The sequence below is a fragment of the Vicugna pacos genome, chromosome 4 (assembly GCF_048564905.1).
Source record: "Vicugna pacos chromosome 4, VicPac4, whole genome shotgun sequence".
Classification (NCBI taxonomy): Eukaryota; Metazoa; Chordata; class Mammalia; order Artiodactyla; family Camelidae; genus Vicugna; species Vicugna pacos.
In genome coordinates, this window is record NC_132990.1 from 7,584,351 (window position 1) to 7,728,529 (window position 144,179).

Below are 144,179 nucleotides of genomic sequence, written 5' to 3' on the forward strand. Positions count from 1 at the left end.
ATCACAACGTATATTTCCTAATTGAGCAAGATGAGCCATGGCTTCTACCAAGGAACCATTGTTTAAAGTGATAGTCCCATGAATCAAGTTAATTCTTGTGCTGACAAGAAAGTCGGAATTTTTCATTAGTCTTAAAAGCTCTTAACCATAAGTTTCAGATAGATAGCATTTTAAGTTAAAACGTCTTGTAAATGACCGTCTCTTTTGCATTTCAGCATCATGGTTGTATGCGCAATGTGCTCACATTAGGTCTCAATTTTTCCTTTTAGCCGGCATAGTTGGGGAATGAAACAGACAGGTCGTTGTGTGTTTTTGCCTGCACCGGGGACCCATTCTCAAATATGCTTGCATTCTTTTCAAACATATTGTTTAAACCCTTTTCAAAAGTCCCATCTACAGCCTAGAGGCAGGAGAAAAAAAAATTGGATTGTTGCATTTTAAAAGGTCCACGTAATGATACCTGCAAAAATGTCAGGCATTTGAGTCACGTTCCTGCAATGACAACCATAAGTAGCAAAATGAAGTCTCTTCCTTCCATCTGGAGGGTTAGGATTTTCCATAACCTTGAACTCAGTTGTCCTGAGCATAAATGAATGAGTATATTTGTGTTCCAATGAAATCTTATTTATGAACACTGAAATTTGAATTTCATATAGTTTGCCTATGTCATGAAATATTCATCCTTTTGATTATTTTTGCCCAACTATTTAAAAACCACTCCTAGCTCTTGGGCTGTATAAAAACAGGTAGCAGGCTGGGTTTAGCTCTTGAGCTAAGTTGTAGTTTGCTGCAGTAAGTATTAGACCAGATTTGAAACCAGGCAGGATGGGTCCAGTGAGCTCCTAACATATATATATATATATATATATGTATGTATGTATATGAATTATATGTATATATATTCAATATGATAATAATAGTAGTAAATTACATTCTTTACAGAAAATGAAGGATGAAAGACAAAATAGCAACTACCCATAAAACCACAACCCAGAAATAACCACTAGTAAATATTTGATACTTTCTTCCACTCTTTTGCAGCATTCAATTTATTAATTTTGGTTTCTCACTTATCATAAAAGTTTTCATGTTTCCACCCAGGACACATAATTATAATAATTAATAGATATGTGATAGTTAATTTTATTTTACTTTTTTAGGTTTTTCTTTTTGTTTGTTTTGGGGATTTTTTGGGGGGGTGGTAATTAGGTTTACTTATTTATTTATTTTTTTCTGGACCTATGGGGGATTGAACCCAGGACCTCATGCCTGGTAGGCATGCTCTCTACCACTGAGCTATACCCTCCCCGCTCATGATCGTTCATTCCATTTATTTATTTATTTAATTTTGGATATGTATATATTTTTATTGCAGTATAATCAGTCTATATTCTGTCAATTTCTGGTGTACAGCATAATGCTTCAGTCATATATGAACATATATATATTTATTTTCATATTCTTTTTCACCACAAGTTACTATAAGATGCTGAATATAGTTCGCTGTGCTCTACAGTATGAACTTGCTGTTTATCTAGTCTATCTATAGTAGTTAGTATCCGCAAATCTCAAACTCCCAATTTATCCCTTCCCACCCCCTCCCTGCTCTGGTAACCATAAGTTTCTTTACTATGTGAGTCTATTTCTGTTTTGAAAATAAGTTCATTTGGCTTTTTTTTTTTTTAGATTCCACATATAAGTGATACGATAGTTCATTTTAAATGTACTAGGGGATATTGCTATTTTGAAAAAATCCTACAGCTAATAATTTCATAAAGCAGACTCTTTTGATTAAATTGGTCACTTTTCATTTATCTGCCACATGTTTGCATTCCTAGGAGTTGAATTTTCAAACATGATCTTGTCTGCAGACAGGGATGTAGGAGAAAGGCCTTAGAGTCCACCAGACCAGCATTTGACATCTCAATGTTCCCTCATCAGCCAAATGGCCCTGAACAAACCAATACCTCTTGTTAATTTATCTGAGGTGTTAAGTGAGGTGTTGTTAGTGGACACCTCAGTTTTCCCTTGTTCTAATGATCAACCAACACCACCATATATAATGTCCTGAGCACAGATCCAGCACAGGATCATGGTCACTTGGTAGCAGACAGCCCTGGCGTCCCCTGCCACCCCACCACTCCCAGTGACCACCACCACCGCAGGAAATATGTTATTTCACTCAAGACTACAGAGAAAACATCCTTTTCTGTTCTCAGCAGAACCAGTTTTATTTCTGGAGTGAAAATGGGCAGGCAGGAACAAACGTAAAGAAAAGGATTAATGAGGTAGGTGGACCTGACCTGGAAGCGTCCACCCCGCCTCCCGCCACTCCTACCCCACCCCAACCGGGAGATTTTAATCAAAGTTTCCAAACTGAAGCAGTGCACAGGTTCCTACAACAGCAAGGTGGCCTTTTGACATCAGCAGAGGCTGTGTTCTTCTGCACAGGTACAGGGGACCTCCAGCCCAGACATCTGGAAAGAATTCAGAGCCCAGCCAATTCCATGAGCAGCAAAAACTCTGTGGAGCTGCTGAGGATGACAGCCCTCAGAACCCAGGGCCACAGCAACACCGGTTTCCAGGTGAGCAGATATTTTATCCTATGTTTAAGACCAAGGAAATACTGCTCTTTCCCTGCCTTTTTGGCATGTTTCTTAACTAAAGCAGTGGGGTTATTGGAACGCAGTAAGATTTTTAATGTCACGCGTTAAGCCTATTATTTTTTCTTTTTTGTTTATTCTTGGCTTGAGAAACCTGTAAAGTCTCTTTGAATCGAAACTGTTTTGATCCCTGACTTGCCCTGTCACTTAAAAACAAGACTGTCCTCTCCTGCTTTTTTTGCCCTTAGGCTCGTGTGGCAGGAATATAACATGTACCTGTAGACATTTTCCCAAAGGGTTGGTGAGAAAGGAAGAATGGGGAACAAGCCAGATCCTGGATGTAATCAGCACCTCAGGGTCCCTTTCTCTTTAACCGGGTCTCAGAGCCCCTGTTAGATGGTGGCCTGGGTACCCGTCCCAAGCAGCCGGATTATGCAAACCATCTCACATCATCAACCAAAACTCACTGAGTGATTAATGCTGCTTGGCCCAGGGCTAGGTGCCGCAGAAGGAGTCTTGTCACTGGAAAACACCGGCTTTCCGACTAGGTCTGGGATGGGGATTTTGCAGGGCTGTTCCCGGAATGCGTCCTCTCCTGAGCTGACACCCGACTCGGGGAGGCCACGTGAGCAGGTGTCAGCAATCTCTTAGGGTTGAGCATCAATAAACAGGCAAAACAAGTGTTTAGGCACGAGCAAAGAAAGGAACAAGGAAGGTAAAGGGGCTTTGACTTGAGCCTTGAGTCTTCCACCCACAAGTTATTGTAACTTCCCTGATCCTCAGTTTAGTTGTCTGTATAGTGGTCACAGTCATGCTCATTTCATAGGTTATAAATGTAGGGGAGGAAAAATCTTTCCCTCCACCCTCTTAGATTCAGCTCCTGAGGTCTATAAATTAAACTGACAAATGGCAGCTCAACAAGCAAAGGCATACACAATTTTATAATTTTTTGTACACATAAAATTCACCGAAAAAGACAGCTTCACAGAAAAGAAATGAAAAGCCCAAAGAAGCAGTAAGACTTAGAGGCTTATATACCATTTTAAAAAGGAAGATAAATTGTGGAGAACTGATTAGACAAAGGGGGAAAGTGAGGTTGTGCTTTCAGGGCCAATAAATTGTGAGACAGTGACTAGGAAATATGTGGAGGTAACTACTGGAAGATAAGGTTTGCTAATCAGGTATCTCCTGGCATCTCGGTCTCCAGTGATAAGGGATGTTTTCTTTCTTTTATGGGGTGAGGGTGGAACATTTGCATAAGGGAAAATTATGCCCTGCTTTTAGGCAGATGAAGGAAGGGCAGAGAGCTCTTTCTGGGCCTACTTTTTCTCATTTGCCTTCAGCTCAAAATAATTCTTACACCAAAGTGGCATATTTTGGGTGGCATATCCTGATCCCCATCCTAAGGGTTCAATAAGAAGAAAAGCCCACAGCAGGGAGCCTTTTATGAGTCAAAAGAATGGAGGGGATAGAATGCAATAAAGAGTTAAAGTGAACATGGCAGCAGGAGAAAGGTAACTGTAGTGGAGAAAGGTCATGTCACTGGCAGCTGGCTGCCCAGGGGCAGTGGCGAGGAGACACAGCCACCCACCGCGGCCCTGCGTTCCATCCCTCACGCTCTTCGGCCCCAGCAGAGCATCTCCAGGCCTCGGGGTACAGAGCAGGGCATCTCAGGCCCAGCAGAGTACCGCACATCAGCACCAACAAGCACTGACCAGGTTATTTGTCCAGGGCTTGCTCTTCACCAGGAGTCTCCAGAGACATGTATTTACTCAGCAAAATTGTTACCTGCCCCCTAGCTATGGCCACTGCCAGAACAATTCAAGAAGGAACAATATGCTACTCGTGCAACAAGGAAGGAAAGAGAATACCAGTGAGGGCTTAAAGGTGGGCAGGGATTTCCCAGTTGAAGAGGGAGGGGCATCAGCTAAGCACTGCAAACTAAGAGAACTGTCCGTGCCCAGGCCCGAGGGCCCCAACGTGGGCTGCAGATACAAAATGATGAGCAGCCGCTCTTAGTGCTGGGGCAGGTTAAAGAGAGCAACGAGTCCACATTAGAAACGCCAACTTGGAAGTGATTCCCTTTACATGGACAGGAAGAGGGTCAGAGCGAGGAAGAGAATGACTTCATTCTGAGGCCTCCTGGTTGAAATTAAGATGATACCAAACATCTGGATAAAGATGGTGATGGACCAGGAAGCTTTGGGCACATCTGCACCTGGAGCCTGGAAAGGGGCACCATACCTTTGGGGGCTGTTCGCACAGAGGTGGCCAAGGGAGTGGGTGGGACCACGTGGAGGGGAAGCTGGGAAGAACCTGTGTTTCAGGAGTGGGAAAGTTAAAGTCAGAGGATGAAGCAGAGAGGCCACAGGGAAAGAGACGACAGAACCAGGAGAGGAAGGGTCTGGGGGAGCCAGGGGAAAAAGAACCACAAGTTCAACATCAAAGACTCCTCCGTGGAACGAAGGAGACAAGTTCATTTGATTTGCTAACTAGCAGTTATTGGTGACCAGGGTGGGCACAGGGGACAGTTTGTATTATGAGTGGGAGTTAAGAGACTAGAGAAAATGAGGACAGAAAGGACGTTCCTCTGGCAGAGAGGAGAGGGGGAAGAGAGACAGGCTTCCGAGAGACAAGATCAGGGTTGTCGGCAGGGTTTTTCTTATAATTGTGAAATATAACATACAGAAAAACATGTGAAACCAAATAGACATCCTACTATAACGTGCCACCCAGGTCAATAAAAAAGACATTGCTATCCCTCAGCTGGAACACCTGCACCTTGCACCTCGGGTACAACTGCCTCCCTCCCCCGGGGGTAACACAGTTCCCAACTTTGTAGTGAGTACTTCCCCGCTGTGCTATATACCTTCACTTCTGATGATGAATCCTCAAGCACTGCCTTTGCCTGTTTTTGAATTTTATATAAACAGGAAATCATCAGAAAAATGATTTGCTTATTTCAGAACATTTACACGGAATTAAGTAAGATGAGTCATTTTGCATCGGACTTCTTTTGCTCAGCTTTCTGTTCCTAAGATTCAGCCATAGTACTGGGAGTAACTGGAGTTCATCCAATTTTACTGATACACAGTATTCTCCATCAACGTTGCACAATTTATGTTTTACTGTCAGTGGACTTGGTGTTAAGTTTGGAGCTTTGGGGAGCTCTGAATTCTCTTGCACATGTCTCTTGGTGAATAGGTAACACATTTATTCTGGGATTATTCTTAGGAGTGGCATGCTAGGTCCTTAGAAATGCATATACACTTTCAACTTTAATAATAATGACAAACTGGCTTCCTAAGTGGTTTTACCAACTTACATTTGCATCCAAGAGTGTGAGTTCCTATTAGTCCTTAGCCTCACCGACATTTACCTGGCTTGTTCATTTCAGTGATTCTGACAGGTGTACAGTAGAGTATGACTGAGGTTTGATTTTAATTTTCCTATGTAATCAGCCGTTAGATGTCTACTTATGAAATACTTGTTCAAGTCGCTTGTCCATTTTCTGTACTGGATTTTTGTCTTTTTCCTATTGATTTGAAAGCGTTCTTTAAAGGTTCCAATACAAGCCCTTTATCAGTTCTATGGTTCACAGATGTCTTGTACCACTCTGAATCTTTCAGTCTTTAACATTTTGGTGAACAAGTTAATTGCATTGAGGTCCCATTTATCAGGTGTTTCTGGTTTATATACCCTGTTTAAGAAATCTCTTCCTACCCTGCAAGATCATGAAAATGCCCTCCCATATTTTCAAAAAGTTTGTTCTTGCTCTCTACTCTGAAATTGATTTTTATGAATACTGTAAGGTGAGAGTCAAGTTTTCTGATTTTCTAAATGGACACTCAATTATTTCATCATCAATTTAAGAAAAAAAATCTTTACTTGACAAATACATTTGTCAATTGTCTGTATTTGGGGTAAGTTTTGGTTTTTGTTTTTTTTTTTTTTAAGAATAGAGCAACTGAAAGATTTTTTCAAACTCAAAGAATGGGAAGGGATCCAGAGACAAGGAAGAGATGAAAATTGACAACAAGAGAGGCTGGATAAAATTCAGAACTTCTAAGGGTGAAAATCTAGGCACACACACCAGGGAAGCCTGGCTTGCTCCACAAATCGCCTGGTGAGCCAGTCAGGTTTAGAAAGGCTGTTAAATGTGCTCTTCATAAAAACTTAACATTAGAGTTGGCATGTACTGTAAATATAAAACACACGCTGGATTTTGGAGACTTAGTGTGAAACAAGGTGTGAAATATCTCATTAATGACTTTACACTGATTACGTGTGGAAAGGATATTTCCAATACATCAGGTTAAGTAAAAATATATTGTTAAAATTAGTTACACCTGTTTGATTTTACATTTTTAACAAACTCGTAGAAAAACTTGAAATTACACATGTAGCTTGCACTTTATTTCTATTAGATAACTCTGCCTTAGCCTTCAGCAAATATCTGTTTTTATCTATAGAATGAATGATTTATTGTTTCCTTTCCAATGTCATAACTACAATGAGTAAGTGGCTTTTTTTTTTAAGGGAATTATTTTCAGGAATGCTTGAATGAGGGAAAAAGGAAAAGCCTTAAACCCTTCCTCTCTGAGACATCACGGAAGTGACACTGGTTAGTCACCTAGGCTGTTCTCCCCTGGAAATAAGTAAGTCTAGGTGTGATCATACAGATGTGAGGGAAGAGTAGAGAATGCATTTTTAAAAGAAGTTCTTTCACAAAAGCAAATCATTGTCATGTATTTTCTGTGTTTTAATGCACTTGTGAGGGAAAAAAAGCATCAAGATAGCTCTAGCCAAGGCTGTCGTGAGCTCTGTGAAAACACACTCGGGAACCTGAAGGTGTGATTCATGCTGACATCCCTGACTGGTGTGTTGGAGAAACAATTCTCTTCCTCCTTACGTTGCATAATTACTTCCAACCTCAGAAATTTTATATTCAAAGTATACAGGTTAGAAGTCTATGCTGGTGTTCCAGCACTTACATGACCTCCCAAATTCTGACCTCCACTGAATGGCCTCTGCTAGCACTCTGAATATGTAAGTCCTTCTGGCCTCCGCGGTTTCTGATGAGAAGTCAGTTGTTAATCTTATTAAGGATTCCTCGAATGCAAGTTTCCTGTCTTGCTGCTTTCAGCGTGTAGATCAGTGCTTTTCATTAATTGGGAATTTTTCAAACGTTATTTCTTCAGATAGTCTTTGGCCCCTCTCTCTCTCTCTCTGTCCCGGGACTGTCACTGTGCATATGTTGGCACACTTGATGGTGCCCCTCTGGTCTCTGAGGCTCTGAATCTCTTCACTGACATCCTCCATATGGTGATGCCTTATTCTCACACTTTTCTTTGGTTCTTTGTGCATGGTTTCCTTTACTTTTTGAGCATATTTAGAATAGTCGATTCAAAGGTATTGTCTAGTAAGTCACCCAGCTAGGCTTCCTCATGGACAGTTTCTATTGACTGCTTTTCTCCCCTGTGTATGGACCTTTCTTTCTCATCTGTTTGTATGTCTCATAATTCTCGCTTGAAAGCTGGACATTTTAAATAAAGTGGCAGCTCTAGAAAACCGATCCCTCTCTCCTTCTCCAGGGTTTGTTCTTGCTGTCTGTTGCTGCTGTCACTGTTTATTTAGTGAATTAACTGAACTAATTCTGTATAATCTGTACTTACTGTCATGTGTGGCCACTAAAGTCTCTGCTCATTTAGTTTAAGGATTTTTTTAACAATTTTTTATTGCGTTATAGTCATTTTACAATGTTGTGTCAAATTCCAGTGTAGAGCATAATTTTTCAGTTATGCATGAACATACATACATTCATTGTCACATTCTCTTTCGCTGCGAGCTACCACAAGATTCTGTATATATTTCCCTGTGCTACACAGTACAGTCTTGTTGATCTGTTTAGTTTAAGGATTTGACATAAATTTCCAAGTGTCTGGAACCAATAAATCTCCACGTGCCTACCAGGAAGATCACCTTTAGTGCTCAGGCAGGCTGCCTGCAATTCTAAATTCTCCGTTTACTTTCACTTCCGGCTTCTGTTGAGATTCAGCATCAGCCAGAGATGAGAGTTTTGATTTTTCTCAGGTATTCCTCAGGCATGAACACAGCGCTGGGCATGTGACTGGGTTTCTAATTCCCCAGGAATGGCAGAGATATTCAGAGCCCCTCTGGATATCTCATTCTCAGTTTTCTCATTATCTCATTTCTCAGATATCTCATTCTCAGTTTTTCCTTTAAATTTTTGTTTATCTGTGGTTTTCTCCAACTATTATTACCACCTCGGGCAGCTGCCTATGTTAAACAGTTGCCCCCAGGGAAATAGTATAAACTCTGAGTCCGATCATGTGAGTGGGATTTTCTAAGGAACCGCCAGAAGGTCAAATAATGGCAGTTACCTTGGAATCAGACTTAAGGAGAGTGACAGCCCTGGCTGGCCAATTCCTTAGGATGCTAGGCTGCTGGTTTTCACTGTGATTTCAGAGTTGTTTTTCAAGGCTATCATGAGCCTAGGGAGAGTGTTATAGGACTAGGGAATAAGACACCACAAAGCCCTTAGTACTGAGATCCCGTCATTTTACTCGAAAAAAAATACTCTCTACGTTGTCTTAAGCCTTTAGTTAATTTTCCAGAGTTCTGAAACAGTGATTTTGACAATTTCGCCAGTGTTCTTGTTGCTTTTATGAAGGTGAAGAATTTGGGGCTGGGGGTGGTTCTTACTCCACCATTCCTGCTGATGTTACCACTAACTTTAGATTTAAATAGCAAAGTTAGACACATCACAAGGGAGTGTGTGTATGATTAAACGGTGGATGGTCCTGGCCGCATCTCTGGTGTCAGGTGACTGAAAGTAGCTTCAGTAGGAATGCATTGGACGGGGGACGGTATAGCTCAGTGGTAGAGTATGCTTGGCATGCACAAGGTCCTGAGTCCAATCCCCAATACCTCCATCAAAAAATAAATAAATAAACAAACCTAATTTCTCCCACAAAAAAATAACATGAAAAAATAAATTAATTAAATGGAATGCATTGGATAATTAGTCATAAGTACAGGAAAGACTAAGGTTCTGGGGCTTACAACCTTTTACCAAAAGTGGGGGAAGGATTCAGGCATCCAACGGTCAAAGGTAAAGGAAAGGAGAAGAGGGAAATTGAATGCCATTATTTTCCTATCATGAATATCCTAAAAGAAATGCCCTCTTGATTCCAAGACGCTTCTTTTGAGACTCTACATGTTGACTGCATGATGGAAAGCCTGGTTTGTTATCCATCACTGGTCCTGATTGGCCTATAGCTGTCATGCCAGTAATAATTAAAAGCCCCTAACCAGTCATGGGAATACCAATTTCAATTTGCTCACAAGGCAATGTGTCCTGCAAGCACACCCCCAACCTCGGGAGGGTGGGCTGCAGAGGTTTGCAGAAAAACCTTCTTACCTCAGTTAAGACAGATCTAAGACTGGTTACCAAGCTCGCTCTCTCTCTCTCTCTCTCTCTCTCTCTTTCTGTCTCTCTTCCACTAATAATTATAAAACCTCTACTCCATGATTCTTAATTGAAAATGAAGGTGGCGGTGCCTGCGGATCCATCTCATTCAGACACTGTTGATGTTGATGAGAAGCTGGGCCCTGGGTGCTAGCTGAACAGTTATTTGTCCAGTTGAAAAAAATCAAAGGTGGGAGGATTTGCACTTTTCATAGAATAGATTATGGGAGCATGAACCCCAAGTCTCTATCACACCGCAGAAATTTGGAATTCTGTCTTCAGATTGCAGATTTAGGCAAACATAGTATAGCGTGATTTTCACTCAAAGTCAGGATCTGGATTTAGAGGCATCTAATTCCACCCACACATGGGCTAAGGCATTTGGCCCAGAAGCCACTTAAAGCCTTGGCATGACTAATTCTTCCATCTTTTTCCTTTGAAAGACAGTTACAAAGAAAGAGAGCCAAGGGTGGAGGGGAGAAAGAAGGAAGGGAGAGAAAGAGATGGTACAAATATCCTGTATCCTTCGGAAGTAAATGAAGACAGAGGTTTCCAATGAAAACTCTGGGAATCACACAGTTAAGGAAACTCTCATGGGTGTTCAGGAACAAAGCAGATGATTACCAGGAATAGTTTAAGTAAGCAAATGTACCTGAAGACTGCTCAATGTTCCTTTCAATCGCCTGGTTTTATAAAGACAAGGCCTTTGTTTGTTTCTTTCCTTCCAAGAGCCAAAACTCTTTTGACATAAAGTATGACATTTATTGATTCAACAAAAACTTATTGAGCTCTGACTTTGTGCCAGGCATTATGCTAGGAGCTGGAAACAGAGCGCTTCTGTGAGGTTAAAATTAAGTAACTATGGCAAACTAGCACAACATAGTGTGTGAAAAGTGCTAGTCATAATGTAAGTAGGCAATTTCCCCCAGACTGGGAGTTGGAGAATATTTCCAAGTGAACACTTATAGGCTTCCATCCCTCCGCTCCTTCATTCTACAATATCTATTTAGCATCCACTCTGTGCTAGGTGGAAGGAAACTACTCATTAGGGCCCAAAGGACATAATTCCCCAAGCCACCATGTCAAGAACTACTTTTCCCACATTACGTTATGTGGAGACATCAGAGCCCTGAAGGAGAAGTTGTTAGAGGCAGGAGCGGGGAGACGGGGAGGGTGACAAAGAGAGGCTCACAGGAAGAGAAGCCAGTTCTTATTAACCTCATGGATCTTGGCTAATTTCAAAATCTTGGTTCCAAGAATCTAAAACCAATGATAAGTTGACATTTAAAATGGAATTTCTGTACTCTGTGGACTCTGGAACATTCTAGAAGACATTAGCCAGTCAGATTATAACAGGTTGTCACGAAAGTCATGATAGAATTTCCTCCATGAAATGTGGTCAGAAAGCAACCCATTAACATGAGACAAGGCTCTGTGCACCATGAGAAAGTGTCAGTTACAGTCCAAGAGGGATCAAGACAGGCACAAGGGCTCGCCTTCTAGACCACCCAGTTGCCTTACTCTGCTGACCTGCTCAGCTTCGGGAATGTACCAGTCGTTTCACTCTTTCAATCATATCACTTTATAACTTGACTAGCTTCAGACAAACTTTCATTTTTCTAATTCTAGTTACTGCATTCTGAGTTTCTCATCCACCCAAGTCCATTGGCTCGGGAACCTTTACAAGGAGGAAGTTGGATAGAGAGCACTAGTCTGACTTGTGCAGCCAGGGAGGTTTGAAACAGTATAATTGCTTAACTGAAGAGCCAGACCCAGCAGATGAAGCAGGTGGGGAGCAAAGGTCTAGTCACAGGGTATGTGGAATCCAGCAAGGAGGGGCACAAAATCAACAGAAGGCATTTCTAGTGGCCAGCAAATATTAGGCTTTCTGTTAACCCACATGGCTGCTTCCTTGTTCCCCTGCAGAGCACGAGGGCTTCAGGTCAGGGAAAAGGGAAGAAGGAAATAGGGAAGGGAAAATTTAGAAAGCACAGGTGGGAGTAAGAGGCAGTCTGCAATGCTCCAAATGCTGACCATAGTGTACGTGGCTTTGACCTTGGCTGGAGATGGCAAGGGCCCTCTTGTTAGGAAGGAAGGAAAAGAGAGGAAAGGCGTAAGCTCCCGAAAAGAGCCAGACTGTTGGTGGAGGAGGTGGGAAGGGAAGGGTGACATCAGGGCACAGCTGAGGCTGAAAGCTACATGCTAAATCATTATGAGGAGGGCAAAATATAGGTTCCTTGGGTGAAGAGCTGAGGTTTCAGAGCCAGAATGCCAGGCCTACCAAGGATTTTTATCCTTGTTTATTGATTTTTTTTTCTCAACTGTAGAAAGATGTTTTGCTTGTAAGAGCATTTCCAGTTCCCCTGTGACTAAATGGGCTGTGTCTTTGGAATTTCAAACACAGCCAAGTTCGTTCCAGTTAACCTGTAGAAGGAGTACCTTGAACTTTTTAACAGTCCTTATATTGACTATAATTAAATAATCAACTAAATAATTTATGGTTGACAGCTTTTCCTCTAAACTCCCCAAGGGACCATATATGCAGTGCCTGGTAATGCAGTGTCTACCCCATAGCAGGTGCACAGTAAGTATTTGTTAGAAGAATGAATGAGAAGGCCTGGGACAGAGCCTCAAGGAACATTAAGAGTTTATAACATTAAGGGTTGAATGAAAAGGCTTATACGGCACAGAAAAGGGAGAAGGAGAAGTCTGGATGATAGGAGGAAACTAGCAAAGTGTAATCACAGAAGTCAGGGACAAGAATATTTGAAGGAGGATGTGGTCCACTGCATACAATGAAAACTGGGCTTAGCAAAATGGAGACCATGGATGACTGTAGCAAGGGTGATTTCCATAGCAAGGGAGGAATGAAAGCAATATTGGCATGGGTTGAAAAGTGAATGTGAGGCAAAGCATAAACCAGTGTCTTGTCCAATCAGGCTGCTATAACAAAATAGCTTAGAAACAACAGAATTCATTTCTCATAGTTCTGCAGGCTGCAAGTCCAGGATCAAGGTGCCAGGATGGTCAGCGTTCTAGGGTGGGGCCTCTTCCTGCTTTATAGCCAGCACCTTTGAATCACTGTGTCCTCACACGGTGGAAGAGGCCAAGGATCTCTGTGGCCTCTCTTTCGTAGGGGCACTAATTACGCCCATTCATGAGGACTCCACCCTCACGATTTATGCAACTGTCAAAGGCCCCACTTCCTAACACCATCATCTTTGGGGGTTAGAATTTTAACAATGAATTTGGAGGGACACAGATATTCAGACCATAGCAACCAGTAAGTCCAGGTAGTAAACTGGTTTTTAATGGGAGAAGAAATGATTACCTATGAATTCTTGGCTTCATGCAATTAAAAAATTGATAAAGATGCCTTCACGGCGCCTGTATCTGGCAGCATTAGCGGAGTGGCACCACCAAGTGGACACTGCATGCAGCACCCACTCTCCAGCCTACAGGGGCTTGTCTAATAATCTGGCACCAGAACTACACTGGAAGCTAATCTGCGTTTCATCTTCTAAAAATACCCGGGACTCTGATGACTTCTGATAGAAAAGTCATACGACATCAGCCTCAGACAATTCAGCAGGATGTTTAACCATCACTCATTCTCTCCTTATTTCAAGAATCTATATGAATGCAATGCTTCATCCTTTATTCCTGGGTATTACTTGATTTCTCCCACTGGTAGGTTTACCGGATGATAATATGATAATATGGACAGAACCAGAACTAAAGCCAGGACCTCCAACTACAAATAAGATTGAAAAGAAAAGGGGGGCGGTCCATATTCTCTCTGATGTATCCATTAATGGCAGCTTCATAACTGAGAGATACGTCAGGTGGGGAGTGGGCAGGAAGACCTGGCCATGGGCCTGAGGAGAAAGGGGCACATTTCTTTCCACAGACTAAGAGGGGGTCGAATTCTTTGTTTGAAATGTATGCGAAAAGATTCAAAAGGCTCCCCACTACATTAAGTTAGTGACTACAAGTAGAAAAAAGAATTCGGATCTGTTGCATAATTTACATCCATGGCACTGACATTAAGGCGGTGATTAGAACTTGCCACTGGACCTTGCTGGGTTTTTTTTTTTTCTTGTTTTTTAATGTGTTAATAAAGATGCCTATGTGATATTTGATCACAAATCAATTTTAATATTTGAATAACTGTATTTCAACATAATTGGTTTCCTTTTCATCTATATACTTAATTGTACGTATTTTAAAATATTCTGAAATGGGTCCATCGGCTCCCAACTCTCCTGCTTCAGGCCAGCTCCCAGAAGTGGCACGTAGCTTCAATCACAGTGACAGAACTTCGTTATAACCACTATAACAGTCTCTAATCCAAAGAATAGGTGAGGAAATATGCCCTTTTCTGGGAAATCGTAGGCCCTGCTAAAAGTCAGAGTCGTATTTCTAGAGGAAATAAGGACCGATAGATCCTGGGCACAACTAGCAGCCTCGGCCACGATTCATGTTCTATTCGGGTTATGGAGTTCAGGAGATGTTCATTAGATTCCTATTATTCATTGTTATTTTGGTTTCCCTTTATCCTTACTTGATTTGTCACAGACTTTAGACTTGAAAGAGTTCTCTCAACCTCTTTGTAAATGCTTCTCTGGATATTTCTCCCTGTTTCCTTTGTTAATCTATGTGTTAATCTATTCCTCTTGTACACAGATGGCCATGCTTCACACAGTGTGGGACTGTACACAATCACTGGCTTCTTTTTGGACGTGTTAATTGAATTTTTTGTCCTCTATTCAGCCTGGATGGATGAAATTAAAAGTTGAGGAAATTGGCTTATTTATCCTACCATCTACCTTTTTGTTTTCTTCTCCTTCAGGTGGTGCTCTGACAATCCTTTCCACATTATCAGGGGTTATAATGTTTATAATCTGTTCTGGGGTCTTCATCCCTGGAGTTGTTTTAGATTTTGATTCATTAAAAAGATTCAAAATACACTATCACTCCTTTGGCTAAAATTTCTCCATTTATCACTTGTTTGGCTCATTCTTCCTCAAGCAGTTTCTTCATGAAGGCTCAAAGAAATCATATGCCATGAGTACTTGCATGCTTAAATTGCTTTTTTTAATCCAACGAATAGAAACCTTCCTCTAATTTTTCTCCTTCAGGTACAGAATTCTGCCTCTTTCCACTTTTCCTTATAACCACGTACTTAGATTCCCTTTGCCTCTGGCTCACAGAGATCACGAGGGGAGAACGTCATCGGTTTTCTGTAGCCCTGACCCCTGGCACCGACACAAAGCTCCCTTCAGAGCATTCACAGGTGACAGGGAGTTGAGCCAGGGCAGTGTGACAGCGAGCCCCAGGCTGGTCAGGTGGTTCCCTCCCACGACACTGCTGTTCCTTTTCCTGTCTGTGAACCCACAAAGGCTGTTAAGAAAAACAGGAACATCTCACGGAGGAGCAGTCTAGCCGGTACCCATTACCTCACATCAAGGATTACATACACCCAGGACTTGAGTCAGAGGTCACCTGAGCCAAGAACCCCCAGAATCAACAGGTGAAGATCAGAGGCTTCTGGAACACTGCCTCTGAAAATGCAATCATTCCACAGCAATGCTCATGCAATTTGGAGGAGAACACTAGAGAGAAACAGCCTTAAAATATTTGACACCTGGAGATTTTTTAAAGCAAAAGAATAAATAAATAAAGGGGGGGATGGTCATAATTTGAAGAGAGTAGATTCACGGAACAGATGTTGCCTTTTACAAGCCAATTTTCAACAAAAGAGAACAAAGCGACTAAATGCCCCCAGAGCAAGCAAGCAAGTAGCAAAAACTAAACTATAAAATTAACATAAAAGTCAATGAGTACTTACTGTATGTGGCACCAGACTGGTCACACAGTGAAGCTAGGTAGGTGCAGAATGCTATGGTCCCATGTAATAAGGTATGAGGCCCCAAGAAATTAAGGCTGGATTTGAACCCAGGTGTGACCATGGAACCCAAACTTTTTATCATAAGCAGAGCCAATTCACAGAGATAATTTATCAATACTCCAAGCAGCAATCATCTAAGATTTACGCTGTCACTGCCTACATCTACTTATGTTGCGTTTTGGAATTTTAAGGTACTATTTGAGGCATTGATCCAGTCTAGTCCCAATCTATGTTCAGAGAAATGGATACAGAAAGGCTAGATCACTTGAAGAAGCTCAGAAAAGCAACAGAAATGGGAGACGTATTACCACCATCTTCACATAAGACAAGTGGCTTAGAATATTAGAACACAAGGTAATCTTAAAGAGGGAGAGAAAGCAGTCCCATACTAGTCCTACCCCATTTGTAGAAACATTATTTTCTCTGTTGTTGTAAATTTGACAGCCCCTCTCCCATTCATTCATAAACAGCCATTGAGCACCTCTATGCCTGGCACTGCCCTATGAACGTGGAATTCAGCAGAGAACAGAGGACAGAGTATCCAGCTGCTCAGCTTACAGTCCAGTGTGGAAAGTACAGATGTACACAGTTCCAAGTCCAAAAGACATGCATTCCCATCTTTGTTGCAGGCACTGGGACGCTGACATCCATGGCAACATTTAAGGCATCCTTCCTTCTCAGAATGCACCACCTTGGTTGCTTCTGTTACCCAATTAGATGTGAGGCCTCCCTCTTGAGGCCACAGCTCACCTGAAGGCCCCTGGCTGGCTCAGTCAGGGGAGTTCTTTCAGGCTGACAGTAATGCAGCTGAGCTTGGCACAAGCAAGACAGGCTTTTAGTCAATGGCCAGAGCATGGAGAAGGGGAGTTGATGCTCTAACGGCACTTTCTCCCCAGAGGGAGGGGAGTAAGGGAATTTCCAGGGTTAAGAGGCAGAGGCAGACAGGTATCAGGCTCTAGGAAAGGAGTGGAGGTTTCCAGGGGCAGCTGGGGCATGCGCAGTCTTCCACACTCCTTTGCACATGGCAAGAATTGTGCCTACCTGAGTGCAAACCCCCCTCCTTGGGCAGAGATCTTAGCATGGTAATGAAGCAAAGGTAACCCTGGGACACCTCCAGGTTTCATCCACGCAGGCGCCTTCCCGTGGTCAAGTCAGAGCCAGCCTGGGGCCACTAACCACTGTTATTTAAAGGGCAGAGCTGACTTATAACCAGTCTATGGGAAGGCCACTGTGCTGGTGAGAGAAGTGACCACCAGAACCTAAATATAGTTTAAAAGTGGCCACAAGCATTTCCGGTATTTTTAGTACCTCTGTCATTTCTACTCTAGTCTTTTAATAATCTAGAGTTCAAATCGAGTTTTCTTAATGAAAAAGGAATTCCATCTGTAAGTACACCACTTTGCCTTTAGACATGCCCAAGGCCAAAGGGTCTTGGCCCAAGGGCCAAAATCTGTGAGCACAGTATGGCCTGGGGTTGGAAAGTCTGAGTTCAGATTCCATCTCATCTGCTTCTGGTTGTGCACTCCGAGTCCGGTAACTTATTTATCTTTGCCTTAGTTTCCTCATTTGTGAAAAAGGGGATCACAGGCTTCTTAGGATCAAGTACAAAACATTGTCAAGGGGTTCATGCAGTGTCTTGTACCTACTAAGTATTATGTAAGTCCAGGTGCGTATAAAAGCAAAAGCCAGAAGTAATAAGGGAGACGTTTGTTTCCTACAGATAGGTCAGGAGGCGGGTAGTAAAGTACAGAGCCAGAGTGGGAGCACAGCTCAAGGTTTTCGGGGCACCCCCCCCCCCGCAGTTCACCACTCTGTCATCAACAGGACGGGACCTTGTGTTCACAGCCCAGCTGGAACCATCCACACACCAGGCAGCAGGGCAGAGGAGGGGATCAGAGGGACAGAGAGTACCTGCCAGCCATCTCTTAAGAAGTGTCCCCAAGCCGCCCCACTCAGGGCTCCACTTCTCTCTGCATTTCATTGGCTAGTTAAAAAGGGAAGCTTGGAATCGCAGCATTTATTCTGGGTGGCCATGTATTCAGCTAAAATTCTATAGAAGGGGACACCCACCACAAGTAGAGGGGGGAGGTAATTTCAGTTTTTAGAACTCTTATGTTCTAGAAGTTTTATGGGTTAGAAACTGAATGAAAGGGAGAAATTAGTAGCAAAGACCTCTGTCCACCTGTACCCCCGGTAACATCCACTGCGGCTCTGTCGTTGCTGGAACAGCATGGAAATGCATGATCAAAAATAAACGTAGGGAAAAAAAAACTCAGCCACCATGTGCTCCTGGTTCAAAGATCTGCCCCTCAGGACGGGCTCAATCCAGGATCATCACCCTTAGTACACCCAGCAACCAATGCTAAGTAGAGAAATTCAAAGTGGTACTGTCAACTGCTGAGAAATACTCATACACGACACCCACACATTGTTATCCATTCAGTGGACAGGTGTGCGCTCAGAATACAGTCATGCTTGTAGGAGTCCAGTGTACTAAGGTATCCATTAATCTGAATTGCTAAATAGATGGAAAGAAACAATGGGCTAAGAAGTCATTGTGGGCCAACTGTTACAGTCCCCACGACTCCAATTTAAAAAGAAGCAGGGAAACAGGTGTTTTAAGGGTCATTTTTTAGGCACCAGTTAACACCCACAACAACCCCATTGTTGCTGTTGGAAATCATCAACTGGAAGATATTGTTCTTCCCAAAAATGCTACAAAGCCAAGGCGTGCATTCCGCTGGGGGTAAAACAACCCCATTGCACATTACAAAATACATCCAGAGGTGCTCTTGTGGCCATTTATGCCGGCCTCCCACCCTCACTCCTCCCTCTTTCATTAACCGTAAAAAGGCAGGCTCCACCCTCATGTTCCAAAAGTAAGTCTACGATCCTGCCACCAGGTGGCAGGAATAATCAGCATCAAGAAGCTGAACCTCTTCCTGGAAGCAGAAAACGTCAGGGTTCTGGAAGGGACCGGAAGAACACCAAGTCAAAACTGTGCTGTCTAGATGGGTGGACGGGGGTGTGGGAAGCTGTGGGCTGGCCAGTGTCACACGTGTAACTCGGGACCTGAAGGGCCAAGCCCCCGCAGTTACCTGCGTCTTGTTTTTTCCACCAACTCTTGCTGGGTTGTATTTTTAACTTAAGGAAAATTTCAGCATCTATGAAAGTAGGACCAGCAAAATAAGTCCCTAAGTACCCATCAGCCAGCGTCAGCAATTAGCCACACTTTGTCATCTTTCCATACTATATACATTGTCCCCCACACACCACTGTATTTTGACACCAAGTATCTAGAGGTACTACTAGATAGTACAAAGTTAAAACCACCATGGTTCACTAATTCAACAAATACTTTTTAGTGTCTGTTATGCACAAGGAACTGGGCTAAAGTAAGATATAAGCACCTATAACACAAAAAAGCAGCTTGGCCACAAAACTATGCATAAATCTTATGTGTGTGCTGGAAGTTAGACTTTATTCACATTTATACACTCAAGTGTTTCAATAAACGGAACGTGATACAAGTTGGAATTGCATTTTTTCCTAAATCTGTGTGGCCAGAGATCTAAAGTTGAAATCAGTCATATACTTGTTCCTTTTTCAAAGACAAGGTCACAGTCGACAGGGCTAACAGGGAACATTTCTTGAAAAGATGCAGGCACCTATCCGACACCGTTTATCTATCTATGGTTTATTCATCTATTGCCTTACTTGCAATGAAGTACCATATAAAAAGCCAAGTTGGGATGAGAGGGGAGAAAGACTGGACCCATCCAGAAGAGGCAAAGAAAAATGAACCATGTGTTTGTCACATGTTAACACTTCATAAACCCAACATTGAGAATAAAATTATCCTGCCTATGGTTTACTATACTTTGTTTTGTTTTATAATTGGAAAGTCTGTGTGATATGATGGAAGAGAGATTGAAAACCCGCAGTCTCATCTCAGCTCTGTTTATTAGAAAGTTATATGATCCAGATCGAGCAACTCTCTTCCTCTCTATCTTCCACAAGTTGGACCACACCAATCTTTTCTATCATTAAACATAAAATCTAATATAAAACAAAAATCATCCACGATTCAAATATAAATAATGACTTTCAGTACAACACATGCATCTTTCAGGTCATCCCAGTCCTGGCTGAACCATGCTTTGTCTTTAAATTTTGTCATATAAGGAAATGCCATTATTTCATAATTTTACAGGATAGCGCAGGGCAGGAGATATACGGCAAGCGCAGGGCAGGAGAACTTGGCCTGGGCCCGGAGAAGGGCACATAGTTCTGTCTGGCTGGGTGTTCATTCATGGTGCCTGCAAGGGAGCAGAGCAAGATAAATGAGCAGGAGCTTGGAGCCCTGAACTGTGCCAAGGAGGGTGCAACTGACTGGAGGCCAGGAGACTCATTTTGTTAGGAAGAGTAGCATAGAAGGAATTTATAGACAAATCTGGAGGAAAGAAAGATCAGAAGCAGAGAAACATGTTTAATCAAAGAACTAGAAATATGCAAAATATTTAGGCATTTGTGAATCTTGTTTTTAAAGCATTCATATCTTTAGGGAAAAAAATATAAGTGAAATATAAGTGATCCAAAATTTTAACTAAAACATATTTTTGGCACCAGCAACTGCATGTAATGTAAGAGCATATTAGAAAAAAAAAAGGATTTACATTTCTAGATTAAGATAATTTTCTTTTTCCTTATGTTGCTTCCATAGATAGTAAATGGTCAAAATTTTTTAAATTATCTGTGTTTCTTTATAAGCCAAGACGCACTTGTTCTTTCTTTAATCAGCTGATTCATCTAAACACCTCTTTGCCTTCCCGTCTCTCAAAAGTCTTCTAGGTATCATTCATTGAAAGAACATTTGTTTTCTGGCTCTGAAATTTTATTTTCGCCATCTGTGCTTTTTCTTAGGATGAAGAAGGCTTTTCTGAAAACCAGAACACATCAGGAAATGACAACTCAGCAAGCAGCAGAGATGTGCAAAACAGAGAGCCTGAGAACAGCGAGCAGGTACGGCTGCACAGCAGCCAGTGCATCTATCACCATGGCAACCGCCGCGCAACAGCTCTGGGGACGCAAAGCACGGTGCTCAGCTGGCATGCGGCGGAATGAGTTAAATGGTGATGAATGTGTGAGGCAGAGGCATGAGGAAGACACACATGCCCAAACAAAGGTGCTGTGTTTATGCATCTGTCCTCAGAGTTCTCAGATCGGGACAGTACCCAGGCTTTCTCTGACTCTTCACTGTTACAGATTCCAAATTCCATCCCGAGGCAGAGAGCACTGTCTTCAACAAAAATATCTCAATATACAGTAAATGAGCCAGACAAGAGGAAGGTTCTAAGATGTGGTTCTAAAACCTGTCCGTCAGATCCTAGGATTCCTCAGTGACGCTTACACGTACACAGCAAGCTGAGGTGCTCTGTGACAACACCATCTCTTATTTCTTTTATATGTTTAATTCCTGGTAGGATCCCTCTCTCTCTCTCTCTCTCTCTCTCTCTCTCTCTCTCTCTCTCTTTTTCCTGAAGGTATCTCTATTATGTGTTCACTTTTGAAGGATATTTTCAGTGAGTATGGGATTTTTTTTAATTTTTAAAATTTTTAAATTGAAGTGTAGTTGGTGTGCAATATTATAGAAAGTTACAGGTGTAAGACTCTCATTTGAAGAAAGCTTTCTGCTGCTAAAAAGTGAGCAAATTATCCATGTACATCGTCCTTTAAAAAGTAATATCGGGTGCCATTTACTGGAGGCAGTTGGCCCTGGATAAAAGAATAATTTATTTGAAGTAAAAAATGTGGGAAGTGATTGCAGCAAAATTTGGAAGACAAAAAAAAATGACCTGTAATTCCAGAAAAAAAGTCAGTGCCTAACATATTGGAATATAGCTTGCTTTAATACAAGTAGGTATTAAACATCCACATGCATGTGTCACCTATATGGGGATCATACTTTCATATGATTTGCTAATTGTCTCATTCAATTGATACATTGTAAGGGGCTCTTATCACTAAGTATTCTCCAACCAAAAAAGGAGAAAAAGATACTTCTATTCACACAAAAAGCTGCACATGGGTGTTTATAGCAGCTTTATTCATAACTGTCAAAACCTGGAAGCAACCAAGATGTCCTTAAGTAGGTGAACAGATAAATAAAACTATGGTCCATCCAGACAAGGGAATATTATTCAGCACTAAAAACAAAGGAGCTACCAAGACATGAAAAGACATGGGGAGCATTACAGGTGTGTTACTAAGTGTCAGAAGCAAACTGAGAAGGCTATATACTGTGGTTCCAACTACATGACCTTCTGGAAAAGGCAAAATGTGGAGACAGTAAAAAGATCACTGACTGCCAAGAGTGGAGGGAGGAATGAATAGGCTCAGAGGACTTTTAGGGCAGTGAAAATACTCTGTATGGTACTGCGATGGTTGATAGATGTTATTGAACATTTGTACAAACCCACAGAATGTAAAACACCAAGAGCGAGCCCTAATGTAAACCATGGACTTTGGCGTTTCACCACTTGTGACAAATGTACCACTCTGAGGGGAGAAGTCAATAAAGCGGGAGGCTGTCTGGGGGCAGGGAGTGGGGGGGATGGTGGGATGGAAATGCATGGGAAATCTCTGCACCTTCACTTCAGCTTTGCTCTCAAAAGTCTTTTTTTTTTAATTGTTTCACCAAAAATTAAAAAACAAAAAAATTAGGTATTACGGTAAACAGAAATATGAAGAGTGAGAAGCAGCTACTGGATTTGGCAACAGTGGTCCTTGGGTGACCATGGCAGAAGCCATAAGTAGAAGTCTGGCCCCAGGGAGGTGAGAAGCGAGCGGGACGTGAGGGAGTGTCGCTAAACGTAAGGGTAACTCTTTCAAGTTAAGGGAGGGTACACGTCCTGTGACTGTGGGGTCAGGCAGGTTTTGTTGTTACTTTGCTCTGCTTTAAAGATGAGAAAGAGGGAGGGTGTACAGCTCAAGTGGTAGAGCGCATGCTTAGCATGTACAAGGTCGTGGGTTCAATTCCCAGTACCTCCTATAAAAATAAATAAACCTAACTGCCTCCCCTCACTGCCAAAATAAAATAATACAATAATAAATAAAGATGAGAAAGAGTTGGCAAAACCAGAAAAGAGAACAATAGTGGGTCTAGACATTCCATATAGTAGGCAACGTGGGACAACTTCTCTGTAAGAAAATAATAATTATGATCATTTAAATAAAAAATTTACCAGACTTGGACTCTTGACCAAGCCAGGTGTTAGATGGGGAAATGAGTAAGGCCTCTCTCCACCCTTGACCTCAGCAGCTGCGGCGTGGACTTGGCTGGACTGCCCTGCGATTACACCCTCACCTTCCCGGTACCTGAGGCCCAGCCCAGAATATGAACAGAGTCTAGGTCAGAGCGTGAAGCGAGTTTGGCGTCCAAAGACTGTATGATCTCTGAGGATCCTTTCAGCTCAGAGATGTGCTAATAACTCATTTCTATGTTTTTTGTTAAAGTAAAGAGAATCAAAGGCCTCATGGGATATGACAAAAAACCCAAATCTGAGATTCGGCACTTTACCTCTTAGCGCATGTTCAAAACTGCTCCACAGCGGCACACGTCCTTCCCGCCTTCCCTTGCCTTTGCTCCAATAGCTGGGCCTGTTTGAGACATTATTGCAAAATTGTGCGGAGGGGGCCAGGATATCCTCTACACCATCACAAGACTAGGGTGGGTCATGGATATTTAAGAACTCAAATAGTACCTGGAAAGACTGGCCATGAAACACAGCCCAGGTATGCACTTTGCTCAATTAATTAGAGCAAGGCAAGGGCTAGCTCTAATTGTTGAAATAGCTCCCTTCAATCCAACTGAGAGGAGAACCCCAGTTTCCAAGGGTAGCTTAACAGCTCTTGATAAGGCTGAGCAAGTGTTCACATTAGCAGACCAAGCCTCGGGCTGCCGGGAAAATAGAACCAGCCTTCGTCTCCAGCCTTTGAAAACTGGGCCCGGCAGAGAACATAAAGGGAGATTTATGCAGCCCCTGGTATTAATTTCATTTAGCACTTGCCTGAAAACAGGGCAGGAGTTAAATGATTACAGTAGAGACAGGAACAAAAAGCAGAGATGTTAGCCTGTTCCCTGAAGAAATGGAGAAAGTACCAATGGCTTCTCTTGAAGTGAAGGGAGAAATGTGTGGGAGCCCGGGTTTTCTGTGACAAGGGGAAAAATGTCTCTGCCATAGGTAATTGGAGTCAGCATCTTGCATAATAATTTCAAAGGACCTTTTGGCAAAATTTCTTCACCAAAATTCTGAGCAAAAGAGATCAGAGTCCATCATGCTCAGTATTCTCATTATTCCATCTTTGTTCCAACGTTTGATTTCCAGGGCCAAGAGCGAGTCACGATTGAGCAGGATTCCCCAAGGAAGGACGAAGATGAGGAGGATGAGCAAGACACTCATCAGAAAGGGTAAAAACTTAAGCCAGAGGAGTAACTACACCGAGCTCCTAAACAAAGCAGTTTTGCCACTTTTTTTTATTCTCATCTAATTTTTAACATGAATTATGATTTATCAGAGGTGGTCAGCACCAATCCCCCCTCCCTACTATCCAACCAATTTTTCAGAAAAATTGATGGAGCTCTAGGATAATCAACAAGTAAATTCCAACTGCTTATGTCCTGGGAACCCAACATCCAGCACAATCTTCTAATTAAAGGTGTAAATTGCCAACTAATTGCTCCAGTCCATACAAAAGTAGTTAATTCATCTTCTCAATTTTCAATCAATAAGCAATTGAGTTCTCAAAACCCAATTCACTTGAAATGCCAACAAAACTTGCACTTGCCTTGTTGTATCATGAAAATACCCCAAGTCTTTATCACCCACCCTTATCCCACTAGCAGGAAAGGCAGGCTGTTTTTTTTGGTTGGTTTTTTTTTTGGTTTTTTTTGATCAGAAAAGTTAAGCTCGGGAAACTGATTTACCCAAAGTTCATCAGCTAGAGTGGAACAAAGCTAATTTAAATGCCAGCTTCTGATTCCTAGACCAAGATTGTGTGGTACTTGATCATAACACTAAAGTATTTGTAAATTTTCTGAATTCCTATTTAAATATGACTTACATTCCTAAGTTTCTGAGGAAACTTGTTTTTATGTATCAGAAGAGATCTCTGGAGTTGGTCAGAATTAGGACTGAAGGCTCTTGTCCAATATACATCATTGAAAATATTTTACCACCTTGGAAACCTGAACTTGGTTTCATCCTTCATTTTACTCTATGAATCTCTGACCCTGGGGACTGAGAGATTCTCCTGGGTAGTCAGAGGTATTCAGGTTTCATCAATATTAATGGGATGGAAAACGACCACCAGGAGACGGAGAATTGTGCAGCCTAGGTAATCAAATGGCCGAAGCATCTATTTCTAGCTACTTCATTTTATGCAATGTCAGATTGCCGTAATGGCCTATGCACATTCCCTGCTATTAAAAAAATTTGATAAATTCAACCCAAAATAGATGAGTGCGCCCTATTCAACATTGGCCTCCATCAGCGCTACTTTATAACACTGTATCCAGAACTGAAGATGATGTATTATCAGCCTTTCCTAAATTAGACCATGAAAACATTTAGTATTTACTACACTAACATTCCCTCAATATCTTCTAGGACAGTCTTTCTAATCCTCAGTGCACATATGCACACACATACATAAGACAAAAGGTTCATGAAATAATGCCTGCCATCACTCTGTGTGATACACCCTGAGATATCCTGTTCTTTTGTTTAACAATGGTTATCACGCAGAGTGACTGACTTCCCAACCCACTGATGGGTCTCAACCCACACCTGTGAAAGATTGTTCCAGAAAAGCAATACACACTCCCATTTCATGTATCTAATAATTCAACAAAAGCCTGCCAAGCACTCCATGTCCACGGTGCTGGTGTTGTGGGGCTCACAGAAATCCATTCTCCACAAAGTCACAGTCAGTTAAGGCTTCACAACAAAACACACTCAAAGGTGACAGTAGGAGTAGATTGCAGAGGAATGCCTCTGTCTAAGGAAATGCAGGAAGGCTCTGTAGACATGAAAGGCTTGAGCTGCGCCCTGAAACTTGAAAGGGGCTGCTGACACTTGGACTTTGGGGCATCACTGCTGGAGGGAAGAGAACTGGAGGCCTTCACCAAGAGGAGGGGAGGTTCCAGCTGGGGGCTGAGGCCTTTAAGATCCTGGAGATTGAGAATCTTCTGGACGAGAAAGTGATTGTTTCAGAAATCCTGTCCAGTGACCTGGAAGTGGTCATGATTAATGGGCAAGAAAATCCCTTCCACTTGGCCTCAAGCGGGAGAAGGAGAGGCCTCCGTTAGAAGGCACACTGAAGAAAGAGGCAGGTGCAGGGAAGCCTGCTCTCAGAGCAGGCAAGGTAGGGCCAGGGGCACCCAGGAGAAGTAGAGGGCCGTCGTCCTCAGGATGGCCCTGTGGCCTCTCCACACTCCTCACTGGTGGACACCGTCCTCCCTGGAAGAAGTGATCAGAGGCTCAGGTTGCTCACACACTACACACCACCCTGTAACAAAGCTCTGGGCCGAAGCAAAGACAACACCAATTCCAGAACCTTCTGAGAAAGCTATATTACAACTCATCAGTTAATAGCCCTGAAATCCTACTTTACATTTCAGGCATCTTGTGAAGCCCATCAGTCTCCAGCTAAAGAGGGTGGTGACTGCAGACAGGGAACAACCAGCTTGCTCAAACTTTGGGACCCAGAGGCGATGAGAGTTCATTGGATTTTAATTTTTTTTTTAAGTCAAGGTTTTGCATGAGAGCTTAAACGCCAATGGAGGTCCTCCTAACCCAGTGAGAAACACTCTCATCCTATGATTTAGTTCCAGACCATATTTTCTGCATTTCGAACTACTTGGAGCTTGGCACATCCGTTCAGCAAAGGTTGATCCCAGCCTTGGCTGATTTTAATCTAAAATGAAATGCATTTCTTATTTCTATTTTGTAGGACACACACATCGTGAATTTGTTTGCTGCTTATTTGATTCACAAAGCCTCACCTAGCTTTAGTGGGCCACGGTTATTTCGTGTGTATGGTGGTGACTTTTGCCTGCCTTCTTGCTTTTGTGTTGTTACAGGTGCCTGGAAAGGAAGTGTGGTACAGTTTGTGATTTTTGTAAGAAACACAAAACCACCCTTCAGTACATCATCTGGGGCATTTTAATAGCAAGTAAGTAACAAAAGGGAGTGGCCTCTTTTCCAGGATCCCTCAACTATTACCTTTCTGTAGAAAACAAATAAATCTTCCCTTTTCCCTGGACTTCAATGAACCATCCAGAGAGGAGAGAATTTAATCAAGAGGCCCCCAAGGGTGGGGTCTCAGCTTGGAAAGCCCATGTAGATAGTCCCCCTGCCTGTTTAGGCAGCCAGTGGCTGATTTTTTAGGTCACTTGCTCTAATGACCTTTGTTATTGTGGTTTGGACTTGAGAGTTCGAGAATGCAAATTCAGGTAACTGGAAAACAGAGTGATAATCACAAGGCAGAAACCTAACTGAAGGGGTGATATGAGGAATCAATTGATACTTTATCTGCACACAACATGGGGAGAAGTCTCAGGTCACTCCTCTTACCTGAAAGCAGGACCAGAGATGTCTTCAGAGGCGAGCAGGTGTCCTGTTTTAATTCCCTCTAAAGCAAAGGGGTCTGGGCCCATTTCAAGGAACACTCCTGTCTATAAAATGTGAACCCTCTCACCCAAGTCCACAGACATTAATCCAAGCCCCCTGCCCCAGGAGGTCAGTGAGTTTTTCTGGTGCTCACAAAGCCAGCACAGGTAGCAGCAGGGTTTAAGGTTTCTCTGCACCAGTCTGGAGAGCATTTTGCAGACCATACTCAAAACCGCACAGCTGTGCCACTGTAGCACAAAGTGAGCAGATGGTGTGGCTGTGTGCCCATGTGACTTTATTCATAGAATACAAATGCAAATGTACAAATACAACTGTACTTGCCACCTGCAGAAACAAGTGGTAGGCCAAATTTAACTTGCAGACAAAGCCATGTTTGCTGACCTTTAATGGAAATCCTTGTTCTTATCCTAGAATCTCCTCTCCAGAAGCCTTCACCTTGGTAATCATACCTCACCACCCCCACCCCATTTTCCTTTAGAGAGTCTGTGGTACTTAGAGATTGTGGTGTGGCACTCAAAGATTTTCCTACTCAAGCTTAGGCCAAATCTGAGCTGCAAACCAAGAGAATCCATACTTTTCTTGCCAGTGGTTGCTTTAGTGCCTGGCCTTTCTCTGCAGGCTCACCTGCTGAGTGTGAATATCAGAAAAAGTTAGTATTAAGCAAGACACTCAATGATCAAGCAACAAGATTCACTAATTCAGAAGGTTCTTTAAGGAAAATGTCCTAGCACCCTGTCCTCCTAGCAAACTTGGTGACACTTAAAAAAATGTATAATGATACTATATACAGAAAACCCAAAAGACTCCACACAAAAACTAGTAGAGCTGATAAACGAATTCAGCAAGGTAGAAGGATACAAGATTAACATACAGAAATCTGTTGCATTTCTTTACATTAACAATGAAACTTCAGAAAAGGAAATATATACAATGGAATACTACTCAGCCATAAAAAAGAATAAAATAATGCCATTTGTAGCAACATGGATGGACCTGGAGATTGTCATACTAGGTGAAGTAAGCCAGAAAGAGAAAGAAAAATACCATGTGATATCACTTATATGTGAAATCTTTTTAAAAATGAGACAAATGAACTTATCTACAAAACAGAAACAGATTCACAGACATAGAAAACAAAATCGTGGTTACCCAGGGGAAGGGGGTGGAGGTAGAGGGATAATTTGGGAGTTTAGGATTTGCAGGTACTAACTACTATGTGTAAAATAGACAAATAGCAAGATCCTGCTGTTTAGGACAGGGAACTATATCCAATACCTAGTTACAGCCTATAATGAAAAAGAATATGAAAAGGTATATATATATGAATCACTATGCTGTACACCAGAAATTACCACAACTTTGTAAACCGACTATACTTCAATTTTTAAAATGTGCATATATATTCATTGTTTTCCTGACTGAACTTGCCCTTGGCTGAGCCAGATCAGTGCTGGAGGCTGGTCTCTAGTCGATGTTGGTGACATTCACTGTTTGCATTTGCTTCCTGGACAGGTTACCTGGCTCTGGTGATTGCAGCCTGTGTGCTGAACTTCCACAGAGCCCTCCCTCTTTTCGTGATCACAGTGATAGTCATCTTCTTTGTGGTCTGGGATCGCTTCATGGCCAAATATGAGTCTCGGATCGACAAGTTCCTGTCCCCTGGCAGAAGCCTTCTGGACAGCCACTGGTTCTGGCTGAAGTGGTAAATGCAGAGTCCTCTTACTGCGGTCGAGAGGGATGTTAGTTTTTTTCAATACTGTCCCAAAGATTTGTTCTGAAATTGCTTCCTTATTTATGGGATACTGAAGCTAGAAAGAACCTTAGGGAATAATCTGTTTAAAATGTCTTCATTTTACAAGCAGGACAGCAAGGCCCAGATAAGGCAGTGACTCATTCAGGATGTGCTCAAATGTCCCTACAAACTGCCTTAATTTTAAGCATCACTAAATGGTAAACTGTTGTCCAAAAGTTGGGTCAGTTTTGGCTTAGAAAGGTGACTTTCTGCTTTGAGCGTGAAGCCAGCCTCCTTGGGAGGAAGAGTCTATGAGCTGTTAAAGCCAACTCTCCCTTGTAGGACCCCACGTCCTGCAGGTGAATAGCCACGGTTTTAATTTCAGCCTCTCTCTGTGGTATCTCCTTGATCTCTAGGTGGCCCTATGGGGTAGGTAGGACTCAGGACCAATTCTCCCAAGCATGGCCCACATGGGATCCACCAGGAAAGTTTACACATTGTTGGCCTAATAAACCGGGGTTGTGCAATCCCAGCAGAGCATCCTCTCTGGCGCTGCCACCAAGTGAGTCAGCCCTGTCATGCCCACTAGATCCCCAGGGACTCAGAACCCAATCTACAGTCTGACTTAGCTCTCTGAGGCCTGGGTGAGGTCCCCCAATGCAGAAGACACATTTCAAGTTTCTCCTTAAAGGGAAGAAGGTAACACTTCACCCGTCTCCCAAAACGGAGGTGAGGAGTCCCAGTAGCTCTCACAAAGAAACCACCAGACTTCCTCTCCAAACATCCTTTCTCCTCTCCAGCCTCTTTAAATATCCTTGAACCGGCAAAGGGCCCAAGAGTTGTGGAGGGAGGGGACACATTGCTTAATTTCTTGACTGTTTGCCTTTATAGTAGCCACAACAACCAAAGAGAGTTTGTTGCAGTTTCTGGAAGCATCATTTCCCGGTGCCAGGGTGTGTTACGCAGTATTTTTTGTCCGTTTGTTTGAAGCCTGATTAAGGTTTTCAAGCTAACACCACAAATGATGCCGAAGCCTCCCTTCTGGTTCCTGCAGGGTGACCTGGGGCTCCCTGACCCTGGCAGTTCTGCTCTGGCTGATCCTGGACACCGCCAAACTGGGCCAACGGCAGCTCGTGTCCTTCGGAGGGCTTGTCATGTACACTATCCTGACATTTCTGTTTTCTAAGCACCCAACCAGAGTGAGTGTGAGATCGATCCTTTTTTTTTTTTTTTTGGTTTTTTCCCTATTTTTTCCCTCATGTGTAAATTGCTCAAAATAATGAGTATGAGACAATTGAACTGTTATTCAATATTTTTCTTACCTTGCTGTGATATTTTAATGGCAAGAGTGCCCTTCATGCTGAACGGGAATAGTCCTGTTAATCTCTCGTTTTTCAGTCTCAGTAATTTTCCAGTTGCTCAACCAGTGAAATATTCTCGCCTGTCAGATACAATTTCTACTAATGTAGCCCACCTTCCCCATCAAATGTATGTATAAAGAAAACACATCCATTTTGATCCAGATTTCCGCAGACCAGCAAATAATCTAATATTCTACCACTGGATTCTGCAGTTTATCAAACTGCTATTTGCCATTAAGGCTATTTTACTCCAAAAATTTGTCCTTACGCAGTTCCATCCCCACTGAACTCAATCCTCATCCTTGTTCTGTCAGCCTGTAACCCATTACATGGGCAAGAATTCAGAGACAGTGAAGCTTTCACACAGGATTCATGATGGCAAACTCTGAAAGACTTTACTGGCTAAAAGGTTGACCCAAGAAAAGAGCATTAAGTGAAGACCAAAACCACCTAATATTATCCGAAGTCTTTGCCCTGTTCAAGTGAACGGCCACACTGTTTTCCGTGCCTCCAATCCCATAGCTCTTTGCAGGCCACTTACCTCTGCACCGAAAACAAAAGCAGATGATGGTCCATTACTGCTGCACACCCCGAGTCTGCGTTAGAGTTAATTGGTTCCTCTTACAGTAAAATGAGAGCCCCTCAAAAGGGTGGAATTTCACTTAATTCACTTACAAATTGTCAGATCAACAAACCTTGGGCACGCAGAGAAGTTATGTTCTGCTTTTCCATTTTCCAGATGGGGGAAATGATTATATGTATCTAATATTTACAGCATAACTGGGAGGGGCAGATCCTTCCTCCTTTCATGGCCCTCCTAAGACTATGCTTTGTGTCTAAGTGATTTTATCATGACGAAATGGTTACCTATGCTCCCGGGACTGTTGCCTTAAATTCAAGTTTAAGAAGAGGGACTACAACCCTGAGATTTTTAGGTATGATTCTATCGAGGGATTCTCTGCTCACAATTGCTTTGGCCTTCAAAAGAAGGTGGGTCACAGGCCACGTCTGAGAGACTTCCAAAATACACAGTGATCCTCTGGGCATTTACGCTGAGGTCAGTGTTCATTTTCTAATAAGATCTATGTCTTCATCTTTCTGTGTAGGTTTACTGGAGGCCTGTCTTTTGGGGAATTGGGATACAGTTTCTTCTTGGGCTTTTGATCCTAAGGACTAAACCTGGATTTATGGCTTTTGATTGGTTGGGCAAACAAGTTCAGGTAAGTATGGTTCAGAAGAACACGTTGTTTTTACAGTGTTTTTGACATTTGACTATAACCCTCAAGACACGCCAGAAAGATTTATCTATCAGCATGAGTTGACCCATGTTTTAATTCCATAGCATGAGTTAGACAAATAATTTTGTTTATGTAGAATATGTTAATCTGCCTAGTTTATTAATATTCCATTGTCCCTTACCCAGATCATCTACCATATCACTTGCCTATCCCATCCTGCCTCAGGGTGTCTCTCTTCTAAGATGTTTCCCCAGTGAAATAGGACTTCTTTGCATTCAGTGGTACCTAGTACCACCCGTGTACCATTTATGGCTCCTGGAGCAAATTACCACACCTGGCTTACTCTTCAGCATCCTAGAGTCAGACTGAGTGTCAGAACTGCCAGGAAATCTGTATGTCGTTATAGTTCCAAAATACACTTTCATGCCATCCACTGCAGGGGGAAAGTTGAGAAAATTAACTCTCCAAGTCTGTCCAACCAGTTTTCTGGGTCCCCACCCTCTGCAGAGCCTGGTAGCTCCTGTGGATGGTAACCACCACTTCAGTGCTTGTAATGATCTGCTCTTTTCCTTCCTTTAACTCAGACATTCTTGGCGTATAGTGATGCTGGTGCTTCGTTCGTCTTTGGTGAGAAATATACAGACCACTTTTTTGCATTTAAGGTAAAGCCAAACTTTTTTTTCTACAAAGGGACTTCCTTTTCAATAACTTCTCTCTTTGTAGATATTCAGATAGAAGCTAACTGACCAGAAACCAGGCATACACCTGCCAGGCCTGTCACAGGGGCACAGCACGTCACCGTCCCTTCTCCTTTACAATTTATCTGAAGTCAGTGGACTGAAAACATTTTATTTTGTTACTGTAGCATTAAGTGAAACATCTAGAGGAAGTCAGAAATACTGAAACACAGACATACTTCAGAGATATTGCAGATTTGGTTCCAGACCACCATGATCAAGTGGATATGGCAATAAAGCAAGTCACAGAAACTTTTTGGTTTCCCAGCACATATAAAAGTTATGTTTAAAAAAAAAAGAAAAAAAAAGTTATGTGTACACTCTACTGTAGTCTATTAAGTGTGCAATAGCATTATGTCTGAAAAAAGTACTAAATTAAAAAATACTTTATTGCTAAAAAATGCCAAAAACAATTACAATAGTAACATCAAAGATCACTGATCACAGATCACCATAACAGATAGAGTAATAGTGAGAAAGTCTGAAATATTGTGCGAACTACCAGTGACAGAGGCACAAAGTGAGCAAATGCTGTTGGAAAAACCGCGCCGATAGACTTGCTCAACAAACAGTTGCCACAATCCTTCAATCTGTAAGAAACACAATATCCAAGAAGGGCAACAAAGCGGAGCAAAATGAAACAAGGGATGCCTGCGCTCCTGGAGGTCTTGTAGCATTTGTTGAGATACTTATGTAAGATCATAAGGGGTAACAGTATCTGAGATGTCAGGAGAAGGGACATTAGGTATCCGGCAAAGAAGAGGCATGTGGCCGTCAATGTCTTCCCAGTCCAGAATCAGTGACAGCGCTGTACCCAGGAAACGCCTTCATCCCAGACCCTCCGGAACAGCTGGTCACCCACATCAGCCTCTGTTCTTTCAGAGCCAACCACGTGCTAAACCTTTCCCCTCTTTCCTTCTGCACAGCCTTCGCCCAGGCAGGCCTGCCGGCTGGGCACCTCCCAACCAAAGGACGGATGCTATTTCCCAGGGGAAAGGCAACTTGGCCACATGCCCAGGTCCTCCCAAGACCCCCCAGAAGCTCACCTTCCTCTGGGAAGTCCCTATAAATACTTGTCGATGAGTCAGAAAGACGCATTTGGTTTTTTTTCTTCAGATTTCTTTTTCTTGTGCTATGTTATTGTTCCTACACTTCTCAATTGTTTTCTCACTCAGGGACTCCAGATACACCTCCAGATTACCTCGGCATCAGTTGGGCCAAATGCTGTGCTGAATCTTTTTTTAAACTGCTGACTTGATACTTTGGTGCCGAGATAACTAAGCCATCTCTGAAAGATCAAGGGTTTACAAACTGAGATACAAATATGCATCTGTCATGAACTGGATCCAGAATTAGAAAAAATAAAATCACAAAGATGGAGGAATTTGCTGCCCAGACTGCACCAGTGTCTTTAGGCCTCCCCACCCAGCCCCGCCCTCTCCCTCGGGGCTGTAGCTGCCATGCTTTCTACCAAAGGAGATTCCCTGTGGGAACATTGGCAGGATGAGCCCCTTTAACTCCCTGGAGATTTTGGGAAGGCATTGCCTGCCCATTAAAGCCAATAAAAGCACATAAGTGAGCAAGCTCTGAATAATAGCACAGAGTCTTTTAATATGTATTATTAATGGATTTTTTTTTTTCTAAATTAGATCCTGTACAAATTGTCCTTGGTCATTCTGTGTCTCTGGTGGCAGCTTGTCCCCGGCTGTTTAGCTGGGAGCAGAGAGGAAGGGGAACAATGGGCTGGGGGTCAGGAGCGCCCCAGACCACAGCCCTGGTTGGTCTCTGCAGGGCAGAAACTGCTCCCTGCAGACACACAGGCTGCACTGAAGGCATCCAAAGAGCATCAGGAAAACAGAATCTAGGAAAAGGCAACCTTTATTAACACAGAAGTAAACTAGTTTCCAAAGTCTAATCTTTATATAGAGTGCTTCAAAAATCTGTAAGTAAAACAGTTATTATTCTGAAAGCTAAATGCATGAATGCTTGCTCCCTAGGAAGCACTGTTTAAGCACCTACCGTGTAATTACCATGAGTAAGGAACTGAGGTTAATCACACTTAATCTTGACCCAGGTTACTCTGCTAAAAAGTAGTGAAGCCCATGTCTGTTCAATATCAGAACAAGAATATCTGCCTGTGGACTTCAGCTTCCAGATCTAATTATTACAAATTTCCCCAAAACTTCATCCCTTCTCTAAAGAAAAGTTTATCATAGCAGGATTTTTTTTAAAAGTCACGTTTCCTATGAAATGTACTCAAGCTTATCCATAACAAATTAAAATAAGAGACTGCACACGAGGAAGTTGCCTGATAAAAGTGTTGCTTACTTCAAGAGGAGTTTCTAGTATCTTCGTAACATTTCAGGGTGGGGAAGGAGGCAGGAAGAGGGACACTGATCTGAAACCTACTCCTGATACTGCTGGGGCTGACGTTAACCCATGGTCGCTCTTGCCTCCCACCTCCAGGTCCTGCCCATCGTGGTTTTTTTCAGCACTGTGATGTCCATGTTGTACTACCTCGGACTGATGCAGTGGATCGTTAGAAAGGTACCGGGACTGGAAGGGAGTGGGTGACAAGTTTAGAGCTGATTATTTCAGGGACGAAGTCTTGAATGCCATTTATCCAGGGTTTATTAGCTGGGCAATCTTTGACAAAACAATGAAACTGTTCTGTGCCTTGGTTTCCTCTTCTATAAAATGGGCCTAATCATAGGACCTCCCTTAAAGTGTTATTGTGGGGATTAAACGCATTACTGGGAACAAGGGCCTGGAATGCAATGGAGATTGTCCTGACCATTAGCAATAATTATAACTTGTTACTTGTATACAGTAGACATTCAATAGACATTACTTGTATGAAATAGACATTTCAATAGACATTCATTTGTATAGCATTCAAAGTACCTACACAAAGACTCAGACTTACCACTCCAATAGGAGCATTTGATCGACCTGCTCTATGAACTATATGAGGTATACTCCAGTTAAGTACAACTGGTGAAGAACTCCGTATTTTCCTTCAGTTTAAAGATTTTTATCCCTACTTTGAAGTTCCATGTACACCAATAGCTCTTCACTGACTTTGTCCCTTTTTGCCTTTTAGGTTGGATGGATAATGCTAGTGACTATGGGAACATCTCCTGTTGAATCTGTAGTTGCTTCTGGCAATATATTTGTCGGGCAGGTAAGTAGTCATAGCAAAAAACAAAACAAACTGCTAAATGGATACTCTTTCCAGAAAGAGTATTTCCTTTAGTGTAGGAGTGGAGGATGTCAAAATAAGGAACGCTCAATATTGACAACATCCAGATTCCGAGGAGAGAGAGAGAGAGCCCTTCCAAGAGTCTCCGTGCACTAATGTGGAATTTAGGTTTTTAGAAGTTTACGGAGAGGACGAGAGACTGAATCATTTTATCAAAGCATAGGGCTTCTCATACACAACTTCTCAACCAGTCTTTTCTGAATTAACTGAATTGTTGAGGTTTCTGGCTAGCAGGGGCCAGCAGCTCATCACTCAAATGGAGTTCCCCATTTGTTTTAAGCTGCAGACATGAAACGGGCAGCTTCATATTCTGCAGTGTAACACTTGTGGCAAAGAGACCAAGAAAGGCTTTCCACCAACAACCAAGCAGCCGCGTAAATACTTAAGCTCATTCTCAACTTATCTGAACTGGCCAAAATCTCTGCTGAGCCTGAAGAAAAATGTTGATGAGCAAAAGCATTTTCACCTTCCTCACCCATGGCAGGAATAAATGCTCTTTTGCCTGAAGCCCATTTAAGCGAAGAAATAAGTTGCCAAGGGGTGTCCCTCAGAATGGCAGCATTCCTGACATCCTCATCACTCAGGATGTACAGCTTCAGGCAGCACAGAATCACACACCAAGGGAACCGAGCATGAATACTTGCTAGCATGGCTGCTCAAGGAAAATTGAATTTGAAGCAAAACTCAAGTCGCCTGGAAAAACATGTGGCCCCCTATCCTAGGCTTACAACTGCTCCAGGCAGGCTGAGCCTTCTTATTGCTAAACCCAGCCTTCTAGCCTGGAGCAGAGTCTTTAGAGGGAGGCCCCTACTTCTTTCCTTAGGAGTTGAAATTGTTATAATTATAGTCATAAAATCTCTCAGGACTAATTAGGGCACCGTCTTGAGTTGATTACTCCTACCTGCAGGGTAAGAGGGCTCATGTACTGAGTTTCTATTTAGTCCATAAATTGAAGCTCAACACAGGCAATCTTATAAAACAATTAGAAATAATGAGGAGAAAATTGTAAAATTGCACACATGCTTCTGTGGTGCTCAATTTGATACTTAATATGCTAAAAGTACAGCTACTATTTATGGAGAGCCCCATGCTGCAGGCTGCCTGCCCTCCTTAATGGGACTCAAGCCTTTACAACCATGCTCCAACCTTTTCCTTTCCCCACAAGGGGAGGAGAGGGGGCTCTGATTCTCAGTTAGGAAACGGCCTGTGGGCACCTGTCCTTGTTGTTGCTGGTCTTTTTTCACACCTGTGTCTCTGTTTCCCTATGGTGTCAGCAAAGAAACTTAGGGTCTGTTGAGATGAAGCTGGGAGATGGGAAGCCACAGAGGCTGGGGAACCACAGCCCCCAAGGCCAGGCCACTGGACAGAGTAACTTGGCCAATGGCATTCCAACCTTTGAAAAGAGTATCAAGCCATCACAGTCCAGTCCTAGGCTAGGCGGGGGCCTTATGTGAATCAGCCTTGCAAACTTCACACACGATTCTGTATGCACACTGACCTAAAGTCCAAATGACCCAGACGTTGGGGGTGTGGGTTCTCAAACATGAGCACACATCAGCACCACCAGAGGGCTTATGAGAACACCACTGCTGGACCCATCCCCAGAGTTTCTGACTCAGTAAATCTGAGAATTTGCGTGTCTGACTGAAAGTCCCCAGTCATGCTGATGGAGCTGGTCTGAGGTCCACTCTTAGAAGTACTGCTGTAGAGAGTGGAATTTTGAGCAGACTGGCATCGCTTCCTAAGGAAGCTTTTAATCTGGTCATTGCTTCCAGACAGAGTCTCCACTGCTGGTCCGACCGTATTTACCACACGTCACCAAGTCTGAACTTCATGCGATCATGACCGCTGGGTTCTCTACCATTGCTGGGAGCGTCCTGGGTGCATACATCTCTTTTGGGGTAAGAACGTTGCAGATGAATTTATGGGAAAGTCCAACCTCTTCTTTCTTTGCTATCGTTACTTCTGTTTTCCCTTTACCATTGCTGCCAGATAAGGAGGCCAAAAGAGTGTCCTTTTTGCTATATAGTTGGTCACAGTTCCTGTGACATTTGTATGGAGTGACCCCAAGGAGCTACGATGCTTCACTGTCATATCCCTGCCACCTAAATGTGAACTGTATCCAACCACAGCAGAATGAAATCATATTATGAGGTTACCTTGGCTGAAAATGTAAATATGCAAAAAAAATAATAATAAAATAACTATTACTAACACTAGTAAAGAGAGTCTAGGCTGGGGGTCAGCAAACTGTGGCCTGCGGGCCACATCTAGAAGGTAACTACAGTTTTATTGGAAACTAGCTATTCCTATTAATTTCCCTATAGCAGCTTTCATGACACAGTTGAGGTAGTTGTGCCCCAAAAAAGTCAAAAATATGTCCTCTCTGGCCCTTTACAGAAAATGTTTTCTGACTTCTGGCTTGCAGCAGTGCTCTCAAACCTTCCCACACATTCGAATCACCTGGGAGCTTTTAGAAGCCCTGATGCCCAGGCTCGTACCCCAGAGTAATTCAAACAGAATCTCTTGGAATGAGACCCAGGCATTACTAAGTTTTTTTTTAGTCCTCAGATTCCAACGTACAGCCCAGTTTGAGAGCGGGTGGTCTAAGGAATGGGGCTGAAGAACGTTATGATAACTGGTGCGTGTGCCCCAAGCACACGTAGAGGTAACCCCCCGTGGAGAAACAGAGTAGCTCAGCAGCTGTGTGGTCCAGGTGACTAGGAGTTCTTACAAGATAGGCCAGTTTCATTCCAGGACTTCACCCGAACCTCAAAGAGCCGATGAGCAGGAAGAGGGAAGAGGGAAAGGAGGAAGGAGCCTTCAGGAACAGCAGCTTGGCTGTCTCCCCAGACGAGCCACGCTGCCCACTGTAGGAACGCCGCCTGCAAAAATGTCCTGGGTGCAATGGGAATGGGGAGGAAGACGTGGATTCTAGAATTCTGAAAATGTAGGGAAGAGAATCCAGAAACAAAATAAGGATGTGAGGAGGGAAGGGGAACGAGTTTAAGTAGACCTGCAATGAGGAAAACAGAAACAGCTTAAACAGATTAAAGGGACTCTGGATAAACGAGTATTAGTCACATAAAGGCACAGAGGACTTCAGGAGAGCAAAAGGAAAATGGAAAGGGGTGTACCCAGCCTGCGCCCCCAGAAATCCACTATCTAAATTGATGATGTAATGAAACATGAGCTTTGGGGACTATTTGAATATTTGAAAGGACAACAGAAAGGTTGAGGAAACGTCTTTGTAAGTTACCACAATACAGGATTGATTCCCCTCTGAAATGGTCAGATTCGGGTTTTGTGCTTCTCCAAGGATGTGATCAATTCACACAAATGCCTCCCTTCTCTCAAAGTGATGCCTGACTCTTGGTTCACTGAACTCTTCCAAGCCTCCAAATAAACATTGATTTCTGGCACAGAATCGGTGCCTACCCATCGTCTCCCTTGTAAGGCATTTGGGCCATTCATTCTGAACACAAGAGAAATCTAACCCTAAGCTGGCCTTCTTTGTCCTGAAATCACAGGTTTCATCCTCTCACTTGTTAACTGCGTCCGTCATGTCAGCACCTGCGGCGTTGGCTATTTCTAAACTTTTTTGGCCCGAGACAGAAACACCTAAAATAACCCTCAAGAATGCCATGAAAATGGAAAGTGGGTAAGTGGGACACACTCACCCAGTTAATAGTTAATGACTACAGGAGCAGAAGGTTGGCGGGTGGGGGGTTGCTCCAGTCCAAATTCAAACTGCAGCAAAAATTTGATAATCAGAGAACATGGTGAATTAAAGGGAATTTAATTTCCAGGAACTATTTAGCCCCTCAATATCTTGTTTCAAAACTCAAGAAAAACCTTTCTAAACACCAATACCTGAGTGTCAATACATTGCCTTGACTGTTCAGTGTAGATATTTCATTTAATTAATTATTTTTAGATTGAAGTATAGTTGGATTGCAATATTATGTTATTTTCAGTCTCATAGACATTTAATCTTAAATATAGCACAGGGTTCATTGAGCTAGATTTTAGGCTGTTAGAAAGCCACAGGATCACCATCTCGGGAAGTTTCTTATTTAATAGGGAAGATAAGATGTGATGTAGGTATTTCTAACTCCTCTTAGGTTCATTTACCTTTTGCCCCATTCAAAAGAAAGAAAAAAAATGGGAGGGTGTAAAAAAAATACTAAAGGATTTAGGATATTCAAAAGTATGTCATTAAATAACAGAATTCATCAAACATGTTTCTGATATTCATCCCTTGTTTGTACGCTGAGAGAGTCATAACCATGAGTTAAAAAAGCAAGTTGCCAAAGGATATTTATGAAATATGTGGATTTCACTTACAAAGTTAGCAAATGTGTAAACCTACACAATATATTATTTAGGGAGAAAAAAATTGAAAAGGGAATCATAAAGCAAATTCTAGTGGGCCAAGTACCTCTGAGACTTGACAGAAGGTGAGGTCAAGGAGGGGGTGCTCAGTGTTGAGGTGATATTCCATTTCCTAAATGAGGTGATGGATACACAGGCTTTGCTTGAATTGTTCTTATACAGTGAATATTTTACAAATATTCTCTGGAAGCTACTTTCAATGAAATATAACTGTTAAAACCTGTAATATTTTTATCCTTTCCCATTTTTTTTTTACTATAAACGCCCCCAAATTAAAAGAGTAGTATAACATTTAGACACTCGCATGCTCATCACCTACACTTAAGAAGAATAAATCCCCCTTCATGAGTCCATGGAATTCGGGTATCTCGGCCAGGGCGTGGGTCTCTCCATTCGACTGAGCTCAGATTGTGCCATTTCCACACCTGTGATGTTCATCCGCCGACAACCCCGTGGTAATTCCGGAACTGCTATTTTTTGATAAAGTGATTCAAGGAATCTCCTAGAAGCCGCAACGCAGGGAGCATCCTCATCCATTGCCCTGGTGGCGAACATCGCTGTGAACCTGATTGCCTTCCTGGCCCTGCTGTCCTTTGTGAATTCAGCCCTGTCCTGGTTTGGAAACATGTTTGACTACCCACAACTGAGTTTTGAGGTATAATTCTATCATGTTTCTCCTCCACTTTGTTCCTGCCAATCTTTGATTAAAAAGAAAATAGATTTGTGAATAGCAAATCTTTCCTATAATGCACCCCTCAACAATGTACAAACTGACCACGAGACCCTCATGTTCCCACCCCCCTTTTGTTGTGACCTGTCATCCTTCCTTCCCCCAGTGCAGAGTCATCCTCTCCTGACCCCCAAAATTCAGGCTACTTCAAATGACTCGGTTTCAACCTTGACTCCTAATGGATGAGCCAGAGACTGTGAAGGGATTTCTGTGCCTACAGGAGGCATAGAGCGGGTGGGAACAACCTGGTCGTGAGCATGAGGCTGAAAACCGGGAGCAAAGCACTACTTAATAAAGTATCCATTTTGGGTTTTTGTAGATAATATGCTCCTACATCTTCATGCCCTTTTCCTTCATGATGGGAGTAGACTGGCAAGACAGCTTTATGGTTGCCAAACTCATAGGATATAAGACATTCTTCAATGAATTTGTGGCTTATCAGCACCTCTCAAAATTGATCCATTTAAGGCAAGAGGCTGGACCCAAATTTGTGAATGGCGTGCAGCAATATATGTCGGTGAGTACATTTTGTTCCCAATACAATTCTGCATCACATACATACATCCTATCAATAGCCTCTGTGTGCCAGGACCATGCCAGGCACTTGGGGGTACATCAGGGAAGAAAACAGACCCCAAGTCCCTGGTCTCATGGAGCTCATAATGTACATAGTGCCCTGTAACTTTCGGTTATGTTGAGTTAATCGTGTGTGTGTGTGTGTAGAGAAAGACAGCTAATCCTTACCACTGTGATTATTTATTTTTGAGCACTGTGGATACAAACCCAGAGTCATATGAGCTGGGATTGGAACCAATCAGTCAACAGGTATTTACAAAATGTCTTCTGGGAGCACTGTGCTATGTCCTGAGGCCACAGTGTTGGATAAGGGATGAGGCCTCGTCATGGAGGACTCTTCCTTCCTATTGGAGGAATTCTCTGAACTCTGAGAGAATGCCTAAGTGCCACATAGTGCCCCAACATCCTAAAGAAACAGTGAGACACAATGGCTACTCTCCAAGTGAATGAGGGAGGAAGACAACCTCTGGGCCTTTTAGACAAACACCCTGTAATTAAAACATCAGGGTTTCAGGTCAATAGCCTGCAAGGAGATGCTCATGTCTGCTTGGCCTTGGATGGGAGGAGGGAATTCAGGTGAGGCCATTATTTAGGCCATAATTACAGCTGAGTCTCCAACTTTCACCTTCCTGAAGAACACAATTGTCACACATGGTAACTTTTAGCGAAATGGTGGACATTTTCAATGACCACTATTACTCACTGAAACAATCCATTTGGAATTAATGTCCTATGCACATATTCGGCTTTAAAAGTAAAGGCGAGGAAAAGCATGCTGTCCAAGGTTCTAACAGACTGCTCACGTCTGAACACCACCATCTCTCCCAGCCTCCCCAACACCAAACAACGCAAATTTACTCCCACATATTACACAAATATAACAGCTTACTCCAGGGGAGTACTGACTTGAATTTTATGGTCAGGGGCATTTCAACCCACACATTTGATATGAACAGCAGCTCTGCAGGTCTCCTCTTTCTCAAATGTTCATTCTTCCACTGACCACGCAGTGGAGCTTGGCCAAATGTCCTCATTGTTTGGATGCCACCACAAACCAGCTTGCTTCTCTGCCAACAGCAAAGAATAGGCTAAATTAAGTGAAATGTTTTCCACCCCTAACTGCCAGTTGCCAGGAGAAAGCAGTTTTGTTAATAAGCAAAGCAAGCGCTCGGTTCTGGCTGTGCTAAGCAGGTTTGTGAACAGGTTATCAAGAGGATAGAAACAGAACAGTGGAGCTGATTTGGGTTGGGAGTGAGCCCAGCCAGCGGCAGAACCACAGAGGATATTCGGAGGTATGAGCTCAACGGCTTCTGCTACTGTTGAGTCACAAAGGGGAAACATTTTGTTTCTCCCAATTTCCTATTTCCAATCAACCAAATGGGGATGAGTTCCTACAATTTCTGTTTACCAACTAAGGAGTGGTGGTGGTGTCCCAACATCTCCTGGAAAAGGTACCACGTGACTGAAGCATAAGATCTGGGTCCCTGAGGCAAAACCCCAGCCTTATCCATTGAATTATGCCCACCGGGGACCTCCATCCAAGAGGTCAGAATGTGTATGTAGCACATTGTCCCTAGAATGAGCTCTTTATCACTCCATCATTTCTCTTTCTTAAAGATAATACTTTACATGTTTCTTTCTTTGTTTACACATAAAACATACCACAGTACAGAATTTAAAAGTTACAAAAAGGTGTAAAGGGAAAGGTAAGTCATCCTCCCCATTTCCCTGCCATTCAGCTCCTCTCTCTGTTCCATATTTTGCTCACTGTTCTTAGCATTGCTCTTTGTATTTGATAACATATCTCGGATGCCTCTCCATACCCACGCCTGTGACACAGTATGAGCACATCACAATTTATTTTAACCAGCCCCTTGCTGATGAAGATTGTTACCAATTAGAAATAGTGCTACAGGGACTGTCCTTGTACACGGGGCATCTCTGCTCCTACACAAGGAGAACAGTAAAATGGATTGTTAATTTCCCAGTGCAGTCAGTACAGCTCTCTCCATCACATAATCTTGTGCATTTATGGGCAAAGGCAAAGTGGAATCATCTTAGCCTCTTTTTCCTCTTATTATAAAACCTACATGGCCACATCTGTGTATCCCCTTCCCGCAGATCCCCAGAAAAAGGAAAGAGGAATCTCAAGCACTTTATGTTGTCTTCCTCCCCGTGGTCTCTTAATCAGCTTTCCTATTTTTGAAGCCAATTGAACTAAATGGAAAGCACTCAACAGAGTGGGGGACAAGGATGAGCTTTTCCAAAAACTGGACTGCTCAAATACTTGAAATATTTTTTTTCTACCCACTCTATGCACGCTCATTGAGAATATCAACAAAGGAGTTCTTAGAAATTATAAAAAGAGAAGAGGAGCCTTATAATCAACAAAAAAACTTACCATGACCCCTTGGGTCTTGACTGTGAGCTTTAAAAATCCAGTTAGTGGAAGAGGAAAAAAACAAAGGCACCACTACTTTTGAATGTAACGTTGGCCTGGCTTGTTCTTTGAACCAAATCATAGATTATTCAAGAGTTTGGAAAAGAAAATTGCTACCTCAATTGTGTGGGTGCGTTTGCCAGATTTCTGTGCCAAGCTCACTGAATCTTCCAAGCCTCCTATCGCCAGTCCCTCAGCCTGAGGAAGAATTATCTGGCCTGAGCAGCACCTCTCGACGGTCAGAATAGAGAAGGAGGGTCATGCTCACACTTCCAAGGAGTCACCTTCCCTCTTCTCACCGCCCTGTGAGAGGACCACTCTCCCACTTCCACACGTGCTCCTAATATCCCCCCGGTCTGGTCAGAGCTGAGCAACAAAGAAGAGCCGGCACACACCACAGCCAACCGAAAGGAGCCCCTCTGATGTCTGATATTTGTGAGCTTTCTTTTTACTAGCATAATTCCTTTTCGCTGAAGTGTCATTCACATACAAAAAAGGTCTACTGTGGTGTACACATGAGTTTTGAAAAATGTGTCACCTGCGTAACCACGACCACAATCAAGATACGGAACATCTCCATCACACCTAGAAAGCGTCCCTCCTGGCCAGCGAGGTCAGCCCCACCCCACCCCCCCACCCCCACCCAGTCCTAAGAAGCCACGGATCTTCCTCTCACTGTAGATCACTTCTGCTTGCTCTAGAATTTCATATAAATGGACTCAACATTCATGTTGGTGCCATGTGTTAGTTTTTTCTTTTCTATTCCAGGGTAGTTTTCTATTTTATGGAAATCCACACTTTGTTTCCCCATTGGCCTGTTGGACATTTGAGTTGTTTCCAGCTTGGGGCTATTAATGAATGAAGCTGCTATAAATATTCACGTACAATCTTCTCGGGCACGTATGTTTTCATTCCTCCTGGGAACATGCCTAGGAGAGGGATTACTGGGTCGTACAGGCTGTGTATGTTAATTTGATAAGAAACCATCAAGTATGTTTGTATTTTACAAACAGGCTGTGCTAGTTTACATTCCCACCAACAATGTACACGAGTTCTAACTGCTCCACATCCTTGCCAGCATGTGGTGTTGTCCATCTTCTTTAGCCGTTTCAGGGGATGTGTGGTGGTAGCGTATTGTTTTAATTTAATTTGCATTTTCCTGGTGGCGAATGATGCCAAACATCTTCTCATGTGCTTATCTTGGCCATTTGCGTGTCTTTCGTGAAATCTCCTTTTTTATTGAGTGCTTGTCTTCTTAACAAGTTATAACAGTTCTTTGTACATTCTGAATAAGTCCCTTGTCAAATAAATGTAATGCAAGTATTTTCTGGGATGAACTTTGTATCTTCCGCAGCTAGTACTCTGCCTGACACACTATATAGCAGGTGGTCGGGTCATACTGATATTAAAAGTTATCATTCAGCAGAAAACAGCATTTGTAGAGGCCAAGACTACCAATTCCAAGAACTTCATGGAGAGTCTCTGAATCCGCACAGCCCCTACCCCTCCCTCAGAATTCAAGGGGAGATGGAAAAAACAGGTGTCCCACTGGGAAGCAACGGGTGTTTGACATCATGCACTGAACGCTTATTTGTCGATATTGATTCCATGGTCAGACTAGGAAGCCCAGTTAGGATGTCAGATGTGCTAAGCTGGCTCACACCATGTGCACATCTCTGTGTTTATGCTTATTTCCAGATACGTTCTGAGACAGTTGCCACTTACGCTCTCTGTGGTTTTGCCAATATCGGTTCCCTGGGAATAGTGATCGGCGGACTCAGTAAGTGAAAAGAATGTTCTTCAACAACAGATATGATGTAAACATGTTTCAGATCTCCACGTTGCTCTGTAGCATTATTTGTGTCAGAAAAAAAAAAAAAAGCTCCAGCACTACAGTAAGTCCTTTGAGGTCTAATTTTAATTCTGCAGTGCAGTTTTCCTCTGTATACCAAGCTAGCATCGGGAAGAATTTGCTCAAAGGCACACATGTTACTCCACTCAAAGAGGACAGATAGGTTTCACTTTGTATACCAGTTCCAGCGGATTTGCAATGACCACCTGGAGAAGGATTTGGAGGGCCAGTGGGAGTTCAATGGGAAAATGCTATGATTGATTAATTAATTCTGTGCCACTGTGGGTGTGGAAGGAGATGGTGACAGATGCCTTGCAGATATTTGGGATCCTTCCTTGTGACCCACTTGCCTTGCAATGCCGTCAGCATACCGTGAGTTCTCCCACACCAGAGGAACTTCTCTGCATGTGGACCTCGTCACGAAGCTTTTGAAATCTTCAATTTTCCAGCTCAGTTAAAAAAGGAGAAAAGAAAAGTCAGCTGACCTGAGACTCCAGCCCCAGAACAATTCTCAGAAGCTGGGAATTTGGAATTCTAGTCAATAGCCTCAACATTAATCTCTCCTACCTGCTTCCGTGTTTCCCAGCATCCATAACTCCTTCCAGAAAGCGTGACATCGCCTCTGGGGCAGTGAGAGCTCTGATTGCGGGGACCATCGCCTGCTTCATGACAGCCTGCATCGCAGGTACTGCCTCCTCTACTTCGTGTCCTGTCTCCCTGTGCCCACAGGATGGCAGTTTTCAGGGGCTGGTGCCTTCAGCCTGCATATGCAGCATATGCTGCTGCAGAAAGCTGATAGGCAGAGCTGCTGTTAAGCATATTGTGAAGTGAAATGCATGGAGCATGGTTGGGAAGCTAGGAATAGGAGAGTTCGGTGACTTCATTAATTAAATAAATGACATTCTGCCCCACTTCCAGGCATGCTCACCAACAGTCCTGTAGACAGTGGCTGCCATCACATTTTGGAATATGCCTTCAACTCCAGCTTAGCTGGAGACACGACCAATGTAGTATCTTGTTGCCAGAGCCTCCTGAGCAGGTATTGTATTCTTGGTGATAACTTTTTTTTAATGGAGATACTGGGGATTGAACCTAGAACCTTGTGCATGCCAAGCATGTGCTCTACCCCTGAGCTATTAGCCCAATGATAACTTCTTTCTATCTATTAGTAATCGTAAAAAATAGACCTAAGACCCCACCCACTTATTTTTATAACCTCATAACCCAATTTAAGAACTTGTGTGGCATTTCTAACTGCCTTTCATCTTGACTTTCCTAAACGAAGGCTAGAACCATACTACAATGATTGTATTCATACACTAGCTCTTCAATTTACACATCTGTGTGTCCTTGAGCAAGGTACTTAACATCTCTGAGCCTGCCTGAGTCTCTTCATAGGTGAAATGAGGCTAATAACTGTATCATTCAAGATTGAAATTGATACTTCATGTAACATTTGTAGAAGAGCATTGGAATATAATAAGCTCTCATTAAATGTTATCTACTTCTAGCTTCATCTAAATTTCTGTCCATTTTTTCCAATAATGAATTGAAATCTTTAAAAAGACTAAAACCACAGCACTAACTAGTGCTACTGAAACATTTTAGTATGCTCCCCAACTACGTATTAGGCACTTTGTAGGAATTAACTCATCTCAACCGCGCAACCACTGCATAAATTAGGCACTATTGCTTTTTTAAACATTGGATAAAATCAAGGCGTAGGGAGGCCATGTCACTTACCCAAGCAAAATGAGTGCAAGCACAATCAATATAGGAAGACCCAAGAAAATTTGAGTCTTTCTGCCCACAGAGCCCATGCCCTTAACTAGCACTCTGGTACTAGGTACTAGGTACTGCCCCCCCCCCTTCAAGGGTATCCAGCGATGCAGGCTGTCCTGACAACATGGTGATGGTGATGAGCTACAGTGGATGAGGGGCCATCAGTGACTCACGCCGGCCACCTCCACCCTGTTTTCAAAATCAGTATCACCACTCCATCTGCCTTTCTTAATGTGCAGGTGTTTTATAAAGATTGGTTCTATCTTTTATTTGTTTACCCTAGAGGAAATATAAGGAGGGTCCTTCAGTCCAAAGAGGATTTAAGAGTCAAAACTATTTCTCTGGTGCCTCTGTCCGTAACCCACCCTAACTGAAAAGTGAGGGAGGAAACCAGCTTCCTGCCCGGTGCTATTTCTAACGTGTCGTCTTCTGCTCATCTACTGTTTCTGTCTTCTGCGGCTCAACTAACTGTTTCATTCTACGTTTCACCAGCACCGTTGCCAAGGGTCCTGGTGAGGTCATCCCAGGAGGAAACCACAGCCTGCACTCTTTGGAGGACTGCTGCAGATTGCTGAATCCATCAACACTGAACTGCAGTTGGATCCCTAATGCATTTTGAGCTCAGCTACTTCTCCCACAGAACTTTCTGCTTTGAGGAGGGAAAAAAAAAAGCTATTTCCACAGATTGATACTTCTACCGTGGAATCAGTTTTAAATGGAAAGAAGACAAACAGCAGGGAACATTTCAGATCTACAGAACCTCCCTCCTCCCCTTCCCTCTCATCCCCAACCTCTCCACTACTGAGAATTACCCACTGTGGTGTGCCAAAGTGAGGTGCTGTCTCCAGTCCCCAGAATGTTTTCTGTCTCAGAAGGAAATTCTGGAAACAATGGTGAGATGCCTTTTAATGAAATGCTCATCACCAGTGCTCTTAATGGCATAAAGACTACACTGTATAAGAAAACAGAAGCACTGATGACTGGATTAAAAGGGGATTCACATAAAAGAAAGAATATGAAAAAGGTTTTGGAATACCTTAAGTAATTTATTTGTGCTTTCACTTTTGCTCATGCAAGAGAGTAATTTTTTTTTAATCCATGTGTAGTTGATTTTGTGTTTGTGTGTGTGTGTGTGTGTCTCTGTGTGTGTGTGTCTGTGTCTGTGTGGTGGTGGTGGTGAAGTAGGGTCCTAAATGCCCAAAGAACCCCTTATCTCTGAAGTACAATATACTCGGATATTTCTAATTATTGATCACTTGTATCATATTTTTCTGGGAACTTAATGTGCCCTTTCAGTACTTAGACTTGATCTTAGAGAAATGTATTTACATGTCTTTTTCTTCTGTTCTCTATGTTCTGATGTGAGCCTTCATAAAAGCCTATGGCATAGTGTATGCCGTTTGATCAAAATATAATGCAAGTTGCATGTAATTTAACATTTTTTAGTAGCCACATCGAAAAGGTAAAAGAAACTGGTAAAATTAATTTTAACAATATATTATTATATTAGTAAGATATTAATTCGATGACATATTTTACATTATTTTTATTGAATTAAGTCTTTAAAAAATCTAGTGTATATTTTATACTTAGAGCATATTGTGAGACACTAAATTTTCATTGGCAATACTTGATCTGTAATTAGATCTCATAAAATTTACAGTTGAAAAGTAAACTTAAATCCCCAAGTTGTTCCAAATAACATCCAAAAGTTTCCAATAACTGAAATGAGTATGTTTTCAAATTAAAATTTTAGTTCCTCAGTTCCACACATGAAATAGTTCCATATATCAAATATCTGTGACTAATATAATGGACAGTGAAATTCTACAGGATGATTTCCTAGGTGAATTGAAGTGTGTGTATATATCTGGTATTAATGTATGTTACCAGATTACTTCTTGGAGAAATACATTGTCTAATTTTCATTCGCTTTGCAGTGTAATTTTTCAGATGTGTTTTATTCATCTATGTCTGGGTGTATGTGTGATATTTCTTTTTAAATACTACATGTTCACCTAAGTCCTGTGATTTCTTTTTGAATGTTGTCTGTCCTTGAACTGAGGAGGGTGGTGTTGTTTCTGAGCCGTATTAGAAGAAAGGGCAGTAAGGGTAAGGATCAGGCGAATGAGCTGGTGAGCACTTGAGGCTTGTTGCCTTCAGAAAACTCACCAGTCCCCTGTGAATGTTGTGAGTGGCTCTGGGCTGGTTGGAAGTTTCCCTCTTCCCAGTGAAACCAGTCGATGGAGGTTTTTTGGGGATGGTGATGTCTTCGCTCTTCTTTGGCAGACGTAGAAGCTGGAGGGCTCTTCGTTCCTTACAGTTTGTCCTCCACACCTCCCATGGTCTTCGGTGATGGCGAAGATGGAATGTCAGGGTGTTTTCTAGGTGTTCGCTCAGTTGTCACCTGAGGTCACTGCTGCTGTCAGACTATGCGCCCTTACCTCGTTTCAAGCCAAGGCTGTGAAATCTACTTCAAACAATTCTGCAGTCTCTCTAGTTTGCCCACGAAATTTGAAGTCCCTAGCCTCCTCTCTGAGTCTGTCTTCACACTGGCGCAGTTTACACGTATCTGAAAGCCCTGTTTCAAAGACAGTATTACAGGTCCAGGTATGAATGTTTCCTAATTTCAGTAAAGATGGAAGTTTGCCTTCCTGCTTCTTGGTCTCCTTGTTCTATTCCATTGGTTTGCAAAAAGGGAGAGGAGGGAAGAAATGGCATTTCTCACTTCAATCCAAAAGCTATGGTTATGAAAACAAGTTCTCTGATCCTGCAGAAGCCTTAGGGTCTCAGCCAAGAATAGATTGGAATCATGGACTATGGAAAATTTTCTTTGATTTTCCTTTCCATTGGTAAAAGCAGCATAACCAAGCAGTTAGGTCTGAGTGAGAAGGTCTCTGTAAATACACAGATTATCAACATGCATTCATTTTGCAAATACTCCCACCTCATTGCTTTTATATTTCTGTAGTTCAGTTAGGCTGGTAAGCCACTGTGAAGAGCTTAAGACGTGCACCTACCCAGTGAGGCTGATGTCCAATTACAGAACAATTCCAAAATCAGGCATGTTTATAAAGGAGATATTGAAGGACGCAGTGTGCCAGGAAGGATTAAACTACCCTGAGTGTACTGGAGCAGGGAAAGCGGAGGCGACCATTCACATTTTAAACAGGCAGGAGCACAGGACTTAAGGAAGAAATGCATGGTACAGGTGCACCATATGGCGCCAATGAACCATCTGGTCTTAAGAAAGCTCCCTTTTTACAACCTGTTACTTAATAAAAAAACAACTCTGTTTTAAGCTAAAGTAGGTAGAGAAGTGTACACTTACCCATCCTTTTTCCGGATCTAAAGACAACACAAGCTTACGATGATGATTCTGTTTTCCTTTATGTTACAAAGGCAATGGGACTACCCCGGGATGCAGGAGGAGTAATTTCTATGCTGGTCATTGGTGGACTATTTGCATTTTTATTTCAAGTGACTCTAGAAAGTAAACAATGGATCTGTGCCAAGCCAGCTCCTCTTACTCACTATGCCTTTTGCAAAATGGAAAGATACCGACTGATAGAAGGGATACTGCCTATGGACATGGAACAGGGAAAGGCACACAAATGACAGTCTTGAAATTGAGTCCCCTGGCAACTGACAGCCAACCACTTTAGCATGAGATAACCGAGATCAGGAAAATATCTGATCTCTCATTAAGTCGTGTTTACATGTAGAATCAGCCCCATATCTGCCACGTCCTGGGCATGCTTTCAGTCATATTCATAAAATCAGAGGACTGTAGAATCCTAGGGCACTCAGAAACGCTTCATCTCCTTCCACTCCCACTACTGTCAACTCACTGAAAGCCACCAAATCTATATATTGCTATGGCCAAAAGGACAGTTGGGGGCAACACTCCCTGGTCTAAGTTCCTTTGACTGAAGAGCACCTACTTCATTGCATAATTCTTTCTGCTTATATGAGCAATTGTTCTGCTATCACATTTGGAAAAGCTCTTAGAGGAAAGGGGAAACGGCAAGCTGGTTGTCACCGCTGGCCCGTATGAAACACGGTTCAACCGCTAAGAGTCCATCTCTGGACCTGAACTGTCAGTGTTCGAATCCCGGCCCCAGACACTAGCTCCATTACCTTCGGTGTCTATGTAATTGCTCTGTGCCTCGGTTTCCCCATCAGTAAAATGCAAATGAACATCTCCTCCCTTAGATTTTTGTGAGAATGAAGTAAGTTAAATCATGTAAAGCACTTAGAAATATGCCTTGCTGAGAAAAGCTATCCAATACACTTTTTTTTCATTGAGGTATAATTTATACACAAAAAATGCACAGGTTTTAAGTGTAAATTTTGTTGAGTTTTGACAAATGCATGTGACCCATGTGACTATCAGCCCAGTCCAGATGGAGCACAATTGCATCATTTCAGAAAGCTCCCTGGCACCCCTCCCCAGTCATGCTCACCCCCACGCTCCCATACTCCCAGGGAAGCTCCATTGACTTTTCTTCCCCCCAGAGATTAGTTCTGATAAACGATTCAGCTAGAACTTCACACAGCACATTCTCTTTGTCTCTTGCTTTCTCCCTTCAGCATAATGAATTTCAGTTTTACCCAGTAGCTCATTCTGTTCTCATTGCCATTATTCCATTGTACGACCACACCACCACTTATGTATCCCTTCTACTCTTGATTGACATGTGAATGTTTCTTAGTTTCTGTAGAATATTTGTTTTTAAGAAACATTTCTACTTTCCACACATTCTTTAGGGGTTTCAGAATATTTTAAGCTTCGGAAATATAAATTGGAATGTGAAGGAGGCATGGTTTACCCACACGGGGGTTTGCGCTTTCTCTTCCCCATAATCTTGCTGAATCTTTTTATTTATATGTTGTTCTTCACAGGGATTTTCAAGATTGTTGGCTCCAGGCCACAAACTGGAAGGCCAGTGATGACTGGGGCTCAGGAGGGAATAACAGAGAGGCTGGAGCACCATGAGGTCACTCTTCGTTGAATAGAATGGTGATTAGCCTGTTCCTACACACTGTATAATGGCTTTTTCACTGTATGCATTCTGAGAAAAATCACTTCCCCTTTCTAAGTCTCTAATAAAAGAGTTACATTAACGTTCGACATCATAGAACTGCAGCGCAAGAACATGAATTTAAAATATATGAGAAATGAAAAAAAACACTTAGTTTGAAAGTATTGTAGGAAAGCCTGATGCATATTCAAGGTGAGCTCTGATCACACCGTAACAGATTTTGGCTGCAGCAGCTTGCAAGGTAGGGAAGCACGCATCAGCTAAAACTTTGTGACTTAGGAGCCATGAGCAACTTAATCCCACTTATGGGAAAGGTTGGCCATTCTTAAAAGCACTTGTGCAAAACAAAGACTCTAATTCTCATTAGAATTCACCCCTCAAAATTCAACCTGCCCTTTCTGTGACAGACATCTCAAACAGCTGAAAATTTATTTGCTCTCTTTGACCATCCATTCATCAACGTCTGGCCAAGGAAAGCAGGTTCCCCAGAAAGGGAGGGTTTCCATGCCTACTTAAACCAAAAGGAACCAAACTGAAGGAAACAGTATGTTCCTGGGGGCTCAGGAGAGGTCTTTCTGTAGCAGTCTGACTTGAGTGTTGTTTCCATGGCAACAGACTCCGGCATTCTCAAACAAGGGCCAAGTGCTCACAGGAGGCTGCAGCTGGATGCTCAAGAAAGTTTTTTCTTAAAAACTACTGAAGTATTCAGAAAGAATTCAATCAAAATTCCATCTAAAACTGGCGGGGGGCGGGTGGTCTTCTAGATGACCTAATCATCGCAAGGGCCCCTGGTCAGGTAGGTGGGACAGACACTGTCCAGACATCAATACTGAGGAACAAGGCAGAGACTCGGAGAGTCTGCCCAGGAGCAGGCCAGACCCAGGGCCGGGGGTGAGCCTGAGAGGGTGAGGCCGAGACGTGGGGCTCTAGAGGGGGCTCCCAACATTGGCCTGCTGCAACTGTGTAGGGAGAGGTGCTCAGCGATGTTTCCATCTGATGCCCTTCTCATAACAGCTTTTTTAAGATGCTTTCTTGCAAAAGTAATCAAGCGTATTTTTGTAAAAAAGTATTCATAATCTTAAGAAGAAAATTAAAACTTTATCCACATCCCATCACAAAATATGACAAGCGCTAATAATCTGTGGTGTATAGTCACTCAGTGTATGTTTTTTGTTGTTGCACGTATAATAATTTTAAAACAAGATCAGTGCTGTGATTTATTTTGAGGCCAGCTTTTCCCTCTTCATATGTCATGAACATTTCTGCATGTTGTTAAATATTCTTCTACATTATCATTTTTAAATGTCCGCTGTGCTCTTGGCTGTATCACTGTACCAGAATTTAACCAACTCCTTATGGTTGGCTATTATGGATGCCTCCCATTTTTCATGATTATCAACACATCTACTATACACATTCTTGTAGTCAGATCTTTGCACAAATTCATGATTACTTCCTTGTAAGACATACAAAAACGCTAGAGACATATAGAGGTTTTTATCTCCCAACCTAATGTTTCCTGTGTTATGCTAAACCTCAAGGCGAAGCCAAATGGTCAAACATTGAATGGACAACATACTTCCTACTGGCTTCCTACAAAGCCAATCTACCTGCTAATTCTGCTGGCAGTCATGAAGGTAACTGAAACATGAAAGCAAGCCCGGGCTTGCGTGGGATTTTTATACACTAACCACTGATATCTGCTTTGTAAAAACCCTGGGTAAATGGCACACAAGGTTATCATCATCTGATTAAAGACGAATTTTCTAGTTGCACACCAGAAACTGAAAGTGATTTCTCTATTTCTACAGTGGGCTTTTATACCACCAACAAAGATTCATCGGGTATGAATGAAACAAAAGTAAGTTTAAATGCTAACTCCCAACCCCGCATAGACCCAGTCCAGGAGGAAAGAAGTCCTAGTTCACTGCGAATCAAAAAGTATGGTTCCTGCCAGTACCACTGGATACCGGGCATGCGGACGGCAGGGGACTGGTGAGCACTGCACAGGTCCTTGAGGGTCTGGGTCTGTTCACCCAGTTAGGGGAGGGCTAGCAACTTCAGCAGCAAAAGTAGGATCCAGAATTGTGTGTCCTATCTCCTCAGGTTGCCCAGAAGAGCAGACATTAGTTCTCCTTTGCAGGCGAGGGAGTCAACTTCCTGTACTCGTGGTTGACAAATGGCAGCATGCCATACATCTGTTCTGCTCCTCACTCTTGCTCACTTAATGATACACTTTTGGACTCCTTCTAGAGCACTACATAAAAGCTTCATTCTTTTGCACATATCATATGGATTTACTGTAATTTATTCAGTCATTTTCTATTTATGGTGCAGTCCATATTTTGCACTCCCAAAACACTGCAGTGAATAGCCTCTATATGTGTCACTTCACGTATGTGAGAGTATACTTGTAGGAGAAATTTCTAGAAAGGGAATTGCTGAAACTTAGGTCATGTACATTTGTAATTTTGAAAGATATTGACAAATTGCCTTCCATAGCTATCTGACTGATTTATACGCTTACCAGCCCAACACAGTGCAGTACTTTATAACTTTTGGAGTTTTGCAAATCCATATATGCTCACAGACATAGCGAGCAAACTTGTGGTTACCAGAGGGGAGATGGGGGATGGAGGGATAAACTAGGAGTTCAGGATTTGCAGATACTAACTACTGTATGTAAAATAGGTGAACAGCAGGGTCCTACTGTATAGCACAGGGAGCTATATTCAACACCTGGTGGTAGCCCGGAATGTAAAGGAGTATGAAAAGGAACATATATGCATGTGTGTGTGTGGCTGAGTCGCTGTGCTGCACACCAGAAGTTAACGCAGCATTGTAAACCAACTGTATTTCGATTTAAAAAATGAATGGGATTCCCTCCCCTCCCCTAAAATTCATACCTTTTTTTTTTTTTTACTGGTTCAGCTAACACCTCCAATTTGCATACATCAGCCACCAATATTGTTCATGGTCCAGAATTTCTCTCCCACTCTGTTGCTCTCAGGTCCCCTCAACTCCCAGAGTCCAAACAACATCTCACCAGGAATCTACACAGAGGAAGAAGCCAGGGCCTGGGATTGAAACCCTGTTTCCAGAGCACGTGAAATGCCGAGATCAACTGCAGCCTTCTCCTGTTGCTACGACACAGGTGACCAGTCACCAGCCTGAAAACTGACGGACACAGATCAGTGTGCACTGGTTTCCATGGTGAGGAGGAACCTAAGGACGCCTTCTCCATGCTCACTGATGCCTGGCATGTCAGGTGCCCAGAGCTGCAAGAGAGTGCTAAAAGCCCTCATCAAGTCATTAACTAAGTTTAGGCAGGAATTCAACTGTGCTCAACTGGTCTGAGAGTCATGCTTCACAAAAGAGATTGTCATGGGGAGGAGAAATGCTGGACCCCTCAGAAACTTGGGAAAATAAACTATTTAAAGCATATCCTGTGTTTTCCAATGACTTGTTCATGCTCTATTTCAAAGGAAAGTTTAATTAACTCCATTTAGAAATCGTTAACGTTGGGCAATCAATATCCGTTAGTCCAGTACCTGTCAAATTCTGCCCCCAAGCTAACAAATGAGCATCTCTGAAGGTGGGCGCCAGGTAGCAGTAGTTTTAATGATGGCCCTAAAGTCCTGGGCACACTGAAGTCTGGAAACCACTGCTCTAGTGTGGCCATGACTTTAAAGTCTCATGACAAAACAGCCATTCCAGCCACCAGTTCCAAAACACTTCACTATTCCAGATCCTTTTGGTCATGTTCTTACAATACCAGGACACCCCAAGAGCCAAACTCTTCACAAGATATTTGTCTACCAAAAAACCGCATGTGCACTCCGCCCTCCGTATGCTCAGATCCCGCATCCCCAGACTCAGCCGATCCTGGTCGCGGGCGGCTGACTGAGGGTGCAGAACCCACGGGTACAGCAGCACTGTTCCATTTACATAAGGGCCTCAAGCATCCGCAGTTCTGGGAATCGGCTGGGGGTCCTGGAATCAGCCTCTGCGGATACTGAGGGATAATTACGTTGAATAATAATGATTTTCTCCTTTTTATCAAAGACTTCTAGAACCATCTCTGAGTAGTGAATGTATATTGCTCGAGGGGCTTTCAGAGATTAACCACAATAGCTCACTCCCAACAGCCCTACCTTTGCAGACCCTTAGTGATCTGAACATCCCAAAGTGGGGTTACAGAAACTGTTTCAGAACCCCATGGCATTGAAGAGCCCGTTCTGAGATTCTGACTCATGTTAAACAGAAGAAGTAACGAGATCCATCCTTCTTCTAAGGAATGTAAACTTACTCACTCCTTCATTACTTATAAGCACCCCTGTCCCAGTGTGAATAGAATTTAAAATAGTTCACAAAGATGCATCAAATAATCTAAATTGCCACAGCCTTCTACTTGCTTCCCAACAGCTCATCTCCCCTTCCTCTACAGCATTAAGATTCCTCATTTTTAGATAAGATACATGGCTACCCCCGCTCCCCAGCTGTCCTTACAGCTAGGTGCACCCATATGTCTAAGGTCTGGTCAGTGGGATGTAAATGGAAGCTGTATGTGCAATTTCTAGGAAGTATCCTTAGAAGGGAGGATTGGTGGTCCCTTCCTGCTGACTGGCTGCAGACTTGATGGCAAGAGCAGCCATCCTGGACCGTGAGCTGGAAGCTGTGTGTTGAGGATGGCAGAGCAACGCACTGGAAGTTTGGGTACCCAATGATCGTGGAGATGCCATTCCAAATTTGGACTACCTACCCAGAATTTTACCCCCCCCCCCAAAAAATGAAATTTCTATCTTGTTTAAGCCACTAGTATTTGGGGGTTTTGATTCCACACAGCCAAACCTAATTCTTACTACTACTGTAAATGAGAAAAAAACATAAAAACACACAATAAAGCCAGAAATAAACTCAGCACACAAATATACACCACATACTTATATAGTTGCGATGAATAAGTTGCAACTTTAGCTTTGAGCTTTCTAGTGGTCAGTGTGACAGTAAGACTTTTAAGGACACAATTCTCAGTGTCCTAAGGTTTATTTTTTTATTTGCTCAGGAGAAACGCAACTGTTCCTGATGCTAAGAACAAATTAATTTATCCTGAGAATCTCCATAAAGAATACATCCATCTTGTATGTAATATATACAATATATTATAATATAATATAATAACAATTCCACAATTTCCTTACAGTAGAAACGATTGTTTTGTGATGTTCTTCAATACAGGGCAGAAGAATCCAAGTGCAGATGATTTGAAATTGCCCTGTCTACCAATTTATGTAGTATGCTGAACTGAACGCTCTCTTCCCCATCCCTCACAAACACTAGCAAGGCAGAACTCAGAAAGGTAACAGGTGGGAGGGTAAGAAGGTGGTTTAAAAGCCAACTTCTTATACACTCAACCCATATCCAAGTTGTCTACCGCCAGCATTACCCCATCAATGAGAAATGGGCAGAATTAATATATCCGCCCTTCCACACACCCAACCTTTCTTTTTATGACTTATTTTCTCCTTAATACACCCTCCAGTTTATTTTTATTTTATAGATTATTTCAAACCACTCATTTACCAAAAAAAAAAAAAAAACCCACAGGGATCAAAAATGTAAATATTTAACTTATGGGTCATGTGTCCCAACTGTGAATACAAAGTGGCGAATGTCAGCAGTTTATAACTCATAAAAGAAACCAAAATGGTTTCCAAGACAACATTCTTTTGCTAGGAGCAACAGGGCAGGCACCACCAAAGCCAGAGGGATACACTTTCAAAATTTCTAGTGAGATGCTTACTGATGGAGTCTCATGCCTGCTCCATTGATACTACACCATTTCAAGCAGGATCTTGCCCTCCAAAGACCTGCAGGTCTAACCAGGTTTCCTTCTGGCTTTATCCTGTCGAAGGAATGACTTGTGAGAGCAGTGTGTGGGAAGTGAGTGTTACATACGCACTAATCTAAATTAGATGGTCATGTACTTCACGTCCAATGTGGTACCCTTATACTTTATCACTAGATTTCGTTAAGGTACGCCTTCTTATCCTATCACCCAATGCTGGATTTGAGACTTGAATGATCTGCTTGCTGTCTTTCGTTCGGTGGTTTTCACCCTGAGCATCACTAGTTTTCATGATGCAAATACTGCACTTAAATTGGTAAAACAGAGAGGTGAATGTATATCCGCAGTCATTCCAAGTAACTCAAGTCCCACAGAAACAGAACACAGAATTCCTCTTTATCCGTCAGAGAGGACAGTGGAACATCTGTTTTCTCCCCCTTTAATTCAAATTAACTGTCCAATTCGTCCAGACGGCTACAGACACAAATCTCAACACTTTACCACACAGGTCTAGTTGTTAGCCCCCAGTGGTCTATAGCCAGCTTTCCATTATTATATATTGAATTCACAAGCAAATTCGTTTCTCACACATGAAATCTCTAATTAGGATCAGCTTCATTTGAAACTGCGCAGCAAACAGGAGAGGGAGGGGATTACAGAACACCATTCATAGCAACTGAAAATAACTTTTTAATCAGTCTGGATATTTCTCTTCAAGAAGTCACTCTTCTCTTCCATTTAGGAAATTGACAATTTGGGGCTGCCATTAGCAACAATCTCAACATCTTGCATAATAATAGTAATAACGACTATTTTTTGAAATGCCGACCAACATCTGGGTAGGTCTTTCTCATTTAAAAAAGGCTTCATTTGTATTATCATCTCCTTTGATCTTACATCTGCTTTGTGTGCAGTAAAGGAGGTGTTTTTACTTCATTTCACAGACACAAGGCAGAGGGGTTCACAGTGGGGATTCCTGTAACTGAGGTTTGTATGAGCGACCTTGGACAAGTTACTTAATGTCTCCAAATCTCAGTAAATCTATAAAATGAGGATTAAAAATAGTACTTACCACAGACGAGTGCCGTGGTATGCGGTAACAGACATGCGGTGACCCTGGTAAAGCCTTGTAACGGTTAGGTAAGGATGGAGGGGTGAGTTGGTCTTCCCAAGGATGAGCAGTTTAATCTGCAGAACCAGGAAGAACGTGGCCTCTCAACTGCAGATCTGGAGCTTACCTGAAGCAAGAATTTAGGAGCAGAACCAAGATCAGATTAACATTTACACCACTTAAACCTCTCTTTATTTCTGCCATCCCATCAGCTATGTGAGCTTATGTGAGCTTATGGAATGAAAGGATTACTGACTCTCCTTTACGGAGGGAATGCAACACAAACATTTGATGACCGATAGAAGTGCCTGTAGGCAATGAACAGAGCCCACAGGATTGTGCTTGGAATCCCGAAAGCTGGAAAGCTGGAAAGCTGGAAAGATCCTCTGCCTTGGCACACTTAGGGGACAAGGCACACTGCACAATGCTGAAGTCCACAGCTGGCCACAAGGTGGCAGGATGTCACCAGCAAGGACGCTTGAGTCCAAACTTCATGCTGGAGCAAATCAGGCCAGAGCGCTGATTGGTGTCTGACACCCAAGATGACAAACTGAAATATTCCAGTTAACATCAGCCCTAAACCTAAGTTCATGCCAAATATTCTGCAAATGCCATTCTTCTGCCCAAATGCTCGGCTCTTATTCCCGACGGGCACCTCATTGAGCTTCACCTACAAAACTTACTCCAACACATATGACTACTTCTGTTTACATGAATCCCAATTTTCAAATGTATAAAAGAATTGAGAAACTTCAGGTGTTGTATAATAGAAAAGAACAAATCTGACTCCATATTAGATCTGTTCCTTTGGCTTTAACCCTGTGCCCTGTTTCCTAGGCTTAGTCTCTGCTAGCTCTGCACACACATAAAGATAACAAGTTGCCGAATAGAGAATAACATTTGTTTTGTTGGAGTTTTTGCAGGAGCACCAGGAGCTGGCCCAGGTGGACAGCTGCAGGAACAAAGAATTCCCACAGCAAGAAGTTTGCAACAACCAACCACACCCTCTCCCCTTTTTTGTATAAAAGGAGCCTGTATTCTGACTGGAGGAGGATGGTCCTCAAAGACATTAGTCTGCCATCCTCTTGGTCTGCCAGCTTTCCGAATAAAGTTCCCATTCCTTGCCCCAATGCCTCGGCTCCTGATTTATTGGCCTGTAGTGCAGCGAGCAGAGTGAGTTTGGACTCAGTAACATTGGGAGCCACCCTCCAGAATCGCCAGAGCCCTCTTATACAATAATTTCTTAAACAGATGAAAGTATCTTTTTTAAAAATTAAATTACTTCTGTTTGACTCAGTTACCATAAACATTTTAAAACCTGGATTTTCCTACTAACCTACCTGTTTCTGAGCTATCTTCTTTTTTACTCTCTACAAAAGTGAATGTTTAAGGATTATGGAGTATCTTAAAAAGCCAAGGTTGTACATAGACTTGTATTGTTTTAGAGTTGGAGGGTAACTGGGAGATTATTTACTTTAACGTCCTTTCTTTCCCAAGGAAGAAAGTAATGTTGCCAGAAGTTAATTAACTTGCCTAAGCTAACACAGAAAGTAGGTTCAGGACTGAGACCTGAACTTCTGTCATCTGACTTTCAGGACAGTTTGGACTAATTTTGATCTTTCATTTAACTGTGTCAGGAAAGTCATGATGGTCCTTTACCCTGCAGATAGAAAAATCACTTGCAAAAAGAGAAATTACCAGCCCAGTATCATGCTGTGTGATTCCAGCAGTTTCACTGGGTCTGTAATAGAAATTCAGCAGTGGCTAGGACAAAAACTGAGAAGCATCGTGATTTCTATGGTCTTAAACACCCCCCACCACGATTTTTATTTTATTTATTTATTTATTTATTATTTATTTTTAATGGGACTTTTTCTTATTCCATTAAGTTATCAAATTTAGGGCTATGCATACATTGGCACTATGACCCTTTTTTTTTTTTTTAAGGATGGGTGGGGGGTAGGTTTATTTATTTATTTATTTTTAATGGAGGTACTAGGGATTGAACCAGGATCTTGTGCATGCTAAGCTCTACCACTACCCTACCCACTCCCTCCACCAAAATTTTAAAACCTTAACAGATGATCCAGGGTTGAGTCTCCCTAGAATTTGAAAAAGAATCCGCCACTCCACTGGAATATGAGATTAAATAAAATTCAGGCAGAAGGAGTAAAATGCCTCTCCTGGGACTCTGGAGATGGCGAGCCTGTCTCAGAAGGTGTGACTATCAAGTAATGGGTCTGATTTTATAAGAAACACAATCAACGCTTACACGTCTGAGTGAGCAGTCACTTTGGGAAGCTTCATATTCGTGCCAGAGATACTACAGCAGCTCAAACATTAGCTCTGCTTTGGGACTTGCCTTCAGAGCTTCACCGTGTCCTGCCAAATATCTACCATGAGCATAAATCCTGGTTGTGTGAGGGTGGACATGTATGTGGAAAACCTCCAGAGTGAGCTTTTGGGAATAAGGTGGGTGGTGAAGGCAGATAAGAATATCTAGGGGTAAAACTGAGTTGCATACAGTCATTAGGTTGATTTCCTTTGTGGCTTAAATATTCGGCCAGATGATTCATCTAGTGGAAAAGATCCACCTTCACAGAAGGAGTCAGGAAAAACTTTAAGGTGTTACTAATGTGGGTATTATTGATTTCAAAACAAAGGTTTCTTAATTCCAGTTCTCAATTATTTTGCACCTTTTGATACGTTACTCTTCTGTCTCCCAACTCACGTCTTAGCTCCTCTAAGGGAAAAGGCCAATTATTAGATTGAATTATATGAAAATGCTGCCATTTGGCCATATTTGACCTACAAAAATCATATGATTCAAGCTAATACGTTTGACATCGTAATATTTTGGCACAGTGGTGAGAAGCAGTTGGACGGTGTTAAGTGGTATCACTGTGCTGAGATGGACACTCCTGAGTGTCAATGTGATCAAGAGACAAAAGAGGGTCAAGAGAATGATGCTGAACAAACTTACAAGAGGTAAACATTAATTTTCTCCCTCCACAGTTTTACTTTTGTGCATTTAGGTCTTTTTCACTAACTAATTTAAATTGCACATCTGGAGTCTGAATAAGTCAGCCATGCACACAAGCAAAGAGCCTTTCACAAGCAGAGCTGTTCTGTAAGAAAAAACAGTCTCGCCCTAAATCATAATCTGCACATAATGGCCATATACCATGCATTTGGAAGCAGACTAGCCAACTCGGTCCCTCTAGGTCCTGGGGCTCAGCTAGACAGGCCAGATGATCTGATTTGAATGTAACTGATTTCTCTAAGGAATGGAGTGTACGCTGGGCCTTTCTACCTCCCTCCCGCAGGGCGGATGTGACCCTGCAAATCACGGCTGAAGTCATTGTGCTGTGAGCCATCTCTTCCCTGTTTTTTTCTTTCTTTCTTCCTTTTTTATTGACATCTAGACAGTTACAATATTGTGTCAATTTCTGGTGCACAGCATAATGTTTCAGTCATACATATACATACATGTATTCTTTTTCATATTCTTTTTCATTATAGGTTACTACAAGATATTGAATGTAGTTCCCCGTGCTATACAATAGAAATTTGTTGTTTATCTATTTTACATATAATAATATCTGCAAATCTCGAACTCCCCTTTTATCCTTTCCCACCCCCTTTCCACACTGGTAATCATAAGTTTGTTTTCTATGCCTGTCAGTCTGTTTCTGTTTTGTAAATAAGTTCATTTGTGTCCTTTTTTTAGGTTCCATGTATAAGTGATATTATATGGTATTCTTTCTCTTTTCCCTCTTTTTTTAAGGTTAATTTATTGCACGAGAGTATTTTTTAAAGTATCATTTTAAGAGTAGATTTTCCCCCCAGTTTTTCCGAGACGTGACCCTCTGATTCCTCTTCACCTCGTTCTGGGTTTTGTTTTCCCTCGTGCTATAGTTACCATCAGAAAAGGATTAGAGAAGCTATTTCCATCATCCCTTCATTTGAATATTCAGAAGGTGTCATTCAGTATTGCCAACCTGCCTGAGAGAAAGGACTCATTGGTTACAGCAGAGAACCTTCTGGGTGTCATTTCAGCATAAGATATCATTCAGTGTTTGGGTGGAAAACTGCGTGCCATCCATCTGCCTCTGACAGAACACTCCTCTCAGGAAAAGCTTCAACTGAGGGGAAATGTCACTGATAAAATCTGGCCCTGAGGAATTAACCAGGCAGTGTGCAAAGCTCCCGGGAGCCTGTGTTGAAGGGATGCTTCCTACCTAGAACAAGGCATGCATAGAGAGACACTACCCGGCCCTTCCGATGGCGCTCAGGCCCTGAGCCTCCATCCCAGCAGTCCCCATCCGTCAAAAATCATCGTTGGTGGGAAGTCACTCTCACATCCCATTACGTGGCAACAAATTGTAAGTTGTTCTCCTATGCCTGGGTGGGTCTACGTGACTGTAAAATTACGATCTCTGCTGGGGACGCCCTGATAACTGACAGCTGGCAGGGAGGATGTTGTTCGCACATCCTTTGTGTTAGCCCACTAGCAGCTTGTGGGACCCGGCTTCCCCGTCCCCTTTCGTTATTGCTACACAGAGATGCATTTCTTGGTTGACTGGTTGGTTGGTTGGTTTGAACAGACTTCTGTGATTACAAAAGCAGTATCTTTTCACTATTAAAAAATTTGATAGAAAATAAATAAATAAATAAAAATGAAAAATCAGATCATTTTTCAACATACCTGTGTAGCTAATCATCACATTGTACATCTTAAACTTAGACTGTGTTGAGTGTCAATAATATCGCAAAGCTGGAAAAATGGAAAATGTCAATAAGGAAAAAAGGGAAAGTCAGAACATCATATTCTTCTCCAGGGTTACCACAGTTACCACCTATGTGTGTATCCTTCCACAGTTTCCTTCTATGTACATATATGTATCACATATATATCATATATTAATAAATTTTCTTCTAATCTATATACCTTTCAAACCCCCACCCTCATTGTACCCAAAATGTGTGTCGCTGCTAGTTTAGCTAACCCAGCATCCAGTTCAGGACCAAGCATTATATCAGATTATTATATTCTTTAATTTTCTTTTAATCTAGGACACTCATCTCTTGTTACACATCACTGAGTCCTTGAAGACAGCCAGCCAGTTCTCCAGCTGAAGTCCTAGCCTCTGGATTTATTTGCTTTGTTGCTTTCTTAGGCTACCTGTCATTAAGCTTGTTCCCCCACCCCCAGATTCCCTGTAAACTGGAAATTAGACCCAAAGGATTAGACACAAACACTTCCCAGCTAGAACCCATCAGAGGAGCTGTAGCATACTTCATATTGTACCACCTCAGGGGACATGTAACACTTGGCTGCCTACCATTAGTGATGCTATGATCACCCCCTGGATTAAGGCAGAGAAGAGCTTAATCCATCCAACCAGGAAGTAATCTACGGGATGTTACATTGGCAAATTATTTTTAAGAATCGAAATCTCTGTAGCTAATATCCTGATCCCAAAACCATACCATAAGTAAATAGAGAAGAACAGACTGCACAAGTTTGAGACCAAGAGTAAGTAAGTGCGGAAGAGTAATGCCAAGACATTGACCAGCGCTCGGAGATGGAAGGAGGAGTGAGTGTTAGGGCATTCATGGTGCCCTCCACTTTCCAAAGTCATTGATAGACATTAATGCAGCTTGTCATAAATTCACAAGCCCCAGGGACGTGGGTGAGACTAAATGACTGGTAAAGTCAGCACTGGTACTGTGTAATTTGTTTTTCCCTGACGAGCTCTTCATAGGTGATCATCCAGGACTCCGATTTCTCTTTTAACACTCATTAGTCAAAGTTACGATGCCGGGCTCACACATTCAGAAACAAGAACTGGATTTAATCCTCCCCAGAGGAGCCCGATCTAAGTACCTGCTTCAGCTGCAATCCCATGAGCTGGGTATTGTCACAGCAACTAGGTGACAGCGGGGCCTGATCCCATCTCCCCACCCATCCACTTTAGTCTCACTCTCCATCCTGGGGGCCATGACTCTGCAACAGTGAGCCCACGCAGTGAGGCTGTTTGTTGAGCAATGGTTGCTGAGTTCACTGTTAGATAGGGGACATCAAATAGGGCCCTCTCAGCTACACGAAGCATCAGGCACCCACCCCCACCAGGAACAAGGGTGATCCGGTATTCTTGCTAGCCACGTACGGTACATGTTGTACTCTCTACTGCTTGCTTTTTCAAGATGAGAGTGGCATAATTAAGACAGCAGGAAAAACCTGAATTTGTCTATCCTACAAGCAAGTACAGCTGGAAAGCCTGAGAAGGAAGATGCGTCTGAATATGTCTGCCTCTGTGCCCCTGAGCAAAACGTTCAGATGATTACTCAGAGCTGAGGTGGCTCTGTCTGATGGCCAGGATGGCCTAATTTCGAGAATAATAACAAAGATGTGCAATTAACCTGGATAAGGCAAATTGGCCCAGGATGTGAGAGGGAGAGAAAATAAATACCACATACCCCAGAGAACACACGCGCGCGTGCACACACACACACACACACACATACACACACAGTGCCAGAATTTGGCCTCAAGCAAACAACAGATTTAGACATTCCAGTTCAAGTGCAACTCTTAGGACAGCCCCAACAAGTCTTCCTGTCGACCCCACCATACAGAAGGAAGAATTGAAAGGACTCCTGGGGCCCCTGCAGTGGTCTTCTGAGCGCTCAGAGGTAACAGGGGGTTCTTGCATGGCTGGTAGATACACAGCCTTTGGCCAAATGGAAACTCAGTAACTTCTGACTGAACGACCCAACCAGGTAAATTTCGTCCTAGTGGATATCAAGTTGAAAATTAAAAGGAAAAAGAAGAATGCAGTATTTAGAAAAACGGGTCCCAGAGGCCACTCTACCTGCTGCTTCCACTCTGAGAAGGCTCCGCTGGGCTCTGCTTTTAGTACAGGAAGCTCATACAGCCAGTTCAGCCAGAATCGTGACAGCCGCCCTGCCGACAGCCCTCATTAGCTACCTCTGACCTGTTGGAAAGCTGAAAATAGAACCTTGAGCCATTTTCTCTGCAGCTCAACTCCCATAATTCTCTGTCTTTCTAAATATTAGCAGCAGCCCCATTATGCCATCGTTTTTAAAGTACTTGTCCCTTTTTGCCTTTTCTGACAACCCCGACCACCACACTACTTTTCTTTGGGAAAAAGCTTTTTATGTAAAGGGTGAAGTGCCTTTCTTTTTATTTGCTTTTCTCCCTATGTTGCTAGGCTGGCTACATTTTTTTTTTTTCTCTCTCTCTCTCTCTCTCGATGGCTTTTGTACTTGGTTAAAATCACCTGGAAAAATCAGTAGGGACGAGCAGAGTACCTTCTTAGTTACCCATTGGCCATAGTAACTAAAGTCCACGGAAACCCATTTCCCATTTCCTATTTAAATTTTAAAAGCATTTAAAATGTTCCATTGAATGCTTTGTGTTTTCTTTTGCATCCCAAATGAGCTGCTTTTCTAGCCTGAGGTCTAAAGTCTGGCTGATTTCCCTCAGTTGCTTTACTCATTTAAAAAAAATTTTTTTTTTTTTACACTAATAAGTAAACACCCAATTCTGTTCATTAAACCAGTGACCTTTGAGTTTTCTAACCTGGTTCTCCTAAACTGGAGCCAAACCTTGACGACACTTTGGTTTACAGGCACACACAGATTGAACTGTCTGCCCAGGATATATTTTTCTCCCTGACTTAGAAGGATTCCCTGCATTGGATGCTGGGCTCCCACAGATCTTAACCAAAAGTCACTGCAGTTCGTCCTTCCCAGCTTTAAAGCTGATACAAAAGCCCTCTCTGGCACATCAGTGGAACAGAATTTCTTTAGCCCCCCAGTCCTGTCTCTCTCTAGATCCTTGTTTTAGAGAACCTAACCCCAACCAGGCTGAACATACCCTGCAAACCTCAGGAGGCTCTCAAAGATCAGAATTCCCAAAGATCTCATTTAAAGATCAGATTCCCAGACATCACCTCCCGCAGAGCCTGGTTCAGTAGGTCTTAGTGCAGTCTGTGAATCTGCATTTCTCAACAACCTCCTGTCCCCAAGGAAATGGTCCTTGGAACTCACTTTGACAAACATTGCCCCAAGAGGGCTCATCTCAACGGCTTTTGATCAGCACCATGTTCATTCATTTACCCAATAAACAGTGACCTGCTATCTGTAGGATGTCACCCACGGGGCAGATAAATTTCACATGGACCCTACCCTCAAGAAACTTATGTTCTAGAAACATGAACATAAATAGCTACTCAAAGGGAGTAAGAGATTTTCATGAGAGAGGGATAGAGTTCTGAAGAGGAAGAGGTAACATTGAGCTGGAGAGAGATGGGGCATGGCTTTATGGGGAGGTAACAGACACGTTAACCCTGAAAGAATGCGGAGTTAGAAAAGAGAGGGCATTCTAAAAAACAACGGGTGTGAGCAATGGCAGAGTGGGGGAGTGTGAGAAAAGGGAGTCATTTAATGGGCTTGGAGCACAGGGTACAGGGAGGGCATGGAAGCAAGCAAGCTTATAGAACAGAGTTGTGGCCAGTCCCGGAAGGCTTTGAATGCCAAGTACAATGCCTTGGTTACAAGCAAGAGCTTGAGGAATTCCTGGCCAAGGGGTGGCCCTTGGGCCGAGTTACAAGTAGTCCCAAGTGGCCCCAAGCATGTAGCAACATGGTGGTCCTGGGTATTTGCCCAAAGAGGTGGGGTGAAAGTCTGCTGAGCTCTTCTATGTAAGGGTCTCTCAACCCTGCCGTCCAGCCAGGAGCCTCATCCATTATTCCCCAGAATAAGACATCCACCGTGAGCTCACACCTTGCCTTTCAGTAACCCACTCATGTTCGAAAATGGCTAGAGCTTTCATCAGTAGATTTCATGATCACAGAACTTGTAAAAGCTCCTTGAGATGGAAGGACGAGAAAAAATGTAGAGTGAGAATGCTCCATGCTCTCTCTTTTATCCTCTTGAGAACACTGCTACCCCTCCACTGCTCATACACACACACACACACACACACACACACACAGAGTCACACTGAAAACTTAGGGGGAGCCTACGTTATAATCTGCTGGCAGGCTAAGCGTAAGAACACGCTGCTATTAAGACTAGACTCTCCCTGGCAAAATTTCCTATATCCAGTTTAATGGATAACCTTCCTTCGTGTGTACAGCGCTTTGTAGACTTGCAGGGAGAAGCAACTTGCCTATCTCCCTGGGAAAACGCTAGACCATAACTATTAAATGAACCATTCTTTCTGCAGTTGTGATCACCTACACCATGCCATCGCCCCCCCTCAGATACAGGACCCCGACTCAGGAAACGATTATCCTTCTGCATAACACGGATCTTGTGAAAATCCTTAACTAGAAGGCCGGTTCCTCTGAATGCACTGCAGAATCACCAACAGCATGGATTTCATGAGCAAATGGTACCAAGAAAGTCAGCAGCCACCTTGTTTTTCACCCAAGTCTAATCAGAAATACAAAACAACATGTGCCAGAGAGAAATGAATTACAGTCAGAAGCAGGGACCCAGAAGAAACAGATGGACGTTAGGATCACTTGCCCTGGTGAAGGGTCATTTCTCAAGGAAATCTAATCAGAGGCGAGAATAGTATGTACTTCTTCAAGGAAGGAGGGTTTTGTCTGCTTGCTTTGTGACAGCAGGACAGCCTTAGCCAGTGCAACATGTTCCTTGTGACCTTTCTGCACATCTAATATTATAAAGAGCCATTATAGGGGGAGTTAGGAACACAGCGCCCACTGCTCCCTGCCTGTTTTACTGACAGGTTATGCCAACAAATTAAAGAGATATATTAGCTGCCTGGTCCTGCGGCCGGGCTAGCCCATTCCTTGTGTGACCTGATCATGGTGGCTCACGCTTTAGAAGAAGCCTGGAGGAACGATCTGAATGCTCATGTCCCCCTCTGCATGAATGTGCACTGACCTGTCCTCAATTCAAGCCTCCTGGCCACTGTCTCTGTCTGCTCCAGTGCAGTGTGGGTGAAGGCAGATCAAAATGGAATATGGGGCTGGAGTTAATACTGCGCTGTATACTTAAAAGCTGCTATCTGAGTAGAGCTTTAATGTTCTCACCAAAACAACAACAAAAACAACAACAATAAAAGGGTGATTATGCTACATGAAACGTGTTAAGTAGCCTTATTGTAGTAAACATTTCACAATATGCACCTATCAGATCATGGTACGCCTTAAACTTACACAATGTTAATACGTCAATTATATCTCAACAAAGCTAGAATAAAAAATTTTTTTAATTAAAAACAAATGGAATGTGGACCTTCTATGAGTCAACACTGGCCTCTGTGGAGACCCAGAAATAGCTGCTGGCCAAGGCTGGCAGGACTGGGAGCAGTGATAAAGGATCTTTAGCAGATCAGTTTGCAAGCTGGTTCCTGCTGGGAGGACAACTAGGACTGGCAAAAATTGTCCCTTTTTTCCCTGGGGCATCTGGGATGTCTGCCAAGGCTGCTGGCCCTGCCCTGCCACCCACAGGCACGGCTCATAGAGGTAACCCACACATACACACACACACACACACATACTCACACACATGCAAAGTGCCACCGGCTAGAAATAGGGCTGCCCTAGAAAGATGCTCTGCAGATGCTTCGAGCTGGGATTAATCAGTCCTGGGGAACTCGGATTTCAGAATCCTGGAGCAACATGTCTAGAACTATGTTCTTCTGTATGGTAGCTGCCAGTCACATGTGGCTGCTAGTACTTGAAACAGGGACAGCCTGAATTGAGATCTGAGCTGTGCTTTAAAATACACATGAGACTTTGAAGACTTAGCATGAAATAGAGAATGTAAAATATCTTGTTAATATTTTTCATATGATCAAATGTTGAAATGAGAATGTGTTGGATTACACTAGTTTCTTATTGCTAGTGTAACAAATTTCTACTAAATTTCGTGGCCTAAAACAATACTAATTTTTTCTATTACAGTCACACAGGTTGGAAATCTGAAATGGGTCTCACTGAACTAAGAGCCAGGTGTTGATTGACAGGGCTGTGTTCTCCCACAGACCACAGCAGAGAATCTGTTTCCTGGCCTTGTCCAGTTTCCAGAGGGTGCCCACAGCCCTTGATTCATGGCCCCGTTCCTCCATATTCAAAGCCCCCAACACTCCATCTGTCTGCCCATGTTTCTCTGACCATAGCCAGAAAGGGACTTCAGCTTTTAACAATCCATGTGATTAGATCGGGCCCAGATCATCCAGTATAATCCAGATTTATCTTCCCATCTCAAGGTCCATAACTTCATAGCATCTGCAAAGTTCCTCTTGTCATGTAGGGTAACATACCACAGGTGGCCAAATTTAGGACGGGGGCATCTTTGGAGGCCATTACTCTGCCTAGCACATGGATATATTGGATGGAATCCAATATAGTATTCAGATTAATCTCACTGGTTTCTTTACCTTTTTAATGTGTTTAATAGAAAAATTTTTAATGACACATGTGGCTTGCATTACACTTCTATCAGACATTGCTAGTCTAGGGGTTTTTAATCTCCAAAATTCACTACATGGACCACTTTCGGGTGCCCAGACCCACTCTGGGGCACAAGGGTAGAGCCCTGAGGTGACCTCCACTCCTGGAAAGCAGTCACATGGCTCAGAGTGACTCATGCCATTATTTGCCAGGGGCAATCCCGGTTTACACAGAGGTTCCAGCAGAATTAGTACCAGTGCTCACTGGTGTTTATTGCGAGGCCAAGCAAAAACTTCAGGTCTTTTGAGCATTAGCCACCCATACTCCTTGCTTGGCCTTGCAGGAAACATTGCACTTTCCTTCACCACAACCCTGTGTCAGTAGATTGGCTTTACTGGACACAGGCAAGTCGACCCAAGTTTGATTCAGCAACAGGAATATTACTATCCCAAGAATCCTGCTGCCCCCTGTCTCCCTCCTTCTCCAGCCATCTTTGTAAATGGAAGAGGTAGTAAAATTAAGTCCTTTTGGAACCCACCTCAGCAAGCCTGTGTAGTTGCTGGATGCTGAACGGCCCTCACTGGGCCGTTAGCTGGGGCTAACTCCCCAGGAATCAGGTGAACCCGAAAGCAACAGAAAAGTTTCTCCGCAGATGTTTACACTCCGCTACTCGTCCTAACAGGTTTTGGTTCTACAGGTGTCCCTCAGGACAAATTCTCCCAGGTCTTAGCATTTAAATGACTTCTACACAATTACTTCAATTGTTAAGTAAAACACACATATGATTTTCAGTATTTATGTAACTGCAACTTAAAGGCAAAACAAAACGAAACAAAAGGATAGTGAGAGAATAATGAAAATAGGCAAATTGTGCACAGATTATCTCCATCCTTAATAAGGAAATCATAAGTAGTCTAAGGGGGAAGTGATGGCCCAGGCTACTCAGTGGCTGCCTTTGCAGCACTCAGCGGCTGGCAAGATCAAAACATAAAACAGAGCTCATCAGAAATGTTACAAGATGGAGTCATAAAAACTGACCAGAGAGAATCAAAAAGAGAAACAGAAAGATGGATGATAAGGGGGGAAAGATAAGGGTTCCTGAGAATCAATCCATGAAGTCCAACATCCAATAAAAGAGAGAGTGAAAGAGTGGAGGAGCAGAAATTCTGAACAATCATGACAATAATGGTAAAACACTTCCGACTGAAAATTCCCTGCATAATGAATGAATAAAGAATCATGATAATTGCATTCCAAAATAAACCTTCAGAGAAAAATAATGACTCATACAAAGAACTGGCCGTGAGATTAACATCAGCTTGAAGATGTTAATAGAGCGATGCCTTCAAAATTCCGAATGAAAGTTACTTTCAAACTAGAACTCTACTCAATCAACTGATCAATCAAGGAAAATGGAGAAAATGATTTTTAGATAGGTTCACAAAAAGTTACCTCCCATGGACCCTTTTTAAGGAAGTTAATGGAGGAGCTATTCTAACGAAATAGTAACTGATACCCATCTGGCACTTTTTGTACCAGGTACTCTTGAAAGTGGTTCGCATTTGTTAATTGGTTTACTCCTCCCTGCACTCCTGTGGGGTGGATACTGTTAACATCTCCATTTCTTTAAGGAGGAAACTGGGTTCAGAGAATTGAGGTGATTTGTCCCAAAATCTCACAGCTTATAAGTAGTAGAGAAAGAAGGAACTAAACCAAGAAAGAAGACAAGGGACCCAGAAAAAAGAATTCCAACCCAGAAAATGGCACAGAAAAGCTCAGGATGATGCGAAGTATAACCTTAAGGTGCCCACTGATCGGCTGGTGCTGGGCACGGCCATCCAATTTGGAACTGAAAAATGGAGGATTTGGGGACGGAGGTCTGCAAGGGGGAGAAATTGTTGGATGAGTTATCTGATGTTTTTGACTATCTGGAAAACAAAATCGATCAGTGTGGGGCAGATCTGGTGGGGTGTAATTATAGCACAGTATTTGGCCCTAGAGCTCAGGCATAATAATGATTTTGTAAAAGAATGTTTGATACAAAATAAAATAGGAAGAAGGGATAAAGTGTGTGTGATAAGGGGCAGGAGAGTGAGACCATAAGAAATCTAAATCCTCATTAGCCAAACAGGGAGTCAAGAGACAATGTCTAAATTTAATAAATTCAGAAATGGCAGCATAATCACATACTTTAAATGGCAGCAAATACTGAAATAAATCGTTAAAAACATTTTTAAGTATTTGCTTTTGAGAAGGGGGACACAGGGTGAAAAAGAGATGGAGAATTTTAGTACTACCTAATCTTTTAGTTAAGCTTTTAAAATATACATTAGTTATCACATTTTATTTTTTTAAGTATATAAAAAGAATAAGGTGATTAACAAGAAGTATGAAAAAAGACCATTGACTCAAACATATGGGACCTAACCTGTTCCAGATTTCCAGTATTCAGATATGTTAATGATTTTTTTGCATACAGGGTATAAACATGAAATGTGGAACATTAAATGATAAGTCATTAGGGCATTTAAAACATATTCAGTTATTAAAAACCTTTCACTTGATATAAATATATCATGCAGATCAATTGTTCAACCAAAAACACGTGGCCTCAGGCTTTGGTGTTTCTTGTGTTTAAAATTAGAGATGAAGTTATCATTTGATAAGAAGCATGCTAGATTTAAATTTTTCCTTTAGACCTTTTTGCATTTTTCTAAATTTTCTTCAATTAAAATACACTGCTTTTCTAATCAGAAAAAAATTTTTTAAGGTTTTTTTTTTAAAGACAATGTATTTGAGTTTTAAGACTAGATTCAGATACTCCTTTGATAAATACAAAAATTTAATTAGAAAGCAAAGAATTGAAGAGAGAAACCTTGTTTTTTTAATAGAAAGAGACTGGAATGGGAAAATATCCCTGTATCACACAAGAACATTTTTTTTTTCTAAGCAACTCAAACTTAACCTAAGACATTCCAAAATAATTTATTTCACATGTTCCGTTGTATGGGACTCTCATGGATGTCACTCAAAATGCCAGGCCGTGGGCTGCGGGTTAGAAACCCTCCATTACCTAGAGCCTGCTCGGTGTGATGTGGATGATGTAACATAAAATGGAAAGAAACACTGGGCTGCCTCCTCCCTGATGTTTAATCCCAAGCAGGAGGGAAAGAGAAGAGAGTGAGGTGATGACACAGTTCACTTCCCTCCAGCACTGTTCGCCGTGTACAGACGGTGAATCTAAGAAAAGCTGCCAAGAGGCCCCACAAATGCAAGGCTCTCCTTTGCTGAGCCCGAGGCATGGCCGTTACACAGAGGGCTGCAGGGAGTTTCATGTCAAAAGGTCACTTGATGGAACCCTCTTCCCTCACTCGTAATTTACTTAAATGCCAAGAATCTTAACGCACCCTGTCAACAGCTCCACGTAACATTTAACATGTGTGACCTCACTTGAGTCCTTATCTCTCTTTAAGCATTTTAAAAGCACATTATCATCTCATCTCAGTCTATTGCAGTATCTTAAAGAAATGCCAGTTCTTGAAATGAAATGTTACACAAATCACAGCTGCAAAGTGCTGTGACAAAGCCAGCCTGATTGCCCAACACCCCGCAGCACACACAGGGCAGGAAATCTGCTCTCAAAACAAAGAGAAGACCTGTCTGTCTGTTACAGAATTCCCAGCATCAAGGAATGCCCTGGAAGAGTTACAAAAATTCCTGCTCAAAAATAAAATGCGTATTTCTGGGTCATCCTGTTATGTTCCCCAAATCCCCACAGAACCACCTGGTCCAAGTTGGGGGGAAACTGAGAATAACCCTGGAATCTGTTGTCTTCAGGGCCATGAGACTGCCTGGAATGGAGGGATGTGGCTTAATTGCCCCTAGAAAGTCTGGTCCAATACTCCAGGGCACTCATGCTGAGTACCTCGGGATAAAGGTCTCAAAAGATGGCTGAACTGAGCCTGAAGCAAATCCTCTTGCACCTTCAGGCAAACATTTTCCCAAGGGGTCTTCAAGGATAACCTGCAGGGTCCCAGGAAGACTGCAGGCTCTGAGCAACCCCAAAGGGCACTGTCAGAACAGTGCAGCATCAGCTCCTGTGGCGTAAAACCACACTAGGAGTTTTAGAGCATGAATTATAATTACAGACCCCAGAATAACCTGGTGCTTCCTGGAGGCCACACCCAGCTCCCGAACCTGACTTCCGCAGCCACCGCATTCTGACAAGCACTAATCAGAGCATTTCCCTGAGTCCTGCCAGTGCCCTAGATGAAACTCAAATGCCTGCCCCAGGGCTTCACTTTCCCCCACACTCTACCTCCATCCCTATCGCCCATTACATTGCCCAGGGGATCCCATGCTCCAGCCTGGGGACCCAACTCTCCACCAACCTGCCTCGACCTCCGCCTCTAAGATTGCTTTCCAAGCTACAGTTTGCCAGACTACAAAGCAGCTTCCAACTAGCCTCCCTGATTTAGCAGAAATTGCTCATCTCTCCCCTCTGTCCTTGTGCTGCACGCAGAAGGGGTGTGAATGGTGTTACGTCTTTTATTGCCTAATTCAAGTGCCGTCTTTCTCAGGTATCCACTCTCCTGACCTGGTGGGAAGGCCAATGGCTGTCCCTTTTCCAGTCCAACCACACTTTCTTTCCCTCCCACCATCAGGGGCTTACAGAATCCAGAATTGAGCAGGGAATCCCCCAGCATCTGCTTTCTGAGCAGCCCTTGCTCCTTGAAGAGAGCTAGTGGTCTGCCATCTGGCCACCCTCATTGCTCTTCCAGGAATGGGCTTCCTGAGCAGGTAGGCCTTTGGAGAGTCCCGCAGGCCCCCAGCCCAGCTCACTGCAGAACATCCCAGTCCCCAAGCCTGCCCACTGGTCCCACCACCTCAGGAACAGGCTCTTGTCACTCTGCCTGAGCTCTGGTCCTCTTCAGGCCCAGAAATCCAACCCCACACTGAGGTGAGCCTGCTTTTCCAAACCAGAAAGTTCAAAGACTTTATTCACTTATTTTTCCTTAATAAAGGGGCTTAGTTGCCAGTGAGGAGCCATCTGATGGTTGGTCCCAAGGGGCAGATCTCAGCTCCCCCAAGAGAGGAAAAGGTTGTATATATTTAAGGAAGAGAAGAAGGAAAATAGAGAATAAGGTTAAGGTAGATGCACTGTAAATGTAATTTTTAGACACCATTTCTATGAAAGGGGCGTCTTGTAATACATGTGTTTATTCATCAAACATTTAGGGAGCTGACTATGGGCCATTAAAATGCTAAACAATGAGAGCCATCAAACCTGCCCTCAGGTAGGTACCTGGAAACATATGGAGAACAGCCATCCAAGAGACTCCTCCCATCTACCGAGGAAGTGCTATTTGTTATCTCTTAGAACCACTCATTATTACTTGTCTGTAGGCACACAGCATAAATTTCCATATCTTAAATTACCTGTTGGTTACTTCGCTTTTTACAGAGACGACTGTAGATTGGATTTCCTTAGGGTAGAGCCCTGTAGGACCTCAATACCAAAACGCACAGGAGTTCTCCTGGACGTGGGGCTATGAAACTCAAAACCCCTTCACTCACATCACTTTATCCCTCTTACAGTGGAACTGCAGGTGGCAAGCCTGCAAGTCCTCCAATTACATTTTGTACAGAATGAAAGCAGGGAACAGAGAAGTTAATTAACTTGCAAAGAGGGGGCTAATCCACAGGTATCTAACCAATGACACATCCACAGACATAAGCAACTCACCAGCCAACCCCAGTTCACAAAACCCTCTGTTCCTAACTGAAGCTGAAAGAAAGCCAGAAGGACTGAACTTCAGGGGGAAAGGGTTTGAGAGGTGGAGGTGTTGTGGTCCTGGGAGCGAGATCCACCGTGAAGCTAACGAAGCTCAAGCTTCAGGGCCCTGCACTTACATAAGCTCCTTTAAAGGCTCACAGTATGAAAAGGTAACACTTCATATGCATTTCAATTAGGAGACTGTGATTTCTTAATTGTCTTAAATTTGTAATTTGTTGGGTTCTGTTTTCTCACTTTAAATAAATATTTGTTGTTTGCACATAAAGTTTTGTTAAAATTTTTTAAAAATTATTTTCCTGAAATAGATCATATAAGTTCCTAGCAACCTGGTTGCCCCTCTGGTGGCTGACCCCACAGTCCTGTTTGTCTGGCAAGGGGAGGGCGGCCACAGGGTACTGAGGCTCAGATAAGGGAATTGCCAGCCCCTTAGAGATGTCATCCCTCACCTCACTCACCATAGAGAGAGACCCATATGTAAACAGCACTTAAAGTTAAGAAAAACACCTACGAACTGGCTTCCTATATATCAGAGGAGAAAACCAAGACAACCAGTGCCTGGGGTCAATATTACCAGGCAAGGGAATACCCACTAGTGAGTAAATGAACTGAGGACTCACAGAGGGGGAAAAGTCAGGGATTTTTAAGTGGAATAAAGGAGGTTTTGTGCTGGTTATGTTAACTAAGAATTGAGAACTCTTCAGAGGAGTGAAAGAGTCCATAGGTCGGTACCTGGCTGGTTAAAGCAGCCCCATCATTTATGGGTCAGGAAAGCCTTCAGTTAGGTCCAGAGAGCGGCCTGTGTCCCCCAGGCCCCTGAAGGCTCCTGGTCATTTATCAGCTTCTGCAGGTCAGAACCAGCTCTGATGAAGCATAGCATTCCATTTTGATATCTCCTGGGCCAGTGCTGCTGGATGTGGAAGGTTTTCTTTGAACATACAATAAACCAGGAACAGTAAGGCACTCAGCTTAGGGCTAATGGGCCTGACAACCATGAATGATAGATATTATTAAGTGATTAAATAAACTAAAAGCGCTTAGAACGGAATCTGGCACGTAGCAAGTGCTGAATCATCATTTGCTAATATTGTTATGATCATACACACTCTACAGTTGGAGAAACTGGGATCCAAAGAGGTCAAGTAACTCTCTTAAAATCACCCGACTAGCAGCGACGTCGCTGGATTCCCAGTTCAGGGGTCTCTGACTTCTTTCTTTAGCCAAAATTGCCTCTTGGAACAGAAATCCCTGGATAAATGTCCAGCTTCCTGGATTCCTATAAAATTATTCTAGAAAGAGAACTCGGAGCATACATTTATTCACCATCACAGGGATGCAGTCATGGTCTTTGGATGAGAGTTTGGAAGTGGGAGGACCTCAATGCCACTATCCCTGAAATGGTGGCAGACTAACTTGTTAGTTTGCAAACAGGGTAAAGTCTCAGACCCTTTACAGTCTTGATACGCTTTCCTTTTGTATTGGACCTGAGGCGAGATCTAGAACAAGAAGACAGAGCTTTGCTGCTGTAAAGAATGACTACATTCACTGAGGGGAATAATGAACCTTCGAAAGTGTTAAGCCCTATTTTAGGGTCTGATAAAACTTGCTAGTACTTCCCTTCTCTGGAATAAGCTGCACCTGAGCCTTAATTCTTTAAATCCAACAGGGCTGAAATCTCAGAACCCTAAAGGCAGAGGCAGGGAGAGGAGGTTTACTGAGGAGTCGATGAAGTTTAAGCTCTGCGTGTCTCTCACCACCCGGGCCCTCCCAGGGCCCTGGCAAGAGCTCCAACAATGTGTTCTCATGGTCATATGTTCTGTGAAGTTTGCAAAAGGAAGATTTTTCAACCTTAATTTGTCAATTCCACTGTCTTTTTCCACTCTGACTTTTCCTCCATCCCTCTTCCCTGGTTTTGGAGCGGCCACAGGTATTTCAGAATACCACTGAAGGAGACTCTGTGATATACACATAGCTCGAGTTTAGCCTGGGACACGGTTACAAATTTCACAGTCACGTGTGTGTGTGTGTGGTTTAGCCATCCTTTTGTAGGGACAGCTTCCAGGAATACTCCTGCCGCCCACTGCCAACACCAAACATCGTGGCGTGAAGACCCCAGGCCAGAGACTGTATCAGGAAACAGAAGGGCCCCAGGGCACTTGTCACTGCAGGGATAAGAATAATGGAAGAAAAGCAAGGACTGGATTGTGGGCAACCAGAACCGGTCTGCGGAAAATTCTTCCAGTTATCAGGTGTGTAATACTGTAAGCAGAGGACCTCTAGTCAAAATTCCTCTTATTAGGAATACTCAATATAGTCAATATAATAATAAACCTACTGCACAATTTTTTCACATTTTTTGGAAATTATGCAAGATGACATATATCAGAATTCCTGTGTGTATAAGGGTACAAACAGTAGTACAAACAGTTGCCATGTGAGGTCCCGTTTTATGCATTCCAAGTATCAGATTGCATCTCAGTATATCTGATGCATCTTTTCCTGACAAAGTCTAACAATGCCTGATGAGATGACGTGTAAAATTGCCACCAATGCTCAGAACTGGCCTGGGGAAAAAAAAAGAGAATAGTGCCCCAGTGACAAAACCTCTACACAAAGTCATCAATCAGTCAAGCGATGCAAGTTATAAGTGTAGTTTGATTACCTGACTATATAACGCAATTCAACTTGGTGGGAATTTCAAAATACATCTGACCTGCTCATCTGTACTTTGTTTTCGTATTAACTTTATATATTGTCTTCAGAATTACTGCACCTACCAAAATAATTATAACAGGCGGGAAGTATCCTGGTGGAAGCCAGTGATGTAAAATCAAAAAGTAAAAATTAGCAGCACTTCAAAGTGTCCAAAAAAACTCTCTTGCTTTTAGAAGATCATGGAAGCTAAAACCTTTGATGATCAAAATCATGAAGATAAGGGGAAAAAAGAATCACGGCAGCCAATAAAATGTAGATGAAAATTAAAATAGAAAGATAGCAGCGATTAGGAGAATCGGGGCACTAATAAGGAAATGAAAGGAAGGGAGATGGAGGGCATTGAAAAGGAAAAGGCAGTTTGTGCAGACGATGGAACAGGCTCGAGACACGCAGCTGCTTCATCCTAATGAATCTGGTGACTTTCATACATGTGCTTTATTTTGCTACGTGTCCTTTGCATGTCCTTTTTTATGTAGCCAAAATCATGGGGAGGGGGGAAGTATTTTAGAGATTTGTCAGGCACAGAATTAACAATCTATTATGTTGTTTTATGCATTTTGTGAAGTTTCTGATATTCGTTTGCTTTTAAAAATGTGTAGGTTGTGTGATTTCCAATTCTAAGCATTCCTTTTGATAACTTATTTCCTATCTGTAGTTTTGTACCATTTTTTTTTCAAGAAAGTCACTGAATTTTCTGAGCTGCAGGCCCTACTAACCACAGATCAGACTCCAGACACTGTTGTCCATTTTGATCCCCTGTCAATCAACATCAAACAATATTCAGATATTACTCTCTACCCAAAGGAGAAGAGATTCAATTGTCTAAAAGGTTCTGGGCTGAAAAGAGACAGGTACTGATGGCTCCACAGGCTCATTATTCTCTCTGCTTTTGGGAGTTTAGTGAAAGGTGCCAACCAGAGTTGTAACTTTGAGGAAAAAAATAGAGTATGTTGTCAAGTGTTGGCTACTTTTTGTGCCTTTCAGGAAGACTCAACAGTGAATTCAGGCTCAGTACCCAGTTTGAAAGCAGAGAGGGAGAGAAACAGAGCTATGCCAAGGCAGAAAGCTGCTTTCCGCTGAGGCCCGTAAGTCTAAGTTGACTGAGTTGCTTCTCAGGGTTGCAAAAAATCAAGTGCTAAATGGTGACAATTTATAATATAAGAGAATGACTGAATTACTTGATAAACTAATTAATTAATACATAAATAATTAAAAGGCCACCTGCTCCTCTACATAGATTCTAGCACCAATTGTTGTAATAGTCACAATCCTTATTGCAGACAGCAGCATCCACCTTCATTAACTTAAACACAAAGAAATTGCTAAGGATATAGAGAGCTCATAGAACTGCTGGAAAGGCTGAAGAAGCAGGCTGCAGCTGCAGGGCAGCTTCCTGAATCAGTAATTTCCATTTGTGGAGGCAGCAGCTCCCTTGGTGGCTCAGTTTAGCAGTGTGGTTTTGGCAGGCATCCTTGAGTCTCAGTCTAGGGTCATTATTTGCAGAACTTTGGCCTGTACACTTCACTTAGCAGTGATGATAATCCATAAGTCTTATCTCTTGCTGTGAGAATAAAAAAAGATCTTTCCAGAGCTGTACAGTAATGTCTGACCCCTTTTGGAGATTTTCTCAAGAACTCCCCATAATAAAATGCAGCACTATTGTGCAAACTGATGTTTGGGAAAAAAATATCAAAAAATTAGGCAGAGGTATAGGCAGGAATATCTGTTTTTACTGATACTAGAAATATCAATAAGTTAATGGGAACTAACCTCTCTGATAAGAACAAGGATACGGGGGGAGGGTATAGCTCAAGTGGTAGAGCACATGCTTAGCATGCCCGAGGTCTTGGGTTCAATGCCCAGTACCTCTTCCAAAAATAAATAAACCAAATACCTCCTGTCTCTAAAAAAAAATAAAAATAAAATAGAACACGGATACAAAGGTGGAGTTGTTTAAATTCCACCACCTATATTATTCTGGGTCTGCCCTCTCCTCACTCCCTTCTATCACTCTGCCCCTCACACTACCACTGTTATCAACAAAACTGAAAAAAATCTACGCCATAGAACAGGATAATTTTGAACATACGTGATTACCACTGGAAACCTCTTCCAAAGCAGGAATATTTAGTAGTTGTCTACAATTTTGAACTCTAACATAGTAGAGGACACTTTGTGTTGCCTATGTTTGGAATGTATGGCAAACATTCTATGATAGCAATTATACACTACAGGTTCTCTGAGTGGTAGAGGGGAACTTCTATTCCAGACAAGTTCAACTTCTGTGACTATATATAAATTATTCATAATTCAACAGATTACCAGCAACCCCATTATCAATGGCTTCAGTCATTGATAGGGGATATTTTTATATCCTTTATACAGTCTTCCACATACAGGTTAACTTAGGTTTCTTACTTAGTCTGTTTCAGGGAAGTAATATGAGTACATGGTGTTTCTTTGTTCAGCTTTTTAATACCTCTGGCAGTAGACCTGAGATTATATGGTTCAGTAATTCCTTCAAAGGACTTAAAAGTGTAAAATTTCTCCACAGAATTTTGTCCTCAATGTAGATACTGCTTTCATTTCTGGAAAATCTTTTATCTTACAGAAAAAACTATCAGCAAGATGCTTCTGACTCTGCTACCCCTCACCCTAGCTCACCTCCAACTTCCCTGGTCAACAGTAAATGCTTTCCAGATTCACTAAAAGTCACTTTCCTAGACTGCTAAGGACCAACTAAGTCCTCCAGTCACTTCTTACAGTTTTACTTTGTGTCATCTTAGCTAAGCTGGAACCATGCTTCCCAAAAGTCCCTTCCCCATCCAGTTCCAAGCTAGGATTTATACACAAGAGCAATTTACATGAGATTCGGAAGCTGCAGAGTAAACAGCAGCCACTGTGCTTGGAAGCTGAGTGCAGGTCACACACGTTGCTGACTTGCTTGTCGTCTTGCTAGCCTGGGGCAGCAGCAGGCTGTGCCACAGCTTTAGCTCCAGCCAGATCTCTTTGATCAGCTTCTCTTAGTCCTGGGCTGGGCATATGAACAGCTTCTTAGAGAAAGGCACCAGCTTTTTCTACATGTCACTGGCATGTAGATGCAGTGAAAGACAGACAGAGTTTGCCCTCATACCTTCTAACCTGTTGATTTTCCGCTCCTTCACACCCAGCTTTTCTTCCCGACTGCCTGTCTTGAGGAACTATAGCAACTTCAGGCCAACCACCAAACAGTTCCTCTTCATGGGCTTTCAAAGTCACTAGTTGGTGACTTTTCTCTGATGCTCCAACCTGTCTCTTTCCAGAAACTGACTTCCTTCACTCTTCCACAATTGTATAAACTCTAATCCCTGTAACAAATCCCATTTCCGCACCACTCTGACATGCTACTGCTGAGGAAGCTGACAGAGAACAGAGCGACAGAAGGACCCAGGAAACACTGCTCCAAATCTCGGCTTGTTAATCATTGCAGCCAAACCAACAGTCACTCAGGAACACAGGCAGAAAGCAAATCAATGCAACTTACTCCTAACAGTTACCAAAAGTCTTCCCATTTTTTATGCCCTCTGATACAGCCATTCCACCCTTAAGAATTTATCTCAAGGAAATAGTTACAGATTGTATAATACTTTGATAAATCATTTGTTCAAACATTTCAGTTAAAATAGATGACCCATAACTTGCTGTCTTGAGATGGTTAGTTCTGCTGACTACGGAAGTTTTTGCTTTGCTGAGTGAGTGTGCAGAGATGAATAACTCTGAACTCTGGACATCATGGGGAACATTTGGAAACTGTCTGGGGAAGAGGGAGAAGCGAAAAGAGGCTACTGTCTGGAAAGAAGAATAGAGGGTAGAAAACACAAATATCAAACGGCTAATAATCTTGAGTTTCCACTGTGTGTTGTGTGCTGTGTGTTTCCCCAAGAAACATTCATGTCTGCTAATTCACAGTGAGGCAGGTCCTACTTGGAGACAAGTCAAAGTACTGAGTCCTTCTTCAAAATGAGCATAATATAGAGAAAAATATAAAATATATATAGGGAAGTATTGGAAAAAAAGTGTTGAAAATTGGGAATTATTTAAATGAATTATGTCATTTCTAGACAACAGATGACCAAGCTGCCATCAAAAACTATATTGTGAAAGAATGTTTACTATTATGAGAAATCATCTAAAGTGAAAAAAGCACATTTCAAATAGAATGTAGAGTTAATATTAGCAAAGAAAGAAGACCAAGAGTAAGTATCAAATGCTGATGGCTATGGTAGGATAGGCTGATTTTTATTTTCTTCCTTTTATTTATTTGCAATGTTTTAAATTTCTAAAATGAACATGTATTTCTTTTATGACAAAACAAAAACTGTGGATATATGTAGATTTTTGTAAACCGTGCGAGTCTTATACCTAAAACAAGGGCTCCAAGGTAGGAAAGCAAACAGTGGGTAGACTTAGGCAAGTACTCATGTTCCAGAAATTGCTACTCTGATCCGGCTGCATCCTATCACACTTCTGTCACCCACAGAAGGGACATCGATCAACACATTCCTCCCCTCCTTCTCCTCTCCCAGGACGGAGTCGCACCATGAAGGTGCAGACACAGAGATGGGACTCACTGTCCTCAAAGTGAGGCAATCTCTGTCCAAGGCTGCCGTTGACCCTGGGGAGCAGCCTGGCACTATCCAGGAGAGCTGAAGCTGCACTTCTAAATTTATACCCAGAAGAAGCAGTCACACTTTCTAACTCACAGGCCACTCCTTTACTCACTACCTTCCCAGCTGACTCAAGTCACATTGTATCTGAGCCCCTTAACCCACAGCTACCAGAAGCACTTGGAAGTACACCAGGAACCCAAAGCAGACATGCTTCTCCATTCAGTGAAAATCAGATACCTCACATAAGCTGAGACACATCAATCAGTTTGATGAGAATGTCTCAAAGGACACGGGTCCTAGCCACAGGCTGCCAGGGAACGCATCGACTAATCTCAATTTCTTATTTTACAAACACATAATATTTTCTGTGTTCTAGGTACTGTTCTAAATGCTCGGCGAATATTTACCCATTTAATCCTCACAAGCAACCAAGAGGTGCTACTATCCCCACTTTATGAATGATAAACCTGAGGCACAGATCAGTTCTATAACTTACCCAAGGTTATATAGTTAATACGATTCAAATCCTAGCTAACAGAACTTAAACTTATGCATTCTGTGACTTTAACCACTACACTGACGGTCGACTTAATCCTAACAGTCCTCTCAGGTTTGATCTGTGATGGAGATAATTTGCCAGAGGCCTCTCACGTTTCTGCACCTGTTTGAGCAGAAGCACAACTCTCTTTTTTCCTATTATTTCAAAGATGTTTGCATAGTGAACAGCCTTTGGAAGAGAGAGTGATTGTCTCCCTGTGGAGCAAAAGGCAGACATACTTACCGCCTGTTATAAAAGATTCAAAGCTACCTGAGCGGGGGGTTCCTCTCCTATAATGCAGGTTGGCCCCCAGGACCAGCTCAATGATCAGCTTAAAAGGTTCTAGATCTCAGATTGTGGTGGCCACCTGGAACAGGAGATGTTTGTGCCTATGTTGGCATGATGTTTTCAGTGAAATGGTCCAGAACATCCCTCACTTTCTCCCATACAGAAATAGGGCAGGCACAAGCCCAAGATGATTAGCAAGAAGCAGGAAGCCAAGGGGAAACATGGAGACAGCCTGGGGCCTTCCCAACAAACTCTGGTAGAGGAGGGTTCCATGGACAAATCACTGTGCTCTGCCTGTTGAAGGCTCTCAGTACCCAGGAAACGCAGGCTTTACCTCTGTGGGCACAAGAGCAGCAATCACCTCCCTGCATATTGCCCGGCTCCCTTCACTAGCTATTCACTTGCTCACTCCTGTCACATCTGCAGACCCCCTCCTACTGCCAGCTTCATGCACGGCACCACCCCCTGAACAATTGAGTATTAAATATCTTTCTTCAAATTGAGTCACTCGTTTTACACACACACATTTTTTAATAAAGGCAATTTGGCCTCATTACGATAAATGAAAATGCAGTATCACTGGCCAGCAATGAAAACAAAACAATGTTATCAAATTCCAGCCAGATCTTCTTGCCCACTGTAGGCTGTGGTCCTGAGGCTCGCTCTCTCTTGCACTCTTGCTCTCTCGCTCTCTCTCTCTCGCACTCTCTCTCTCTCAGAGGCAAGATTTGCTCTTTTCTCTTTGATTAACCAGAAGGACTGAAACAGACACCTAGAAAATTTGCAGAAGTAGGTCTGCACCCAGACCTGGAACTGTCAATGATGTCCTCCCAATCCCCCAGTGAGGACATGCAGACTCTGGCACTTATCACAGGACAATGAGAAGAAAGGTTTCTAGTCTCCCTTCCACAAGGAAGAGAGGACCAGAGAGCCACCAAAGAAAGGAAAGCAAAATGAAAGAGAATAAGGGTAAACAGAGGGACAGAGCAAACAAGACAGCATGATAGAAAGGAAAGCACACAGCTCCCCCCACCACCCACTGCGAGTCCGAAGCCACAGTAAGCATCATTCACTAGCAGGAACTTTCCTCTCACTAAAGTGAAAGGAATGGTCAACCCTACTGAGCCTGTGTGCTAATTACTGTAGGATTGACTGCTGCGGGATCCCTTCAACAAAGCCATTTAAACTCCCAATTTAACCTGCAAAAAAAGATTCACTCTTAATTAAAAACCATGCTGACCTTTTGAAGGCTTATTTCTGGAAGAGAAGAACTGACTTTTTAAGATTAATAACTCACAAGACCGGCGGGCACGTGCACTTGAATGTCTTGACGGCATCTACGATAAGGATGTCCTACAAACCCACGTCACGTCTTCCTGAGTCCCACATGGAAGACGGACAGATGAGAAATGGCTCTACCGCGGGGCAACTCAATAAGTTCCCCCAGCGACTTCAGAAATGGGACTAGCTCTTGGGATAGCGGGTGGTGAGTGCTTTTTGTCCCAAGAACCCACACAAAGAAAGCAAGATGCTGAAGGAGGGGGGATGGGACTGGCGGGGTAAGCACAGAATGAACCTGAGAGTGGAGGGGCATCAGTAGCTCTCAGGATCTATTGCCATGCAGACAGGGCTCTGCTTGATGTACTTGGAAGGAAGCACAGGACTTTCAGAGAGAAAAGATGGTTTAAATTTGTGTAAATCTGAGCCTCACCTTCACCATTGAGATGAAACTGGGAGAAGGCAGGTGATAGGCAAAAATTGAAACAAATAGATCTTAGAGACACAAGCAGAATTAAGAGGGTTTCATGTACAGTGCATCTGACCAGGTTTCAGACAGATTTGATTCTGCCTCCTGCCCCTGAGGGTAGTTGCTGTAGCATCAGTTAACCTCTGTGGATTCAAGTCTTTGCTGAGGAGAGCAACAATGCCCTCCTTTCTTAGATTAATTGTTTTCACACATGTAGTATTTGGTGCCCACAATAACTCAGTTAGAACACAGACCAGAGACATATCATTGTCCTCATTTTACCAACAAGACCTCCTAAGACTGGACTCTACGTGAAGGGTCACCATTCCAGCTCTGCCACCTGCTCGCTATATGACCTTGGACAGGTTACTTAACTTAAATGGTTCTGTTTCTCTAGTAGTGAAGGAGAATTAGTAAAATGGCCTCACTTAGGCTAACAGATTGCTTATTCTTATGCTTGCCCTTAGAACGGTCAACAAACCCGACCGTCTTGCTACTTACAGCCCCAGGCCCATTGTGAAAATGAAAGCTATTGATCTTACTGTTTCTACTTTATTCCAGTCATTGAAAGTAATAATCATGCTTGGTCTCTGAGTCCTTCTCCAAGGAGAAGGTCACAGGACTGTAACTGTGTGAAATAGCCTGAATTACCAAGAAGGCCACGCCTTGAGTGCTTACAAGATAAAGAGATCTAACTGCTGGCCTCTATAGAACTGGTCGCCTGGAGGCATCACGTCGCCATTCTAGGTCTTCTGATGAGAAAATGATTCTGTCGCTTGTTATCCATGCTGTACTGTTTGAGCTCTGGCTATAAAACCACCCCACCCCATCTCCAAGGTGGGCCCACAGGTTTGAAGGCACCAGCCTGCTGTGAGTCCCCTTTGCCTGGCAAAGCAATAAAGCCGCCTCTTTTCTTCAAAGCTCCAAGACCTTATCTCTGAGTTATTCGGCTCGTCAGGGACGGGGGCCGTTCTTCTGGCAACAGTAGAGCCCTGACTGATAGAGATTTTGGTCCTCGCAAGTTGGGTGCCACTACAACTGGTACCTAATGTGGAAGTGGCTTTGGAATTGGCTAAAAGACATAGACTGGAGGCCTTGTGAAGAGCCTGAGAGAAAAAGGCCTAGATTTCCTTGAACAGACAATTAGTAGGATGTGGATGTTAACAATTCTGCTAATGAGGACCCAGAGGGAAGTGAGGAGACCAGTAGAGAAAACCTAGAGTGTCTTTGAGAATACTTAAACCATCATAAAGGCACTGTGGTAGAAATATCGACTTTGAAGGCACTGCGGATGAGGGCTTAGAAGGAAATGAGGAACATGTTATTGGAAACTGAAGGAAAGGAGATCCCTGCTACACAGTGACAGGAGGCATAGCGGAATTGTGTCCTGTATTTATGTAGAAAGCAGAACTTGTAAGCAATGAACTTGGGTATTTAGCTGAGGAGATTCCCAAGCCAAGTGCTGAAGGTGCAGCCTGGTTTCTCCTTGCTGTGTATAGTAAAACGAGAAAGGGAAAATGTAGGCCGAGGGGAGGACTGTTAGGCAAAAGGGAGCCAGGATTTGATTACTTGCAATGTTTCATCCTATCCAAAGTGAAAAAGATGCTAAAGTCAAGAAAGAACACTGTGAGAGAAGACCAAAGGTGTGGCTGGACACATTTTGTTTGTGCCTCAAATGATCAAAAGGTCATATGATTCAATCACACTGAAGGATTAGACCTCTGGCTTGAAGAGATCATGCATCTTACTCATGGATGCCCTCATCCATCTTAGCAGAAGCCAGGAATAGAGATGGGATTTTCCAGGAAAGATCTGTGGAGGAGCCTTTTGTCTAAAGGATTCTGTTCCAAAGGCATATGCAGGAGATTCACAAGGTTCTGAAGAATGTGTATCAGCAGAAACAATCACAAGCTTGGACTGATAGGGACAAAGATGTGAGAAAATGAAAGAAGGCTGTCAGGCTCCCGAAATTTTCCAGGAAATGTTGAAAGGCTGATTACACGGTGAGAGAAAAACAGAGAACTCAAAAATGACTCAAAGGCTTTGAACCTGCACATCTGCAAGAATGGAGATACCGTCAACTATGACAGGGAGCCCTAAGGAGGATGCTTTCTTAAGAGACCATCAAGAGCTCAAAAAAGGAGGGGTGGGGAGGTAAATCTTCATGACCTTGGATGAGGCAACAGTGTCTTAGATATGACACTTAGATATGCACAAGCAACAAAAGAATAAAATAGTTAAGCTGGACTTCATCAAAGTTAAAAACATTTGTGCTTCAAAGAATATCATCAAGGAAGTGAAAGGACAAATCACAGAATGAGAGAAAATATTTGCAAATTATACAGCTAACAAGAGACTTGTGTCTAGAATATGCAAAGAACTCTTACAACTCACTGAAAAGACAAATAACTCAATTGAAAAGTGATAAAAGGATTTAAATAGACGTTTTTCCAAAGAAGAAATACAAATGGCCCATAATCACAGGAAAATATGCTCATCGTCATTGGCTATCCGGGAAATGCAAATGAAAACCACAAAAAAGTAACTACTCCACACCCTCTAGGGTAGCTCTCACAGAGAGGATAGGCATTGACAGTGGTTGGCAAGGATGTGGAGAAACTGGAAGCCTCATACACTGCTGGCAGGAATGTAAAGTGGCACAGCTACTTTAGAAAACAGTCTGGCAGTCCCTCAGAAGGTTAAAGAAGTTACCATATGGCTCAGTAATTTTACTTCTAGGTATATACCCAAGAGATATGAAAACCTATGACCATATAAAAACTGGTACATGAGTGTTTATGACAGCATTAAATAATAGTAGCCAAAAGTGAAAATGACCTAAATGTCCATTAACTGATGAGTGGATAAATGAAATATGACGTATTCATACCATGGAATATTATTTGACAATGAAAATGAATAAAATATTGATTCATGCGACAACATGGATGAGCCTGGAAAACACGCTAAATGAAAGAAGCCAGTCACAGAAGAGCACATATCATATCATCCCATTTATATGAAATGCCCAGAAGAGAAGAAAGTTTTAAACTTTGGGAGAAAGTTTATGGAGATGGAAAGTAGATGAGTCGTGTCCTAGGAATAAAAGGATAGGGAGAAATGTAGTGTGATTGCTGAAGACTATGAGGTTTCTTTTTGGAGTGATAAAAATATTCTAAAATTGATTGTGATGACAATTGCTCAACTCTGTGAATATACCAAAAGCTATTGAACTGTACACTTTATACAGGTGAATTATATGTTGTGTGAATTATGTCCCAATGAAGCTGTAACCAAAGAGGGAAAAAAAGAGAGAAAAATCATACCTGAGGTCCACTCTGCATCCAGCTGGATGCCAGGCAAGGGGATCCAGATACACTACACACTTCCCTGTTTGACAGCGTGGGGCGTGTGGTTGGACCAGGGTCACAGGGAGGGGAGAATGCCCAGGACACCCACAGTCAACCTCAGGCAGGCTGGGTTGTGCCATCCCAACTGTAGACACTGACAGTACGTGCTTACCCTGAGATAAATACATCAATTAAAAGTTTAAAAAAGCCGATGAAACTATGAAAATTACTCAGCTGAAAACACGTGTAACTTTTTGTGAAAAAGGAAGGATGACTCCAGATTTAGAGCTGTGAACTCAGAGAGTGGAGTCCCGAGCCACAGAAGATTATTTCCAGGTTTTGAAACATGAGTTTGCCTGAAATTGCTTCAGATTGGTTTCAGAATTTCTTGGGACTCGTGACTCCTTTTTTCCTTCTATGCTTCCCCTTTTTGAACAGGAATCTGTACAGCTGTTATCTAACTCCTGCCCCACTGCTGTATTTGGGGAATGGATAACTTGTTTTCCAGTTTTACAGGTCTACAGATAGAGAGGAATGTTCCCCCAGGATGGACCATACTGAGTCTCACCCGTATCTGATTGAGGCAATTTAGATAATGAGATTTGGGACTTTTGAGCTGATAAAATTTAGATGAGATTTGAACTTTGAGTTGATGCTGTGATGGATTATGACTCTGGGGAAAGTTGGGATGGGGTAAATGCGTATAGGATGGTTGTGAAGCACTGGGAGTTCACCGCTCCCTCCACACACACACAAAAATGTCCACATCCTAATCCCCAGAACTTGTGCATATGCTATCTTACATGTCAAAGGAATTTTGCAGATGTGACTATTTTAAGGATCTTGAGATGGGTAGTGTATCCTGGGTTATCCAGATGAGCCTAATGTAATTATATGTGTTCCTTGTGGGGGGGTGGTAATTACGTTTATTTATGTATTCATTTTAATTTTTTTAAATAGAGGTCCTGGGGACTGAACCCAGGACCTCATGCACGCTAAGCATGTGCTCTACCACTGAGCTATAGCCTCCCCTCCTGACTCTCCAGGCAGGAGAGTCACAGAAAGACTCATGATGATGGAAACAAAGGTCAGAGAAAGAGGGAGAAATTGGAAGCTGCTATGATGCCAGATTTGAGGGTGGAAGAAGGGACCATAAGCCAAGGAATGTAGCCAAGACCTCTAGAATCGGTCAAAGTCAAGGCAACAGGTTTTCCCCTAGAGCCTCCAGAAGGAACACCTTCTGACAACACCTTGATTTTTACCCCTCCAGACCCATTTCACGTTTCTGACCTCCAGAACAGTAAGATAATAAATATGTGTTGCTTTTAGCCACTACGTTTATGGTAACTTGTTATAGCAACAATAGGAAACTAATAGAAAAGCCTTGCAGCTTCTGCTTTCATGCTCTTTGAGGTCAATTACCAGGCAGAAACATCCAACCACTCTGATGTGCAGAGAGACCATGGGGAAAGAGAGAGGGCCTGGAGGCTGAGAGCAATGAAGGGACACAGAAAGAATCTCAGCCAGCCCCCAGCCTTTGTAGCTACCCTTTGAGGCACCGGACATGTGAGTAAAGCCATCTTGGATCCTTCAGTTCCAGTTGAATCACCGCAGCCATACCACATGGAATTAGTTAGCCAGAACCAAGCTAATTTAATAAGCTTGACCCAAACCATGAATGTAACATGAAATCCCCCTTGGCAGCCAGAAAGTTCCTGGGAGAAGACAGCCCAGTGCAAGAGCAAACAAGGAAAATGGCTGATTAGCCACTTAATACCCAGAATTTCCAAATCAGAAGGCACCCCGAGAGGTGACCTAATCTAACCCAAAGGTTTTGCCAGGTGCTGATTTATGTCTCTACAGCATTGGTGCGAATCTATAGAAACGTCTCTAACTACTTGCCCCCTAGAAAGTCTGGAAAGACACTTTCTCTACAGCCAACATTCTTTCTCTTGGCCCTAAAGGAGAACCCTTACCTCTCTACTTTATATTATCTGCAAAACTCAGAGACAGAATTTTACACTGACATGAGCAGATAATAAACACTAAGTAGCTAGACTTGGGGTAGCACTGCTCATTGCAACAGACCTTTATTGCTATTGATAAAAATCCACAGTTTTTACTTATCTAGGTAAATATTATATTCATAGAGACTGTTGGCTCAAGTAAATTAATCTAATGATCAAATTCTTGATCAAGGCTGTATTTAAATACAGATTTCTGGAAGTTTAATCATAATCTGTGAAAAATTTGTTCAAATGACATGTTGTTGATGGGCAATGAGAAGACTAAACATGAAAGAAGCAGTCTTCTTTTAAGTAGGAAAGGTATATTTTTATCAGAAGGTGTGAAGGGTGAGAAGAGTTTCCAAGTTCTCTGCAGTGCCGCGAGCTGTAGCACGCATTTCCAGGGTGACACTCTCCCACGTTGATCAGAACATGGTGATTATTTGCATCTGGTACTTCTGTCTGCTGAGTCCTTCCTCCCTGCTCATGTTCAATCACTCTGCTCTTTTATCAGGATGTTCTCTCTCCATCCTCATCATTGCAAAATAAAATTTTGCTCTTGAAATCTAAGTGCTACTCTCCTCTAATATTTCATTAGTATTTCTTCTATGGCTTCACAGAGTTCTTACACATTATTCAGCCATTTTAAACCTGCCTTTGATTAGTTATATAAATGAATGTTCCCAAATGCATAAAATTCCTTGAGGAATAAATCTTCAAAAATCCATACAATTTTTATAAACACTTGAAAGTATGTGCTATCTGCCTAAGGATTCTTAATCTTAACTTTAAAATATTAAGCAAATGCTCAGCAATGCTTACAGTTTTTCTGAATAGTCACTACCTATCTCTCATATGTAATTTATAAATTTATAGGGGTGTTTCCTGGTGATCATTGGATACATGTACACACACTGGTTGGAGTGATCATGTGAAATGGAAGTCACCCAGCTAAATATTGGGGACTTTTTGTACCTATGAGTTCCCTGGGACAGACATGAGAAGTCCATCCATGTGTAGGCTCCCTCCTGAAAGTGAGAGAGGAGTGGGAGAAAGGGGATAATGGATTGATGGTATTGCATGAGAGAGACTAAAGAGATAAATGAATAAGAGAGAGTTGACTCATGGACAGAAAAAAATGGGAGTAGCCAGTGGAACACTAGAAGATGCTAGGAACTGCATTACTTTAGGAGCTAACAAGTCAAACTCCTCCAGAGATCACACTTGTGAGAGTCGAATAGAAGAAGCATAAGCAGGGAAACTATAAGGTGAACTGGCACAGGCAGTCCTCACCCAAAGGCATTCAAGTTCAATTGTAAAAGAAATCAATGAATGCCAAACAAAACAGATATGTGAGCCAGATACAGCCAGTGAACTACCAGTCTGCAAACTCTGCATTAAAGAATAGTCATATAATGCCACTCTTTGTAGTGGCAGAGTATAGACTCGAGAGCCATACTATCTGGATTCAAATCCTGCTCCTAACCGTGTGACCTTGGGCAAGTAACTAAACAGATGTCCAGATTGCCGCCCCCACCCCCCGCCACCTCTTTAAAAAATGACAATCTCTTTATGCAAGACTAGCTCTGCATGGAATTTGGAAGTGAGAAAGGTTACTTTCAGCGGTGTCCCATCCTCCAGCCTCATCCCAATGCCTGAAGGTCACCCCAGACCCCTTCCCACTAGCTTCTCACATGTGCTCAAACCTTTTACAGTGCCCTCAAAACTCAATTGTCCCTTGATCCACCCCTTTGGATCCCCATCAGAGTTCTGCTATCTGATCTCACTGGCCAACTAGTTTAGGTGTTGTGGAGTCCCCAGGAAGTTTATGAACTACATTTCTTAGGTAAGACAAGATGAAAGTAGAGGAGATTTCAGGAAGGAGAAACTTCAGGACAGCTTCTTCTGTTTCTCCAAAAAAGTCACACCAGCAGCTCCTTATAAACATGAGACCTACTGTGCTTTCTTCAACTTGTATATGTATGTCCAAATCTGAATTTATTCTAAGCACAAAATCAATGAGCTCACTGCCCTCCAGTCAAATACTATTCTAAAACATAAATCATGGCATTTCTTCAGGCTACCCTCATTCATCATGAAAATTAACAGAAGACTGAGAATTCCAAGTAAGGTACAAACCACAACCCCTTAAGTTTATTTCTTAGTGAAATCGTTCCAGTTATCTATTGCCACATAACAAACCACCCCCCAAAACAGCTATGTACTGTTATCGCTCATGGTTCTGGGGGTTGACAGACTCAGCTGGGTGGTTCTTTCCTGGAGTCTTTCATTTGGTTGCCGCCAGCCTACAACTGGAACTAGCACCATTTGTAGGTTTCTTCACTCATGTGTCTAGTGTCTAGGCTGGAAAAGCTGGATGCCGCTTGAGCATCTACTTTTAAGCAATCTCTCCACATGGTCAGAATGGGCATCCTTACAGCATGGTGGCCTCAAGACAATTAGATTGCTTGCATGGTGACTGGATTCCCAAGAGTGAGTATTCAAAGACAACCAACAGAACCTGCAAGGCTTCTTATGATCTGGAACTTGGCGTCCCTTCCTCCGTATTCTATCAGTCAAGCGTAAGTCACAGGCCAGCCTTGATCCAATAAGGTAGAGGAATAGATTCTACCTCTTAAGGAGGGAATGGCTTGTATGTGTAGGGAGGAAAAAAACTGATGGTCACCGTCTTGGAGACAAGCCACCATACTGTCCATAAATCTCTTTCAACAACAGTAAAGTGGAAGGACTAAAGTTTGATCCGACAAAAATTTAAACTTTTAAAAAGTTGTTATTATATAAATAATAGCCGTTCATTTTTAAATTAGCAAATAGAAATGAGTTAATAAAAAATAACCACTAACGTCACCTAGAGAAAAATCACTCAGTTTGGTTACAGGCAAAACAGATACCTCATTAGGAAGAATTCAGACATAATTTTTCAGCTCACCCCACTTTGAACAGCAACTTAGTCCAGGAAATTAGTCAGTGCTACTCAACTTTGTCAAATGGGTGAAGAGCCAGCCCCCAGAAGTCAGGACAAATTTAGGGTCTTAGCAATTGAATAGGTTAGAGGAGACGAATGAAATGAGCAGATGCCTCGTTGAGGCTGTGAGAGGGAACATCTGCTGCCCCGTTTGTGAAGGTGTCTGGTAATCAAGACAACGGTGTGAATGTACAAACAGAGCGACCTGTATTGAGATTCAGAGCATGAACACTGATGTCCGTGTTTTATAGCTAATTAGATGGAGGGTGTTACATTGTGTCTCTAATTTTACAGAACGAAAGCAGAATGTTCCTCTCCATCAGGGTTTACTCCCAATTTTCAAGCAGAGTGTGGCCTCGTTCCCATTCCTTGGACAGCAGAATGAGCAAGAATAAGCCACAGTAGCCAAGGCTCTATTCCTTACATTATAGATGCCAAACTGTCAGACTTCACTGGTTTTTAAATAGCGTAATAACGTCACATTTCTTTAGGAGGAAATAATGATGGTGTTCAGGTTCCTATCCACTTGGCCCTAGGAAGTCCAGTCCTTCTACTGGCTTCCCCTTCACCTGCGTTTCTGGGACTCCCACGCATCACTTCATGTGCCACAATGCTGCTGCTGCTGCTGTTTTCATGGCTGATCGCAGCCTTGACCACTGCTGAGGCTCTGGCTGCTCTTGCAAGCTCCCCTGCAGTCCCTGGACCTGCTTCTCTTCAGCTGCTACTGTTTCCTGCTATCCCACTCTGAATTTCTCTCAGTGAACGCAGAAACCAACTCATAATGTTTAAAAGGGGGTTTTATGGGGACTTGGAGTTAACAGAGAGGAGTTACAACAGAAAGAAACCCAAAGCTGGGCAGCAGCTATGGTTCTCCCTAGGTCCCTGATGGTCCCCCGGGGGTCTCTGGTTTGCCTGTTCCTTCTCGTGCATCTAGCGGGTGGTAATAGCTTACCTTTCCCCATGAGAGGCATCCTCAAATACCTTTTCCATTTAGAGTCAAGGACATCAACACCCACAAGAGCACAAGAGGGGAGAACTATCCCCTCACCTTCCTCCAGCCCGAGACTTGCCTCCTGAGCCCCTCTTGTGCTCCCAGACCCTGCTCCTTCCAAGGGTGGCTGACAGTGGCCGTGCCCAATCCCACAAGGGGGAACCCTTCTCTATACCTTACTCCCTTTCGCCTTCAACAGAACGATCTACTTACAGAGAATTCTACTTGGTTTTCTCTAATACAGTTGTGCAATCCAGGTGTGGTGTGACCAAACCCAGTGCAGTTCCTCTGCTCAGCCTTTCCTCCAGACCGAACCACCTTCCAGCCCTTGACTCTCATAAACAGAGACTTAACATTCACATACACACCTCCTAAGAGCAAGCAAGAAGTATACAGACACTGAAATTCTTATCAAGGAAAGCAACACTTCCTGACACCACCAACCAAAAAGGCAACCAAATCTGCACGGCAACGTGTCAAAATGCCGGTAAGATTGCCATTACCCGACAGGCCCTTTAGCTTCAGGGTCCCAACCTGCAAGTAAATCCCTCTTCCACAAGGACAAAGCAGGGGTTCTGGCTTCCTGACTAAAGACGTATTGTGGTGGTTTTCTCATCCTACTAGGACAGACCACTGGAAAAGGACATTTAGGCCTTCATAACTTGGAGAAAGCAGACTGCACTCGGGAAGTTTGAAATGCTGGAGTCTTTGTGTTCAACTGGTACTACTCGCCCCCACCCCACCATGGAAGGAGACAAATGGCATTTCTCACTTATAATTTTAGAATGTAAGCAAATGTGTTCTAACCTGATACTATGTTGACTCTCAGGTGCTGATCCCAGAGCTGAGGAACGTTACCAAAAACTCAATAGAGAGGCACATTTTTGAAAGCTGTTTCTAGACTATCCAGCTAAGAAAGGTACCTTAATGACCAGCCATCTCTCCAATACAGGGCAGTTTGGGATTTTTCGCTTCCCGTTCACCTGACTCAACCCCATAATTCCCTCATTGGGTTGTTACTCCCTCTCCTCCTCTCTCTTTCCTTCCTTTTTTACAGGTGGTTCTCTTTGCTAACTGGACAAACATTAACTGGGCAGCTAGTGAGGCAGGGAGGCCCCCTGCCTCACCATAAACTCCTGGGCCTCACCACAAATTCCTGGGCCACAGGTCACCTCAAGGTAGTGAGACAGGCTGGGACCTGAGACCTGAGATCATCTGCTGCAGTGCTTGTACCTGGACAAATCTCTCCTTGAGCAACAGAACACAGAGTAACTACAAGGGACTAAAAATAACCACACACATGCACAGTTGGGGCAAATTATGAACAACAAGATACAAAAAGACCAAAAACCTAACTGCCACTTTTGAGGTATTGGGAACAAAAGCAGGGTACTGTGCATGATCCCTGCACTCAGCACCGCCACCGGGGTGGGCTGACTGCCTAAGCCACCCCTCTGGCCCAACCCACGGACCCACCCCTACCCTCACCCCGTGTAAGGGACCAGCTTGCCCCGACCCAGGGAGCAAACTAGGGAACCTGTTACTTGTTTTCCCTGCCTTGTGCTGCAGCACAAGTACCAATAAAGCCTTGCCTGAATTTTTCATCTGGCCTCTTATCAATTTCTATTGATTAAGGAGTCCAAGAACCCTGGTCGGTAACAGTAGCACTTAGGCTAGTGTAACCAAGCAGGACCCTATGGGGCCCTCCCAGAACAGACCCCTCCTCACGTCCTCTGCCTACCTCTTTTTTGTAGGAAAGCTTTAGTCTCCTAGACTTCCAAAGAGTACATTTAATCAGAGAAGTTAGAAAATGCAGGAAGAAAGGAAAACAGGCAAGACAAAACAATAATTGTTTAGCCATCAAACAAAGTCAAGGACATTTAGTTCCTCCTCAAGGACTATAGATAATATTCTGAGCCATATCCTTTGAGCTGTTTTGCAGACACTGAAAGCCCCACCACGTGGAAGACGTTAACTGTGTGCTGCCCACAAGCACGTAGACCAAAGACCAGTTGGACCCAGAAGGTTGATGAAGCTAAGTCCTGATTACCTCACCACCAACCAATCAGAAGAATGTCCGTGAGATGATCACACACCCCAAAACACCCTTCCCTCAACCTGTCCTTAAAACCCTTTCCCCAAAAGCCCTCAGGGAGGTCGGGCCTTTTAAGCACCAGCCTCCCTGGACTCCTTGCTTGGTCACCTGCACTAAACACTGCACTTTCCTTCCCCACAACCTGGTGTCAGTAAATTGGCTTCACTGCGTGTGGGCAAGTGGACCCAAGTTTGGTTTGGTAACACTAAGACTGTGGGCATCTTAGAGGTAACTGGATGATAAGAGGCTCACTCTCCAACACCTTTGCAGTATGTAAAATCTTAGCATACTTTTGAAACCAGGAGATAAAGATTAGGAGCATCAATAAATATCAACATCAAATTTTCCACCAACCCAGAAGAAAAATTTAAGACAACTTTTTAAATCTGAAAACAAAACCTTTCCTACACACTAAATTCATAATCTGAGAAGCATAGGCTTCTTTTGTATCTCCAGGCTACTTTTGCATCTCCACTCTGCTCTATCAGTGTTGAATCTAGAACTCCCCAGTCAAATGTACCCAACAATCCTGATGAATAAGTGGGAACTGCATTAATAAATGATACCACTTTTGAAGTTCTCAAAGCTTATTTTGCTCATTCTGAGACTTTACTCTTTCTAGCTCTTTTTCCTCAACTGTTACAAATTAGGAGCAGTTACAGATAAAGAGTGTACATTTACTTTTGTAGCAGTTTCAGATTCAGAGAAAAACTGAGTGGAAAGCACAGAGTTCCCATATATCCTCTTCCCCTATGCATGCACAGCCTCCCCCACTATCAACATCCTGCACCAGACTGTACATTTGTTACAGTCTATAAGCGTGCATTGATACAACAGCATCACCTGAAGTCCAGAGTTTACCTTACGGTTCACCCTTCGTGTTGTACATTCTATAGTTTTGGACAAGTGTCTAATCACATTTACCCATTATCATAGTATCATACAGAATAATTTCACTGTCCTAAAAATCTTCTTTGCTATGTATATTTATCCCTTCCTCCCCTCAGCCCCTGGAAACCACTGATCTTTTTATTGTCTCCACAGTTTTGCCTTTTCCAGAATGTCATATAGTTGGAATCACATAGAATCCAGCCTTTTCAGATAGGCTTCTCTCACATAGCAATATACATTTAAGATTCTTCTATGTCTATTCATAGCTTGATAGCTCTTTTCTTTTTAATGCTGAATAATATTCCATTGTCTAGATGTAGCACAGTTTATTTACCCATTTACCTACTACAGGATGCATTTGTTACTTCCAAGTTTAGGCAATTATGATTGAACCTGCTATAAACTTTCTTGTGCCAGTTTTTCTGTGGACATGTTTTCAACTCATTTGGGTAAATACTGAAGAGTGCAACTACTGGACCATGTGTTAAGAGTATGTTTAGTTTTGTAAGAAACTGCCAAACTGTCACCAACAACAAATGAGAGTTCCTGTTGCTCCTTTCCTCCTCGCCATCATTTGGTGTTGTCAGTGTTTTGGATTTTTACAATTCTAATTAGTATATAGTGTTGTCTCTTTGTTGTTTTAATTTGTAATTCCCTAGTGACATATGAAGTTAAGCATCTTTTCATATGCTTATGTGCTATCTGTATGTCTTCTTTAGTGAGGTATCTGCTTAGATTGCTTGCCTATTTTTTAATTGGGTTGTTCATTTACTTATTGTTGAGTTGCAAGAATTCTTCATATATTTTAACAAATATGTCTTTTGCAAATACTTTCTCCCATTCTGCGCTTGTCTTCTCATTCTCTTCACAGTGTCATTTGCAAAAGCTTTTAATTTTAATTAAATCCAGCTTATCAATTATTTCTTTCATGGGTCTTGTTTTTGGTGTTGTATTTAAAAAGCCATCGCCATGCACAAGGTCACCTAGGTTTTCTTCTGTGTCATCTCTTACGAGTTTTTTATTTTTGAATTTTACATTTAGATCTATAATCAATTTTGAGTTAATTTTTGTGAAGAGTGTAATTTTTGTGCCTAAATTCATATTTTTGCATATAAATGTCCAGTTTTTCCAGCAGCATTTGTTGAAAAAGGTTATCTTTTCCCCATGTATTGTCCTTGACGTTATTCCACTTCACTCCAGCCTAGGCTGATCAGGATCAGCAAACACTGAGGTCCAGTCTGTAGAGAGGGGAGAGAATTTGTTTCTTTCATGCTTTGCTTGATAGGACTATCCGTGAATAGTGATGACAGCTCTGTGAAAGGCAGGAGTTACACTCATGGATGGGGCAGGAGCTATAACTATAGAAGGGGTCAGTCTGAGAAGTCTTAGGTAGGTTAGGCGTTGGTGAATTTGGTATTTTTTTCTCCCAATCCATAAAATGGGAGAGATTTTTCATTTATTTGTTCGAACATTTATTGAGCACTGTACTAGCCATTGGGGATAGAAAGAAGCAGCAAACAGGTCCATTATTGCCTTAGGTAACTCAAAGTCCAGTAAAGAAAAAGACAGGTAGATAGAAAACCCATCAGAGAGGTGTCACACCGAGTCTAGCAAACAGACAGAAAGTGTGAGTGTCTAGGAGATATATACTGGCTTCCTCCAATTTGGAAACCATATTTAGAGATTATCTAGAGCTTCCTAGCACCTACTGAGAACCTGTTATATACCAAGCCCTGTATTAAGTGTCTACATGCCCTATCTCATTTCATTCTCTCAACAACTGTGCACAGTAATTAGCACTATGATTGTTTTCATTTCCCATAGGAAGAAACTGGTGGAGCAATTTGCACTAAAGACTAGTTAGGAAGCTTTTATAGTTACACAAGCGAAAAATATATAGTGGTCCACACTTCAACCTGCTTTCCCAGGCATGTATGGTTCCTGTGTCATCCAGATACCTCTTCACAACTGAAAGAATATGAATCCTTGGCTTTCCAAACTTACTGACATTGACTCTAAAATGATCAATCTGAAAATTTTTTTGAACATTCAAGCTCAGCAGCCACCTAAAAAAAAAAACAAAAAGGTTGCCTAATCCTCATTTTGGCTTTTCCACCGATTGCTCGATAAAGATCCGATCATGCCCCAAAGACATTAGAGAAACTGCTAATGAAAACATCCAGGAAACTTGGGACAGAGGTTTCGCATTCCATGTGGCACTTCAGAGCCACTCCATTCAGTACATACCCACATTCATGTAAATTTGTCAACATCTCTCTGATCAATGGGTAGTTCTCTGAGAAGATTTGTTTGCTGCCTTGGATCAAAGAGCCCACTATTGCCTACCCCCCCACACCACCCCGGATTTTCCATTGGATTTGATCTTCCCGTTGAGCTGATGTGTTTGAGCTAATGATTTATACTGCTTCATTCAACTTCTCTTTTAATCAGGGCTAAGTCCTTGGACTTCTTTTTTTAATCCAACTTCACTCTCTGAGGCTCATCCAGTCTCATAAATGTGTACATATGCTCATGACTCTCACATTTGTAACTACAGTTGGACCCTTCTTGTGAACTCCTGACTCATATCTCCAACTATCTACTCAACATTTTGCTCAGCTCAGACTTCAAAGATGCCCAGAATCTGACCATTTTCATCGAAATGTCCAGTAAACATCCCAAATTTACCATGTCCAGAATTGATAGAATTGATTTTATTTTATTTTTTTACTTTTCTTTTTTGCTTTGAGACATAATTTATATAATACATAATTCACCCGTATAACATGTACAATTCTATGGCTTTTAGTATATTCACAGTTGTGCAACCATCACTGCAATCAATCTGAGAACACAATTAATTTTCATCACCTCCCCCAAAAAAACTCCTTATCCCTTATCAGCCACTTCCTACTATCCCAAGCCCTCCTAGCTCTAGACAACCAGTAATCTACTATCTGTCTCTACAGATTTGCCTAGTCTAGTAATTTCATATAAATGGAATCATACAGTCTTTTGTGACTGACTACTTTTACCTAACATAATGTTTTTAAGGTTCATCCATGCTGTAGCATGTATCACTATTTTATTACTTTTCATGGCTGAATAATATTTCATTCCATGAGCATACTGCATTTTATTTAGCCATTCATCAGTTGATGGATATTTGGGTTGTTTCCACTTTTTGGCGATTATGAATAATGTTACTGTGAACATGTATATACAAGTTTTTGTGAAGACATATGTTTTCATTTCTCTTGGACCTATACCTAAGAGCAGAATATCTGGGTCATATGGTAACTCTATGTTAAACCTGCTGAGAAACTGCCAGATTGTTTTCCAAAGTGGCTACACTAATTCTACATCATTCACACCAGCAGTTGTTTGAGAGTTCTGATTTCTCCACATTCTCATCAGCACTTTTTATCATCTACCTTTTTTACTGTAGTCATCCTGGTGAGTGTGAAGGGGCATCTCACTGTGGTTTTGATTTGCAGTTCCTTGATGGCCAAAGATATTGAGCAGCTTATTGTTCATTTGTGTATCTTCTTTGGAGAAATATCAACTCACATTCTCTGCCAACTATTTTTTAATAGTTTTTTTTTTTAATGGAGGTATTGGGGATTGAACCCAGTACCTCATGCATGCTAAGCATATGCTCTACCACTGAGCTATACCCATCCCCCTCTGCCTACTTCTTAATCGGGATACTTGTCTTTTAATTATTAAGTTGCAAGAGTTATTCAAATTTCCCAGATATGAGTTCCTTATGAGATATACGACCTGCAAATATTTTCTTCAACTTTCTGGTTTGTCTTTTCGCTTTCTTGATGTGTTCTTTGAAGCACAAGTTTTCATTTTAATAGTCTAATTTATCTCTCGTTGCTTGTACTTTTGACATCAGTTCTAAGAGATCATTGCTTCATCCAAGGTCACAAAGGTTTACCTTTACGTTTCTGAGCTCTTGATCTGACCCTTAAGAAAGCCTGTTCCTCAGGCTACACATCATAGTGATGGTGCCTTCATTCTTGCAGTTGTCCAGGCTGAGAGCCCTGGAGCTATTGTTGCCTCTTCTTTATCTCTCCTATCAATAGCCCTCCAGCATTTTCTGTCAGCTCTAACTTCAAAGATGTCCAGAATCTGACCAGTTTCCATCCTTTCCACTGCTATCGCAGGTCTGAGCGTCTAGTATTTCTCATCAAGTCACTGAATAGACTCCTCACTCTTCTCTCTTCTGCAGTCTAAACTCAACACAGCAGCAGGATTGATTCATTTAAAATGTCAGCAGGTCACGTCTCTCCTCTACTTTAAATCTCCCAATGGCATTCCATCCCACTCAGACGAAGAGCCATAATCCTTGCACTGACCTAAGAGGCCCTGTTCCCTTTCTGATCTCCATTTCTATTCCTGACCCTCAGACCACACAGGGTAAGGCTTGTTTTGCTGAAACACATTAGGCAAACTCCTACCTCAGGGTCTTTGCACTTGCTATTCCCTCTGATTTGAATGTTAATGTCCAAGCAATAGTTCGTTTACTCAGTGCCATAAGTGTTACTTTCTTAATGAGGACTTTTGTTGGTTAATCTGCTTGAAACTGCAACCCAATAACCTCTTTTCCCTCCTTCTTTTTTCTTTGTAGCATTTATCACAATCTAACATGCCATTTATTTTTGCTTAGTCATCTTGTTTACTGTCTATCCTTCTCCTCTAGAAGTTAAACTCCAACAAGACAGGCATTTTTGTCTGCTTTGTTCACTGCTATATTCCTGGGTGCCTAGAACAGTATCTGGCACATTGAAGTTGTCAATAAACATTTGTTAGACAAATGAAGGGTATGATAGTGCCTTTTGTGTGTAAATAACGACACCCATGAGTTCAGATTCTGGAGTCTTTTTTTTTCCAATGGATTTTGCTTTTTAGAGTAGTTTTAGGTTTAGCAAAATTGAGTGGAATTCACAGAAAGTTTCCATATACCCCTGCCTACACATACACTCAGGCTCCCCTACTATCAACATCTTTGTTATGAACTGAATTGTGTCCTCCCAAAATTTATATGTTGAAAATTTAACCCCCAGTACGTCGGAATGTGACTGTATTTGGAGATAGGGCCTTTAAAAAGGTAAATAAGGTCAGTGGGTTGGCCTTAATCCAATCCGACTGATACCTTTCTAAGAGGAGGAAATTTGGATGCACAAAGCAATATACTCAGAGAAAAGACCACATACAGACACAGCAAGAAGGTGGCCATCTGCAAGCCAGGGAGAGGCCTCAGGAGAAATCAAGCCTGCCGACACCATGACCTTAGACTTCCAGCCTCCGGGACCGTGAGAAAACAAACTCCTGCTGTTTCAGCCACTCACACTGTCCTATTTTGTTATGGTAGCCCTAGCAAACTGAAACAACCCTGTGCCAGGGCGGCACATTTGTTACAAGGCGGCACATTTGTTGCAATCAATGAGCCTGCATTTTTTACAATCGATGAACCTACGCTGACACATCATTATCACACAAAGCCCTTATTTTTGCTTGGGGTTCACTGTTGGTATACATTCCATGAATTTGGACAAATGTGTCCACCATCACAGTATTATACAGAATACAAACAAACCTCGGAGATATTGCAGGTGTGGTTCCTGGCCACCACAATAAAGCAAATATTGCAAAAAAGTGAATCACAAATTTTTTGGTTTCCCAGTACATATAAAAGTTACATTTACACTCTACTGTGGTCTATTAAGTGTGTGATAGCATTGTCTAAAAAAACAATGTACATGTTTTAATTTAAAAATACTTTGTTGCTAAAAGATGCTAAACATCTGAGCCTTCAGTGAGTCATAATCTTCTTGCTGGTGGAAGGTCTTGCCTCAGTGTTGATGGCCGCCGACTGATCAGGGTGATAGTTGCTGAAGGCTGGGGAGGCTGTGGCAATCGCTTAAAATAAGACAACAATGGAATCTGTCACATCAGTTGACTTTTCCTTTCACGAACAATTTCTCTGTAGCATGCGATGCTGTTTGATAGCATTTTAACCATAGCAGAACTTCTTTCAAAATTGGAGTTAACTTTTTTCAAACCCTGCGACTGCTTTATCAACTAAGTTTATGTGACATTCTAAATCTTTTGTTGTCATTTCAACAATCTTCATGGCATCTTCACCAGGAGTAGATTCTACTACAAGAAACCACTTTCTTTGCTCATCCATAAGCAACTCCTCATTCGCTGACATTTTCTGTATCATGAGATTGCAGCTATTTGGTCACATCTTCAGGCTCCACTTCTAATTCTAGTTCTCTTGCCATTTCCACCACATCTGCATTTACATCCTCCACTGAAGTCCTGAACCTTTCAAAGTCATCCTTGAAGGTTGAAATCAGCTTCTTCCAAATTCCTGTCAATGTTGGTATTTTGACCTCTTCCTGTGAATTACAAATGTTCTTAATGGCATCTAGAAAGGTGAATCCTTTCCAGAAGATTTTCAATTGACTTTCCCCAGATCCATCAGAGGAACCACTCTCCATGGCACCTATAGCTTTACCAAATGTATTTCTTAAACAATAAGACTTGGAAATCAAAATTACTCCTTGATCCATGGGCTGCAGGATGGATGTTGTGTCAGCAGGCATGAAACAACATTAATTTCATTGTCCATCTCCATCAAAGCTCTGGGGTGACTAGGTGCATTGTCAGTGAGCAGCAGAATTTTAAAATGAATCTTTTTCTCTGAGCAGTAGATTTCAACAGTGGGCTTGAAATAGTTAATAAATCGTGTTGTAAACAGATGTGCGGTCATCCAGGCTTTGTTGTTCCACTTCAAAAGCTCAGGCAGAGTAGATTTAGCATAATCCTTAAGGGCCCTAGGATGTTCAGAATGGTAAATGAGCACTGACTTCAATGTAAAGTCACTGGCTGCATTAGCCCCTAACGAGAGTCAGCCTCTCCTTTGAAGCTTTGAAGGCAGGCATGAACTTCTCCTCTCTAGCTATGGAAGTCCTAAATGACATCTTCTTCCAATAGAGGGCTGTTTCACCTAGAAAAATCTATTGTTTCATTTGCCACCTTCATTAATTATCTTAATTAGATTTGGACAACTTGCTGCAGCTTCTACATTAGCATTTGCTGCTTTACTTTGCACTTTTATGTGAGAGACAGCATCTTTCTTTTTTTTTTTTAATAGACTTTATTTTTTTAGAGCAGTTTCAGGTTTACAGCAGAATTGAGCAGAAAATACAGAGTTCCCACATAGCCCTCCCCACCCACACACATATACTCCCCTGCCCTCAGCATCCCTCATCAGTGTGGCATATTTGGTACAATCGATGAACCAACATGGACACATTATAATCAACCAAAGTCCATAGTTTACATTAGGGTTCACTCTTGATGTTGTACATTCTATGGATTTTGACAAATGCATAATGACATGTAGCCACCACTATAGTATCATACAGAATAATTTCATTGCCCTAAAAATCCCTTGTGCTCCATTTATTCATTCCTCCCTCTGAGGGCTTCTTTCTTTAAACCTCATGAGCCAGCTTCCAACTCTTCTGCAGCTTCCTCACCTCTCAGCCTTCATAGAATTAAAGAGATTTAGGGCGTTGCTCTGGATTAGGCTTTGGTTTAGGGGAATGTTGTGGTTGGTTTGATCTTCTATCCAGATCACTTAAACTTTCTCCATATTGGCAATAAGCCTGTCTTACTTTCTCAACATTTGTGTGTTCACTGGAGTAGCACTTTTAATTTCCTTCAGGAACTTTTTCTTTGTATTCATAACTTGACTAAGTGTTTGGCACCAAATCCTAGCTTTCGGCCTATCTAGCTTTAGACACATCTTCCTCGCTAAGCTTAGTCTTTTCTAACTTTCGATTTTAAGTGAGAGACGTGCAATTCTTCCTTTCACTTGAACACTTAAAGGCCACTGTAGGGTTATTAACTGGCCTAATTTTAATATTTAATATGTATCTCAGGGAATAGAAAGGCCCAAGGTGAGGGAGAGAGACAAGGAACAAGTTGGTGGAGCAGTCAGAACACAACACACAACATTTATCCATTAAGTTCACCGTCATATGGACACGGTTCAGGGTGCCCCATACAATAACAATAGTAACATCAATGATCACTGATCACAGTTCACCATAACCAGTATATCATAATGAAAATGCCTGAAATAGTGTGAGAGTTACCAAATGGGACACAAAGACACGAAGTGAGCAAATACAGTTGGAAAAATGATGCCAATAGACTCGCTCAAGGCAGGGGCACCTCAAACCTTAAATTTGCAACAACAACAACAAAAAACTCAGTATCTGCAAAGTGCAGTAAAGTGAAGCACAATAAAACAAGATATGCCTGTAGTTTCACTGCCCTGAATATCTTTAAAATCCTAAAAATGTGTTTCACCTATCCATCCCTCCATTCCCCTAACCCTTGGCAACCACTGATCCTTTTACTGTCCCCGCCGTTTTGCCTTTTCCAGGATGTCATACAGTTGGAATTATACAGTATGAAGCCATTTCAGCCTGGTTTTTTCCACTTAGTAATATGCATGACTTTAAGGTTCCTCCATGCCTTTTCATGGCATGATAGCTCATTTCTTTTTAGCACTGAATAATATTCTACCGTATGCATATATAGATTACTTATCCATTCACCTCCTGAAGAACATCTTGGCTGCTTCTAACTTTTGACAATTATGAATAAAGCTGCTGTAAACATCCACGTACGGGTTTCTGAGTAGGCGTTCATTTCCAACTCATTTGGATAAATACCACGGAGTGCAATTGGAGATCCTACGAAAAGAGTATGTTTAGTTTTGCACAAAAAAAAAACCCTGCCAAATTGCCACCAGCAAAAAATGAGAGCTCCTGTTGCTCCACATCCTTGCCAGCATTTGGTGTTAGTGTTGTGGGTTTTGACCATTCTAATAATGTACAGTGGTATCTCGTTGTCATTTAAATTTACAATTCCCTAATAGTGTATGATGTTGAATATCTTTTCATATACTTGTTTCCTTTGTTTTGGAGGTGGGGAGGTAATTAGGTTTATTTATTTTTTTAATGGAGGCACTGGGGATTGAGCCCAGGCCCTTGTGCATGCTAAGCACGCGCACTTCCACTGAGCTATACCCTCCCCCATTTTCATATTATTTGTTTGCTATCTGTAAACCTTTTTGGTGAAGTGTCTGTTTAGATCTTTTGCCCACTTTTTTCTAATCCAGTTGTTCATTTTTTTGTTAAGTTGGAGACTTTTCAAAAATGAAGTTAATATATATGGGTTCAAATATTCTCTTCCAGTTGACTCATTTAACCAGGATGATCTGATATACCACTGCATCACAAATTAGGGCTGTGAATACATAGGGATGTGGACTGAGTGGATTTCAACTTAATAAACTAGTAATATGATGTCCTCCTTTGATTATTTTTACATAAACTGGACACCTATTTGCAAAGCCGGAAATAGCGACAGAATCTGACATCTGTTGTCAAAACTGAGAGACCAGAGACTCTCAATTTAAAGTAGGGCTTTGCTGGTTATGAAGTCTGCCACCAGGAAGGAAACACGGCAGTGCTCACAGCCCAGCTTCGCACCTCAGTTCTTTGCCGTCGTCACTTGAATTCATAAAGAAGGAGGAAAGGCAGTGGATTTTCTTTGGATTCAGTAATTCCAAGGTAAACTGATCAGTACAAACATGCTGCTAAATGTCCAGGTCTGTTGGTTTATGGCTGTTTGTAAGGCATGTGGGCAGCATACGTCCAGTAAAACATTAGCAATCTACAAAGCGGGTCCTGGTCTCTGTCCTATAAAACGTGAGAGATCTCTCATTTTGCTGGGATTTTAAAAATTCCTCTGACTGGTTTTTCATGGAGTTTCTGTGACAATGGAGGGGTTGATGTCTATTGAGTTCCTCTTGCAGAAATATGTCTTCATTTCAGGATGAAGTCTGCCGACCCTGCTTTCTTTGAGACACTCCCCCAACCCAAGAGAGAGATCTATCAAAACAGCCTACAAGGAAACAGGTACAAAGGCTCATTTCCTGGGGACACTTGCCTGGAATTCTGTAGCTCTTTTTTCTTAAAGCAAAAGAGCCAGGCAATTTCCACTATTTCTGATACCTCAAATCTCCTTGTTGACAAAAACCAGATACTCCCCCAAATAAAAGAAAATTAAAGAACAGGACAGAACGTCCATTATCTTGGTCTATGGTCTCATAGTCTAATTCCCCAGAGACCAAATTCAGTTTTTGACCTATCTATGTTTTTTTTTCTATCAAAAGATTAAAAGGCACAACCACTGAAAAAAAAAAAAAGGCACAACCACTTTGGAGAATTCTATGGCAGTTTCTTCCAAAGTAAAACTCACACCTACTGCACAACTCAGGGATTGCATACTTACATATTTACTTCAGAGAAATGAAAGCAAATGTCCACATAAAGTCTTATGCATAAATGTTCATTGCAGCTTCATTCAAAATAGCCCAAAACTGGAGACAAGCTACATGTTTACGAACAAAAGAACAGGTAGGTTGTAGTACATCCTTCCTGTGCAGTACATCTCAGCGATAAAAAGGAAGAAACTACTGAATTTCAAAAACATGCTGAGTCAGTTTAACAATAATAAAAATATCATCTCAAAATGTGAAGAAGCAAGAATTAAAAATTCGTCATATGAATCCCTCCTCCTCCAAAAAAACATGCTGAGTGAGAAAAAGCCATACCTAATAGAATGCATACTGTATGATTCCACTTCTATAAAGTATAAAAACAGGCAAGAGGAATCTATAGCAACAACAATCCAGACAGGGGCTGCTTTCGGGAGAGAGGGTGGATTGGGACGAAGAATGAAGAAATGGCCGTGTTTTCTGTCTTGGTTGGGATGGGAATCACATTTGTCAAAACTCAGCAAACCATACACTTAAAATCTGCATATACTATTGTGTGTAAATTATACCTCAATTTTTTGAAAAAAAAAAGAATATTAGGGGAGAAAAGAAGAATCTGCATTCAGGTGGAAAAAAAAGGGCAGTGATCCCTGGTTTCTGTGGTAATTTAAGCTCCATATTTGGTCTCTGTGTTCAAATGAATTTTTATTACCCTGGTATTATTGAAAGTCATTATCAGCCAAGATGATAGCAAAAAGAAAGAGGAGACAGACCTTCCAGAAATCATTTTCCCCATGATTTCTTTTTTTAAGCACATTTTCCAGTCATTATCTTGAGAGAAAACAAGCAGCTGGGTCTCTTAACAAAGAGGTTTAATAGGCTACTAGAAAAAGCGAGGGGAAATTGAGGTGAACAATGCCTGTTTCGGTGCCAGCCTCACAAAACCAAGCCTGGTGAGGTAAAGCCAGTGGCTCTTCTCCGCCACTAACATCGTTAGAGGCACAACACTCAATAATGAAGGGTCCTCCAATTATTGGCGTAATTTGAGGCATATTGTTGAAAACATTCTAAAACCTGAAATTGCAGCAGCAAATGCATTGATGGCCCTCACCCTTGTCTGTGAAAATAGATGTAAATGCAAAAGGACAGATCGGAAGCTCTTTGGGACCCCAAGAGCATTGTCAACCCACTTCTCTTGCTTCTTTTTACCTTCCTTGCTCTTTCAAATCCATCTGGGTTTGAGACGCTGGTTTCAAAGTTTCCAACTGATCTCCAACCCAGTTTGTTCATCTCTTACCTCCTTTTCAGTTTTGCATAAAATTAGTAAGACGCATGTAATAGATGATTTGTAAGGACATCACGCAACGCTCTGAAAGGCAAAAATAAGGCAGGCTTGGTTTTGTTTGGCGGGTTTCTCTCCTCGCCTCAGACCCCACATACATATGCTGAGAAATTGCAAAATTCAGATGTTGGATGGTGATGGGGGGAGCCCTGTAACAAAGGAACACTGAGATGCCATCTAAATTCTACTCAGACTAAATTAACTACGTGGTCAACAATACAGGTACTGTTTTTTCCTTAAACATATATATTAGCAGAGACACAGGCTAAATAAAAACTGTTCAGTGAGAAATGAATTATGTAAATGTAATTTATAGCATTAATTTGGACTTGTAAATTTAATCCACTCAAATATAGAAAGGTTTCCGTGCTATGAATATTTCTGAGGTTGTTTAATATGGTAAAATAAATATTGAGCAGCTGACAGAAAAACATGTCCTCCACATCACAAAAGCTATTTTGAAACAATAAATTAAGTGCCTGCTGAATATTTACAATCATGAGTTTTTAACTCTTAGGTAAATTTTCTTCCTAAAATATTCAGTATGCCATCCATTGAAACAGCAGGCAGACTCCGGTGGCAGCGATTCAAAAATGTGCATGCCGAGAACATTTTAGGTAAATAAGTGCCCCAGGATGAGAGGGGAGGGGAGCACCTTTTGTAAAATAGGTCTGTTTAATGCCACCTGGAAAGCTGCGAGAAACATAAATATTTGGGGAGCTTTATGCTGCCCCAAAGGCCCTGCCATTCACCATTCACCCTGCTAAAGCATTTACAATGATGACTCAGATATTAAAGGGGAAAAGAAGTGAGTGATTTAGAAGCATTTTTAAGAACATAAAGTAGAGACTTAAAACAAGATTTTTTTTAAAGAATAATGAAATTGGGAGGGGGGGAATTATTCATTCCACGCTTTCAGAATAAAAAGGGAACCTGAAGGTCGTATATAAAAGATCACTAGCTGGGAGCCTTGGGGGAGGTCAGTGGTGTCTGCTGGTCACGTGGGTGTCCTGCCTGCCTTCCCTGGAAGGTCTTACCTGTGGCCCTCAGGTGGGATTGTGGGGGTGGGAGCAGGTCACAAACTCTCCCACTTTTACTATTAAGGTTTGTTGCTTTTAAAATAAACAAACGGGACCTAATTAAATTTATAAGCTTTTGCTCAGCAAAGGAAACTATAAACAAAATGAAAAGACAATCTACGGAATGGGAGAAAATATTTGCAAACAATGCGACTGACAAGGGCTTAATGTCCAGAATATACAAACAGCTCATACAACTCAATAACAAAAAAACAAACAACCCAATCAAAAAATGGGCAAAAGATCTAAACAAACATTTCTCCAATGAAGACATAAAAATGGCTCATAGGCACATGAAAAGATACTGAATATCGCTAATTATTAGAGAAATGCAAATCAAAACTACAATGAGGTATCACCTCACACCAGTCAGAATGGCCATTATTTAAAAGTCCACAAATGACAAATGCTGGAGAGGCTGTGGAGAAAAGGGAACCCTCCTCCCTGTTGGTGTGAATGTAGTTTGGAGCAGCCGTTTTGGAAAACAGTATGAAGATTCCTCAAAAGACTAAAAATAGACTTACCATATGAGCCAGGAATCCCATTCCAGGGCATATATCCAGAGGGAACTCTAATTTGAAAAGATACACACACCTCATGTTCATGCAGCACTGTTTATAATAGCCAAGACATGGAAGCAACCTAACTGTCCACTGACAGATGACTAGATAAAAAAGTTGTGGTATATTTATATGATAGAATACTACTCAGCCATAAAAAACAAATAAAATAATGCCATCTGCAGCAACATGGACTGATCTGGTGATCATCATTCTAAATGAAGTAAGCCAGAAAGAGAAAGAAGAATACCATATGATATCAATTATATGTAGAATCTTTAAAAAATGACACAAATGAACTTATTTATAAAACGGAAACAGATTTACAAACATTGAAAACAAATGCATGGTTACCGGGGGTGGGGGTGGGGGGGTAGGGTAGAGGGATAAACTGAGAGTTTAGGATTTGCAGATACTAACTACTGTATAAAAAACAGATGAACAACAAGTCCTACTTGTTGTATAGCACAGGGAACTGTATTCAATACCTGTAACAGCCTATAATGAAGAAGAATATGAAAGGGAATATATACATATCTATAAAACTGAATCACTATGCTGTACACCAGAAATTAACACAACATTGTAAACCAACTAAACTTCAATTTATAAGATTTGTTGCTTTTTATTTGGGAAGTTGGCATATTTCTCAGAGTAACATTATCCGTCCAGAAAGTTCACTGAGGGAAAAAATGGAGACCCTGTAAATGGTTTCTACTTTTAATTTCCTTCTTCCTCCAGATCTCTGCAGCAGTTTGTGCAGCGCTCTCTGGAGCACTGATAACAGAATCCTCAAAAAAAAAGAAAACCAGAAACTGTGTTTTGCCCCACAGTCTTGCAGCAGGCCAGCCCAGCTCCTGGCCAGCATTGATGAGGTGACTTCAATCCACCCTCCTCATCCCCAAGCTCAGGATTGGACTAACGCCACGGCATTGATTCTCAAAAGCTTTTGACCTCTGAGACCTGATGAGAAGGGAAGGGAAGACCTACCTGTCTGTGCTTTGGGCAGGTGTTCACTGGAGCACAGAATTTTGAGCCCGCACCTCTGGCCTTGCTTGCAAAGATGTAGCCAACACAACAGAAGCAAGAATGAAGCAGGGGTGTGGCGTGGACTCCCAGGCACAGGGTACTGGCATGTTTTGATAGAGAAATACTTCTGACCCTACTCATCACAATTGGATAATCCAGGTGATTAACCTTCCTTGGATGAGTATAAACCAGGAAAAGTAGACTTAAAAAGACAAGATGTTGATAAAGATCAAAAGCATCTTAAGGCAGTTGTTAATATTCTCAAGTATCAAATCTATTACATATTCAAATTAAAGATTTTTCAGAGGCAATGCCATCTTGAAATTATAATAGGATTAAGTGGGAAAACATGATTCGATATAAAAATTCTCTTTATATATAAAGCTTTTTTAGGAACACGTTATACATAAAAATGAAGCAGTTATATTGCCAAAGCAAAGGCACATACTGCCCTTAGTTTGGGTCCCCTTGGGTTGTGGCAGTATGATTTTTAACAGGATTAGAAATCATGGGTGGTCCTGGGTCTAAGGGACTGTCCTCTAGAGTAGCCAATAGCCATGTGTGACTATTTAAATTTAAATTAATTAAAATTAAATGAAATTTAAAACTTAGTTCCCCAATTACATTAGCCACATTTCAATCAATAGGCATGTGTGGCTAGTGGCTGCCTTATTAAACAGCACAGATAGAGGACATTTCCATCACCACAGAATGTTCTATTGGTTTGTGCTAGCCTACAGCAAACCCAAAATGAGAACTTTCTACATTGAAGATAAAATAATTAGTACTTAGTAGTCACAGCTTAGAGAAAAGTTTACTAGGCATCAAAGAGATTTTAGAGACAACATTGAATAAATTAAATATGAGTGATAAAGATTAGGTTGAGCTTAAGATAGACAGGAGTTTTAAAATGGATTATATGTATGGGTAACCATAAGCTTTTTTAAATAGCTAGCATAAAATAATAATTTTTTCGAAGATGAAAATAACAAAAAAAATAGCTAAGAGTTGCCTTTTTCTAGCTTTAATTGGTTGTTCAGGTTGTATACTGAATTCTAGGAGCACCATTCATGCATACTGCAATGTAAACTCTAGAATAGGGCAAGGCATAAGCTGCACGGAGGCATACAGCAGCCTGGGTCCCCCCACAGAAATTCTAATTTAAAACATTTCTCAATATCACACTTTCCTAAATCCAAAAATTCCTTTTGACTACATTATCCTAGTTTCTGAAATAGGTACTTTTCTCTTCAGTGTTGAACTTTACCACAAGCCCAGTTGCTTTGCTGGAATTGGGGACACTGAGATACTGATTGCATCAAAGAGGACTTCCACGTGTGAACTTCTTTTCGGACACACATGTCCAGGAGGAAGGAAAAAAACTTTCAGTTAAACACTTTCCTTCAACCCATATATTGAGGGGGGACACAATGTGAATCTCCCTTTTGTCCTGGGTATCCAAGGAGAGCTAATGTTCAGATGAAAATGTGTCCAGCCTTCTATACGTGCACATTTGTGTGTATTTAGAAAACAACACTGCAAACAATCATATGAATAATAGAGTAGTGCAATGTACGTCCCCCGGAGAACAGGAAGCGTGTGAGGCATTATCTCATCCAGGCTGACAGCTGCTTGCTGATGCAAGGGAGCAGTAACCTCCACTGAACCTTTGCATGCTTTAGCTACCGGGAAGGGAAGGAATTTAAATTATCCACAGAGGCCATCAGCCCTGTGGCTGAAATACGACACTGAGAGTTGAGGTGGCAAAGCTCTCGTAAGCAGTCTCCTGCCCAGCCTTCTGAGGACAGTAGTTCTGAGGAGGCAAGACCTGTTTTCAAGAAGCTCAGCCCCCTAGCAGTCAGGGACTGGTCAGAAACCGCTGGGGCAGCCTCTTGGAATCTGAGAGGACTGGTCAGGAGAGCAGGGAGAGAAGTACTAGCAGGGGAATGAATGCCCCCGGCAGCTGGCAGAGCCACATGGCCACAGACCTCTCCTCTGCTCCCAGAGTGTGACTTAAGCCAGGGCCTTTGGGTTCCCAGACCCATCTTCACTGCTGCCCCGTGACCTGAGTCACCAGCCTTGAGATGCCACAGAGCAGATGACACACACACGTAATGGGACTCTGCCCTCACCCAGTCTGCCGATGACGGTAGAGATGCCTGCCTGGGTCCCATCGCCCGTGCCTCTGGCCACACACAGGCCTGGCGTCCAACACCAGCACCCACATTCATTTGTATTAGGGCTTTTGCTGGCTCTTGGAACCTGCCTTGCCACCTAATAGCTGACTGGAAGTACCAGGGCACTAACACACTTGGGAGCAGCCCTGCTCGATTATACACACCCCAGCTCTCTGGGCACATGGTGTTTCTCCACTGCCTTCAACTCTAGTTGCCCACAGTGGTGACTTGCTTGAAAACATACTATCTACTTGCTGCCTTCCCTTCCCTGTTTCACTAACCCCCTTCCCTGCCTGTATTTCCTTTAACAACTTGTATCAGGATCTGCTTCTAGGGACCCAAATTAAGCAAAAAACCCAGGAAATAAATTTTCAAAGTGGCAGATGTCCCTGCCAGGACCTACCCGCCACTCCTTCAGTCCACAGGGGCGGAGACCTGTAGATGGCCCCTCGGGCCCAGAGCTGTCCTCAGTCTCCCACCAGACAGTAAGGATGGGGGGGTAGTATCGGGATCTGGGTGACCTCCTGCCCTGACTTCTACCTGGTCTCTGATTCTTCATACATATGGTGGAAGCTCTCCAGCCTCCTCAGAGCCAGGTCCACTGTGAAAGGCACCTGGGACCAAGGAAGAAACCCTGACTTGACACCAAATGACATGGCCTTGGGCTTTAGTTCCACATATCTCAAACAAAAAGGTAGTATTAGCAGACACCAAATGTCACCTCCTCTCTGAAGCCTTCCTTGATGGAAACAATACAGAAAATGGCTTAGATTCAAGTTGCTGTGCCCTGATTGTCCCACCTCTGTCAGCTGGGCCACCTTAATCAGGTACTTAACCCCTCCACGCCTTGAGATCTTCATCTGGAAAATGGGGGAAATAATGGTAGGTAGGCCATGGGGTTACTTAGGAGAAGTGACTTAAGTTACTTAGCCCAGTGCCTGAAAAATAAGCTCTTAATATAATTTAGCTAATGTTAATATTATTATTCCATTCCCTTGAATATGGTTACTTGTGTCCTCTGAATTTCCATGCCCTTTTGAACACATCACCACTCTAGAGCTAATGACCTGGTTGCAGTTATTCATTTCCATCCTTCTCCTCCAGGTTGATAGTATTACTCATCTTTGGGGCCCCAGGGCCTGCCCCAGTGCTTAGCTCAGTACAGTGTAATGGGATAATGCTTTGAAAACTATTAGGGCGTTTTTCTCTTTTGCTCTTCTGAGTATATGACCTCTCCCCCAGCTGGCCTGAATTGTCCATCTGGGGGAGGATTAGGATTCATTACAGAAGCAAAAACGGTAATATGTAGAGTCTGGTAGGCAAATTAGGATTAGGCATCAAGATAATAGCCTTACAAACTGAACTATCTCCTCTAGAGAGGATTTTCCAAATTCCTTAATGTCCCAGCTTTAATAAATCAGGAGCAGAGTATGTGGCACCCAGCTCAGAGAGTTCTCCTCCGTGTAGAGACGACAGCCCTTCCGGCTGTGACAGCAAAGCCACAGTCCTTATGGCTTGATGGCAGAGGAGGGATGTGACATAGGGTCGGGTGGTCATCAAAATATTCAATACAGGCACAAACCAACCAGAACAGAGGCCAGTGATAAACAGCCACAGTGCCAGCAGGTGAGGCTAAGCCATCCATGGGGGCTACAAAAAGAAGCCTCCCCGCTGGCTCAGGCATTAGCGGGAAGGAGACCAAAGACAGGCAAACACATCGAGTGGTCATACGTGCTCTGCTTTTCCTCCCTCTGCGAAGTTACATTAATAAGTAATAATAATAACTCTGTGCAGAAGGAGGAGGCAGGGGGGGAGGAGTATCTCCTGCTCACACTCCGCAGGACGGGACCACCTCTTGGCCACACCAACCAGGTAGGCAGCTTGGCAAGGCAGAGGAAGACCACAAGAGCTCTGCTGAATGGATGCATGATATCTAGGGCCACACACAGCCCTTATGTTCTGAGTTTTATTACATCTGTTCCATCTTCTGACAGCTCTGCAGCCCTTTGGATCTTGTGGCTACCATTCATGGTCTCAGTGCCCTGCAATAAACCCTGCCTCAAATCCACCCCTAGTCCTAGCTGAATGGCATCCTTAACGCAGCCAGATATCAGAATAAGCCTATAAAGATGTGTCTGGGGCCCCCAAGACCGCCCTCCTATTTGATGATTCATCAGAAGGACCCACAGGATTCAGCAAATAGTCATACTCCTGGTTATGATTTACTATAGTCGGAGTATACAACGCAAAATCCCCAGAGAAAATGTGCATGGGGCGAAGTCTAGCAGAGACAGGCACAGGCTTCTAAAAGTCCTCTCCCAGTTAAGTCACGCAGGATACTCTTATTTCTTCCAGCAAGGACAACTCTTCTGAAATGCTGTCTACCAGGGAAGACAAGAGACTCAATGCCAGGACTTTATTAGGGCTGGTCACAGAGGCACCTCGATCTAAGAGACCCCCAAATCCCGAAGTCCCAGAAGGAAAGAGGTCTTCAGCATAAACCACATCGTTTGTACAAACAATTTAGGCTGAGTGAGCTACTCTCATTAGTTTGGGGAATGGTATAAACCCTCTCAAAGCCAAGTTCTCAGATGCCAGCTGAGGGCCAACCTCACAAGCAGGGCTGTCTAAGGAGAACACTCTCAGGCCTGCTATGTGAAGTCTTTCACGGACAAAAGGTTATCAGGTTAAAAAGTACAGGTAGTTCAACAGTGTCCTCACTATCATTTTATCTCCATTAAGCGAGTAAGAGTAAATCTGAGCTTTGATAACCCACAACACATCACTACTTATACTGTGGTCATCTGATAATAAAAAGAAGTTGCATTTTATTGGACTTCTCCAATATTACATTCACATGCCATGTTGCAGCTGGGACAAGTGAAAACAGATGCGGTCAGGGTCACCTCCCGACACCCACCACCCCTTGACCTGCCCCAGAGGTCACTTGAAACAATTTCTAAATGTGCCACCAGCTTTTTGGGTCTCTCCACCATAGAACTTTGTGTCCCTGCTCATAGATCAGAGGATCCTGAGAGTCAGTGTTCCAGGAGTAGCCCTCAGTTAATGTAGGGCAGGAATTGATGGCTTAATTAACTGCTCTCCCTCTTCTCAGTGGGATAATTCTGAGGTGTGCTCTGCAGTCTCCCAGAGGTCCACCTGCAACCAAGTTGCCCACACTGGTCATGTGCTGATAGATGCAACTTTGTTGGTGTTCCTCCTGTCTCTGCCTCACCTCCCAACTCTCTCACCTATTTCTTGAGATAATTCCCCCATTAACTGCTTATACCCTCCATGTGAGAGACAGAGTTGAGAAAAAAAATCCAGAGTCTGTCAACACAAAATCCAAGAGCCAGTTCCACGTCATCAATTGAAAAACATTTCACCTAAAAGAGTTCCCCTAAATACATTCAAATATATCCAACCGAACGTTTCTTTCCAGACTTTATTCTCAGGCACCTATATTTCAGCCTCTGGTGTGCGCTTATGAACAAGGAACACTGCCCTGGTGGATAAGCTTGTGAGCTTTGGAATCAGAAATTCTGGGTTCAAATTCCTACCCTGCCCTATAGAATGCCTCTCAGAATTTACAGGCATTGTCTGAGAAGCAATGAGCACAGTGGCTGCCACAGAGCAGGCACTGGATACTTGCGTGGCTCTGCTATTATATTCTGGGTAAGAGGTTCCATCTCAAGCTGGGGGAAAGGGGGGAACCTGGTCGAACTTCCACCCAACTCGGTGACTTTCTTCTTTAAAGCACTGTCGGATGAGAAGTCAGGGAAACGCTGTTCTGAAACCATCCTTGCTCTTTTAAAGTGTTCTGGAAAGAGAGCACTCTGTCTCATCTCCCACATGCCACCTGGGGCTGAAAGTCCTGGATGCCATTCTGCAAATATCAAGTGCCTCCTAAGTGTTGCCACATAACAACACTCAAAACCAGGGCGGGCAGAGAGCCCACGGGGAGCTGGCTGCCTAGCACTCTCTGAACCTCTTCACTTTGTTTACATCTTCAAGGTCTACTTCAGTCCCTGCCAATGTTAAAGTAAAAAATTGCCTCTCCAAGGATGATATGATGCTTTAAAAATCCACGGTGAGATGGGATCTGTGGATGAGGCAGTCAAAAGAGCATGGTTTTGGGGTCAGAGAGACCTTGACTAAAATCTTGGCTCTGCCCCTTAGTAACTGGTTCTCTTGGCAAGTTTCTTCTGTTCTCCAAAGTCGGAAGTGACATCACCTTCTTCATAGAGCTGTAGCTATGGTTACAGATGGCAGTGAAAAGACCTCATCCAGGCACCACATAAAAGAGACTGTTTTTATGACAGATAACCTCGTGACTTGTTATTACTTATTTTCTACATTTTCTACATTAGCCCTTCTAGAAATGTTGTTAAGAAGGAAAAAAACCATATGATCTAGACTTTATTTCTTTTTCGCCCTTCTTTCTCTGTTTGAGACTATGACTAAGGGGCCAGTGGCCAAAGATGTTGAACAGAAAGGATGAGGGAATGAAGAAGAGCCTCAGGAATTTACAAATTAGACACGCTATTCTACGTAAGCTGAATTTTGTCTGGCATCAAGCAGACAGCACTCAAAATGCAAAAAAAAAAAAAAGCTTTATTTTTGAATGTCAGCAAAGCTTTAATTAGAGGTAGCTTCAAACTTGGGTGTTTAGGGTCAAGCAATTTCATTGGTACATTAAGTAAGCCTTGTAGTTGAATATTGCACCAAAGTTAACCATTTGGAACTAACCTTATGTAAAAAAATCTCGGTGCCCAAGACTGCTGGTAAGACCCAGCAGTATCTGTCCTCCCTTTCTTACAGTGATAGCTGAGTACATGACCTCCAAGAATAAAGACTGTATTTCTTACTCTCTCTTGCTGATAGGTGTGGTCAAGTTACGAAGTCCCTGGCCAACAAACGTAGGAGGGAGTGGTACATGCAGCAACCCAAAGTATCCTTAAAGAGCAGCTTCCCCTTTTACTCCTTTCTGCCGGCTGGAATGCAGCCTTGATGGCTCAGACAGGAGCAGCCATCTTGGACAATAAGGTACACTTGAGAATAGAGAACAACACAGAGAAGGAACACAATATTTCCCAGTGTTGTGAATAATCACACCAGCCATGGACCATTTACTCAGACTTTCGTGTAAGCAAAACAAACTTCTATCCTTTTTCAGCCAGTTGTTACTTTCGAGTTTCAGTCTCTCACAGCTGATTCTAATCCTAACTAATTCAGTCTGGATGGCACAAATACACAATTTGCTGTAAAATGCTCAATTTCTTGAATTTTTTATATGCATCAAAATCAAGCATTAAGGTGCATTAGCTTGGTTTCCTGTATTTTTTGGTTGTGCTATTAACAGAAGTCCTACTTTAGGAAGCAACAGGAATTGTCTTGGTTGTCACTTGAATAAAACGTGCTTTGAATGTACAAAAAAAAAATCTCATTTTTACTCCTGCTAGTTGATACTTGGGAGATTTGGATATTTAATGGAACTTTACTGCTGAAGGTTTTCCCCCTGGCTGTACAGGAGTGCTGCTCTTAAGCTACAACCATCCTTCCCAACAAATGAAAATCCTCTGCATACATTTCTAGTTCTTTTTTGGGGGTGGTATGGATATTTAATATCTCTGAAGTTAACAAGTAACCCAATCCTGATAAACACATTTTTTCTCCATTTGGATCAGGGCTCCATCTCCTCATTCCTCTCCTTTTTTGTTTTGTCTTTTGGTTTTTTTTTTTTCCCCCAACAGGAACAGAGATCTGATTTACATATCCAAAATGTATACATAAAATAGAAAAACAGAGAGTGCTTGCTTGCTTGTTTTTCTTCCTTCCTTTTTTTTTTTCACCTCCCTAAAGACTCTGAGACCATATACCCTTTTGAGAGAACGAAGAAAGAATAAACTATGAGGCAGAAGAGGATCCAAACACATAAAACTTTGCATAATCTTCAAGGGTTCAGGGACCCCTGGATGCCCTTCTAGGAACCTTTCTAGGAATCTCACAATAACATCAAGAATCAATATTATTTTGCAGAAGAGGACATTTTGGGCAGATAGGATAGGCATCTAGCTACACATGTAATTTTAAAATGTCAGAAAAGCTCCCCTCCAGAAAGAGGTCTCCTTTGAGACTTCTCCCTCTCTACACCTACTTTCCTCTTGAGATAAGGTGCTAAAGTCTTTTGAGCTGCACATGTTATCTGGGAAGAAAAAAATGTTAAGTCATTAGCAGCCAATAGTTTTGATATCATTAGCTTAACAGATGAGACAAAGCTGTTAGGCTCTAGCTAATATTTGTAATTATTTAAATCACATCTGCCTTCCTCCTGAGAGTGTAAATTCCACAGGGGCAGGAGCCAAACCTGCTCTGCTTACTGCTTCAATCCCATGGCTTAGCCCAGTGCCTGGCGCAGAGCAGCACTCAGTCAACATATATCCAATGGGTGAATGGGTAAATAGAATGAGAGACAATGGGATTTGATGGGAGAAGAAAAAAAAAAAAGCTGATGCTTCTCTCAGGCTGGTAGGGATTATAGATAGAAGGCAGGTGTGCCAAGTAGGGACACCAAAGAGCTGGTAGAAAAGGAGTATGCATTGCAGAGGTCTCTAAAAGAAAGTCTGCCTATTTCAGGTCAAACACCAAAAAGTTGTTTGGGAAATAAAGTTTTATATTTCATTAAGTCCATTTTCATGGCACAGACCATTTCTAAATATCAGAAAGTTCTGTTGAATCCATTCAATGACATTATTTGCATTGAAACGTGATCACGGCTTTGATATCACAATCTTCATGTTTTCCGTCTTTGTGGTGAACTCAGGAAAATTTTCAGATGACTAAAGAATGTGGTAAGTTACATTCCTCTACTGGTGCAGTAGATGCACACTGAGTACTTAATGCCAATCATAACAGCATCTGCCCTGGAAAACCTTTAGACTCTAGTTAACATACAGATTCCCTGGTCCTTCCTGGATCTCTGAATCAGACTCACTCAGGGCTGGACCTGGAATCTGAATTGTTCAGCTCCCTCTGTGATTTGGAGGCAGGCAATCTGTGGTAGATCAGTCAACCAACATTTGGGAAGCCTTGCTACTGAGGATACGAAGAGGATGCTTTCACTTTTATCAAGGACTCTGCGGTCTCAAGTGGAGTTACAAGACACGGGTACAAGTAACAATATAAACTAGATAACAGGTGTGACAGACTGTTGACATTCTCTTGGGAAGACTCCATATGGGAAGTCACATTTAATAGAGACCCTGGTAGATGACTATAATTATAACAAGAAGGCCAGAAGTGGGGGGTAAGTGGACTTAAGGAAGGAATCTGGCAAACACCCAAAATTCAACAAGAAACTTATTTTAATTAGCTTAAGACCACAGATGCTGGAAGAGACTTTAGAGATTCTTCTTTTGTCCCCCCTCCTCTGTTCAAAAGGAATCCAGGACTCAGGCATAAAAGGACCAGTACAGAGTCACACAGCTAGTTACACCATGAGTACATGGGCTACAGTGCACGTCTCTAAACTCCCAAGCCATGGCGCTCTGCCCCCACCTCCCTGACTCCTGTTGGTCTGGCCCCAGAGCTAGGAAAGTGTTTCTGTTACTCCCGAAGGCTGCTTGGCAAGTGTCCCTGAGAATACACTGCCATGTGGGACCAGGTGTCAGGGACAGCCTCCTGGGAGCCAAATAGACCACAGGGCCAGCTGGCAGGCTCCCCACCTCTCCTCTCAACAGGCCCATTTCATTTCACCCTGCCACTCGCAGAATCTCTCTGGACAACAATGTTGGGGAGGGTGAGAAGCGTGTACACACACACACAGAGGTAAATGAGACACTGAGACGCCACCATTGCCCGGGCTGGAGACACATTCTGTCAGAGGCTTTGCGTATATAAGTCTGTAACAGAAGGCATGTGCTCGTCCACCCTCACCAGTCAGAACCTAATGGGCCAACTGGTCAGTTGCACAGGCCATCCAGACACACTCACAGGGATCCATAGAGTTTTCCGTGTCCCTGACAATGAGGGTTATCCTGAAGTCGCTCATGCGATGTGGTGCTCCTGATTTAAGGGATTGTTGCTGTGGTGGCTACCCTTCAGTGAATTGTAAAGGTTCAGTAAAATTCGTAAAATAAAATTTGTATCAAAATCTAACATTCAAAAATCACACAAATTATAAGCAAGTCATGTAACTGGCCTCTGGAACAAGAAAGAACATCACCAGCACCCCAGAAACAACCTCTCAAGCCCCTTTCCAGTCCCTACCCCCACCAAGGGTAACCACTCTCCCAACTTTCAGCACACTTTATTAGTTTTGCCTGTTTTTGAAATATATGTAGATGGAATCATTATCTTCTATCTTCACTATTTAATATACTTAGGTGGTTAACAAGAAATTGTGAAAGAAAGAAAAAGAAAGAAAAAGAATGAAAGAAAGAAAAAGAAAGAAAAAGAATGAAAGAGAAAGAAAGAAAGAAAGAAAGAAAGAAAGAAAGAAAGAAAGAAAGAAAGAAAGGAAGGAAGGAAGGAAGGAAGGAAGGAAGGAAGGAAGAAAAAAGAAAGGAAGAAAGAAATTGTCTGCAAAATAATCTGCAAACTTGTGTTCCTGGGATAAGCCCACTTCATCATGAGGCACCATCTTTCTTATGTATTGCTTGATTACCTTTGCCAATATTTTGTTAAGGACTTTTGCATCTATGTTCACTCAGGAGAAAGACATATTTTTATTTTCCAATGTTTTACAGCTGGCATTTTCTAGCTCTGAGGTGTTCTAGGATAGAGAGTAAACTGCCCAAGATGCAAATGGCACTTCCTCGCAGGGCCTAGGTCTCTGTCCATGCTGTCACTCAATGACAGTCAGCAATGCATTGGATCTTACTCATGAATGTTCTATTCGTTGTAATAGTACAATGAATAGTCATCTATCTAATAGCTTTGCCAATGAGTATTCTTTGTTTACAAATTCATCAGTGTTCTCTATTTCAGTTCCAAAGGCTAATTGTTTACGTCATGTTTTATGTCTTAGCCAAAAGTGTTTTCATATTTAAAAAAATTAATGTCCACGGTGCTTTTTTCTCTACCATGAGTGGATAGCAGTTGAATATACTAACGTAAATACAAATAATTCATTATTATGTTAAAAAACATTATATAATAATGATCATGACAACACCATGCAACTTAGAAAGCAGTTTTAAATGCATAATCTTATTTGTCCTATGTTCAACATTATTAGCCCATTTTGTAGGTGAAAAAATTAAGGCTCAGAGAGCTTTGAGGTCTTTTTCATGATCACTCAGCTAGTAAGAATCAGAATGCCTAGAAATGGAAAATATTTGTATACACACAGACACAATTAATTAACAAATTCATAAATCCTCTGTATTTTAATTCCAAAGGCTAAATGCTTAAGCCATGTTTTGTGGCTTGAAATGTTTTCATGTTCAAAAAAATAAGCATTCACTATACTTTGCTCCCTGCTGGAAGATGATGACATATTCAGATATACTTAAGGAAATACAAATACAATATTATTTACTCGTGGGTATTAATTGTTCCAATAAAGGCAGAAGAAATTAGTTCAAATAAATGACAAGAGAGTCAGCAGCACTCCCATAATTGTGAATATTGTAATTACTCTTCCTCCACGTATTCATTAGCCCTAATTTGGTCTTCAGGGCCTATCTCCACACAAACTGCTCTTTCCGCTCTTAAATTACATGCTCCAAATTCTATCAGCCACTTGACCTCCAGAGTAAACAGCTGCCTCTTCTTTCTTTAGACTCTTCTTGGAAACTCCACTCAGACACCAACAGAGTCGTCCCCCTTGTGCATTTGGAGCCAAACCACAGGCAGCAGCACTCCTGAGGAGTCTGCCAGTCACCATTTCCAGACCCCACTCTGGAACTTCTCGAGGGGCAGTGCTTTTCGTGTGCATCGTAATCGCCTAGACGATCTGCTAAAATGCAGCTTGCTGGGCCCCATCCTGAGAGTTTCCGGGTCAGGAGGTCAGGGGCGGGGCCTGAGGACCTGCATTCCTTGTACGTCCCCAGGGGTCTGCTGGTCCAGAGCCACACTCTGGATGAGAACCTTTCTCTCTAGATGAAGGGCTGGGCATTTGATTTTCCAGCTTCCTTCTTTTTTCCCCAGAAAAAGAGAAAAGAAATAGAAGGTTTTAGGAAAGACAGGAGTAAAAAGTGGCCCTAGAAGAGCTTGTTTCTTTGCACTGAAGACCAAGCAGTTTAAGAACTGCAGGTTTCCAGCAGAGCACAGGCCTCTGTGAACTTTGTAACACTTTCATTTGACCGTTTTTAATGTTAAAGCTCTTTTACAGAGACCGCCAGGAATTTTTTTTTTTTTTTTAGTTTGTCAGCTGAAAGAATATATGCAAAAATGTCATCAGTAGTTATCTTTTGGAGATACAATTGCAAATAATATCTTTTTCTTGTGGCTTATCGGTATTTCAGGTCTTTACTCATTACAACAGACATAGTTGCCCTCTGTAATTCAAAAATGCCTCCAGTAAAAATCATATAAGTAAATTTGGAGGTACTTTAATAAAGGTATAAGGAATAACCAAAATTTCTTCTTGTAATTCTACAAACTAAAACGTGTAAGATTTTATCTGTTTTCAACCAGACCTAAGACCCACCTACTTTTGCCCCACCCTGTACATTACAGTTCAAACATGGAGCCTGTTTGTAAGTCAAGGAGTAAAAGGGCAAGTTCTGAGATCTGTGGTCCCCTCTCTGGTCCGTACTCTCACTACTGTGGTGATTACGTCCCAATAATGCTGGTCCCTTCCCCGACCTTTCTCCCAGAACTTCCCCTGGAGCTGAAAGTGGTAGACCACAACCTGTGTGGACAGTGTCCCCTGAATATCCTTATGGACCAAGGAAGGACATGACAGTCCATTGACCTCATTTTCATTCACAATCTCAAAGTAAAGTTTATACCACTAACTCATATATTTCCCAAATTTACTATAAGAACATATTAAGTCACTGAAAAAATAACCAAAGTAACCTCAGATAATGCCTGAGAAAATCAGTTTTGCCCACTTAAATTTTTATATATTAGCATAATATTTCATAATGTGAAAAACAACAAAAGCCAATTTTTGCCACATCCTACCTCCTGATCTACACAAAATAATATTGGTTTTTCTATACTACGCTTGCTAATTTTAAAAGCCCTCTTTTTATTTTTCATCATGGAGTTTTTAAAATTATAAAAGCGATATTGAGTTGAAAATTAAAGTAAGGCTTTAATATTTCACTTGCCCATGCCAGTATTTTTTCTTCCTAATGATTCCCTTAAAAAATCCAGATAGCAAGGATGTTTTGCCTCTGGTTTGAATAAACATACACAGATCTACTTAACTGTGTAGCAGTGGAAAAGCCACATTTTCTTGATTATTGCTAATTCATTGCCAAATTAAAATGTACACTGCCTCTTCCTCCTACCACACAAATTGTGCCTGAAACAAAATAATAATTCTGCTTTGTTGAACAAAAACATCATCTAAACCAAGACAAGGTTTTTCTTAATGACCTAAAACATGTGTTTTCTCTAACGGAGGAAGAAATTTAAAAGGCAATGACAACACAGTGTTTTTCCAGGAGATAGTAATTAGAAATAAATTAGAGCTTCCGACAGAGTGAAAGCAAGAAGGCCCTGTTTACATCTTATGCTAACTACAGCCCAGGTTTATGAACCTTCATTATCCAAGAGCTATCTCCAACCATATCCTATAAGTGGATGTGATTTGTAGCTTTAGCTCAACTGGGGTTTGAGACATGTGAGTGGGTTGTTGTTTTGATTTTTTTCCCCTTAATCATAAGAAGGACAGTTTTGTTATATCCAAACCAATTTCAACATCAAAAAAGCAGCAGCTCCCCTGCATTCTCTGCTGTTCTTCCTTTAAAAGACATGTCAGCATTATTCTAGGAACTCCCAAGCATAGCTGAGACTCCAATGTAAACCTCTGTAATTTTACCAGAACTCATTTCAAGGAGCTTTCTACTCTGGGCATGATAGTTCATCATTCATCCAAATGGGAAAAGCAATTTACAGAAATAAACGTGTACATTAAAAGGCTGAGAGAATAAAAGCACAACTATCTGGAAAGTCTTCCTCCCTCGATCATCCCTAGAAGGTTCTGGTTCCCACTTCCTCCAATACTCCCATATATTCACTTGAAACCAGCCACCCAGCCAACCTCAGCCACCCAATCCCAAGGGAGCGGCATGAAAAGCTGGGGACAGTCAAAGATTAGGAAATGTCAAAATCCAATTTGGCTGACTTGGTGGAAGAAGATGAAAAAAAGCCAGGCCTTATTGGCTCCAGTGCTGAAAACCCCAGCAGTGGCAGGAAAAATGAAAAAGAAGAAAAAAATCAGCCATGTGAAAGGGGGAGGGCACAGAAATGGAGACCTGAACTGAAGAGAGGGACAGAGAAGACTCTGGGGGGAAGGGCCAGAGCACATAGGAAGGTAGGGAAACCCACGAGGAAGGAGGGAACACAAGTGTGACCAGCAAGGTGGCTGGGGGACATCCCCTGGAAGGGCATAGTGCCCGCCAAACTTTCCCGTGGCACTCAGGGTTATCACACTACAGTATTGCTTACTAGGGTATCAGCTCTTTAGCTTACTGGGTGATATGTTTATTTTGCTGATTTTTCTAAGACATAATACATTGTAGAAAGCCTTCCTTCAACTGTTAGTTTGGAATAATCCTAAGTAACTAATTATCTAGAAAATTCACTTTCCCACGATCCATTATTCCCCAGTCCATCTTGATAACTAAAGTAATTTTATAATTTCATTGCTATAGATTGAATGCTTGTGTCCCCCTCCAAAAAAATTCATGTGCTGAGACCTAATTCCCAATACAATGGTATTGGGAGGGGAAGCCTTGGGGAGGTGATTCCTTCATGAAGGTACAACCCTCATGAATGGGATGAGTGGCTTACAAAAGAGATCACACAGCAGGGTGTCATCATGACTTGGCATTTGGAAAGGATATCCTTTGTTTAGTTTGGTTTCTAAATTGAACTTGCGAGCTCAGTGCAAACATTCCAAGCTCAGTTCTGGTTTTAGCTTCATCCAAACCAGGCATGGAAAGATTTGAAACAGTTCTTTTTCTGCCATGATATTCTTTTTGCCCTGGCCCATAAATGAGTGAATTAATAAACTTGGGAAAGCGTGTAAATTGCCATGATGGGTGTTCTGCAGTAATTTTCATTCACTCAGAAGTGGGATTAAATAAAAAGCCTCCAAAATATAATTCATTCCCGTTTACCTGGTGACACGGTACAACAGTATTTCAGACAGGAAGAACAGAAAAGAGAGAAACCTGTAGCCAATTATATAAAAGCCTTCTTCTCCATTAGTTAGAAGGCTGACCACCGAGGTACTGAATAAAACTACAGAGGCATATCTTGTGAACTTAACCCCCAGTTGGATCATTCCTAACAGTCCCTTCCTCTATATAAAATTACTTTCTGTAATAATCATTATTTTCTTGATTTGGTGGTTTAGTTTTAATTTAAAAAATACATTCTAATTTAAGGATATTATTCAAATTCCATCCAATATTTCCTGTAGTAAGTAAAATTTGCATTTACCAAACAAAACATTATACCTCACGGTTCACCATCCTATTTCATTGTTTAAACTGTAAATGCAAAAACCCTGTGATGTGTGAAATGAATTTCTGTAAAAGATAGTTCAGCCTGCATTTTAATGGGAGTGAATATACATCTGTTTGCTGTGCTTGAAAGTTGGAAACAAGCTTTCCCACCAAAAATGGGCCTTTTCCTATACATGTTTTTTTTTAAGTCATTAAAATTGTAATGCCCCACAACAGAAAAGCATATGGCTACCTAACTTAACATCAACTGCAGCAATTATTTAGAACTTAGTACAACAAAATTGTGTGTGGGGAGGGAGCATTTTATCTCTGACGTTGTTTACAATTGCCAGCATATGGTAATAATAAGATGCAGAGCAAATACTCGTCAGTTTTTAAATTGCTTTTTAATTCTCTACAAACCCTGAGCCTCCTTATTGCCTACAGCCGAGGCAGAGTGCTCCCAGGGCTCTGCTCTTGGTATGTCACCGCCACCAGGCAAGAGTACAGTCTTACAAAGAAGCTGCCTAGACAGAAGCATTCCAGCACAGAAACCACAGGACGGCTCAACTCCAGGATGTGTGAGAACCAGTAATGTGCTAGGTGACCTTAAGAAGCGAGGTACAGACAAGTCCGGTACTACTAGGGCGTGGGAATGTCTTCAAATGAGGTTCCAGTTCTTACATCTTGATTAATTGAAGAATGCTTTTTCCAGGTTTTCACTTTCCATTCTGGACTGTGAGTATTTGTTGAATGAATGAAAGGACAGATGACGGGGGTGAGTCCATGAGAGGGGAGCTACTGTTTATGTGTTGATTTCAACCCACATCTCTCCATATTCTCAAAGAAATGAGGATGAGATCTTTCGCCCTGAGGTTTCCGCCAGAAATAAATGAGCAGGTCAACTGAACAGGTAACCAAAAGCTCAGCGCCAACTAATCCCAAGTCCAGACCAGGAACTGCGTACGTGAGATGCAGAGCACAGAAGGAAGCCTGAAGCCCAGGGTGGCCAGCTCTGCAGTGAAGGCCCGAGAATGTCAAACAGCTCCCTACTTGTCCTGTAGCCCTCGCTGCTGACATGAGGAAGAAAGTCAAGAAAATAAGCAAATAGAACATGACTGACTCTCCCACTTTGGAAGGCTCAGCAAATCCGACATAAGACCATGTTGGCCCTGACGACAAGGCTCCAGGCCACGTCGTGTGTTCTTGACCATAGACTGTAACCCCGGGGCACTTCAATCAGTGAGGGCAAGCCCCTGAACTTAGGATCAGACAAAAGCGCCCTTTCCAAAAGGTGTTCCTCTGCTGCTGTCAGAATACAGGGGTTTTCTCATGTTTAGACTAATCCTCTCGCTAGCAGATTTCTCATTTTAACCTTCTTTCTGTTTATTTTACTCTAAGGATTTTCATAACAGCAAAGAAATACAGAAGAAACTATTTCAGAAGAAAAATTGCTCCATAACAACAAAAAAAAGACACACACACACACACAACACACACAACAAAGATGTTTGGTAATGCATTTTTTTCTTCTTACATTGGGTAATGGGTACGCTACCAAAGCCAAAAGAAAAACAATGAAAGCAATATATCTGAAGTATGTTTTTTAAGGTATTGTAACATTTCCAGCTCCAAGGGAATAAAAATGAATTTGGGCTAATTTTGATGCTTTATTCAAACCACAAATCTTCAACAAGTGACATAAAAACTAAATCTGAAACATGAAAAGTCTACCTAGTGAGATGTACAATAATACGGACTGATTTCACCTCAATGATTTCTTCATGGGTTTATTACAGTTTTATTATTTAAATGTTAGGTGTTATATCCAAGAAAGCAAGAAAAAAATAACTGGAAAATTCTTTTTTTTTTTTTAAATCTGGAAGAGAGAGTCTTTGCTTCAACACTTCCTACTCACTTAAATGACTCAAAATATTTACATGCCATTTTCTCATTCCCATAATCATCAGAGATGTATTTAAGAAACAAATTTAACAGTGTCCTATCCTCAAAATGCCTGTGATATTTCTACTTGTGAAGCTGATGTGGTACGGGAAGAGATTCATAAATCTGCCAGGAGGGATAAAGGAGACAGAGCAAATATTTCACTTACAACATCTAAATATTAGAGATCAAACACATATGAATGGAGCAAATCATGTGTACCATTATCTGCATGTGTGTGCATAAATGGAAATGTGTGCATATGCATACACGCTGCACCATTTATCTCAAACCTTAAAGGTGAGATTATATTTCCAGAGAACCATCTTTTTAACCTGAAAAAAAAAAATCAAATGAACATTCACTAGTGAGGAATTCGATATAGCCCCTTACTACACTTCCCACATCTCTGTAACTTCTTAAACTATTTCGCATACAGGTCTCCAAAATCTCCTTTTTGCTCTCATATAAGCCAGTGGCACTGGGTCTGAGATACAGTCCCAAAGGTAAAAAGCTGAAGAACTGATTCTTACCAGAGAAAGGAAATAGTGCCCAGCTTGAATATCTTCCTCCTCCTCCTGCAAATTGAAATTCTTGCTCTAATCAAGTTATTTCCAAACACATATGAAATGGACCACAAGGAAGAGGAAATTAAGCATCACAGGATCTGCTTTAGGCTCATAATGAGAACTACAAAGGTTTCCAGGACCCAGGCAGTGATCACCTTGCTAGAATATATTTGTTCCCATTGAAACACATCTCCTTCTAACGAGCTGCAATAAAACTATTAGAACTAAAATGGTCATCTTTCTGTTTTCCTTTGCCTTCTTTTTTCTCATTCCCTCCCTCCTCTCTCTTCTCCCTCTCTCTCTTTTCTCTCTTACCCTCGGAGAGTTATAGAAGATGGGGTTGCTTTGGTTACCATTAAATCAATCTCACCTCATATCCTTTCACAAGTATAAAATTAATTCTGAGCGATTCCGATTAGAGCAACTGTACCCTAGCCCTGATCAAGCCTAATTACACCTGGACGCAGGGTTCCCGCCATTGTTGTGTGTAAGTAATGGCGCCTGAATTTCAGCTAGCAGTGCCTTGTTAATGAGTAGGACTGATGAGAGGCCTGCACATTGTCTCCAGTGACCTCTTCTGCCTCGTAGAGAGCGAACTGCACTGATAAACCCACTGAGATGGTTATTATCCATTATTCGGCTTTACAATCAGCGAACACCTGGCGTAGCAGCAGCCGGTCACTCTTTACTTCCCATCCGTGTCTACGTGGGCCCCAAACTCTGACACAATGTAGCACGCCAATTTCCCTTTATTAAAGGAAAGAAGTTACAAAGGAAGGCCTGGGGGACCCTGGGAGAGGTGCTGCTGCTGTTTTTACGTTTCCTTATTCTTTGCAAGGAAAAGATATTGGCAGCAATCCTGCCAACGTTAGAGATGGCTTTGAGCGAGGTTTTAAATTTTGTCCTTTTATGTTAAGAAGGACTTACAGAACAAGGGGCTCCCCACCAGCTCCTAAAGACTGGTATGCTTCTAGATGAATGAGACAATGAGGAATTCAAAGAACAGCATTGCCATCTTTGAACCTACGGGAAAGGAAAATCTGTTGCATTTTGCTTAGTCCTGGTTACTCATGGACTGTCAATTAATCGAGTTCTCTATGACTTTACAAATCTTTATTTTCAGCCTTCAACTCACTTTAAGGAAGGAGGCTGCCTGTCTTTGGTGGCAATATATTTCAGATTTCTTCGATCCTTGCATGATCATAGTTAATTTATGACCATTCTATTGTATGAAAAAGTTCCAGTAAATTTTTTTTTTCAGCAAGTTAATAGGCAAGTTTTGAGATTACAAGGCAGAGGATCTCTACTTTCTGGACAGCACTAGGTACACTGTCTATATCCCAACAACTTCAGAGCTTGGGGAGGAAGCTGGGGGATGAGAGAGAGGAGGATCACAGGGTAATGGTGTGTGTGGCCTCAGAGACTTAATGTACAGTTTTGCCAGTCTGAAGCCTCTCAAGTCAGCTTAAACTGGGGATCTCTTTATCTGGAAAAACAGGCATGTGTCACCCAAACTCATTAAAGAACAAACTGGAATCAGAAAGGCGATTTAGATTGACACCTGAAGATGGTATTTTGGGTTCATAGGCTCTCAACTAGAAACACGCGCACAGGCTTGAAGGCAGTGGTGACCCGCCTCTGCAGCCAGTGGTCTGAAAACGGCAGCACAGCCACCTACGGCTCCCTCTCTAGCAAGTGCTCAAAACTTGTGCACGTCTTTCTTGATCTCTCTTTCCAGCACCTGCCACCCTCCTCCAAAATAACCAAGACAAAACAACACAAAACAAAGACGATAGTTCCTTTTCTAAGAGGTGGTCAAGGTATTTCAATTTTACACTTAGATAAAAGAAGACATATTTTCATCAAAGCTCAAGTTGGCACCTCAAGTTTACACAAATGTGAGTGACTTAGTCAGGAAGGTCAATGACTGTAGGTCCCATGCCATTAAATTGTGGTCCTATTATTATTTTTCAAAAGTCCTAGAAGATAAGAGGAAGCTCTTAATGGCAATGTACTGGGTGTACCTCCAAGAACCAGATCATGCTGACCTCACAGAACCAAGCCCTTCTCAACACTGCTCTTTTGTCCCACCATCAGAAAGGGACCCATGGGAAGCATGAACATATGTGTCAAGAAGAATGCAACCTTTCTAAGGTAAAACGGCTACATTTTGCTCAGACAAATGGTAACGTGTCTTTTTTAAATATGCGCATATAGCATGACCACTTTGACAACATCACCTTGGTTGGTTTTGCTTGCTTGCTTTCCTCTTTCTTTCTTTTTCTTTCTCTCCCCCCACCCCCATCTTTCTTTCTTTCTTTTGGCTTGCAATCCTATCACAGGTCTCACAGAAATGCTTGGCCAAACAAGATGCCTTATAAACTGAAATTAGATTGCCCAAAATCAAGGCAGTGAAAATCAAATCTTGCACTTCTGTATTCTTGAGGCAGACGCAGGCCAGGGCCCTTCAGAAAGGGGCCATCTGTTGCAGATGAGGTAAGGGGAGAAAGCAATGCTGGTCAGCAAACTTACTTTACTCACATCCATTTTTTTATTCATCGACCAAAGAACTCCTGCCTTCACAGCTGCTGGTATCTCTTGGAATAGGGTCACCAAAGAGAGAGAAGCAAGTCATGGAACCTCAGGTCAGAAAGGGACCTGAAATCATGAAGCAAGATTACTGAGTAGAGCTGGCCTTGCTGCTGCCACGTGTGTGTATGCGCACAGTGATGTGTGTGCGTGTTTTCATGGCAAAAGGGAAACACATATAGAGATGTCACCTGTCTATTAATTTGGAAAATACTTATTAAGAGACTACTGTGTCTTTGACACTATTATAGGTGCTGGGGATACAGCCACGAACAAATCAGAACAAAAGTTCTTGCACTCAAGGAACTGACATTTGAATGAAAATAAATGTGAGAGATGTACTTAAAATAGAAACATATTGATGCATTAAAAGAATAAAACACCATCAAGTACTTTCATAGAATGAGTTCTAAAATTATAAGAATATATAACTGTAGAAAAATCGGACATTATCTGAACAAAAATGATCACAAGTTACTTGTAATATTAACAAATACTACATCCATTAAAAATTTCATGAAGCCACCATTTTTCACCCATCAAATTAACAAAGATGTATTTCAAGAGTTTGGTGAGTTGAGCACCTTCAGATGCTGTGGTGGGAGTATAAAGTATACAAGGCTTTCAGAAAGCAGTTTGACACTGTGTGTCAAGAACCTAAAATTTAAATATGCATGGCTTTCTATTCAGTAATTCCTCTTAGAGTTATGAGTCTTAACCTTCAGTGAGCCTAAAAAATCTCTGTAACTTTTATTTAAAAGGCAGATTCCTGGGCCCTGATCTCAAAGATTCAGATTCTGCAGGTGCAGGATGGGACTCCCGACCTGCGTTTATATCTGATTCTGATGGAGCTGGTTAGAGTGTCACACCTTAAGAAGAGCTCCTAGAAGGGTCTAGTCCAAGGAAGCAATCAGAAATGTAGAGAAATATTTATATGTAAAGCTTTTGATCTCAGCTCTTATTTATAATATTGAGAAATTGTAGACAACCTAAACTGACTCAAATAAGGATATGGTAATAGTAATTATGATACATTCTTACAAGAGATTATAGCCATTAAAAATAGGCTTTGGGGGATATTTAATAATGTGGGAAGATGCTAAATGAGAGAAATCAAGATGCAAAATTATGCATACTATATATATGAAAACAACTGCAAGGAAATACATCAATCTGTTAATAGTGGCTATGACCGGGTAGTAGGATTATGAGAAATATTTATCTTTTATGTGCTCCTCTGTGTTTTCCAAATCGAAACAATGAGCAAGTATTACTTTCATAATCTTAAAATAAACAAACTTAAAAAAAATAAAGAAGTCATAAATCTCTTCTTTGCTTCTAGACAGAAATACACTCAAATCATTCCATGCATAGCTGCCTAGTTCACTGCTCCTTTTAGGCCCAATTAAGGAAGTCTTCTAGTATTAGTCAGCTGTCATTTATGTCCAGCTCCTGTTGTCCCTGTTAAAATTTAAATCTGCTTTCTCCTACTCTTCCTTCCTGGACGCAGAGACCAACTGTTTGCTTACTTCCTGGAAGTGTTGCTCATAATGCTGCCCAAGCTGGCTAGTGTCTATTTCTGTCCTGAAGCTCTGCCGGGAAGGAAATGTGTGAACTCTCATTGATCAGGAAGTGCTTGGGGAGAGGGCTAGTGATTGTGACTGTGATGAGTTCCAGTTTCTGAGAGAGGGTGACCGTGAGGACTAAAGAAAGCATTTTTCAGATAAAGGTCTATTCAATAGATTGTTTTGGAAGCAATTAATCAATCAATGGGTAACCTTTAAAAACATTTGCCTAAAATTCTTCCACAACCACAAATTGCATGGCAAGCCTATAAATCTTAGAAAACAATTATAAAAGAATGTTTCTTAAGAAAAATAAAATTTAACAGCCAAGGTTTGACTTTCCTTGTAGGAAATATACAACGGGAGCTGCTATTGTGGGGGAAGCATCTCTTTCCCCATGGTGGGTAGGTCCAAATTAGTCTCCTGGGGCTCTGATTTTGATTGTCTCATTCTTTAACAGGCAGTTACTACTCTTGAAAGAAAAACTCATTTTACTCATCTGTAAAATGGACCTAAAGATAGATATTCCAAAGCATGTGGAGATTCAAGGAGACTGCCCCTCTTCCAGTAGCCAGCCTGACCCTTCCCATTAAACTAATAATCTGGCTGTATTTATCTTGTTATGCAACGCTTCAGTCCAGCCCTTGGCACACAGGAGGCACCTAGCAAATTTTTATCAAAGGAATGGCAAAACTGGATGACTGGTTCCTTTGATGACGGTAAGCTCCCTTGTATACTAGGCATCCTATGTTCTTCAAACAGAAGGAACTTAATCTATGTTAGTCAGTTTAACTTTTCTGCCCTTGTGTACATTATTCATTCATTAACAACAAATTTTTACTGGGCAAATGTGACATATCAGGCACTGGGGATAAAGCTGTGAACAAAAAGCAGACATAGTCCCTGTTTTCATAGAGCTTACACAGTAGTAGAAGGCGATGGGACAACCGACCAATTAATTAACTGATTAATCATTTTTTCAATGAGGTTTTGGGTATAGATCAGCACTATGAATAAAATAAGTTACATGATGGAGACTGAGAACAAGGCAACCACAGCTGGTCAGGGCAGGTCTCTCTGAGGAGGTGACATTTGAACTAAGACCTAAATGATGAGGTCTAGGAAACACTCATCCATATAGCTTTTCTACATTTGCAGTTTTTTAATTGAAGCAAAATGTATACAGAGTAAAATGCATGTATCTTAAGCTTATAATTTAACAAGTTTTACTAAAGGTATAGACCTATGTAATCATCACCATTAACATGCAGAACATCTCCCCTATCCCAGGGAGTTCTTGTGCCCACTGAACACTCATTTCTCACCCCACCCTCAGAGGCATCTTCTGTTCTAATTTTTCTCATAGATTAGTTCTGCCTGAAGATAGGCTTCCTTGGGTACAGCTCCTTGGATCAGTTCCTCTTGATCAGAAGACCTATTGTGTAATGTGACAAGTTATCTGCTTCCCAAATTCCCAACATACAATGTCAGTGCAAGGATAACATAAGCACAATGACACTACTGTTCAGAAAGAAGACAGATGAGAGGCCCATAGCACAGTCACTGATCCACAGAAATCTGACAAGACTACAGAACCAGGCGTGACTCTATGTGCCCTCCTGCCATTCCCATCACACACTGGCCCCAAATGTTCATGGCCAACCTAGAGCAGAGCTTTACAATGGGTGTGCCCGGGGAAAACCATGAATGGAGGACAGTGAGCTGCTGAACCTCTCTGACTTGGAGAAGTCTGGTCTAGGGCTCCTCAAAGGACAGCCTCTGGGGAGTGGTCTCTGATAGGGTGGGGACAATGAGGGACACATGAGACACCCAGAGTCCTTGTTCCACTGCGATAGGATGAGCAAGACCAAGGAGATGTTACTGAGTCCAGGCTTGTACCGCTTGTAACACAACAGGCCAATAAATCGAGAGACAAGTTGTTAGGCAAGGAATAGTGACTTTATTCAGAAGACCAGCAGACCAGGAAGTTGGTGGACTAGTGTCCCAAAGAACCATCTTGCCCAAGTTTGGATGCTAGTCTCTTTCACTTTTATAAAACAAAGGTTGGGGAGGGGTGGGTGAGGAGATAGTAAAAAAAAAAAAAGGTGACAGGTTGTTGTAAATATTTCCTGGTTTCAGCCAGAATCCAGAGGGGATGTGCTAATTTCTTCTTTCCTGCAGCCATTCATAGTTGGGTCTGGTCAGGATGTTTCTTGTGAGCTGAACAAAGTATCTTAGCTTAACATTCAAGCATAGGAGGCAGAGTTCCTGGATATTGGCCATTATGTATACTTTAAGTTATGGGGAACACCCCTTTAGTGATTAACATGTAGCAAAAGCAATTCATATAAAGGTTAAAATAAAAGAGACACATCCAATATGGAGTCAGATTTGTTCTTCCTTATTATAGAGATGCCCTACCATCTGGCTGTCTGTTTCAGCGGCCCACTGAGGCACACCTCTGCCATGATCAAGGGCTATTGCAGCTGCTACAGAAGGAGGAGGGCAAACATGCAGTAGATCAATGAAGGCTGAGCTGAGGCTGCTGGCACACCAGCTTCAGGGGCGGCCCCGCCTTTGTCTTCACATCTATCCTGTACTTCTTCCCATGTGTGGCTACCACGCCCTCTCAGGTTGTGTCCAAGCGCTAACAGAGCTTCATCATTATCTTGAATCACTTGCTGTGATAAACTTCTATTGGACTTGAAATCCATTCACATTATCACAAGAATTTCCAACATCACATTTCTCAAAAAGAGCAAAGAATGAGCTGTTAGGTTCTTTAAAAAGAATGTCAACCATTACAAATTTTAGAATGGCTTTAAAAATAGATTAAACACTTTTAATCACTGGTTTGTACCTACAAAGTTTCGATGGTGAATACCAATATTTTGAGAAGATTGCTATTTTTTTAAAAAGGTGTTGATCAGGGTTTTCTCACAGATATTTTAAGCTTATACGTTGATATTACAAAGTTATGTTCCTATTCAGCAATAAAAAGGAATGAAATACAGATAGATGCTAAAAACATGGATGAATCTTGAAAATATTAGGCTAAGTGAAAGAAGTCAGACACAAAAGACCGTACGTTGTATGATTCCCTTTATATGAAATATCTAGAACAGGCAAATCTATAGATGGAAAGTAGACTAGTAGTCACCTAAGGTTGGGAGGTTGGAGGGAATAAGAATGACTGCTAATGGGTTTAAAGTTTCTTTATGGGCTGATAAAATGTTCTAGAACTGATTGCAGTAATTGTTGCACAACTCTTAAAAACTATTGAATGATACACTTTCAACGGGTGATTTTTATGGCATGTGTATTAGTTTTCCTGTAGCTGTTGTAACAAATCCACAAACTTGTTGTCTTAAAATAATACAGATGTATTCTCTCAGAGTTCTGGAGGCTAGAAACCCTAAGTCAGTAACACTGGGCTGAAATCAAGGTGTTGGCGGTGCCATGCTCCCCCTGGAGGATCCAGGAAGAAGAATTCATCCATCCCTTGCTTCTTCCAGCTTCTGGCGGTTGCTGGCTTTCCTTGGCTTGTGTCTGCATCACTCTGATCAGCCAGCATCTTCAAATCTCTCTCTGCTCCACTGTCATGTAGCCTTCAGTATGCCAAATATACCTCTTATAAAGATACATGTGACTTCATTTAGAGCCTACTCTGGTAATCCAGGATAATCTCCCCATTTCAAGATCCTTAAATTTATTACATCTGTAAATCCTGTTTCCATGTAAGGTAACACAGGTTCCAGGAATTAAAGCCTAATGTTTCAGAAGAGGGTAAAAGGGGTCGTTTTCAGCCTATCACAGCATATGAATTATATCTCAATAAAGCTCTTTTTAAAAATACACAGGGTATAATTTATGAATAAATAAAATTTAATATATAGAAAAAAGTTATGTCCATGTATAGATGCAAGGAGGCTTAAAAGACATATTCATCAATTGAAACTTTGTTTTGATCTTGACTCAAGCAGACCAACAGTAAGAAGACATTTTTGAGACAAATGAAGAAAACTAAACCTGCACTGGATTTCAGATAATACTGGGAAATTATTCTAACTTATTGAAGGTCATAATGGTATCATGATTATTCTTCAGGTCCTATCTGTTAGAGATTTAGACTTAAGTATTTTCAGAGGAAATAAAGATGATGCCTGGGATGTGCGTTTAAAGATTCCTGCAAAAAACGGAGGATGGAGTAGATGAAATCAAAAAGGCAAAATGATGATAACTGTTTAATCTAGGTCCTAGATGTGTGATGGAGGGGAAGTGGTCATTACACTATTCTCTTTATTTGAACATGTTTGAAGTTTTTCAATAATAAAAGAAAAAGTTATATTCATGGAAACAGGCTTGATTTTCTCATTTAAAATTTTGAACAGATTTTATTTGGAAGTTCTAAACAAATACAATATCTTCTCTAATACTATATACATATTATTTATCATAATTCTATAACATAAAGAAACTAATTTTTAAATAGGCCTCAGAGAAATGCTCTCGAATTCCCTCTGGTTTTACACCAAGTGCTTTTCAAATAACGTCATTTTTTGTGTGTGCCATGACGTGAAAAGATTGATAAGTTCTACCCAGAGGAACTGATTTTTTGCAAAGGGCAGATAAATACAGGCTTTCAAAGTCCTCCACTTCCAAAAGCGCTCAGGGCTCCCTCTCCAGCATCTTTTTAAAGCACTTTCAGAAAACGAAATGCTTGAGACTGAGATAGTCCCTGCAGCTGCAGCACCGGTTTCAAATGCCCACTATTTTGAAAGAAGATCCCTTTGTGTTGTTTTTTGTTTCCCAAAGGAAAAGCTAAATCCACCCCAGTGTTTTCATAAACTGAAAATGAATGGCTTGGGGGACCGCCATCGAGCGGCCGGAAGAAGAAATTTGGCAGAGACTGGGGCTCTGGTCGCCCCCAAACCTCAGTCAATTAGCATCCTGCAGGGACGTGGCCATTAGAGAGGCCCTCAGGAGTGAATGTCTCATCCCATGGGGCCGCCCAGCCTGGGGAGCGAGGTGCAAGGGGTTCGGGGCGGGAGCATGGTGGCTGCAGCCCCTTTGCGGCTAAACAGCCAATCCAGACTGGGTGCACCTCCTCTTGGAAGCCCCCAGGTGCATTCTGCAGCTATGCCTCACAGTGCTCTTCCTCTACCTGGTTGAGCGTATGCTTATCTCTGAATTTCGTTGTTTCGTTGTTTGCGTCAATATGTAATACACAAAGTAAAACATTTCAAAGAGAACAAAAAGATACCGGATAGAAATAGTCAATCTCCCAAGCTTCTCTCTCCCATAAAGGCAACTAATGCTACTAGTTTCTTTTGCATCCTTCGAGATTTCTATACCTACACACGTGTATATAAACATATATTCAAGTAATCATACACCAATGCTTACCATACTCTCTGTTCTTACCATCTCATGGTTCTTTTTTTTTTACCCTTAACTGTATATTTTGGAGATTTTCATATCGGTATATGGAGATATGACATGCCCTGTCTTTTGTTTTAATATTTTTAAAGGCTGTATATTTCCTGTTTTGGACATGTGACAGTTTATCTAAGTGATCCCATATTCGTGTGTATTTGGGTTGTTTCCAGGGTCCTGCTATTCCAAACAAAGCCACAATAAATTTTGCACACCCTCCAAGCTTTATGCAAGACCATCCTAGTTTCCTTTAAAAGAAACATGTACACAGTGCTAACATAAGAAGAGAAAGCAACAGCAAAAAGTCTCCCTTCCAGCACACAAAATTCCTGTTAGAATCTGACACTGTTTGAAACAGAAGTGGCTGCTCCCCTAACAGACTCCAAACAACGTGGTAAGGATTCTGGCTGCAGAGATGGCTCCTTCCTCATAATTCTTATTTCCTTTTCCCATCCTAGCAGATAGCTTGGATTTCCATCAAGGATATGTTTTCGCTTTACCTCTGACCCTGAGCCAGTCCACAGAAAACTCAACTCCATTGTCTTTGCAGCATTTCCTCCCGCAACAAACAGCAGGGCTCTGCCTCCATTCCAGGTCAGCATTTCTCCCAGCAAACTATTCCGACACACTTCGTACCTGCCTGGCAAAGGATGCAAATCAAGAAACTGCAAGCAAAGATCTTTTGACTGTAGAAACCAAACTGGCAGAGGACAAAGGAACAGGAAAAAGCCTACTCAAGAAGGGAAATAAGAGTTTGGGGCTAATACAAATCAAAACAAGAATCAAAAGTTCCTCTCACAAAACAACCAAAAGGAATCTCGTCTAACAAGCAAATCCTCTAATAGCAAGTAGGAACATCTCACAGCCAAAAAAATGCTTAATTCATTGGGGCAGATTTGAGAGAAAGTGAGTTTAAATCAGTAGGAAGTCAGAATGATGGACTAGTAAAGGAATATAAAATGCAATGCTCATGAACACTGAACTAGGGTAAGTATACCATCACAGAGCTGATGTTAAGAAAATATGCTTTAGTTCACAGCAGCACTATTTACAATAGCTAACATGTGGAAGCAACCCAAGTGTCCATCAACAGATGACTGGATAAAGTAGATGTGATATATATACATAAAATGGGTTATGATTCAGCCATAAGAAAGAACGAAATAATGCCATTTGCAGCAACATGGATGGACCTAGAGATGATCATATTAAGTGAAGTAAGACAGTCAGAGAAAGACAAGCATCATGATATCACTTATATGTGAAATCTAAAAACAAAAAGAAAAGATACAAAGGAACTTATTTACAAAACAGAAACAGACTCACTTGACGTAGAAAACAAACATATGGTTACTGAAGGGGAAAGTGGAGGGAGGGATAAAGATGGAATTTTGGGTTAACAGATACACACTACTATATATAAAATAGATAAATAAGGACCTACTGTATAGCACAGGGAACTATATTCACTATGTTGTAATAACCTATCATGGAAAAGAATCTGAAAAAGGTTAGATAACTATGTATAACTGAATCACTTTGCTGTACACCTGAAACATTGTGAATCAACTATAATTCAATAAAAAATTAAAATTAAAAAAAGGAAATATGCTTTATATGAAAACTGGTGTGTCTGAAGTGTATATAAACAGTTTATCCTATCAAACAGATTAAACATTCTCTTATGAAATCCTGTTTATTAATTTGGGCCACCAGACTTCTTTCCCACCCATTGTATATTAATTAACTCATGTTTCAGGGGGGTGGGAAGGGATAGACTGGGAGTTTAAAATTTGTAGATACTGATAGGCATATGTAGAATAGATAAACAAGATTACACTGTATAGCACAGGGAAATATGTACAAGATCTTGTGGTAGCTCACAGCAAAAAAAAATGTGACAATGAATATATGCATGTTCATGTATAACTGAAAAACTGTGCTCTACACTGGAATTTGACACAACATTCTAAAATGACTATAACTCAATTTTAAAATGTTAAAAAAAAAATCTCATGTTTCAAATCTTAAAATGCACATGGTTTTATTTTTAACGTTTTGATATGGCAGGAAACTTCAGATTCCCTAAAGGCAGCATTTGCTAGTTGGGGGGATATTTTCTCCATGGAAGGTAAGAACATACCGTGATCATGTAACTTCCCAAGAGCCAAGGTGCAGAGGCTCACCCAGCTGTTTTCCTAAAGGTTACGCAGGACGAGGGCTTTCTTATTGGGCAGTGCCTCAGACAGGACGCACTTTCCCCAGACGACTCACAGTTTAATTCATAAGAGAGTATACACTGGGTTCCCAGGAGTTCGAGTGTGTGCAATGAGGGCACGTCCTCAGCAGTGGCAGCACTGTCCTCGCACAGGGGTTCACGCCAGCACTCAGGGGGAGGGCAGGGGAGGCCGCAGAGGGGAGCAGCACCGGGGCCTCAGACGCCCCAGGGCGCACGCTTCTCCGAAGCCTCCTGAAATGGCAGAACAAGTCCAGACCTGCCGGGCTGTGACTCAATTACAGTGCCCCAAAGCTGGCAGGAAACCGGCAGGTCACTAAT

The 144,179-nt window shown here is 42.0% G+C and overlaps 1 protein-coding gene and 1 long non-coding RNA gene across 2 annotated transcripts; both read left to right on the plus strand.

The window, feature by feature from the left end:
- The first annotated feature begins 2,388 nt into the window (after positions 1–2,388).
- Positions 2,389–48,890, plus strand: SLC28A3 (solute carrier family 28 member 3). Its single transcript, XM_006209244.3, has 18 exons — positions 2,389–2,585; positions 20,930–21,028; positions 24,394–24,476; positions 27,150–27,241; positions 29,212–29,401; positions 30,486–30,630; positions 31,899–32,012; positions 32,615–32,692; positions 35,234–35,314; positions 35,871–35,951; positions 37,805–37,930; positions 39,560–39,690; positions 40,911–41,079; positions 41,474–41,671; positions 45,869–45,950; positions 46,609–46,707; positions 46,941–47,061; positions 48,297–48,890. The coding sequence occupies exons 1-18, from the start codon at positions 2,508–2,510 to the stop codon at positions 48,421–48,423; spliced, it is 2,094 nt and encodes a 697-aa protein (XP_006209306.2). The 5' UTR covers positions 2,389–2,507; the 3' UTR covers positions 48,424–48,890.
- Positions 48,891–53,492: 4,602 nt separating this feature from the next.
- LOC140695806 (uncharacterized) lies at positions 53,493–56,293 on the plus strand. The gene is made up of 4 exons (XR_012071631.1): positions 53,493–53,645; positions 54,391–54,486; positions 54,661–54,844; positions 55,860–56,293. It is a non-coding gene; the product is annotated as an uncharacterized lncRNA (long non-coding RNA).
- Positions 56,294–144,179: the final 87,886 nt, after the last annotated feature.

Coding starts and splice junctions, on each gene's coding strand:
- SLC28A3 (XM_006209244.3), top strand. CDS start 2,508: ATGAGCAGCAAAAACTCTGTGGAGCTGCTGAGGATGACAGCCCTCAGA. Junction 27,242..29,211: donor CTGGGGCATTTTAATAGCAA/GTAAGTAACAAA, acceptor CTTCCTGGACAG/GTTACCTGGCTCTGGTGATT. Junction 32,693..35,233: donor ACCACTTTTTTGCATTTAAG/GTAAAGCCAAAC, acceptor TCCCACCTCCAG/GTCCTGCCCATCGTGGTTTT.